At 45.6% G+C, this 144179-nt stretch overlaps 2 protein-coding genes across 5 annotated transcripts in view; both read right to left on the minus strand.

Moving 5' to 3' along the window:
• Positions 1-10857, minus strand: part of COG3 (component of oligomeric golgi complex 3) — a 127378-nt gene extending 116521 nt beyond the window's left edge. The window contains 4 exon segments of the mRNA XM_068267753.1: positions 726-891; positions 3772-3833; positions 5182-5328; positions 10572-10857. Coding sequence (XP_068123854.1) covers positions 726-891; positions 3772-3833; positions 5182-5328; positions 10572-10724 — 528 coding nt within the window. The 5' untranslated portion in view covers positions 10725-10857.
• Positions 10858-30578: 19721 nt separating this feature from the next.
• SLC25A30 (solute carrier family 25 member 30) lies at positions 30579-88270 on the minus strand. Of its 4 annotated transcripts, none has more exons than XM_068265214.1 (10): positions 88057-88270; positions 62549-62638; positions 59908-60055; positions 55882-55976; positions 47897-47982; positions 45636-45731; positions 45426-45550; positions 38172-38304; positions 35161-35241; positions 30579-31597 (listed from the first exon to the last, which is right to left on the minus strand). In XM_068265214.1, the coding sequence occupies exons 2-10, from the start codon at positions 62610-62612 to the stop codon at positions 31556-31558; spliced, it is 870 nt and encodes a 289-aa protein (XP_068121315.1). In that variant the 5' UTR covers positions 62613-62638; positions 88057-88270; the 3' UTR covers positions 30579-31555. The 4 variants fall into 4 exon arrangements, with proteins under 4 accessions (XP_068121315.1, XP_068121316.1, XP_068121317.1 ...); XM_068265215.1 differs by lacking the exon at positions 88057-88270 and adding an exon at positions 87839-87907; XM_068265216.1 differs by lacking the exon at positions 88057-88270 and adding an exon at positions 79654-79686.
• Between the last annotated feature and the right edge of the window lie 55909 nt (positions 88271-144179).

Below are 144179 nucleotides of genomic sequence, written 5' to 3' on the forward strand. Positions count from 1 at the left end.
CGGATGAACACAACACCTCAGTTGTCGAGATTTGTTGGTGCTGCATATCACACATTTGCTACAAGCATGCAGTCAGTGGAGTAAGACCAGAGTCAAATCATCTGATCTGCCTGTTTATTCTGGGCCTCATCTGTGCCTTTTTCGCCACTTTCAGATGCATTTTCAGTGAAAAAAAAATGCTTTATTCAAATTAGATTTTCTCAGGAAAAATGGCCGCATTCCCAGAACTACTTCCAGGGCACTGCAGCATGCACTCTGAGCTAGGACGCACTAGCAGACAGGAGGATATTATGTCAGCATTAGCTTGGCAAGATGGCCACTGCCTAGAATAGGATTTTCTGCTTTTCCTTTATAAAATTCACAGGAATCATTACGTAGATAGCACAATACATCTGTTATGCAAGTAGAAGTAGTATATATCTACTTATATATGTGTTTTTTTATTTCTAGGTTAGCATGGGTGTCGCTTGTTCTTTAATGACAGCATGTTTGCTTAGGCTGAAGTTGCTCTTTGGGAATAAAGATGGCAGCCGCCCCCTGACCAGTGCCTTGCATAATATTTGCCCTTTCGCTTATTCATTTTTCCCACCTCTTGCTTTGTTAATTTTCTATTGAACATCGATGTAAATTTGATTATCTCAAGCTATAAGCATATATAGAAATGAAGAAATCATCATCAAAGCACAAATATAAAGATATAACTTTAATTAATTAGTTAACCTCACCTGTTCTTTAAGAAGCTGTTCACAGGCTTCATGCAACGTTCCAGTCTTTGTGGACACAAATAAATATTGTTTCTGGAGGGACTCTAAATGCTGCAGAGCAACATTAACATCATTCAGTATGGCATCACATTGGTCCTGGAAGCCAGAGAGGTAATTTCGCATCTCTCTACAGAAATGAACATAGGAAAAAATCAATACAAAGATAAAACACTGACTACATTTTGCCTGGCAAATGCAAAGTGTTCATTTGTGCAACTGGCACATGTCCACTCCTTGGGATAGATACTAAATTCCCTAGAGATCTGTTATTCCATATAGGGTATCCTGTATCATCTACGTTTAAGATTGCTGGGTAGTGTACTGGTAAAAAGCTCTGCCTCTGACACAGGCAACCTGGGTTCAAATCTCAGCTCTTCCTGTTCAGTAAAATAGCACCTATTCAGTAAGGAGAACTTGGGCAAGACTCTAACACTGCTACTGCCTACTGAGGGCGCTCTAGTGGCTGCAGCTCAAGCACTTTAAGTCTGCCAGGAGAATAGCACAACATAAATGTTATTTGTTTTAGTCTATTAAAAATAGTATATACACGGTATCCTAGAACTGTACCCCTCCTTATTTCCCACACTGCATAAGGCAAGCAGAGCAAACTTTGAATCTAAAAAATAAATAAATAAATAAGTGAAATCAGATTTTGGTATCCAAAAATCACAATTGAAAGAGCTCAGTGTTCTATGTGAGAATGTTCTCCTTACTACCCCAGACTATGTAGTCAGTGGGGATGATGAATGAGATGCAAATTGTTCCAGAATTATGCAAATGTGTATGCAAATGTATGCAGTTTGAAAACGGACCAATAAATTGGATTGGTCCATTTTCAAGCTGCATACATTTGCATAAAATGTGCATACATTCTGCATATCTGTGATCATCCCTAATAGTCAGGGGTGTGGCCATAAGTGGGCACCTAAATGACTGGCTGGGCACCCAATCGCTGATATTAAAAACACACACACCAATGAGACGCCTGCCAGTCGCAGCGCTGAAACAACCGGATCAGAGTCCAAACAGTAGTAACTCAGAGAGTGCAGAAGGGAGCATGAACATCCAAATACTATGTAGGCATACATTAATGCAGGTCACACGACTACACAATAAAAGATTTAAGAAATCATCTTTTTAGCAGTCTGTTCTTTTTACCACGAGTACTGTACTCTTACGGAGGAGCATAAAATCAAACTAAATGGCAGAATTTGGTTCCAGGAACTTGCAGGGGCTGTATAGCTAACTTTGCATGGGGTTAACCAGATTTGGGAGCTGCTGCATATTTAAACTGCAGCTTCAGTGTTCTCCCCAGGCTCTTTTAGCAGACGCTCCACCCAGCTAATTTTGGTATGCCGCGGCTGTCATCAGCTCGCCTCCTCATTCTCCTCCAATGCTGTAAGCAGAGTTGCGCCAGCCCTACATTCCCCCCTTGTGCTCCATCCAGCTACTTTTTCATGCCACCCGGTGGGAAAAAAAAATAAATCACTTGATGCTGCCAGTTAATGATTCACCAGCTTCTGAATCCAATTAACCTTTTTCAAAGTTATGGCTTAGCACCCCAAAACAATTCTTGCTGTAAAACCAAAAAGTGATGTTAAATGTTATGTTTACCACTTTTGATTATTTAGTACACAGTATTAGACTTAAAAGCGAAACCATGACCAAGACTTCAACTTCATCCCAATCAGTAACTGATACCCTCCTTTAAATGAAAAATCTATTCCTTTTCACAAACAGATCATCAGGGGGCTCTGTATGGCTGATATTGTGGTGAAACCCCTTCCCACAGGACACTGTGAGCAACACGGTCCTGGCAGTTTCCAGTCTGTGAACCTTGTTGCATTGTGGGAAATAGCTGTTTACAGCTGTTTCCAACTGCCAAAAAAAGCAAGCAGCAGCTACTTCCACTGACATCACTTGCCAGCAGTAAAAATGTCCCCATGTGATAAATGTCAGAATGTAAATCAGGGAGCTGAAAAATTTTACAATGGGCAAAAACTGACTAAATCATTTATACATAACTATTGTAAAAATGAAGCACTTTTTTTTATTACATTATTTTCACTGGAGTACCTCTTTAAAGGGCATGGACATTGCTCTTCAATATTGGCAAGATGGATGGCATTGCTTTAGCCCCAGGTTCAAACTTCAGCTAAGACATGATCGGAATAGAGTTCATGTGAGCAATCTGAGCACTCAACTCCAAAAACATACTAATCAGTTAATTGGTTCCCTCCCAAAAAGTCTGTTATAGGGATATTAGACAATGACTATGGTAGGGAGTAAAATGTAAGCTCTTCTGAGGGACTGTAATGCTGGATACACACGGTGCGTTCGTGCACTCGATTTTCCCGTCGATTCCCGTCGATTCGTTTATTTCCAACATGTCCGATTTGGATTTCGATGGATCGTTAGGTCGATTCGCATGCAAAGTATGCCGAATCGACCTAACGATCCATCGAAATCCAAATCGGGCATGTTGGAAATAAACTAATCGACGGGAATCGACGGGAAAATCGAGTGCACGAACGCACCGTGTGTATCCAGCATAAAAAGGAACCTGAGATGTGAGACCTATGGAAGCTGCCATATTTATTTCCCTTTAAACTAATACCAGTTGCCTGGCAGCCTTGCTGATCTTTGTGGTCAGTAGGGTCTGAATCACAGACCTGAAACAAGCGTGCAGCTAATTTTGTTAGATTTGTCATAGACATCTGATCTGCATATGGTTATTCAGGGTTTATGGCTTAAAGTATTAGAGGCAGAGCATCAGCAGGACGGCCAGGCAATGTGCATTATTTAAAAGGAAATAAACATGTCAGCCTCCATATCACTGTCGCCTCGGGCTCCCTTTAAGGATACATCGTTCTTCAGTGTTGTGCGCAAATGCATAATAATTTGTCTTAATAAATCAGACACACGATGTCCTATTTTAAGGGTAGTCACAAGTCATAAATTCCAATATTTTACAATAATTTCAATTGCTGCAACAAAGTAAGCATACCTGTATTTTGCGCCTTCATCCTGAGCCATGTGAGTCTGTAGCTGTTCAAACCACGAGAAAAACTGAAAGAGAAACAAACGTCAAAAATGTCATGAATGTCAAAAGAGATTCATACACAACATCCTAGATGATACAAGTAGTGTCGAGAACGGCTATGCTTGTCACTTCCGTGTTCCCCTGCATAGGTCAAAAGGCGACAAACTGATCGAACAACAGGAAGCGATGCAGGAGGTTGCCAAATGCATTTTAGCAGAAAAACATCTGACCGTATCTAAATGAGACACCACGTAATGGAAGCAATAGGACAAGGCACCTGGCACTCAGGGATTCAGCAGTGGGGAGAACTCAATTGGCACTACTTCCAGATCATCCGTGCAGCCATGTATAAGATGCAATAGCAACTATTAAAGTGAACCGAGCACCTTTTTAGCACTCAGGACATTTCTATAGCACATGAAAAATGCATGCCAACAATATGTTTCATTATTAAAATAAACTTGTATTTTACAATCAAAGGAGTTTTAATAGCCTTTTTCAGCAGCCTGACCGTCCTCAGAAATCTCAGGAAGCTAATTGTTTTATTGAGCTAATTACCCAGAAGAAAACAATCTCTTTTCAACAAAGGGGGTGGATAATTAGGACTGTTTGAAACAGACAATGTTTTTAAAGAAACAGTCCTAATTACCCACCCCCTTTGTTGTTGAAAAGAGATTGTTTTCTTCTGGGTAATTAGCTCAATAAAACAATTAGCTTCCTGAGATTTCTGCGGACGGTCAGGCTGCTGAAAAAGGCTATTAAAACTCCTTTGATTGTAAAATACAAGGTAAAATACAAGTTTATTTTAATAATGAAACAGATTGTTGGCATGCATTTTTCAAGTGCTATAGAAATGTCCTGAGTGCTAAAAAGGTGCTCTGTTCATTAAGAAAGCAGAAGGGCACAGAATAACAAGTGACTGCACTTTCATAAAGGTGTTACAGCAATGATCCATTCAAGGGGATATACACCGCCCTCCTCCACACACACACTCACTTTACAGCTGTTTCAAGGCATATAGCCACATCTTCAGAGGCATATACCGGAATGTTCTGGGAGGGATAGAAGGGAGGTCAGTCAAACGAGACGCCACCACTGCTGGTTCACATGCCCGACTGAACCTGCCCTATAAGTGGTGAGCCATTTAGACAACCTTGTCATCACTCATCAACATTGTCACATGACAGCACTAATGTCATGAAATGTAGTTTTCAAGGAAGGATAGCAAACAGTTAAAAAAAAATAAAAATACATGGTAATACATTATCTGCTACAAAAAGCCAGAGTGCATGGAATATCTTCCATAAGCTTTTTTAAATACATATCCCATCTTGCTATGAAGTATACAATGAATAAGATATGTTCTCCACATACTTGCTGTGCAGTTTCAATCTTTTCATTCTCCATCCCAAGTGCAGAGAATCCTTGCTGCAGGATTCCCTCTGTAGATTCTGGAACAGCGGCAGATAAACCCACAGTCAAAGATGTGGTTGTCAAACTGCATAAATCTTCAATTGGTAGCTGTCAAAAGAATTGGAAAACTGTTAAAAACATGGCAAAGCCAGAATGAATTAATCTATATTCATACTATTTTAAATTTACATTCATCACACATCAAGGCAATTCAAATTAAGCATATGAATTTAAAAGGCAACTGAAGTGAGAGGGATATGGAGGCTTCCATTTTACGTCCATTTAAAACAATAGTAGTTGCCTGGCAGCCCTGCTGCTCTATTTTGCTGTAGAAGTGTCTGAATAACGCCAGAAACAAGCATGCAGCTAATCTTGTTGGCTCTGACAATATTGTCAGAAACACCTGATCTACTGCATGATTGTGCAGGGTCTATGGCTAAAGTATTAGAGGCAGAGGATCAGCAAGACAGCCAGGTAACTGGTATTTCTTAAAAAGAAATAAATAAGGCAGCCTCCATGTTCCTCTCACTTTAAATACATAATCAGAAGTTACTTATAGTGAAAACTGCCTGTCAAAAAGATTAGACATAAATTGCTGAAAAAAGTATCAAACTTGGCCCCTCTCCTACTATCTTTAGAACTTCCCTGTTAGCCGTTAAAGTCAAATTCATTAACGTAAACCTAAAGGGGGAGGTATATGAAGGCTGCCATATTTGTTTCCCTATAAACAATACCAGTTGCCAGGCAGTCCTGCATCAGTAGTGTCTAAATCACAAACCTAAACAAGCATGCAGCTTATCTTGTCAGAAACCTTGGATCTGCATGCTTTTTCTATGGCTAGTATTAAGCCCCATACACACGCTCAACAGCGGTCTTTTATGCAGCACAATTATCAAACAACTTTTGTTGTGAAACAAGTTTAAAACCCCCCAAAAAAGTTGCTTGCTATTGTTCATACAACTGATAAGACGACAATCCAACAGTTGGATTGATGTCTTAAGGTCCGTACACACGCCGGACTTTAGGCAACGACGGGTCCGTCGTTGCCTCCCGCTGGGTGGGCGTGCCAGCGACAGTTCGGCATGTGTACGCTCTGTCGTCAGACTGATACGGCTGTTTCTGAGCGATCCGCCCGGCGGATCGCTCAGGAACAGCTGTATCAGTCTGACGACAGAGCGTACACACGCCGGACTGTCGCTGGCACGCCCACCCAGCGGGAGGCAACGACGGACCCGTCGTTGCCTAAAGTCCGGCGTGTGTACGGACCTTTATTAGTTGTGTGAACAATAGCAAGCAAATTTTTTGGGGTTTTTAAACTTGTTTCACAACAAAAGTTGTTTGATAATTGTGCTGCGTAAAAGACCGCTGTTGAGCGTGTGTATGGGGCTTTAGAGGCAGAGGATTAGCAGGACTGCCAGTAAACTGGTATTAAAAGCAAATAAATATGGCAGCCTCCATCTCCCTCACTTCAGGTTCCCTTTAAATACTTTTTTTTAATCATAATTAATGTTACCAAGTGATTGACAATCATTTGAGCATGCACAGCATATTTACAACTACCATACTCTCACTGCATGCTCCCAGCAAATCAGAAATTACAGGACAGGAGCCAGCATCTGCCAAGCAAGGCACATGGAATTTACTCTATACCTAGGCACAAATATCAGATTTTACTATCAGGAAAGCCATGGCATGATACTACTTCAGCATTAAAACTGTTCACTGCAATTTCGTTTTAAAGTGTTGAGTTTTTTGTAACCATCACTAGGTATTGGATCTCAACTCACTTTAAAGTGGTATGAAATTCAGCATTTCCTCTTTGTTCTAAAAGATTATTTACAGCATAAAATATACAACCACAAATAAAATTGTAGCAGAACAGCATTCAAGCACTCTGTTCTTCATTGGAAAGCTTCTGGCCACATCCAAAGAGGTGTTAACATTATCTTTTGTTTACATTTCTTTGTCATATACATTTGGTAAACATTAGCAAAGTGTAGGATCTCTGTACCGAGCTGAGAAACATTAATACAGAAGCTATGCAATAAAATGCAATGGCAGCTTTCAGAGCAGATCAACTGTACTTTGGGAATTTGTAAACAGACAAGATTACGCACTGTGAGCAGTTGAGATCCCGACTGTAAACTGTTTCCAGCCATCACTTCATTACAATGAATAATTATGTTGTTCGAACCTAAAGTTGTATGTGCAAATTCTGACTTATCACGATTAAAAGAAAACCAAACATTGATTTAGCACGGTTGAAAGAAAACCATAACAATCGTGAAGCTGTTGTCCAGAGCAAAAAATCAGAACGCTTGTACATTTAGCAACTCAACCCTGACTGAATGCTCTCCAGTTTTGTTCCAATTTTTTTTGCTCTTGCCTTGATAAATATCTACATTCATGTTAGCCAGGAAAGCATGCTGTTACACAAATATATCAAGGGATGTGTTGTGTTGGAAAACACAGCATAGGTAAATGAAACTTTTCTTCAAAGCAATGTCAAGTCCACAATACCACACTGATTTGTAATGGAATTACAACAAATTAATTTCATCCCCTTGGACAGATCTAAGAGCCTGCTGACTGCCTAACGTCTAGAAACACTTACCCTTTACAGTCTGTGCATCTTAAAGAGACACTGAAGCGAAAAAAAAATTATGATATTATGATTTGTATGTGTAGTACAGCTAAGAAATAAAACATTAAGATCAGATACATCAGTCTAATGGTTTCCAGTACAGGAAGTGTTAAGAAACTCCAGTTGTTATCTCTATGCAAAAAAGCCATTAATCTCTAGGACTTTCAAAGTCGTGGCGAGGGCTGTTTTCTGACTTTTATTATCTCAACTGTTAGTTAATTTTTTACTTTTCCTCTGCCAGAGGAGAGGTCATTAGTTCAGACTGCTCTGAAAGACTCATTTTGAATGCTGAGTGTTGTGTAATCTGCACATATTAGAGAATGATGCAATGTTAGAAAAAAAACTATATACCTGAAAATAAAAATATGGAGAATATTTTCTTTGCTGCTAATCTTCTAGTAATTATTCATAGTACACAACCAATTCATTATATCATATATTTTTTTGCGCTTCAGTGTCTCTTTAAAGGGAACCTAAACTGAGAGGGATATGGATATTTCCTTTTAAACAATACCAGTTGCTGGTCAGTCCTGCTGATCTCTGTGGTTGCAGTAGTGGCTGAATCACACACCTAAAACAAGCATGCAGATAATCCAGTCTGACTTCAGTCAGAGCACCTGATCTGCATGCTTGTTGAGGGGCTGTGGCTGAAATTATTAGAGATACAGGATCAGCAGGAGAGACAGGCAACTGGTAATATTTTAAACGGAAAAATCCATATCCTTCTCAGTTTAGGTTCCCTTTAACCATCTTAGCGGTATGGACGAGCTCAGCTTGTCCATTACCGCCGGAGGGTGCCGCTCAGGCCCTGCTGGGCCGATTTTGATCAAGTAAAAAGCAGCACACGTAGCCGGCACTTTGCCAGCCGCGTGATCCGCCGCGCGCAGCGGCGAAAGAGGGTCCCCCCAGCCGCCCAAGCCCTGCGCAGCCGGAACAAATAGTTCCGGCCAGCGCTAAGGGCTGGATCGGAGGCTGCTGACGTCAGCTGACGTCACTCCGCTCGTCGCCATGGCGACGAGGAAAGCCAAACAAGGCAGGCTGCTCATTGCAGCCTTCCTTGCTACTTCTGATTGCCGGAGGCAATCAGAAGAATGCGTCGGGAGCACCCTCTAGTGGGCTTTCATGCAGCCAACTTTCAGTTGGCTGTATGAAATAGTTTTTTTTTAATTAAAAAAAAACCCTCCCGCAGCCGCCCTGGCGATCTTAATAGAACGCCAGGGTGGTTAAGGTGCATGTAAACTCCTTTGATGGATGTCGTCCATCAGGGATCGGGACAAGATCCCCTTGGGCGACATCGCTGGGCTGCACAGCCTTGAGTTAGCTGTGTAGCTGACGGCGATGTGGGGGGGTGAACGGATGTTGTAGTGGTGCATGCATGACGTCACGAGGTTGGTGGAGGAGCAGCATGCACAATGGAACCAGTCATCATAATGGGCGAGTTGATTTCCTGGGACGGCAGGTTGGGGATCGCAAGCCTCCATTCACACGCCTGATTATCAGTTATCAGCTGACTTTAATCAGGCATGTGTATGAGCCTTTATTCATATAACATTTTACCCTTAGATACAACAGTGCCGCAAACCCACTCACTGCTGAATTTAAAGCATTCACTGCCTTTCCCTCTGGCCTTCAAATATTCTGCCAATGTGTATGCCAGATGGACTTGTGAACTGAACATCCGGTCTGATCTAGGGGAAGGGAAAGAATTTCAGAGTGCAATGATCTGCTAATATGCAGAAGACATGTGTCAATAATGTTGACAAACAGAGGTGAGGAGTATGATGAGCAAAGAAAAGAAAGAGAAACTAGCAGTAGCTACTGAGTATGGTACACCTTAGTGGAAAGTGTAAACAAAAGACAGCAATTTTTTTTGAGAGAGAAAACCAGTAATTATACTACTGATCAAAATTGGAAGTTGAATTAAAATATGTATAAGTTGGCATTCATTTACCCTTATCCAGGCTTTTTTTTTGGGGGGGGGGGGGGGGCATTCGCTGGCTGCTCCACCCTCACCCTAAAGTGAAGATGAATGAGATTAAGTGTTAAGAAGGCTGTAAATACCTTAATCCAATATGCATCCATATGCTTTCCACTGTACTTTGTAGTTCTTCAAACCCTGGCAGGCTCTCTTGGACATTCCTCCAGAGCCTGCTGCCCTAGACCATGCTCCCACCCTTCCAGAAGTAAAGAACACCTTTCACCAATTCAACCTTTAGCCTTTGCATGTACAGAATAGTTATATTATTTATGTAGAGAATAGTTTTATTTATTTCATTTTAAACACCACCAGTTTACTGGTAGCCCTGCTGACCCCGTTGGCTGAAGTAGTATCTGAATTACACACCTAAAACAAGCATGCAGCTAATCCAGTCCGAGTTATGTCAGAAAATCTGATCTGCATGCTTGTTCAGGGTCTATAGCTAAACCTATTAGAGGCAGAGGATCAGCAGAACAGCCAGATAATTTGCATTGTTTAAAATGAAATAAAATGTGTCAGCCTGCATATTCCTCTCACTTCAGGTAGGCTGTAAGATGCTTTGATAAATAGGGCCCTGTATGAAGCACTCTTCTCCTATACATGTATATACGCCAGCAAGAAAAATCGTACAATCCGATTGTAGGGTGTGTAAGGCGCACGTTTCCATCTTGCAGACACTAAGCTGGAAAGTGACAGGTGCTTTTGTCACTGTCATTGCCTGGGACTCACCTCTGCAGGGATAGGCAGCTCTTCTGTAGCCGCTTTCAGCTCCAGCACAGAGTCTGTCTGCCGGTCTGTCAACGGCGCCAGAGGGTCGCTCCTCCTGTCCCACAGAGCAAGCCTCTCCCTGGCCTCCTGCTCCTCCGCCCCGACCTCCATCATTATGTGACCACCGTGGACAGGGGCAGCCACAGCAGCAGCTCAGATCCGCTTCCGGGATCCCGCAACCTGGCAACGCAGCAACTAGGAGGAGTCACACGACCCGGAAACCAGTCTCTGCTAGTACTGTAGCCACACCCGCCAACACTAACATCGCTGTCCCCAACCAATGGTAGAAGCGCCATTGGACGCTAACTGATGATGTCATATTTTCCACGCACTCAGTAGGGGCGCTTTCATTCCACGCAGAGCCGTGTGCTCACTGTGCTGGCTAGCCATAGAGATCTAAGTTGCATAGCGTTCGTAGCAATGGTCTGTCCGATGCCTGTGAGACCACTACAAGGAAGGTGCTCACAGAAAGACAGTACATGCCATCTGCCTGTCATGGAGGGAGTATGGATGCTGTGCATGGGATTTACCTTATCTAATTGTCTCTGTGTCAGCATACTGTTGGATGTTAGCTCCACCCCTTTCACCTCCAGACTGATGACAAGAATAAAGATTCACCTTCTACTATTAGAAGATATTTTCATCCTTGACTACAGCAGCATTAGAAGACTGCACAACGTTATTTTTAGTCCTTATGTTGCTTTTTGTAGTAATGTTCCCAACTCTTAATACTGACACATATAAATTATATAGATCTTATTGTTGTAGTTTAGGTACCTGTGTAAATAGCCCCAGAACCTGTATAACTTAGATGAGGCAGTCAGGGATGTGCTTACGAGTAGCTAGCTACTGTACTGAAATTCGTGATTCTAATGAGGCTTAATTGCCTCAGGTGAAGGAGAGAGGGGGTTAATTACCCAGCTGCCCGCCGCTTCTATGCGTATCACAGCCTTGCACGCGTCCAATGGGACGCGTTCCACGACTCAGTACCGCGCACTTCCTCCTTCCGGCAGGAGTAAGTACGCGGTACTGAGTCGCGTCCCGTTGGACGCGTGCAGGGCTGTGATACGCATAGAAGCGGTGGGAAGCTGGATGATTAACCCCCTCTCTCCCAGCCACACACCTGAGGCAATTAAGCCTCATCAGAATCACAAATTCGAGTAGCTAGTTACTCGTAATTACTCGTGAGCACATCCCTGGTAGCAGTATTTACAGGACAATTTATTTATTGTATTTATAAAGCGCCAACATATTACGCAGTGCTGGACAATTGACCTGAGAGGGAGATGGAAGGCTACCATATTTATTTTCTTTTAATCAATACTGGTTGCATGGCTTCCTGATGATTTTTAATGCATCATTTGTGTATTGATCACACCTGAAAGAAGCATGTGGCAAATGCAGTCAAACTAAAACATCTGATCTGCATACTTGTTCAGAGGATATGACTAATGCTGCATACACACTTGAGATAAAAGTCTTTGGAAAAGGCAAGATCACAGACCAATTATACCCCATTCCATGTAGTATGAGAGCCATACTCTACACAGTCTATTCTATGGAGCTGCACTCCCCATCAGATAAAATCTTTGCAAGATGCTGCACACAAAGATGCCCGTACACACTCAAAAGATCATTATCTGCAAAAGATCTCTTCCTGCAATAGATCCATTCCTGCAAAATGCATTCATAGTCTATGAGATCTGCAGATCCTCATACACACCTTGTTTAACAGACTTCATCTGCATATCTGGCAATCATCTGCAGATCTGAAAATCCATCCTGGTGGATCTGATCTGCAGATGATTGCCTGTTAAACAAGGTGTGTATGATGATCTGCAGATCTCATAGACTATGAATGCATTTTGCAGGAATGGATCTATTGCAGGAAGAGATCTTTTGCAGATAATGATCTTTTGAGTGTGTACGGGCATCTTTGTGTGCAGCATCTTGCAAAGATTTTATCTGATGGGGAGTGCAGCTCCATAGAATAGACTGTGTAGAGTATGGCTCTCATACTACATGGAATGGGGTATAATTGGTCTGTGATCTTGCCTTTTCCAAAGACTTTTATCTCAAGTGTGTATGCAGCATAATGGTGTCTACACACTTGAAAGATTAATGAAAGATATCAGACCAATTTTACAATTTCCATGTAGTATAAGAGCCATACTCTACACAGTCTATTCTATAGAGCTGAACTCCCCATCAGATAAAAATCTTTGCAAGATCCTGCGCACAAAGATGCTGTACACAGTCAACAGATCAGTATCTGCAAAAGATCTGTTCCTGCAAAAGATCTGTTCCTGCAAAATGCATTCATAGTCTATGATATCTGCAGATCTCATACACACCTTGTTTAACAGACATTCATCTGCAGATTCAGATCTGCAGATGATGGTCAGATCTGCAGATGAATGTCTGCTATGCTGGGGATACACGATACGTTTCTGTACCGTGTATCGAGCAGCTGATGCGGCCAGCTGATAATATTCAGCAGGTCCGATGATGTTGCTCAATCCCCACTGGCGGACAATGGCAGGGAATCGAGCGGCTGATAAGGAAGCGCCGGCGGGGACGCGTCCGTAGTCGATCCGGCGGCTAATCGGCTGCCGGATCGACCCGTGTATGCCCAGTGCACACCAAAAACCTCTAGCAGATCTGCAAAATGCTAGAGGTTTTTGAAGCAGATTTCAGAGTGATTCTAGGCATGTTTAGAGAGGTTTTCTAAACATGCCTAGCGTTTTTGTGTAGCAGATTACAAATATTGTTACAGTAAAAGTTGTTACTGAATAGCTTCTGTAACAAAAACGCCAGGAAAAAACGCTCTGATCTAGCGTTTTTCAGAGCAGTTTTCTTAGCTTCTTTTGCCCCCCTGTGTCATCACTGTTCCTCCTGTACCTCTTTTGTCCCCCTTTGTCACCTCAGTTCCCCGGGAGCATTTTCTCCCAACTCTGACTACAGGTACTCAAAAATTGTCCCGACTCCACAGCCCTGGTTGTTACAAGCTGTTCCGTGCAGTGAGGGCATTGCGAGACATCCCTTTAGATGTACATATTTTGTTATACCGCCTCTGCTTGAGATGTACATATTTTGTTATACCGCCTCTGCTTGATCTGAATCTGCCTATTAGTCTTTCTGTGTATTCTATTTAATTGCCACAGCTTAGAAGAACTTCAAGAAACTTTACACATTCCATGCTTAGGTGATTTTCCACACTAGTTCCAACACATGTTCAAACAGGAACCCAATAGGTTAAACAGCCTAAGGTATTCAGGGTAAGCCTGTTTTGATACGTTCCTGCTCTGCTGCTGCCTGGGGTGTTTAAAAGCTTGTTCCGCCTGAGAAGGCTGAAGGTCCTATCAGATTCCATCATCCAGACTTGCAGGAGAACAGGGTCTGTTTCTATTGGCTCTCTGCTCTTGTCAGTCACAGTTCTCACTGCTTCTGCTTGTGAGTCATGGCTCCCAGCAGTCTCTTCGCACAGACTCGCATTCTTTTCACCACTTCAAAACAGCTGATATTTTTTCAGGGCCTTACCGCATGTTGTAGGCTTTATGGATTGACATTTACTGACATTTGTTGAGGTATTTACCGCACAAGTCGGTAATTTGCCTTACTGCTCGATAATTTAAGTTTTTCATGTGGTAACGGCCTTTATGAATCAACCCCTTTGTGTGCCATCTCTGTTCCCCCTCTCCCCGCACCGAGAGCAGCAGCAGTCACCTCACCTACTCCTGGGCATCTCCATAAGTTGCTGTCTTCTTTCTCCCTCCCTCGTTGATTCCTCCTAGAGCAGCTGTCGTGTATTGACACTATCAGTAAAAGCCGACACTAGAGGAAGGGAGGAGACCTCAGCTTATCATGGAGGGCTGAGAGTAACCATGGTAACTGGATGCTAAGCAGCAGTAGAGTCTCTGCCGCGTAGCGTCCAGTTACCATGGTTACTCCAGGCAGCATGAGGAAAGCAGCGAGATTCGCCACTGGATCGGGGACATGTGAGTATTAAGGGGTCATGGACGTGGATCACAGAGGCAGCTCAAGGTCAGGCTCCAGGCCGTTGCTTGCAGCTAGCAGTGGCCCTGACTAGCATATTGAGTCACAGGTTATGGGGTTCAGGAAGGTGTGTACAAAAAAAAATAAAAAAATTCGCATATAGAATAAAATCCCCGTTATCCAGAAGTCTCAAGCAACCAGAAAAAAATTCTGGCCTTGCAGGATACATAAATCTACTTAAAAGGAAGGTTCAGGCACAGTGAAATAAAAATCCAAATCCACTTACCTGGGGCTTCCTCCAGCCCGTGGCAGGCAGGAGATGCTCCCATTGGCACGCCCGACCTGGCCAGGCCGGCTGCCAGGTCGGGCTTTTTCTAGTTCTGAGCCTGCCCAGTACAGCCCGGAGGACGTCCGATGATGTCAGCGCGCACCAGTGAGACGCAGATTGGACCGCAGAAGAAACCCGACCTGGCAGCCAGCCTGGCCAGGTCGGGCGCGCCACCAGAGACCACCGGGAGCGCCGCCGAGGGCACCTCCTGCCTGCCACGGGCTGGAGGAAGCCCCAGGTAAGGGGATTTTGATTTTTTTTTTGTCACTGTGCCTGAACCTTCCCTTTAAAGAGACACTGAAGCCACTTTAAATCTTGATTTTACCTGTTCTTTAGCTTAAAGAGAACCAGAGACGAAGCACCCTCATGTATTTTATTACATTTATCAGTGGGAACATGACAGTAAACACCTACCCTGCTTTTAGTTAGAGTGGGGCCGAACCTCCGATTTTAGGTTCGCGAACTTCCGTGTAAGGTTCGGTTCTCGTAAAAGTTTGCGAACCGCAATAGACTTCAATGGGGATGCGAACTTTGAAAAAAAAAATTATGCTGGCCACAAAAGTGATCGAAAAGATGTTTCAAGGGGTCTAACACCTGGACCCCAAGGTGGAGGAGTGGGATACATGCCATAAGTCCCCGGGAAAAATCTGGATTTGACGCAAAGCAGCGTTTTAAGGGCAGAAATCACATTGAATGGTAAATGACAGGCCTAAAGTGCTTTCAAACATCTTGCATGTGTATATGTTACGGCCAGAATCCGAAGTTTGGCCACTTCTAGTTCTGGCCGGCCACTTCGGGTTCTGGCCGGCCAATGCGCGAAGTGGCCGCTGCGCTGAGGCCAATGTTAGAAATGGATTGATTCCTCTGAGGTTAATGTATCTTCTGGCCGCAGCGCAGCGGCCAAACGTAGAACAACTTCGTTAATTTATTGCAATTCAGCCGGCGGCAATGTAACAATTCAAGCCGCCGGCTTTTTTTTTCTGCCTCTCTCTCTCTCTCCTCTTATGGGCAGCCGGCGGGGACACGCGTGTCCCCGAGAGTCGTTCGTGGCGCCAGGGCAGCAGAGCGGGGAGGCTGAAGACATCGCTTCTGCCAGCACCCGCTCTGCAAGAACGGCAGGATAACCCTGCCGCGACGAACGACTCCGGAGGGGGGACACGCGTGTCCCCGCCGGCTGCCCATAGAAGAGCGAGAGAGGCGGGGGGGAAGGAGAGAGAGGCAGAGAAAAAGCCAGCGGCTTGAATTGTTACATTGCCGCCGGCTGAATTGCAATAAATTAACGAAGTTGTTCTACGTTTGGCCGCTGCGCTGCGGCCAGAAGATACATTAACCTCAGAGGAATCAATCCATTTCTAACATTGGCCGCAGCGCAGCGGCCACTTCGCGCATTGGCCGGCCAGAACCCGAAGTGGCCGGCCAGAACTAGAAGTGGCCAAACTTCGGGTTCTGGCCGTAACATATACATCAATCAGGTAGTGTAATTAAGGTACTGCTTCACACTGACACACCAAACTCACCGTGTAGCGCACCGCAAACAGCTGTTTGTGTAGTGACGGCCGTGCTGGACTGGTGCGCACCATGGCGAGAGTGCAGGTTTTGGTGGCTTTACAGCCCATATGGTCGCCTGGCTGATGAACAGAACAGGTATGCAGTGGTGGGTTCACTGAACAGAACAGGTATGCAGTGGCGGGTTCACAGAACAGGTATGCAGTGGCAGGTTCACTGAACAGGTATTCAGTGGCGGGTTCACTGAACACAACAGGTATGCAGTGGCGGGTTCACTGAACAGAACAGGTATGCAGTGGCGGGTTCACTGAACAGTACAGGTATGCAGTGGCAGGTTCACTGAACAGGTATGCAGTGGTGGGTTCACAGAACAGGTATGCAGTGGTGGGTTCACAGAACAGGTATGCAGTGGCAGGTTCACTGAACAGGTATGCAGGTATCCAGTGGGCTCACTGAACAGAACAGGTATGGTGGGCTCACTGAACAGAACAGGTATGCAGCCAGGAACAAGCTAAGCCTAACTAATCTTCCCTATGAGAGACAGTCTGCAGCAACTCGCCCTACTCTCACTAATGCAGGCACACGAGTGAGCGTAATGGCCACCGCTGCCTGCCTTTTATTAGGGGGGGGGGAGTGGCTCCAGGGGCTAGTGTAGCCTAATTGGCTACACTGGGCCTGCTGACTGTGATGTAGAGGGTCAAAGTTGACCCTCATGGTGCATTATGGGGCGAACCGAACTTCCGCAAAAGTTCGCCTGCGGGACGCAAACGCGAACCACTGAAGTTCGCATGGAACCGTTCGGCCCAACTTTACTTTTAGTTTCATTGTTATCTGCTTAATTAGTTTATTAGCAACTGTGATAAGAATCCACCGACTATTCAGTCGAAGTTTGACCTGGAATCATTATAGCGGAGTCACTCTTCTGAAGAGTCTTTTCAAGCCCAAACCTTCCCCCTCCTGGCTTAGATTTCCTGCTTTGCATACTGAGAGCTGTGATGATATGGGAGGGGTTGCTCCTGCTGAGAGAGTGTGGCTGCAATATGATCCCTGTGTGCTCTGTCTGCATGCTGTAGATACTGATGACTGCAGTTTCATTCCTATGAGAGACACTTCCTACAGGCAGCTATGCATCATACCAAAATGAAAGCATAGATGAAAGGCTGCATTTAGCCTAGATAGCAGCATAGTCTCATATAGCCTAGACAGCACATCTAGAACAACTCATAACCCGGAAGAAAAAGTTATATAAGCCGGCGGCCATATTTGATTTTTCCTGGAGCAATAATGGATAAAAAACACTAAAAAAGGCACAACAGAGCTGCAAAATTATCAGGTAGAGCATTTATTCTTCACAAGCTATCAACTGATATGTTTATTTTGTGTGAAACGTTCATCTCTGGTTCCCTTTAAGGAATATGGCCAGTGCTAAAATGCCACATACCAGCAGCAGAATGAGGGTTTTATAACCCCCAAATCCCCAGGGCAAAAATCAGGGAGTGCTTCCTTGTAGAGGCAGAGCTTAGTGCTGTAGCTCTGCCTCTACTCGCCTCAATCCTTGCTGATTGCTGCCTCACCCCTCAGTCTTCTTTCGCTGGGAGAGGTGGCAATCAGCAGAGGATTGACACTAATGGAGGCAGAGCTTCAGCACTAAGCTGGTCATTTGCAAATTCCTAGACTAAATGTTGGTAATCTAGATATGAAGGCGTTTTCATATCCAGATAACCGGTTATATATTTGGGTTCTAAGGTAGACCCTGGTCAATGCCTTTTGGCTATCTAATGCATTTGGTAGATTTTCAGACCATCCCAAAAAAGAAGTGGAATCGCCCAGGACCAAAAAATGACATTTATACTTCAGTGGGAACAGGACCAGTTCTGTCATGCAGCAAGGTAAAACACTTGCATCAGGTGCAGAGATTACAGGGGCAGCATTTTTGAACTGTGAGTAAGATAAAGAAGTCATCATTAGAGAAAAGCAGCTTGTTGTGCTGTGTGAGGAGTCTGACAGTGAGTGAGGAGGCGGTAGACAGGAGAGCAGCAGTGTTTGATTTGAAATAAATGTATCAGAGTAAATTGTCGAATGCTGTGCCATCATTCCAAATCTGAGAGGAAGAGGGAGGGGGCACATCCTCACAAGTTTGCCTCAGGTGGCAAGAAGTCTAGAACCGGCCGAGTGGTAAGAGGGTTTAAATATCTCTTTAAAGCCCAGTGCACACCGAGCGGATTTGGATGCAATCTGCCGACCACATCCGCCTGTAAATACACTTGGCTAATGTATTTCAATGGGCTGGTGCACACCAGCAGTTTGAAATTTGTAGCAAACCGCAAACATGCCTCCTGCTGCACATTTGCAGTTTGCTAAAAAACCTCAAACCACCGGTCCTTTGGAGATTTTTTTTTTTCCTCTACCCCTATTTAAAAAATAAAAATTCACATGGAAAATTTTTGAGAACTGTACATTAACCACTTCAGCCTACAGTGTTATTTCACCTTATGCATCCGAACAACTTTCACCTCCCATTCATTCACCAATAACTTTATCACTACTTATCACACTGAAATGATCTATATCTTGTTTTTTTTTCTGCCACCATTTAGGCTTTCTTTGGGTTATATATTTTGCTATGTATTATTTTATCCTAAATCCATTTTAACAGGAAGATTAAGAAAGAAATGGAAAAAATGCATTATTTCTCAGTTTTTGGCCATTATAGTTTGAAATTAATACATACTCCCATAATTAAAACCCATGTATTTTATTTGCCCTGGTTATTACACCATTTAAATTACGTCCCTATCACAATTTATGGCGCCGATATTTTATTCGGAAATAAAAAGGTACATTTTCTCAAGTTGCATCCTTTATTTACAAGCTTATCATTTAAAAAAAAATATAGTAATATACTCTGTTGACATGTATATTCAGACCTTTAGGTAACTATTTATGTGGTTTGTTTTTAATTGTAATTTTTTGTAATTAAAAATGTTATTTGGGCAATTTTTGGTATGGGAGGTAAACAGTTAATTTTAACCACTTTACCCCCCCACGGTACGGATTCCTCCGTCCCCTTTTCCACCCTTATAAAACCAAGGGACGGAGAAATCCATACCTCCCGCGCTACCACCGCTGTCCGTGCTTCCGCCGCTTGTGCACCCGCTCCCGCACACCTCCGCCCGCTCGGAGATCAATGAACGGGAAAATCTATTCCAGTTCGTTGATCTAAGCCCCCGCAATGATCTGCTGCTGGTGAAGTCTCGTAATGTAACTGTAAAGAAACGGACTTTGCAATTGAGGAAGAAGTGCTACGCTGGAGAGGGCCCCTGGGTGAGTAGTTCTATTTGCTCAAAGGGCTTAGACAGGGAAGGGGGGGGGGGAGGGGTAGAGGCCACCCGCACACCACACAGAAGGGGGATCCCCCCGCCCGCAGAGGGGGATCCCCATCCCAAAATACCGATGCACAGAAGGGGGATCCCCCCGCCAAAATACCGCCGCACAGAAGGGGGATCCCCCACCCGCAGAGGGGAATCCCCATCTCAAAATACTGCCGCACAGAAGGGGGATCCCCCCGCTCACCCTAGCACATTCTCTCCCTTTCCTATAGATTCCCTAGGGAGAAGCCCTGCTGATCACAGCGTGAGAGGGGAAAGTGCAGGACGAGCTGAGCTCGTCCAGAACATTTCCAGCAAGTTTTCTTTGGACGACCTCAGCTCATCCAGAACACTAGGCAGGTTAATTACAGTAGCATGCATTATTTAAAATCTGTAATGGCCGAAAACTGAAAAATAATTTTTCCCACATTTTTTCCTATTTTCCCATTAAAACACATTTAGAATAAAATAATTTTCAGCATAGTGTCCCACCTAAAGAAAGCCTAATTGGTGGCGAAAAAAAACAAGATATAGTTCATTTCATTGCGATAAGTAATAATAAAGTTATAGACGAATGGATGGAAGGAGCGCTGAAAGGTGAAAATTGCTCTGGTGTTCAAGGGGTAAAACCCCTCAGTGGTGAAGTGGTTAAATGTAATATGTGTTTGTTTAATTAAAAAATGCATGTGGGTGTAGTTTTACTATTTGACCACAAAATGGCCACAGTCAAAAAGTCCTGGAAGCGAAAATCACTTCCAGGAAGCATTAGGAGGAAGGGAAACTTTGTGTGCAGAAAGACCGTGGCCTCTGATAAGAGACAGTCTGTTTTTCTGCCGCGGACTTAGATCGATGAATGGGGAACTATGTTTCCATTCATTGATCTCGGGGCTATCGGAAGGCGGCGGTAGCACGCCCAACGCAGTAGCACAGTCTATCTGGACGGATATATCCGTCCAGATTGGGTTAAGTGGTTAAATAGTCAAAGCACGCTGATCTAAGACACGTTCAAGACCGTGTAAGCGCATGAAAAATGCATGGGTCCGCTTAAAACAAAGTACAGTGCATTGAAATGCATTATGAAACATGCATCAACACATGCGGTTTTTATCATGAGCTTAAATAGGTTTCTGAACACACTCAATATGAATGAGGCCTTAGGTGATATTTTGATTTTGGGCTTTAAAGTGTACCTGAAGTGGAATTTAGGGAAAGAAGTAATTTACCTCAGTAGAGGGAAGCCTCTGGAAAATGCACTGCTCGCATCCTCCTGGAGCTTGCTGTTCCAGCATCAGGACCCTCTGAACCTGGCCACAGACGGCCCACCCAGTAGCACGTCTTTTTCCTCTGTACTACTGCACAGGCAGTCATTCCTGCATTCACACACAGATGGGAGCCCACCAGTGGGGGACTCAAAAAGGTCCGGTGGATCCAGAGGCTTCCTTCTACTGAGGTAGATACTGTATCTTAACTTTTTGATTTTAAAAAGTCACAGGTTAACCTTACAACTAGGTTCACACTACAGCCCAAATCAAACTGTTTTCTACCATGAAAGAGCGGAATCCCAGTTTAACTATAGGATCCAGTGACATGTCCTTGGTGGAATTCACATCCCAACTTGCACAACTTCACCAGATGGAACATGGAGAGGTTGTATATAGCAAATGCTATCTACAGCATGTATGTTACAATGGACTCATCAGATTGTACATGTGACAGTCTATATGGTTGCAGTGTAGCATGAACCCAGCCCTATTTTCCACCAGCATGTAGCCTTCCATAGACTAGTAATAAAACCTGTTACTACTTGTTGATATCTGGGCCATATCTTGTGCTTCCACTGTCCATCAGCAGATGGCCTTAGCAGTATGTTCAGACAGCAATTGAGGAGAAACTGTGAAGCTTCCAGGATGCGATTGACAGGTGAGTGGTTAGGGAGGGGACCGTGGGAGATGTGCCTACACAGGGCGTCCCTGTAAAAGATGTAATATACGATTACGTCCAACCGAAGCCTCCCACCTGAATGCTACCTAATTTATGCAATTCTGCTAGATTTGGTACAGCAGGCAAAGGATGTATGACAGTACACCTGATTGGCGCCTGCTGACCAAATAAAGGTAGGAAATTGCTTGAGCTGGGAGTGAGCATTTGTGTGTGTTGCAACGCCATTTCTTGTCAGCATTTCCACATGAAGTATTAACATGACAGCAAGAAACTGCCTCATGTCACATCTGTCAACTGTTCAGATTCAGCTTCATGGGATGGATACCTCATCACTGCTCACCTACCAGCTCTATATCACACAGCACAGTAGTTGTATGAAAGGATAAAAAGTTAGGGAAGTGCATTAAGAATGCCCATTATGGGAGAGTGTAATAAGGCAACAGGTCTAAAATGGTCAGCAACACAGGTTTTAAAGTTTGTTTAATTTAAATAAATGTAAAATCAGAAACCACCTAAATTTGAAGTGTGACTTATTAGTTCTCAGCCAAAGTTAATACTAATTCTAGAGGGAAGTCATCCAAGACAGCAAAGGACATGTGAAAGCTTGCTGATGTACAAAGGCCCAGGGCTGTTAATGGCATGAAAGACTTATGCAGTATAACTAAATAGTGGAGTACGAGTGATTTCCAGGTCCATGGCCATGATATGAAGAAAGGGCCAGATTACCAGCCTTGAAACTTGCACTTGAAAAAGAAATCCTAACCATGAACATACCACCACAAGGCAGCACTGTGCCCACCATGCAGAATTGGCATGTGGCTCCCCGGATCCATACCTCTCTCCCTCCCTCCCACCCACCCCCAATTGTCACACATTTTACTTCCTGTGTTTTGTTTTAAGGAACCCAATAATTCATCCAGATACGAAGTTTGCACTTTATTGGCATAATAAAATAACTACACATCTGTGAATATTTTAATAGCAAAAGTTTTGTACAAAGGGCAGTAAAACAAGCACAAATAAAAGCAAAGCAATATATAATACAAATATATGCTAAAACAATGCTTCACATTTATAATGTGCAATGGATATGGTGACAGATTATATAATAAATTGACTTGTAAAGCTTTTCATAGAAATGGAAATAGAAACAAGTGGACCATGAAAACCAGGACCCGCCTATTACACAAGGACTTGTTCACTATGGAGTCAAGCGAGCCTAAAAATCCCACTTTATCTTAAATCTTTACACAGTGCATTGAAATGACTGAGTAGAGCCCATTAATAGTTAAACTTATACACTTTAAATAAGCACTTACCTGAAAGTACAAGACCAAATATGTAATGTTTATATATGTAATTGAAACACTCCTGGCAAGGTAGTGTGTATACATATACACATACATACATACATACAGTATAGGCAGCTTTGTCAGTTTTCTGCGTTACTGTGCCTGTTCACTAGAGCCGGTTTGCTATTGCCAGAAGCATTTCATAGGAGTAAAACGCGATTGCAATAACTTACATTCACAAAGAATTTGCAATCATCTGCATTGAATAAATTAAATATTTGTGTTCCCTCCAGTCTGACCTCTTGCTAATTTTTAGGGGTGCAGTAGGGAGTGTCTATACTGTAACAGCATCCCCTCCCATCTCATCAATAAGATTCTGTGTACACATATTTAGGTGTACAATTTTCAACAAAGTTGTCACAGACAGTATATACAGCTCTCCTACTGTTATCACCACTAGAAACCAGCAAAATGACTGCAGAAAAAAAAAGATCTCCCGCAAGAGCTGTGGAGGCTGGATAGATTGCATTGGACTCTACCATCAACCAATAACAGCAGATGCTAAGGTGACTAAATGTAGATAAAAGGGCAATTCAGGTACACATCACTGGTGAACATGTTTTTTCTGTGTGAGGAATTTTTCCCCGGAGGTGAAGAAAAACAAACTAACAAACTGTGCAGAGCCTATGTGATCCAGCAGACTGAACTGGATGATCTATATTTTTTTTTTTTAAATTAATACTCTATATTGGGGTACACATTACCACTAGTGCTAGGGGCACTTAATTCCCCCAGTTCTCTCCCTGCTTAAAAATCATCCTTCATTCCTCACACAGCACACAAATATACTGCACTGTGTCACAGCATGCAGGAGACATGAGGAGGAGGAAGCTGATCTGAGGTGGTGACAGGATAACTAGATGTGCTGTAATATTGCTAACAATCAGGGGTGATGTATATACACCACTCCGGACTGACTGACTAGCTTGCTTGTGATGATTTTCCTAGGCTGCTATGTGATGTCCATGCTGAGGGGGTGAGACACTGTTTACAAAAGCATTATCAGGATCTTTATCAGTCAGAGAACAGAAGACAAGGAACACACATAGCTGGAATCTTTAATGCTGGGAACAAAGGTTACTTTTTTCGTTAGATAGATGCGTTCGATTGATAAATTCTGTCATGTCCGATATTCCTTCTTAATCGTTTTACCACTCGATTTCTCATAGAAGTGAATGGAAAAAGATAAGAAAAACGAGCGAAAGAGGAGAATAGAGTGGTGGATCGAAAGGGAAAAATGCATTGTGTGTTCCCAGCATAACCCCTTACCACTATCAGAATAAGATTCTTTTAGTAAAACTATACACTGAGGAGTGTATAGTGTAAACTATACACTGAGGCATTGATGGCCTCCCTGTGCAGGACCATGGTCTAGCCCTGCAGAGCCCAACACTTTTGTATCTAAAATGGACGGATGGTTTTACAGCAGAGAGGCAGAGCTGTGCAAGGATGGAAATTGCTCCTAGTACTTATGGTAATGTGTGCTCTAACATACATCATTAAAATAAAAAAAGTGGTTTTAAATCAATATTATTCCTTTAGGAAGGGTCTGCTATTGGGCAGAACAGGTTACAACCTTACGCAGATCCAATCAGGTCACAGTAAATATGATTGCTGTGTAAACGCAATAGCATAGAAGCATCTGCAGCAAGGAGGTCTAGCAGACAATAACTGCACATATTTATAAAAATTCAGTGCAGCTACTGCACATGACGATCGCAGGACAGCGGTTTAAGAATCCTTTTGCAAGCCTGACGACAAATCCCTAGACCAAGTACCCAGGTGAAAGCTGCAAAATCTTTCCATCTAAAATTTTTTTAAAGAATCCAGTCCTGTTTGCTGGATGACATTACAATCTAACCTTACAAATCAGAGCTTTGGGGTTTCTGTAGCTCAGTACCAATATTCTATGCAGGGTAATACCGACAGGTCAATTACCTGCTCAACGAATGAGCAGTCCAGGCATCCATGGAAAAGAGGCCTAACACTAACACATACCCCTTCCTACTCCTAACACAAACACTAAACCATCACACAAGAATCTGATTTTTGAGTGAGCAATCAAAAAGCTCTATACAGTTTCTACTTTCTTGCTTGTGGGGCCATACAATTACAGCTTATACTGATTAGATTTATTGACGGGCTTTAAAATCCAGACAGGTAATGTTAAAACCATTACGCAAATAGGGTCCTGTGCTTTCAGACAAGTTCCTTTGAAAATATCCTGAATGGCACAAATAAAAAAAAGGAACATCTAAGAATTGTGTAGGTTTGTTTACAGTTACATCTGGAGTAGCATTTCAATGAAAAATATCACTAAGCAGAAGGGAATTGGGGTGACAGACAGGGTGATATCAGCTATGGAACCATATTGAGGCTGCTGACAGCATCATAAGCAATGGACGGAGAAAATGCAGGAGGCAGCAGCTGAACACAGGGAGTTACCAGCTCCACCCAGCATCCTCTGCTGTTACTCTGCATTTTGAAGGTGGCTGAGGAATACGCCAAATTAAATGAGCTCAAAACAACTGAAAAAAATAAATAAAATTCTGATAAACAGCTCGGTCTATAGAGCTGATGCCTGCAGTGCATGCAAATGACACATTATGAATGCTTAACACATTAATTGAATAGAATTCTAGATGGCTTAAAAAGGAACCAGAGGCGTGAGTCCTATGGAGGCTGCCATTTTTATTTCGTTTCAAACAATACCAGTTGCCTGGCAGTCCTGCTGATCTTTCTGGTCGGTAGGATCTAAATCGCACACCTGAAACAAGCATGCAGCTAATCTTGTTAGATTTGTCAGACATCTGATATGAATGCCTGTTCAGGGTCTATGGCTTAAAGTATTGGAGGTAGAGGGTCAGCAGGCTGGCCAGGCAATGTGCATTATTTAAAAGGAAATTAACAAGTCAGCCCCCGTATCCCTCTCACCTCAGGTTCCCTTTGAGATTAAATCTGTAGGGTACCTTCAAAGAAAAGAAAAAAAAAATCCAGCGCAGAACATATTCAGCTGTTGTCTTCATAGGTTTCTTTTCTACTAAATACAGTAGCCATTCCAGGAAATCTAGTGTCATGTCTAAAGCATAAACAATGTTATCTAGCCATATAAGAAAAATATTGTAAAATAAAGTAACAATAACAGGTCTGTAAATATTTACACAATATATGAAAATATATCTTACAAAAAACAGCCAAATGTAACCTTGCTCATAACACCCTTTAGTAGGGCTGAACTCAAGAAGCTTATATTACTGTACAAATGTCCAATTAGCCAACACAGCAGTGCAGTAACAACATTACCACCATCTATACTGGCAGGAGAATGCAAAGTGTCGTGTGCACAGATAGAATATAAAAATATACAGATCTCACACATGAAATTTCATCTTTCAGCAAATATTTGTGCAGATCCGCAGACTGTGGAATGTAGTGCTCCAAAACTGCTTATACAGGATCGGTCCAGGTATTACCAGCAATGAGAATACAATATACGCTACATGTACAAAGCTCGCAATACTAAACAAGAGACCTTGTTTCTAATAGAAGGTATCTGACTACTACCAGACACTGAAATTCACTGTATAATTCTACTGATGCACTACAATCATGTGTGTCTTACTGAGTGCAACTGAAGACATCCTTTTCCTTACATTCACCAAAATACCATAGACGGCCTATGGTTACCCAAAAGCCATCATCCAGGCCTCAAAAATTATACTGCCTAAAGAACCAGTGTTTACAAAAAAAAAAAAGTTAACCTCTCCCTAAAACAACCAGTCAGTTTTCAGCTAATTCCCTACAGGAGGCAGGCAATAACAGACAACATGACTGCCTATAACATTGAAGCAATGCCACTTCTTCCACCTCACAGTATACATAAGGAGGCCAGCTGAGGGCCAGTTCGCACAGGTATCCATCGGTGGTTTTCAACTCACAGGTGGACAGGGAGAAGAGGCCGTAAGCGACCCTGGAAGTGGCATTTTGCTTCCAGGGTCGGATAAAACGAAAGGGGGGGGGCCCAAACCCCACGATTGGAATGCGGCTTTCCCACAAACTATGGTAAACTTTGTTTCTACCTTTATGACGCGCAGACGCCTGTGTGAACTGGCCCCAAGCGTCTTCACAACTTCAGACTGCTTTGTAACAAACATCCAGACAAAATGCAACTGAATGTGCATTTAAAAATATACAGCACATGTTGCCTCTTTAAATAAATTACCCAAAACAGCAAAAGGTATCGCACTGTGGTACTGCATGATTACAGAGAGCGATAAAAACAAACAAGATCGGTCTTGTAACAGCTTAAAAACTACGGTGGTTAGTAAAATTTTGGCTTTCGAGAAATTTGTGACTAAAAAAAAAAAAAAAAAAAAAAGTTTTCATTTCACTCATTACATGCCTAAGGTAACACTTAAGCAAACCTTTAACCATTCTCACACATATTGTACAGATTTGTGAACAACAGAGCCTTAACCTTGGCTGCATGTCAAGTTAGAGCATTTAGAGGCAGCCTAAATACAGAGATTTGCTGATAAGCTCCAAACTATGAGGCAGCAGTCCAATCCAGGGGAAAAAAAAAAAATGGAAACCAGTCAGGAAGCAGTAAGGGCCTGAGCCCTCTGGAAGCAGTAAGGGCTGCCTGAGTGTCCGCTGTAACATTGATGTAAAACTGAAAAGCGGACACAACTGCATCAGTGGACTCAGGCCTTCATGCTCCTTTCACAATGCATATAAAATGTTCTATTTATTGGAACATCAGTCTGTTCCGAACAATCTGCCACCATCCATTTGGGTCCCTGCACAGAAGTAACGCCAATATAGACCCTTCAGGCTCCCATTCATGTGCAATAGACCAATGGGAATCGCCCCTCCCCAGAGAGGATTGTCACTGGTTCTCTGGACCAATGAAACTCCTCCCTGGTGCTCATGGAGGATTCCCATTGGCCTTTTGCAAACCAATGGGAGCCTGATGCTTCTGATGGGGCTTTGGGATCAGTATAGCGGAGTTTCTAGAATGCAGAGGACTCGAACGGTAGCGGAATGTGAAGGCGACAGTTTCCAAGTTGGGTTTGAATGTGAAAATGGGACGGATTGAACTGGAGGAAAAATGGAAATCTGATCAGTTTGTCATCTGGTACAGTGTGAATGCAGCCTAATCATTTTACCACCTTGCACTACTAGATTCTGAACAAATTTTAGTAGAAATCAATTTGAAAAAGGATTTGAACTGATGTAGTTATAATGCTATGCTGTTTATCATCCAAAACGCCATCATGATAAAAAATTACCACCTTTCCATTGAAAAACTCATCTAATGAAATCCTAGTCTTTAATTTTGGTTCCATTTGAGGGCAAATTACAAATCTAATTCAATTAATGTTTAGCAGAGGGGGGCCTTTAAACCATTTACCGTTGGTCAGACAATGGAGTTTGCTCAGTTATTGCAGTGCAGAGCTTTGTCCTCATCTGTCCTGGTTTATGAGCGTGACCCTGTGTATAGGACAAGTTCTCATCTGCATTTACCCCTTATCTAATGCTAAAAAGTAAGGTATGTTTGCAAGTAGAGAATATTTTAACTACCTCTAGACATACATCAGTAATACAACCCACTTATGCGTAAATACCTTTCAAACAGTTCCCTGCGCGTGTTCTATAATAAATGCTCATTTGGCTTGTTTATGACGTATGACTTCCTAAAAACACAATATAAATGGTCTGTACCAGGATGAAGTACCCCTGGGTAAGAAGAACCCAGTGGTGAAGGCCTGTAACCTAGGCAGCTGCTGGATGCTTAGACAAGTGGTTCACAAATGCAATTTACTTCAATACGTGTGAGAAAATGAATGGTTATCTTAAACAAGGCTATCGGACAGAGTAATAGACACATACCTTCTGCACAACACCAGCAGCATAAGGTGCTCACCGCAACACACTTTCCCCCACTCTTCTTGTTAATCATTGGGGTCATCCACATTCATGCTTTCAGGATATGCCTATGCATCTGAACCATGCAACCATGCTCTGGATCAAATTGCTCCAGGTCTAGGTCTGGGCTCCTGTCCCAGAATGGCATAACAGCAGTGGACATGGTGAAGATGTACCACAGCCAACATAAAGGTTGCCTCAGTCCCAACCAGGGTTGTCAAGTTATATTTTTAAGTACTGACACACACAAAGCTACTCATGAGCAGAAGACAAGACATGCACAGTCTTAGACAATTTTAGTGCCAACTTTTGGTTTTATTCTATTTTGTTCTATCCCTTCACTCCAAGTTTAAATGCACAGGCATTATATGCATTCATCACAGACCTCCTTGTATACTAAGAACTATTTACAGTCAGGTCGGAGCAGGCTGGACTTAGCAAATTTTTCTCACATCTTAAAGCACACCTGCCGTTTGATGCTATCAAGAGCAAGACTGCATAGCAAACAGCTTTCTTTACATCTATGTGGCATCCACTCATCAAAGCTCAAATCACATGCCTGTATGCAGAGACACAGGGCAGAATTTGGAATCATTTGGTATGCTGGTATGTCTAGCTTCACATTTAGGCAGTAAGTCTGTTGCCTGTTTGCAAATCTGCATGTCCTACTATGGGGGCCAATAATAGGGACAAAAAGAAAAAAAAAAAAAAAACCCACCACTTCATACAGTCCTCCTACATAGACCTTCATGAAGAAAACTGGGACCCATTGAAACAGTGAAATGTTGGGTGGGTTCACAGTCATGACTATACTTTTACTGCTTTGGAGATCATGAAGCCTATTCCAGCAATACATTCCAAAATGTCACTTGAGACTTATGCAGAGCAATTTTGTAAGCAGAGGTGCAAAACAGATATACTCTTTACAGTTCACACTGCGTGCACGCTTTGCCGATTACCGGCGATCAGCAAAGTGTTGTGTATAATGTATCCCTATGGGACAATTTACACTGCAGCACTTGCGATTTGCCGAAAATCGCAAATGCTCTGTATGCAGCATTTTTGGAGTGATCGCAGTGCAATTCTTATTTCTCTGAATGAGAATCGCAAAGCGCAATTGCTGTGCATCGCCACAAAATCGCAAATGCAATCGCAAGTGTGAATGTTAAAGAGAGTCTGAAGCCATAATAAAAATGGCTTTTTTCCTTATATATAGCAGGGGCATGTGTGCCCCTGCTAAAACGCCCCTATCCCGCGGTTGAACGAGGGTCCTTTCCCCTCCAAATCCCCCCTGCAAAATCACAACCAACAGTGAAGGAAGACAGAGAGGGGCGGGGGAGAAGTGGAGATCCGCCGCTGATAGACGCGTGTGAGGCAGGGCTGCAGCTCATAGCCCCGCCTCACACGGAAGCGCTCCCCGGGCAGCACAGGGGGGATTTGGAGGGGAAAGGACCCTCGTTCAGCCGCGGGATAGCGGCGTTTTAGCAGGGGCACACATGCCCCTGCTATATATAAGGGAAAAAGCTATTTCAATTATGGCTTCAGACTCTCTTTAAGCTGGGTCCACACTATAAGATAAGATCTTTTCTGGGCTTTCTGATTGCTTAACGCTTTTTTAAAAATTTCTCCCATTCACTTACATTAAAATCACAGGAAAACAAAAAACAAAAACCGCAGCGATTATTTGCATACTCAATCGCGGCAATTTTAAGTGAATGGGACGAATTTTTAAAAAGCGCTTTGAAAGCGCTAATCAAACACAAAACGCTCAGAAAAGCGCTTATACGTAGTGTGGATCCGGCCTTAATTGGTCTTCTGTTAGCCAACTACAAATGTCCCTTTAAAGTGAATCAAATCACACTGTCTGCAAGGAAACCTTGCTCGCTGCTTGGAAGTTAGTGGAAACACTTTATAGTATGTAGTAAGTATACACTGTGTAGGTTTTATAATAGAATACAAGTTTAGTGATTGCTCACATTCTGCTTATGCCTTCCCTGCATTAAGAAACCCATGACATGTGCATTGTGCGTCAGTAATTAAAGAGATAATTTGGCAACAAGTAATAGGTCCATTTTAGTCTCATTTTTTGGGGGACGGAGTAATACTGCATATAGGAAAAAAGAAAGCCTAAAATAAAATTTGCGGTGGAACACTAAATGGTCAGTTTTTAAGTACAACATTTTTTTACCCTGTTGGGGCAAAACCAGTGCATATTTAAACATCTTAAGTCACTATTCATTCACGCTCTGCCTATGAGAGGAGTCCTCTGCTTCTGCTGTGTCCTTTCTGGCAGGCTCACTACCCACATGTGATGATAAGCCTGCCAACTATGTGTCAACAGAAACGCTTCTCATGTGATGAGCCTGCCCTGCTGACATTTGGCATGCAGCCTCCAAATGTCACAGATCCCAATACATTTGCACATCCCACTGGTGACATCATGAGGAGAGTTTGAAGCAAAGAGGTCTGAAATTGGAGACAGGTCATGGCACAGAAGACTAGTAGGCCAGCAATGTGAAATTCACATCATATGTTCAGTCTCTTGAGCTGTTCGTAAGTAATAAAGAACTGGAGAGAGTTAAGGAAACAGGTAACTATGCATTAAAAACATTTACATTCTCCTTTCATTAAACAAAAACACCTGTATTGAAAGACCTAGTTTAGCCTTTGAAGTAAATGTGCATTGGTTAGAAATGCACAACATTTTGGGCATTACACGCAAGCACTTAAAGAGAACCAGAGACGAAGCACCCTCATGTATTTTATTACATTTATCAGTGGGAACATGACAGTAAACACCTACCCTGCTTTTAGTTTCATTCTTATCTGTTTAATTAGTCTATTATCAGCTGTGATAAGAATCCCCGACTGGCTCAGTCTAGGTTTGACCTGGAATCATTATAGCTGAGTCACTCTTCTGTGGAGTCTTTTCAAGCACAGGCCTACCACCTCCTGGCTCAGATTTCCTGCTTTGCATACTGAGAGCTGTGATGACATGGGAGGGGCTGCTCCTGCTGAGAGAGAATCTCTGAAACAGACAAATGTGGCTGCAATATGATCTGTGTGCACTGTCTGCATAGATAATGATGATGACTGCAGTTTCATTCCTATGAGAGACACTTCCTACAGGCAGCTGCACATCATACCAAAATGAAAGCACACAGATGAAAGGCTGCAGCAGCCTTTCTCATATAGCCTAGACAGCACATCCAGAACAACTCATAACCCGGAAGCAGAAGGGATATGAGCCGGCGGCCATATTTGATTTCTCCTGGAGCAATAATGGATAAAAAAAAAAAACACTAAAAAAAGGCACACAAGAGCGGCAAAATTATCAGGTAGAGCATTTATTCTTTACAAGCTATCGACTGATATGTTTATTTTGTGTGAAACGTTCATCTCTGGTTCCCTTTAAAAGCCAGGGCTGTGGAGTCGGTCCAAAAATACACCGACTCCGACTCCTCAGTTTAGGATTCCACCGACTCCGACTCCTCGACTCCTCTAATTTGCATATTACAATTTTTTTGATTAAAAGTATGTAACATGAAATTCGTCTCTTAACTGTCAACGCTTAGGAATTTTACAAGACAACTGAAGTGAGAAGGATATGTAGACTACTATATTTATTCCCTTTAGACTAAAACTAGTCCTTGGTAAGAGTACTTGTAAAAGGTACAAACCGGAACAAAGAACATCTATCAGGCCCTAGGCAATGTAAGTGTGGGTACATGTAAGAATGATGTGCAGGTACTCTGCAGGGGAATGAGGAGATTCTTCCTCTATTACACATTCTTCATGCACAATCTGAACCAGGTTTATGGGTGACAGACAACCCCTCTGTGTTCAATGTGCACAGCATTCTCAGTGGATTCCCTGCAGCTCTGTGGGGAGTGCATATGTAGAGTATAGTACTACTGTGTAACAAAGTAAACCTGAGACAGATGAAATTAAAGTTTTATACATATCTGGGGCTTCCTCCAGCCGCCTTCAGGATAATCAGTCCCTCGTTGTCCTCCTCCGCCACCTGGATCTTCTGCTATGAGTCCAGGTACTTGAGCCAGTCAGGCGTAGTGCGCATGCACACACTCCGCCGCCAGGAGCATACTACACCTGTGCAGCACTATTGCGCAGGTGCAGAATGTTCCTGGCTGTGGGAGCGGCATGCGGCCGGACAGCGCTGACTGGCTGAATTACCAGGACTCATATCAGAAGATCCGGGTGGTGGAGGACAGCGAGGGACTGATTAGCCTGAAGGGGGCTGGAGGAAGCCCCAGGTATGTATAAAACTTTACTTTTCATCCGTCTCAGGTACCCTTTAATTTGTAGTCACCAAACCAAATTTTAACAACATATCAAATTATTTGATTTCATCAGCAAAGGGAGTGCATACATTTGCATAAATCAGCATCAGTGCAGAATTATTTCCATCTCATTGACCATCTCTATTAGTGACACGGCTACACATCAGGCTTTATTCTTACAGCATAGATGTTATTTAGTATATAAGAGATTCCTGTGTACACATCATATTTACTGTACAGTCACAATCAGATATGTATATCATACGGGGACTGCTTTATTGAAGCAGCACAAGTAACTAATTTTGATTGGTTTATTTCATTTTTGTGGACTAAGCACAGCTATTACTGTATATATACTGTATATATACATTATTTTTAATGACTATTATCTAAGAAATAGAACATTTTATCATATTTTCTATTTTAATTAATTACAGTTACAAATTCATTAGGAGTCGGAGTCGGTGCATTTTTTCCCGACTCCGACTCCAGGCACCCAAAATTGCCCGACTCCACGACTCCGACTCCACAGCCCTGTTAAAAGCAATACATATATTCAAAGTACCTGGCTGGCTGGATCCTATAGTTATTTGCCTGTTAAAATGACAATGCAAGTTTACTGCACAGACCAGGTCTAACCACCTGTGAATACCCTAATAGGGAATGGATCCCAAATGGGCTTCCCCTATCCTCTACAGGCAGCTTGTTCCAGAGCTGGCTCCCCCAAGCCAACAGCAGCAGCAATAATATTTACAGTGGCCTGCCTGCATAGGTGCACTAGCAGCCGATCCAGTCCATTCTACTGCGTAAGCAGCTCACACCTGCGCAATAAAGCAGACCTGATCGAGCAGCTATTTCTGCAGGAACCCGAGCGGAGAGCTGCAAGTGTGCATGCTGAGGAGGATTGGGAAGCCTCTTTAGGATGCAGAGGCTTTCCCCCACTGAGGCAAGTATACAGGGGCACATTTTCTCACGACAACAACACTTTAAGCCTAACATGGTTTAGACTAACTACACTGGCTCGCAAGCTCCCACCCAGATTGATTGCACGAAGCACTGATAAACTCAGCTGTCTAGTAACACGTTCTGTGCACCAATCAGGAAAAAAGTACATGGGTTCCTGACCCCGTGAGCCAATTACACTGATCAAAAATCCATCCCCCCAACTGGTCCTTAAAATACCCGAGACAAACTACCTGGGACTTCCTCCAGCCCCCTTGAGACCGCTAGGTCCCAGTCTCCTCGAGTCGCTCCTGTCACCTGCTGGACGTCTCAGTGTGAGCCCCCTTTGCACGCCCGTGGCCGGGAATACTCTGCACCCTGTGCAGTAACCCCTCCCTCACGGCATGGTTCTGGCACCTTAAAGGAAACCTGAGATGAACGATGTGGCCCAGTGCACACCAAAACCGCTAGCAGATCATCAAACCGCTAGCGGTTTTGGGAGCAGAGAGCCGATATTTGCCGGGTGCAAACCGAGCGGATTTTGTATGAGATCCGCTGGCCGCATCCGCATGGCTAATGTATCTCTATGGGCTGGTGCACACCGGCGGTTTGAGGTTTTAAGCAAACCACAAACGTGCAGCAAGAGGCACGTTTGCGGCTTGCTAAAAACCTCAAACCGCCGGTGTGCACCAGCCCATAGAGATACATTAGCCATGCGGATTTTCAGGCTGATTCGGCCGGCGGGTCCGCCCGGTGTGTACTGGGCCTGTCTCAGGTTTTATACTTACCTGGGGGTTCTCCATAATAACTCCATAGAAACTGGGGAGAAATCGCTTAGACCGACAGAGAACTGATATTAAGAACAGGATTATGTGGTGAAAAGGATACAATGATGTTCCATGGTCCCAGCCTTAACCAGTTTGGCCAAAAACCTTTGTACAATGCAAAGAATCCTTCATTCTTCCAAGTCTGTAAAGGCAGCAACAGGTCAGCATTTTACAAACATATACAGCATCCACATTTCTAGAGATTACCACTCTCCAAACATGTACTGTATGCACCCTCATCTTTATAAATTACAAGGATTATTCTCAACTTACCTTTTACAGTATTTATATGCACCGGGGAAAAAAACAGCCAAGCCAAAAGATGCTAGATGAAAGTGTCTGATAGTCACCTGATGGTGTAGGAGGTGTTCCAATGCTTCCTTACTCAGGAAGATGAAAGTGATTTATTGTATTTATAAAATAACAGCATATCATATAGCGCTGTTACACGGCTAGCTACACTGCAAAAAACACACCAATGATGCACTAGTTTTTCTTGGTTAGGAAAAAAATAGCGCACTTTTAGGCCTCTTTCACAGTGAGACTTTAAAAATCGCATGTTACAAAATGATTCAACGCAGACGAACGCTCTGCAATACTAAGTCTGTGCGACATTCCCAGTGCACATGTTGCGTTTGTGTGTAACATGTAGCGTTTTTAGAAAGTGCTGCATGCTGTGCATTATACACGTTATTAGCTGCGTTAGACTGTTTGCACATGCTCAGTAATGACTTGGAAGCATACTTTTCATTGCCTGTATGCTCTACTATATGTGACGATAACGGGGCATTAAATTGCGTTGTGACTTTTTTGGGATGTTGCAATTTGCGTTGTGACTTTAACGTCGCATCAAAACAACGTCCTACTGTGAAAGAGGCCTTAGTAGTGCATTTTTTTTCTTTGATATGATAAAATGTTTGTGGAACTGAATAAGGATGCCTAGACATGTATATATTACACAAAGCTCAAGAAAACAAAGGCACATGTCCTCCTGCTTCTCTCCCCACACCCATCTTCATACAAAAGTATAAGCAGCTTAGCAAAGTCATCACCATACAGGCATCATTGTTCAAACTACAGATAGTTGGCTGCCTACACACATTTCTCTGTAGATAGCATTCCTCACTGACCCTGTAGGCAGGGCCTGCTCACCACTTCTCCATAACTTCCAGTAGGCTTGTTCTAGTCTTAAAATGTATCAGAAGAATGTCAGAATGTAATTGTCATCTACTTCCAATATCTCACTTGTAAAGCAACACTATGGGCTTGATTCACTAAACCGTGATAACTCAAATATCACACCTTATCAAAGTTAACACGCCTTATTAGAGTAGCACAGCGAGCACTACGAATCCGCAGGGGCTCAGAGCAGGACAAGTGCAATTGCCAATTAGCAGGCATAAGTTCGTAGCGCTCGCTATGCTACTCTGATCAGGCATGTTAACTTTGATAAGGTGTGATATTTGAGTTATAACGGTTTAGTGCACATGTGTCGAACTCCAGGCCTGGAGGGCCAGATCCATGCCAGTGTTTAGGATGGACAGAGAAAGAAAGGAATGTGTTCTACCTGATGGACCACACCTTTCCTGATTCAGACCCATCAATTCATTTGAGCTGTATCAAAAATGTGTGAGGATCTCGTCCCTCGTAGGACCGGTTTGACATACCTGGTTTAGTGAATCAAGCCCTATAAATGCATTTAGTAAGTATTCTACTGCTTTGTATGGTCACAGTAGCATCACACTACTTTCTATAGTCACAGTTAAGGTGGCCATACATGGTACAATTTTTTCATCCAATCTTACCAATTCTATGTAGTATAAGGTAACTGCATAAATTATCCTTTCAGTATATTCAATTAATTTACCTTTATACTACATAGAAATGGTAAGATTGTATGAAAATATTGTACCATGTATGGCCACCATTAGATAAACAGCAGTATTAAGGTTTTTTTTGTTTTTTTCTTTTACACTTGTCAATACACACCGAGTACACTTTTACACACGTCAGTATATGTTTAACCATGCACATTCCTGGCTACATTAGTGTACTTTAAAAGCTTACTGCATTTTTCTCCATGCTGCACAGGTGTTCTTGTTGTCAGTTTTTTATTTATTTTTTTTAAAGGGAACCCGAGGTGAGTGGTATATAGAGACCGACAGGTTTCCTTTACAATAATGCATATTGCCTGGCTGTCCTGCTGATACTCTGTCTTTAACCATAAACCCTAACCAAGCATGCAGATCAGAGGTCTATGACAAATATAACAAGATTAGCTGCATGCGTGTTTCAGGTATGTGATTAAAGGGACCTTGAGCACACCCTTTAAAAATACAAATCTGAACTTACTTGGAGCTTCACCCAGTAGGCCACGAGGTCCCTCCGCATCCTCTGGGGTCCCAACCATGGTCCCGCTGGCGGGCCAGTTAGTGCAGCAATTTTGGGAGATGTGTGCAACTGCATATGTCTGCGCTCCAGACTTGATCACACGCCCGCTGCTGTAAGCCTCCTTCACATGCGTGGTTCAGTCTTTTAAGTACCACACATGCGCAGGACGCTTATGGTGACAGGCGCTTGATCGTGTCGGGTGCATGGACAGGCAGCGCAATTGTGCAATACTTCGCCTGAAATCACCGAACAAACAGGGCCACCAGCGGGACCATGGAGGGGACCATGAGGATGCCAAGGGACCTCGTGGTCTACGGGGGGGGGGGGGAAGGGGAAGGGACTGGAAGAAGCCCCAGGAAAGTTCAGATTTGCTCAGGGTCCCTTTAAGACCCTACTGACCAGAAAGATCAGAAGCACTGCCAGGCAACTGGTATTGTTTAAATGGAAATAAATATGGAAGCTGCCAGGTCTCAAACCTCGGGTTCCCTTTAAAGTGAATAGGGGAGCAGATAAGATGTGAACGAGCCCATTGATTCACTTGGGCTGTAAGTTCTAATGAGTTTCTGTCTGTATTGGGGGGGGGGGGGGAGGGGAAGAGTGTGAACGAGGCCTAAAATAAGATGCAAAGGACTCCTTTTATATCACGTAGATGAAATCACGCTCCTTTAAAATAAGGTGTACCTGCAGTAAGCAATCCAGGGTGCCTTTGTAGCTTGATCCATCACATACACCTCTTTGGTTCATCATACGAGTTCTAACAACATCAACTGGATTTGATGCTAACGCGCCAGCCAATCCACAAGTAAAACTGGACCTAAGTGAAATCAATATACAAGTTTTCAAACTGAAGAATACATTTACAGCAGTTCTGTAATATTTTAAACAATTTTTCCTCTATACAATTCAAGTGGCGCATCATTTTTCTTTAACGTATACATCCACTGAATACAGTAATTCCAAGGTAAGACAAGAACACTGCTCAACCCCCAAATGCACCTGATAACCGTGCAAGACCACAGGCTACCTCAAAGCCCTTGGACACCATTCAGGGGGGAAAAAAAATTATGTACACAAAAGATTTTCTTAAAATGGAAGCTTCATTATTCCTTATTAGCAACACTACAACAAGCTGACATGCTTCAAACTAGGGTTAGAAGGCCTAAGCACGATCCCAAACATGTCGGCTGGCTGTGGTGCTGCTGAAGTGACTTAGGATTCAGTTTAAAGAAGGCAGCTAAGCTTTACCGTATTCAGTAATGCTGAAAACAGCTGATTTTACCAATCACATTCCCAAATGCCAATTTACTAAACCCATTACTGCACAGAAAATTAGAATTACCGACTAGTGAGGTAAATGCCGACTTGTGCGGTAAATGCCTAAAAAAAAAGGGCAAGAAATTGCAATTCACAAAGATGAACTCATTCGGTAAAATCGGGCATAAGCGTTTGATATTTTTCTACAGCTCTTACCAGCCAATAACCCACTCTCTCCATGTGTAACTTTGACAGACAGCCAATATGGAGAGCCATATCCTGATTTGATCTGACATGGTGGAAGGCTGGACTTCACTCTGGCAGAGCAGAGGAAGGTAACATTTCATGAGGCCTTTCTGCATCCCTTTAGATGTGAAAATCTGTACACTGTTATACAGATGAGCTCCCCTTAGTGCAGGGCTTTTCAACCTTTTCACTAATTGTACCACTTTTATCGCATTAAAATTTAAAGTACCACCAGTGTTCCTGCACAGTAGATCGGACCTAATCAGGCTCGGCTGTTTCTTCCAGAGCATGAGCGGAGAGCCACTACTACGCATGCATTCACGCCGACAAGGAGCTTCTTTAGAATCCAGAGGCTTCCCCCTCCCGAGGCAAGTACCCCCCGGGGCACTTTTTTCTTACTGGTACACTTTAAGAAAAGGGGGAGTATGTGGGAGGGGAATAGCAGGAGGCATTGGAGTGATGTCACTTTCTTTATTTGAAGTATACCTGCAGTCACTGTGCACCATTCGCCTGGCTGTCTCCTCACCGCTGATCTGAGGTCTGAAGTGTGCCGCAGGGCAGCACAGCGAGGAGAGAGCAAGGGGGAGCTGAACTTTGTGGAGGCTGGATGGGACCAGGACAAGAGGCAGGTTGGTAATTAACCACTTCCCGACCGCCTAACGCACAGAGGCGGCCGGGAAGTGGAGCCCTGAAGGACCGGCTCACCCACAGAGGCGGCGGTCCATTTAAGGGCATGGGCGGAGCGATCGCGTCATCCGTGACGCGATCCTCCGCCGGCGCCTGTCACCGCTCACCCGCCGCAACATCCCGCCGGCTATACGGAAGCGCCGGCGGGATGTTAACCCCGCGATCGCCGCATACAAAGTGTATAATACACTTTGTAATGTTTACAAAGTGTATTATACAGGCTGCCTCCTGCCCTGGTGGTCCCAATGTCCGAGGGACCACCAGGGCAGGCTGAAGCCACCCTAGTCTGCACCCAAGCACACTGATTTCCCCCCCCCGCCCCAGATCGCCCACAGCACCCCTCAGACCCCCCCCTGCCCACCCCCCAGACCCCTGTTTGCACCCAATCACCCCCCTAATCACCCATCAATCACTCCCTGTCACTATCTGTCAACGCTATTTTTTTTTTTTATCTCCCCCCCCTGCCACTGCCCCCTCCTGATCACCCCCTACCCCTCAGATTCTCCCCAGACCCCCCCCCCCCCCCCCCCCGTGTACTGTATGCATCTATCCCCCCTGATCACCTGTCAATCACCCCCTGTCACTGCCACCCATCAATCAGCCCCTAACCTGCCCCTTGCGGGCAATCTGATCACCCACCCACACCAATAGATCGCCCGCAGATCCGACATCAGATCACCACCCAAACGCAGTGTTTACATCTATTCTCTCCTCTAAACACCCACTAATTACCCATCAATCACCACCTGTCACTGTTACCCATCAGATCAGACCCTAATCTGCCCCTTGCGGGCACCCAATCACCCGCCTACACGCTCAGATTGTCCCCAGACCCCCCCTTATCAATTCGCCAGTGCATTAGTTACATCTGTTCTTCCCTGTAATAACCCACTGATCACCTGTCAATCACCCATCAATCACCCCCTGTCACTGCCACCCATCACCCCCTGGCACTGCCACCCATCAATCACCCCCTGTCACTGCCACCCATCAATCAGCCTCTAACCTGCTCCTTGCGGGCAATCTGATCACCCACCCACACCAATAGTTCGCCCGCAGATCCGACGTCAGATCACCTCCCAAGGGCAGTGTTTATATCTGTTCTCTACCCTAAACACCCACTAATTACCCATCAATCACCCCCTGTCACTGCTACCTATCAGATTAGACCCCTATCTGCCCCTAGGGCACTCAATCACCCGCCCACACCCTCAGAATGCCCTCAGACCCCAGCCCTGATCACCTCGCCAGTGCATTGCTTGCATCTATTCCCCCCTCTAATCACACCTTGAGACACCCATCAATCACCTCCTGTCACCCCCTAGCACACCTACCCATCAGATCAGGCCCTAATTTGCCCCGTGTGGGCTCCTGATCACTCGGCCAAACCCTCAGATCCCCCTCAGACCCCCTTCCGATCACCTCCCCAGTGCATTTATTGCATCTAATTTCCCCTCTAACCACCCCCTAAGACACCCATCAATCACCTCCTGTCACCCCCCTAGCACTCCTATCCATCAGATCAGGCCCAATACGACCTGTCATCTAAAAGGCCACCCTGCATATGACCGGTTCCACAAAATTCGCCCCCTCATAGACCACCTGTCATCAAAATTTGCAGATGCTTAGACCCCTGAACAGTCATTTTGAGACATTTGGTTTCCAGACTACTCACGGTTTTGGGCCCGTAAAATGCCAGGGCGGTATAGGAACCCCAGAAACGGACCCCATTTTAGAAAAAAGACACCCCAATGTATTCTGTTAGGTGTATGACGAGTTCATAGAAAATTTTATTTTTTGTCAAAAGTTAGCGGAAATTGATTTGTTTTTTTTTCACAAAGTGTCATTTTTCACTAACTTGTGACAAAAAATAAAATCTTCTATGAACTCGCCATACACCTAACGGAATACCTTGGGGTGTCTTTCTAAAATGGGGTCACTTGTGGGGTTCCTATACTGCCCTGGCATTTTAGGGGCCCTAAACCGTGAGGAGTAGTCTAGAAAACAAATGCCTCAAAATGACCTGTGATTAGGACGTTGGGCCCCTTAGCGCACCTAGGCTGCAAAAAAAGTGTCACACATGTGGTATCGCCGTACTCAGGAGAAGTAGTATAATGTGTTTTGGGGTGTATTTTTACACATACCCATGCTGGGTGGGAGAAATCTCTCTGTAAATGGACAATTGTGTGTAAAAAAAAAAAATCAAACAATTGTCATTTATAGAGGTATTTTTCCCACCCAGCATGGGTATGTGTAAAAATACACCCCAAAACACATTATACTACATCTCCCGAGTACGGCGATGCCACATGATTGGCAATTTTTTGCAGCCTAACTGCGCTAAGGGGCCCAAAGTCCAATGAGTACCTTTAGGATTTCACAGGTCATTTTGAGAAATTTTGTTTCAAGACTACTCCTCACGGTTTAGGGCCCCTAAAATGCCAGGACAGTATAGGAACCCCACAAATGACTCCATTTTAGAAAGAAGACACCCCAAGCTATTCTGTTAGTAGTACGGTGAGTTCATAGAAGATTTTATTTTTTGTCACAAGTTAGCGGAAATTGATTTTTATTGGTTTTTTTTCACAAAGTGTCATTTTCCGCTAACTTGTGACAAAAAATAAAATCTTCTATGAACTCACCGTACTACTAACGGAATACCTTGGGGTGTCTTCTTTCTAAAATGGGGTCATTTGTGGGGTTCCTATACTGTCCTGGCATTTTAGGGGCCCTAAACCGTGAGGAGTAGTCTTGAAACAAAAATGACCTGTGAAATCCTAAAGGTACTCATTGGACTTTGGGCCCTTTAGCGCAGTTAGGCTGCAAAAAAGTGCCACACATGTGGTATCGCCGTACTCGGGAGAAGTAGTACAATGTGTTTTGGGGTGTATTTTTACACATACCCATGCTGAGTGGGAGAAAGATCTCTGTAAATGGACAATTGTGTGTAAAAAAAATTAACAAATTGTCATTTACAGAGATATTTCTCCCACCCAGCATGGGTAGGTTTAAAAATACACCCCAAAACACATTATACTACTTCTCCTGAGTACGGCAATACCACATGTGTGGCACTTTTTTGCAGCCTAACTGCGCTAAGGGGTCCAAAGTCCAATGAGCACCTTTAGGCTTTACAGGGGTGCTTACAATTTAGCACCCTCCAAAATGTCAGGACAGTAAACACACCCCACAAATGACCCCATTTTGGAAAGTAGACCCTTCAAGGTATTCAGAGAGGGGCATGGTGAGTCCGTGGCAGATTTCATTTTTTTTTGTCGCAAGTTAGAAGAAATGGAAACTTTTTTTTTTTTGGTCACAAAGTGTCATTTTCCGCTTACTTGTGACAAAAAATAATATCTTCTATGAACTCACTATGCCTCTCAGTGAATACTTTGGGATGTCTTCTTTCCAAAATGGGGTCATTTGGGGGGTATTTATACTATCCTGGAATTCTAGCCCCTCATGAAACATGACAGGGGGTCAGAAAAGTCATAGATGCTTGAAAATGGGAAAATTCACTTTTTGCACCATAGTTTGTAAACGCTATAACTTTTACCCAAACCAATAAATATACACTGAATGGGGTTTTTTTATCCAAAACATGTTTGTCCACATTTTTAGCGCTGCATGTATACAGAAATTTTACTTTATTTGAAAAATGTCAGCACAGAAAGTTAAAAAAAAAATCATTTTTTTTGCCAAAATTCATGTCTTTTTTGAGGAATATAATAAAAAGTAAAAATCGCAGGAGCAATCAAATAGCACCAAAAGAAAGCTTTATTAGTGACAAGAAAAGGAGCCAAAATTCATTTAGGTGGTAGGTTGTATGAGTGAGCAATAAACCGTGAAAGCTGCAGTGGTCTGAATGGAAAAAAAGTGGCCGGTCCTTAAGGGGTAGAAAGCCCACGGTCCTCAAGTGGTTAAGTGGCAGGTAAACCTGGAGAGTACCACCAGGCCAACAGCAAAGTACCATTGGTGGTATGCGTACCACAGGTTGAAAAGCCCTGCTAAGCCTTAGTGGCTGCAGCACATATAATGGGATGTCGGGGATGCACTGGACAGGAATGATACACACCGCTTCCTGCCTCACCGCTGACCTGCTCCACAGCTATTAAGTGACACTTACCGATCAGGGCTTAGTAAACTGAAGCAGGTTTGTTCAGTAAATTACCAAACTTCTGTCTCATGTGGAAAATCTTTTGTGAATTTGGGGGAAAAAAAAAAAAAAAAAAAAAAAAAAGAAAGAAAGAAAAGAAAAGAAAAGAAAAAAAAAAAAAAGAAGTGTAAAATACCGAATGGGTATTTTACCGACCTAAATGATTATATCAAACTGCCCTTAGTGAATTGAGGCCAATGTGTGGATCCTCCTATTCCTCACTAAATCATGCAAGCTGGAAACATTAGCATACTGCCCAAACATGTGAGAGTGGAATGCAGCTAGATGGTAGCTTTCTAACCCCAGGTCGGCCAAGGAAAGAATAATGAAAATGATAGAAAAATAATGATCACATTCAGAAGTGGCATGATCAGAAATTAATTTTATATAAAATGAAAAGATTGAAAGTTTTTCATACATTGCCAGGTGAGACATGTAAGGGAATTATACTGTATGTGAATTCTAACATTAGCAATAGCAGCACTATCCATATATAATAGCAACACAGACAAAGAAATCTTATACTGAAATAAGATGATCAAATCACGTTGATATAGATATAGATATAGATATAGATATAGATATAGATATAGATAGATAGATAGATAGATAGATAGATAGATAGATAGATAGATAGATAGATAGATAGATAGATAGATAGATAGATAGATAGATAGATAGATAGATAGATAGATAGATAGATAGATAGATATATATATATATATAATGTAAATATCTGCCATTATCAAAAGGGTATGCAGTGTTCTCCCCAGAAATTTTTTCCAGCCGGGTGGCATGAAAAAGTAGCCGGGTGGGGCAATATGAGAATGCAGGGCCAGTGCTTCTGTGAGCAACTCTGCTTACAGCATAGGAGGATGTAAGCCAATGACAGCCGGGTGGTCACCAAGACTAGCCGGGTGGAGCACCCGGCTAAAAGAGCCTGGGGAGAACACTGGGTATGGCTCTACATGATTCATGTACAAATATAAGTACAGTGGAACCTTGGTTTGCAAGCATAATTCTTTCTGGAAACAGGCTTGTAATCCAAAGCAATCTTAAATCAAAGTGAATTTCCCCATAAGAATTAATGAGAACCCAGTTCATTTATTCCACAATCCAAAAACAGTTATTGTAAAATAGTATAAAACAAACGCAAACAAGACTTTCACTATAACAGAATCATTGCCATCTGTTGGCTTGCCCCAACCTTTTTTTTTGTGTGTGGCTTTAACAAGGTACTTATCCAATGACAGTTACTTTACACAGTTTGTACACTCAATCCTGCAGCACCAAGGGGAGAAGAACTATCGTCTCAGTTGTGATGACGTGACGCATGTATATATTTTTTTTGCTTGTATACAAAGACGTTGCTTGTATATCAAGTTAAAATTTCACAACAGTTTTTGCTTGTACTGTATTGCAAAGTGCTCTTAAACCAAGTTACTCTCAATCCAATCCACATGCAGTCATATTTAGAATAAATCTGTTTCTGAAACATTCAGCAGCTGCAGTGCATTGGATCTATATTTTCTAATTTAACAAAACAATGGAATACATTTTGCCAAAAATACTCCAAACCAACATAGACTTACAAAAAGTGTGTATAGACTGTGTCACCCATCAGTCCAGACAAAATGAGGTGTTTTTTGGTGATATCATATACTGGTAACTCCACTCCCACCACTATAGCTGCCCTCTGTGCAGTAAGCGACACTCCCTGGAAAATGATACAAGAGGACTGATTAATAATCAGTTGTATGGCGGGTGACTGTGGAAAAGGCACTGAAATAAAATAGAATTACCTTCCACAATCCTCTGGTCCCTTCCTGTTGATAAATGTTGATGAAGTTTACAATCATTCCTCCTTGCATCACACTGCCTCGTGCCTGCATCCTGATCTGTGACAAAAGAATTCAAAAGGCTAAGGCGGCATGAAAATTACCGATACTTAAAGGGGAACTGAAGTAAGAGGTATACGTAGGCTGCCATATTTATTTCCTTTTAATCAATACCAGTTGCCTGGCAGCCCTTCTGGTCTATTTCTCTGCAGTAGCATCTGAATAACACCAGAAACAAGCATGCAGCTAGTCTTGTCAGATCTGAATTTAAAGTCTGAAACACCTGATCTGCCTAATGCTTGTTCAGGGGCTATGGCAAATAGTATTAGAGGCAGAGGATCAGCAGGGCTGCCAGGCAACTAGTATTGCTTAAAAGGAAATAAACATGGCAGCCGTCATATCTCTCTCTTTAGTTCCTCTTTAAAGGATACTCAATGCAGGCAGCCGTCCCCATAAGTCATACCATGTTGATCAGTTTGCACAAGCGCTGATGCATGTCCATAATCGTGCTCTCATTGCCGGGATTGTTCTGCACATGCCCACTATGCAATGACTTGTAGTGCACATGCACAGAGCACTCCCTGCCACAGGCGCCCATTAATGTGCATGCTGCCGGGCTAGCACAGTAGTACATGACCTGGCATGACTTAAGGGGGCTTTAACAAAGGAATATAGGTGGATGGGTGTGTTTGGAAATCGGTGGGCAGAAGGACTGCTACCTATACATGCCTGCTCCCCATTTGTGCAAAGTAAGTATCCTTTAATAAATCAAAAGTCACAAAACACAAAGTGTACAGTACAACTCCCTGGCCGGTATGATTACTTGGGGGTCTAAAAAAAATAAATCATACTGCAGAGGGATCTGCAACAGCCTTGCACATTACTCACCTTCCCTGGATCCAGCACTGCAATCCTCTCTCTGTCCACCAGGTGGCACTGTACCCCTATAGTTAGATCACCAGCTGTCATCATGACAACAGAAGGCGATCTTACCAGAGGCATCCAGAGCCTCAGAGTAACGGAGGAAAAATGGCCGTCAACGTCTGGATCCCGGGAGAGGCGAGTTACAAATGCCTACACCTCCCGCTGGCTACCACGAGTCAGGCTCGGGGTTACAGCTCTGAGTTGTGGATTTCCTGCCCGAGCCTGACTCGGGGTTACCTCTAAGGAGGTTAAAAAATATTTAACGTTTAGTGTACATCTAACCAGTGCTAGTTCTGGATAGTGGTGAATGGTTTGGGGTTTTCCTGTGTTGCTATTAGAGGAAGGACCCTCAGTACCTGTCCCTGTGACAGTTCAACACAGAACAGAAAGTGCGTAATTTGCAAAGTTTGAACCAAAACTAACACAAACCTCTTACATACAGGTGTTCCTAAAACTCAGAAAAATTATACACTGGCATTTCTAAAAACAGAAGTACTTGTGTTTGCATCAAAAAAGTGCCTGGGGCTGTTTTTTTTTTATTTTACCAGTAGTCTAACATGAGCAACTATTCATTTAGTTTTCTACCCCCTAATTCAGCTTGCGCATTCAGTCGCCCAGAAACAAAACATCCTGATCAGGTGAAGCAAAGACACCAGTATGTCATAGGTTATTTATAGACATACAGCGAGCCATGTTCTCATTTTTCATGTCGAGCCCTTCATTCTATTACAGGAATAGACAGCAGGATGAAGCAATATGTCCTTGTTCACAGTGTTCCTATATGCATCTTCCTGAACTTCATGCTCCTTGTCCAAAAGCAAACAAACATGACCTACAAGGCATACTACATCACAGCTCCACGTGCTCACTGCCTGCATTATGAATATTTCCCTGTTCACAGTCAAGCCACACATCTGTCACATGCTTCATTTTAAGTAAACACTACAAAGTCTATGCAGACCTACCAGTGTTCTAAAGCAGGGCTGCCCAGTAGGTCGATCGCGATCTACCGGTAGATCGCGACCGCCTTCTTGGTAAATCGCGGCCTCTTGGTTTAGAATCTAAACAATGCCAAGATTGTGCATCCGAGGACAGCATTTTGACTACAGTAGTTTTTGTCTTCACAAAACAGGATTTTTAAGATGGAATAAAATATTTTAAACCGTTATTGCCCTTTATAGCTAGGGCAGAGTAAAACATTTAACATGGGCTTATGAAGTATGCAAGCAGAGTTTGTAAACAGAGCAGGCTTTCAAATCTTACAAGCAAACGGACATTTCCAGAAGTCTGTTAGACATTACCTTTAAAACATCTGTAGGGTTGGCTATACATGAGGAAACCACACCGGACAAGACACCACAAAAGACATTAAGAACCAACGTTTCATCTGAAGAAAAATACATAAAATATAACTTGTCAGCAAGAAGAATATTGAAGTTATATAGGATGGTACAATTTGAGAACCTCAATAAATCACATATAGTCAACCAATAATGAATTTACAAATCAAAGCACTTTCATATTTCCACTGACAATAGCTTGCTGCAAGTGGAGAACTGTTCGAGTTCAGTTACACAAAACAGATGGGCTAAAAGTGGAAGGAGAGTGAGTGAAGCAATTAACCACTTTATCCATCCCTGCAGTATATCTATGTCCACAGACTTAATCTAAGACACAAGGACATAGCTATACATCTTGTAGCTAAAGCACAGCAGTGCACACCTCCGGCACTATCTGATGCAGCACTAATTGGTGAAAGGGAATACATGTTCCCTGAGCCAATAAGATTGAGTTTCACCATTATAAATACGTTTATTTTCTACGTTCATAGTGAAAAACACACTAGAGCATTATTTCAGAATCAAATATCCTCACCATAAATTGTGACAAGAACATAATCTAAGTTTTGTGATAAACGGTAGAAATAGCCAAACAAAATTTGTGGTTTGTATCTACAGTAGCACTTTTATTTTTACACTGGAATTGGTAAAAACTACAAAAAAAATAATTAGTCTTTTCCTCTTTTTTCCCACTAACATGCATAGAAAACAAAATTGTTCAAGCCTAGCTTGAAAAAAAAAAAAAAAAAAAAAAAAAAAAAAGATATATATTTCATTTAGGCGTCATAAGTATGGATAAAGTTATTGATTAAAGGGAACCTAAAGTGAGGAAAATTATTTAAAATAAACACATCACGTAGCTGCAAATGAATATTACATACTAAGCTCATAGTCAGTTCCTCTCAGAAGCTCACCATTTTCTTCTTACAGTGATCCTTTCCAGTTCTGACAATATTTTGTCAGAACTGAAATATACCAGTTGCTGTCAGTTATATATCAGCAGCTGTCAGTTACAACTGAATTTGCAAGGTAATGTCCATGTTTCCCTATGGCTCAATTAGGTGATATTACAGTTTAACAGTGTGCTGACCAGGAAGCTGTATGGGGTACCAGCCATTTTTTAAAATGGAGGACGGAAAAATCCATCTATCACAGTGGACAAGTGGGACGCAGGAGAGGAGAGAGAGATTGAATAGTAGACTACACAGGAGGTAAGTATGACCTTTGTATGGTTATTTTGACTTTTTATTTTCAGTTCAGGTTCTCTTTAAATAGGGGCATTGCTAAAATGTCAAAATTGCTCTGGTCCACAAGTGGGAAACAAGGTCTGGATGTGAAAAACGGGTCATACGGCAAGGCACAGCACTGTTACTATGTAATGCTGTTGCAAGCTCATTTATGATGAATGGAATCACACCGAGTTGTGCAACAAATGCATGCAACCATAAATGGAAACATCAGACAGTGCAGTCTATGGACTTTTAAAATGTCCTTGCATATCGCGTACACTGTGCATAGCTGAAAATGCAATCAGCAAAGCATGAAGATGAGGCTTTAGTGGTCCTTGAAGACATGGTTGGGAAAAATGTTTTAGATCCAAATCACTGTTATAGAATAAAATCTGAAGACTTGATGTTAACTGCCATACTAGAAAGGATCACAAATGGCTTACTGAAATGCAGTAGGTTTTGACAATTTGTACAAGTAGTAAAAGGGACAGTGTTTTGGTATGCAGGTGGAGAATGGCAAGTACACTGACCAGCTACAATTAGAATATCAGAAGCATTGCATTCACTTCCCTAACTATGTCCAATACGGTCTGATAGCAGATGGGGCCACAGTTGCGTTAAGCCTCAAATATCCTAGCAGATGGCGCCCACGTAGGTCGCCTCGGTCACATGGCTCCTACATCTAGGCAGTTTTTTTTCTTAGTTTTCTCTTAGTTTTATAGTTTTTAGTGTTAGGTTAGAAATAGTGTTAGGTTAGAATAGCTCTCTAACCGCCCGATTGCAGCTCGGGTCTCCGCTCCTGCCTGCCTGCACTCCACCTTCGGACACACAGACTGCCCGGATCCGGGCGGCTGCAACTCCAGCCTCGGGCGTCCTGCCGCCCTCACACAGCCTGCTGCTCGGGTCCCCGCTCCGACCAGCCCCCCATCTCACCTCTTGTCCACAGTCTGCTGTCCGGCCTCTACTCCCCGGACCCCAGGCCGCCGCTGCAACCCCAGCCTCAGGCGTTCTGTCGGGCCCGGACTGCTCTCACAGGCCCAACGCTGCTCTGTCTACTGAGGCGCCTCCAGCAACACTCCTGGCTGATGCTGCATCCCCGCCTCCTGGCGCTGCCTTGGGCCCCGGCTTGCTGCTCCTTGCTGCTGCTCAGATCCCTTTCCATCCTCCCGAGGTACGTCTCCCCCGCTGCACCGACCACCCACGTGGCCGGCCGGCCTGCACAGCATCAACCTGACCTCCGGGACAACACCCCGCCCGGCGAGGAGGTAGACTCCACTCTGCCCGGCCTGCCTCCGGACAAGCTGGGGCTCTCCACCTGCCCGGCTATCTGGCAAGGCCGCTGCTGTAGCGGTCGGAGGATCTCCAGGAGCCATTGCTGCAGCCTGTTCGCCCACCGCCACGTCGGGCGCAGCCCACCTGGTCTCCACGTGCTCCCTCTGCAAAACTTTACGAACATCACGGGATATCGCCCTCTCCACCAGCACACAGAGCACCCATTATAGCACCATCAAGTGAGGCACTTCTGCTTTCCACCCACTGCCTCCCTGCTCCTAACTTGAGGGGTGCTGCAACCTCCTCGGACGGTCTGGCGCCCTCACCACCAGCACACAGAGACCCCCACTACAGCTCCATCAGGTGAGGCACTACTGCTTTTTACCCAATGCCTCCCTGCTCCAAACCTGAGGGGTGCTCGCTGCTTGTTGCTGTGAGCCTCATGGCATTGCCCATGTGATGATCTTTCCCCTGCTCAGGTGCCAGACTGTGTTGCATTGCTCATGTGCCAGACTGTGCTGCATTGCTCATGTGATGGTTTTTGGGTTCTCAGGTGATGGACTGCGTTGCATTGCTCACGTGACGGTCGGTGCTGCACTGCTCACGTGACGGTCGGTGCTGCACTGCTCACGTGACGGACTGTGCGCATTGCTCACGTGACGGACTGTGCGCATTGCTCACGTGACGGACTGTGCGCATTGCTCACGTGACGGACTGTGCGCATTGCTCACGTGACGGACTGTGCGCATTGCTCACGTGACGGACTGTGCGCATTGCTCACGTGACGGACTGTGCGCATTGCTCACGTGACGGACTGTGCGCATTGCTCACGTGACGGACTGTGGTGCACTGCTCACGTGACGGACTGTGGTGCACTGCTCACGTGATGGACTGTGCTGCACTGCTCATATGATATGTTCCCACCAACCAGCATCCCACCTAGGCCTGCTCCATTCCATCTATCTGTGTTACAGTCTGTGCTGTGCCGCCCGCTACATACCACCTATCTGTGCCTCCTGCTCCATATCATCTAACGGCGCCGGGGTGGCCCGCTCCTTACCATCTAGCTTGAGCCATGGGTGCTGAACGGACTGTCACCCTTTCCAGAGAGGCCCTTATTAAATGGGAACCCCAGGTCAGCCCAATGCCGTCTCCGTGCTCTTCCCTGTGGAATGCTGTCACTGCACACATCAAATATCTCGCCACCAAACGAGCACCGAGCAAACGCCGCCACAGAGGAAGGAGGGGGGGGGGGGCCCAGGCCCGACTCAAAAGGAAGGGCTTACGCTCCCCTGTCCCTGCCATCCTATTTACAAACGTCTGCTCACTCCCCAACAAACTGGACGAGCTGCTCCTCCTACTCGACAGCAAACCCCAGATCATCAAGAACACCCCTGTTCTCTGTTTCACCGAAACCTGGCTGTGCGACAGTATCCCCGACAACTCTCTGCATGTTCCAGGCTACATCCTCCTAAGAGCAGACCGGGACGCTGCCCTCTCTGGAAAAAAAAAAAATGAGTGGCGGAATCTGCTTTTACATAAACAAACAAACACCACCACTCTCCACAAGGCCTGCACCCCAGATGTTGAGCTCCTTGCCATAAACTGCAGGCCTCTGTACTCCGAGGGAATTCTCTTCCCTCGTCCTTATTGGGGTCTACATCCCTCCCGACACATGCTCCAAGACTGCCCTGCATGCACTCAGAGACTGCATCTCGCGGTGGGAAACTGCCCTCCCAGAGGCCCTGTTCATCATCCTGGGCGATTTTAATAAGGCGAACCTTCAGCACGAGTTGCCCCGCTACAGGCAGCACATCACCTGCCCCACCAGGAACAGTAACACCCTGGACCACTGCTACACGGTCCAGAAGAATGCCTACAAGGCTATCCAAGGCGCACCCCTAGGGGAACTTCGACCACAACACAATACACCTGATCCCCACCTACAGGAGGCTCCTGGAGACCTCTAAGCCCATCGTCAAAACCACTAAAAAATGGACAGAAAAAGCGTGCTTTGAAACCACTGACTGGACGACTCTGGAGGCACCCACCCTCGATGAATGGGCCGAGAACGTTACCTCCTACATTAGCTTCTGCGAAGAAACGTGCATCCCCTCCAAGACCTTCAGAGTCTACCCCAATAACAAACCCTGGTTCAACGACAGGCTTCGCCGACTTCGGAAACGCAAAGAGGAAGCGCACAGGACTGGCTCCTCAGAGGATTTCAGAGAGACCAGGTATGCCCTGAAAAAAGAACTGCGATCTGCGAAGCGGAGCCTACGCCGATAAACTGAGGCTCTGTCTCCAGTCATCAAACACACGGGAGGTATGGAAGGGTCTGAGAGCAGCCACGAACTTCAAACCAGTACCCCAAACGGCAACCCCGAGCCTTCGACTGGCGGAGGAGCTCAACGAGTTCTACTGCAGATTTGAGCAACATCCCATCCAACCCGTGGGCCAAACAGCACCGGGTGAACTCGCCGCCCTGGCTCCTGTTGCTGTCCTGGAATCCGATGTACGCCGCTGTTGGGTGCTCCCCCCTCGGTTGAACTCGCCGCCCTGGCTCCTGTCACTGTTCTGCAATCAGAGGTACTCCGGGACCTCCACAAGTTGAACCCCAGGAAATCCTCCGGCCCAGATGGAGTGTCGTCTACCTGTCTGCGTTCCTGTGCCGATCAGCTTGCCCCTGTGCTCACCTCCTTATTCAGGCAGTCCTTAACTGATGGTATAGTCCCCTCCTGCTTTAAGAAGTCTATAATTGTACCAGTCCCCAAAAAAACAGGCAGTACCGAGCACAATAACTTCCGACCAGTGGCCCTTACCTCGAACATCAAGAAACTCCTCGAGCGGTTGGTTCTTGCCCACCTGAAGAGGTCCACAGACGCCCCTTTAGACCCACTCCAATTTGCTTATAGGGCTAACAGATCCGTGGAGGACGCCATCAATGCCAGCGTGGCTTACATCACTGAGCATCTAGACAGCCCTGCCTCCTACGCTCGGATCCTGTTCCTGGATTTTAGCTCAGTGTTCAACACGATCGGCCCAGACATCCTACTCGCCAATCTGTCGCAGCTCGGAGTTGACCCCACTCTTCGCGCATGGATCAATGACTTCCTGACTAACCGAACACAACAGGTGAAGCTTGGCAACCACCTCTCCAGGGTTCGAACCACCAACACGGGGGCTCCACAAGGCTGCGTTCTGTCACCTCTACTGTTCTCCCTCTATACCAATAACTGCATCTCATCCGCTGACTCTGTGAAAGTCATCAAATTTGCAGACGACACCACTATCATCGGCCTTATTGGTAGTAACAGGGAGCAGGAGTACCGCAGCGAAGTCGAGAGGATATGCAACTGGTGCAAAGACAACAACCTAGTCCTCAACGAAGCAAAGACTGTTGAACTAGTGGTAGATTTCAGGCAAAATCCTACCCCTCTCCCACCTGTCCTCATCGGGGGTACAGAAGTCTCTAAGGTGACATCGGTTCGGTTCCTTGGCACAACTCTTACTAACAAGCTGCAGTGGGAGCAAAACACCACCAAAATCCAGAAGAAATCTCAGCAGAGGCTGTTTTTCCTGCGCCAACTGAAGAGATTTGGCATGCCCAGGGAGCTGCTGACCAGCTTCTATACTTCCACCATTGAATCCATCCTCTGCTCCTCAGTCATTGTCTGGTACGCGGGCGCAACAGCCAACGACAAACACAAACTTCAGAGAGTCATAACGGACGCGGAGAAGATCATCGGATCTCCTCTTCCACCTCTCGATCTCCTCCACTCCGCCAGGATGAGGAAGAGGGCCACCATGATCTCCCATGACCCCTCTCACCCAAGCAGCCACGACTTCAAGCTCCTCCCGTTGGGCCTTCGCTACAGGTCCATACCATCCAAACCACCAGGCGGAAGAACACCTTCTTCCCCCAAGCTGTCCGGTTACTGAACTCCAACCTCCCCCTGTCTGGCCCGCATACCATCACGCTCTAGCTGGGTCGATCAAACCGGTCCCCGCTGATGCCTGCCTGGCCTATCCAGATAGACTCGGGGCTACTACCTGCACCCCTATTATTATTACTATCATTATCATTACTATTATTATTTACTGGGCTGTATTTGCACAGCAGTGAAATGGTCGATATGAACTGATTCTGCATTTTAAATTGTACGTGCTGTGCGTCTGTCTTATACTCTGTCTATGCCATGTGAACCACAACGAATTCCGACTACAGCTCCTGCTGTACTTGGCGAAATAAAGTGATTCTGATTCTGACATTAGAGTTAGTGCGAAGGGATTCCATTTCCTTCAGGCAAAAAAAGGCTACAGGTTGACTTCTTGTGCTTTGCATTGTAATTTGTGTACTCGCTAGTAGAATCCAGTCTCAGCACATTTTTCTAAATACCATTCATCACGCAATATACTTACATATGAAGACACAGAGGAACAGGTTTAAGAAACCAGTGAGGAAAAAAAATATTGGAGCAAAACTGAAGCAAAGGTAAAGCAGTTTCTTAGAGCCTAAGTTCTCAACACATGGTACACACACCCCATGGGGTCCATTAGTTGGGCTCGGGAAGGTTGCTTAACTTGTAAGTCAATTATATGATGTTTTGAGATTCATATAAATAAAATAATAAACCATGTATTAATTAACCTACATATGTATGTACAGTTAATTCGAAGCATCAAGGAATGTTTGCAAAATATTTACACACGATAATGAAGCACTCCTAAGCAATATGTACAGATCAAGGGGTACTTAAAGAGACACTGAAGCGAAAAAAAAAATTATATAGTGAATTGGTTGTGTACTATGAATAATTACTAGAAGATTAGCAGCAAAGAAAATATTCTCATATTTTTATTTTCAGGTATATAGTGTTTTTTCTAACATTGCATCATTCTATAATATGTGCAGATTACACAACACTCAGCATTCAAAATGATTCTTTCAGAGCAGTCTGTGAACTAATGACCTCTCCTCTGGCAGAGAAAAAGTAAATAGTTGAATAACAGTTGAGATAATAAAAAAGTCAGATAACAGCCCTCTCCCCGACTTTGAAAGTCGTAGAGCATAATGGCTTGTTTGCATAGAGATAACAACTGGAGTTTCTTAACTCTTCCTGTACTGGAAACAATTAGACTGATGTATCTGATCTTAATGTTTTATTTCTTAGCTGTACTACACATACAAATCATAATATCATAATTTTTTTTTTGCTTCAGTGTCTCTTTAAGAGGAGTTTAAACAAAGCTGGGGTTACTGGGCCAAAGCACTCAATACAGGGGTGCATTCTTTTACTATGTTGAGAAACCCAGGATTAGAGCAACCAGCCAGAATCCTTTTTCCTGGGCATCTGCTTCATTCTTGCCTCAATTGTCTTTTAAGCTTTGTAACAGATTTATTAAAAAACAAGTGCGATCAGGAAGACTGAATGCCATACAAACCTTCAGGACGATCAACAAATAATCTCTTCAAGCTCTGATAAGTGCCAATTTTAATAGTGCCATATGATGCCTGACGAAGCATGGCTGGTGCAATCCTAAACAAAGGGAAAAAATATTTGCCATTTTACAAAACTGCACTAAGAACAAGTATCTCATTCTGCTGTGAAATAAATGATTTTGCCATCACGTAAACAAACATTTACACAGCAATGGTGCTACTTTAAACACCAGTCTTTCATTTATTTTTTAAAGGGACTCCGAGCAGTGCAGAAACTATGGAAAGATGCATATCATTTTAAAGCTCTCTTTCTCCTCTTTCCAATGATATATAAACCGCCACCCTACGCCTTTTAGTTTTCGCTATTTTCGCGATTAAAATTTCCGCCAGAAAGAGGAGAAAGAGAGCTTTAAAATGATATCCATCTTTCCATAGTTACTTGTATTACACAGGACGACACTTTCCCCAGTGTCAGCAGCTCCATTCAGCAGAATGAAGCTGCTGATTTTAGGAAAAAGTCGCCCTGTGTAATACAATGTAACTATGGAAAGATGGATATCATTTTAAAGCTCTTTTTCTCCTCCTTCTGGCGACACCTAAAATCGTCACCCTATGCCTTTTAGTTTTCTCTATTTTCGCGATTGAAATCGCGGCCGCGGCAATTTCAATCACAAAAATAGCGAAAACTAAAAGGCGTAGGGCGGCGGTTTATATATCATTGGAAAGAGGAGAAAGAGCGCTTTAAAATGATATGCATCTTTCCATAGTTTCTGCACTGCTCGGAGTCCCTTTAAATGGCATATAGATAGCAAAATACAATTTCAATCTGCAGATAATTAATGCAGCCAGAGGATCAAAGTTTCAAGGACAACTAAGTGAGCAGAATATGGTGGCTGCCATACTTATTTCCTATTAAAGTATACCAGTTGCCTGGCAGCAGTGTCTGAATAACTCCACAAACAAGCATGCAGCTAAGCTGGTCAGATCGGACAATTCTGTCAGAAACACCTGATCTGCTGCATGCTTGTTCAGGGTCTATGGCTAAAAGTATTAGCAGGATAGTCAGGCAACCGGTACTGCTTAAAAAGGAAATAAATAGGACAGCCTCTATATCCATATCCCTCTCACTTCAGTTGTCCTTTAACCCCCTTGGCGGTACGCAGTCTGAGCCTGCGTCCGCCGGGATGTTTTTTGACCCCAAATTTTTTTTTAAACCACTTTAGCTAGCATTTCGCTAGCTAAGCGTATGTATTAGGTTGCTCCGGTCCCCCCCCCCATGCCCGCCGATCGCCGCCAGCTATACGTACCTCGCCACGATCCCACGAAGAGCGCAGTTTCCCGATCGGCTTCCGGCATTGCTATGGCGACGATCGGAGATGACGTCAGCCGCAATCCCGATCGCCGTCATCGCGATGCCTGGAGCCGATTGGGCGGCTGCGCTGGCGTGGGAACGCTGGGGGGTACGTATCCCGGAAGTAATTGCGGGCGATGGTGGGAGACCGGAGCAACTTTGTGCATACGCTCAGCTAGCGAACCGCTAGATAAAGCGTATTGCCCCAGTTTTTGTTTTTTTAAGCCCTGGGGCCATGTGATTCTCCGCGGCGGCTACCATGTGTGTAGCACGGGGTTACCGCTAAGGAGGTTAAGAGTGGAAAACAGCATTTTTTCTTAGAAGAAAAAAAAAAAAAAAAAATATCAGTAATGGCAGCTGTTATATTTAACATGAAATGAGAATGTAAAGCATTAGGATACGGTAAGCAGGAATCATGAAGTAGCTGAAGCCAGGTGGTGCTGTATAAATTATATGCATGCATCTGACAAAGCAGCAGTATATACCATCCTTCCCCTAATTTAAGACCTCCCCCGAAAATAAGACCCATCTAATACTTCAAGCATGCTAGAAATATAAGACATCCCCTGAAAATAAGACCTAGTGGCAGACCCCCCCCCCCCCCCCCCCCCCCTCACATGCTTGCCTGCTCGCTCAGCCGCCTGCTTTAACTAATCTGCTCCTGAATCTGGCCCCCACCTTAAAGTCCAGATCCCCCTGCATAGCGGTGCGCACATAGGAAAACGGCTAAAGCAGCTACGGTAATGTATTCAGTAACAACGCCGCCCTGTACAGGAAGTGACCTCTGTTTACTTCCTGTCAGCGCTGTTACTGGATACATTACCGTAGCTGTTTTCGCCGCAAGTCTCCGCGCCGCTATGCCTGCATAAACTGCAGGGGGATCCAGACCTTCAGGTGGGGCTCAAGAGCAAGAACAGATTAGGTAAGGTGGGTTGCTGAGCCAGCAGGCGAGCATCGGGGGTGGGGGGCCGGGAGTCTGAAAATATATACATTTGCTAAAGGGGGGGGGGGTGTCTGACTACAGGGGGACCTGGCTATATACATTGGCTATATGTGGGGGCGGTGTCTGACTATATACAGTGGGGGGATGCCAGTAGGGGGGTTCATACTGCAATGGTATGAGGCATTGTATGGGGGAGAGAGGTAGTGGCATGTATGGGGGCCCAGATGTAGCAAAGTGTTGGGGGGGGGGTGCTGCTTTATAGAAGAGTGATTAGGAAGTGATTGAAGGAGGGCATGTTTGGTGTTCTGGTTTATGGTGGGTACCAGGCAGGTGGAGGGGATGCTGGTGTATAATGGGTAATAGTGTATGGGGAGAGAACACTGACAGATGTAGAGCAGATGAGGAAGGGGAATGGGCCAGGGATGCAGTGAATGGGGAGGGTTAGTTAAGTTGGTGAAGACGCTCCACAAGACACTCCTGCACTATGGACACACCAGGCTTAGAACATTTTTTCCCATGGTTTTTGGCCTCTAAATCTAGGTGCATCTTATTGTGCAAAAATATGGTATGTGCAAGAAATCTAACCCTCTCTGATCGGAATCTTTTTGACACATGGGGTGGCAATCTACTCATGTGGCTACTCTCAGTTTTCAAAAATCTCAGCGGTAGATACCTAGAGAACCAGCAATAGATTACAGGACACTACAGTAAAAGCCAGATAAATCTGGAGATATAGGGGAAAGTTCAGTCTAGTGTTTGTACATCGCTCAGACTATTTTGCAATCAGTGTCAATATGATGCATGCTTATTGGAGGTACAGTCTGTCCATAATACAGATAAATATTAGGAATATAAATACTGACAGTATTTACATGACAAGTAAGAAAGTAACATAACAATGCTGCCTTCAGAGGGATAGGTAGCAGATGGTTTTTGCCTGCCATGAGCACAGTAGTGCAAAGTCTGAACACAGTCCTTTGATTCATTAACACTAGTGTTTATTTTGTGCTGTACAGGCTATATACAAAATATTTACAGAACAGATAAGACCTTGCCACTAGATGTGCAAAAGGAGACAAGTGGGGAACGTGGTCACAAGGCTACTGCCATGTGATTGGCTGATTTAGGGCCCTTTCACACTAAGACGTTGCGTTAGATGCGACGTTCAGGTCGCAAAGTGTGCCCCTAACGCAACGCATGTTAGTATTGAAGTTGGACGTTATGCGTCTCTTGATGCGTCCGTGATGTGTACTTTTTGACGCATACTATCGAACAAAAACGGTGCAGGCGGCAAATTAAAAAAAAAATTAAAAAAAAAAAAAAAAAACTGAGCATGTGCAAACATCCGAACGCAGCCAAATAAGAGTATAACGCACAGCACGCTGCACTTTCATTGAACATGCAGCGTTATACTCCAACGCAACGTGGGCACTGAACAGCCCATTGATTTTTCATTGCTGTGAGTTGGGCTGAGTTACAGGCTGCTCTAACGTGCGCCTGTAACGTCCCACTGTGAAAGCAGCCTATGCGTTTGTGTCGACAAGCAAATGAACAGGTGTGCCTAAGTAACCAGTGAGTATTTTCCTTGCTTTCTAGCACGTTTTAGCCAGCGCCTAAAGCACCGCAACATTCTGTACTCACTGACAGCCAGAGGAGGGGGGAAAAAAGGCAGGGTGGTAGGGGTTGGTCACAGTTCAGCTGTGCTAGTGCAACCAAGAGGACAGTGTTACTTACCCAGAATACAGTGCTTTAAATCCCTCCTCTCGACCTATTCTGGCAAGTGCATGGAGCATACCTCTGTAGCGGATTTCTTTGTACTTGGCGTCATTAGTCTGTCCCTGTACCTGAAGGCGCGTTTTCGTCAAGTCTATAGGAAAAGTACCTGTTGGAAAAGGAAGCAATCAAAATATTGTCGGTTCAAATAAAAATAACACAAAACAGTGTACCGTATGCAATTATGTTCATGAACAGACTGCAGCTAATGAAATATTAAAAGGAGTTATCAAGCAAAAACAAAAACAAACAAAAAAAACAAAACATTAACACATACATTTTTACGCGTTAGTGGTTCAACGCGTAACATCTTACACGTTGAACCACTAACGCGTAAAAATGTTTTATTGTTCCTGCAACTAGCTGATGGAGGGGGACCAGAGCAGCAGTGAGTGACTGCGAGGGCACAGGATGGCTGCATGGGGCTGGTAGAAGCCCCAGCATACCATTCTATTCATTATTTTCTCCTGTGCCCCTCTGTGCTGTTTCTGCCACTCCCTGCTGCAATCCTGGCTTGTAATTAACAGTTTTAGGCAGTGTTTACAAACAAACTAACCAGCTTCTAATAGGCTCAGCTAAGCATAGTGTGTGAGTCATTCACAGTGTGCAGGGGGCCTGCAGAGGGTGTGTATCGCTTCTACCAATCACAAGCAGCCCTGCACATTCCACACAATCAATCCTTAGCCCGACAAACAGCACAGAGGAAAGATACATTGATTTATTACAGAGACAGTGCAGTTAGGAAAGACTGCAGTAAGCCAGAGCAGATTAGATCAGGCATAGGAACTTATAGGATAGAAGAACTAAGGCTGAAAAATTTGTTACAGAGTCTCTTTAAGGCCCTGTCACACCCAAGGGCATTTTTTTGGGCTGTTTTGGTTTTTAAAACCGCTTTAAGTGAATTGTAATACAATCACAGCAAAATACCGGGGATTGCGAACCAAGGCACTGTTAAATTAACTGGGGCAGATTTATCAAAACCAGTGCACATTAAAATCGTGCCCCTGTAAAGGCCTGCATACATGCTCAGATAAAGTAAGTCAGAGGACCCCTTCATCAGTTGATAAAATGGAGACATACTGGTGTTTTTCCATGAACAATAAAGGATATTTTTTGGCAGTATTAATAGCGCAGGCTACATTTTCACACTCTGCAGGTAGCATAGTGCAAGCAGAACGTATAGAACTTCAAGGACGTAATGCTTCAATTCAACACATGTACAAGAGCATCCAATGAAAAATGCAGCATAGACATTGCATAGTGGTAAATGTGCGAAGCTTGACATTTGTAATGTTAAGAACAGTTACTAAAAGGGCACATTTATAAAGACTGAAGGAGCTAGACGACCTCATTTTAAAAAGCACCTTCAGTGTGCTAAAAAAAAAAAAAAAAAAAAAAAGATTTCATTCTCTTGTTATAAGTAAAGAGAGTCGACATTCTTTTTAACATCTTTTTAAAGTAGTCAATTTTGACAATGTATGCTAATTTGATGGAACAGCAGCCCCAACCAGTCACCTTGGCTGAGAACCATCTAGCGCATCCAGAACTTTATGCTGGGAATACACTGCTCGTTTTTGAGCCATTTAGATGGCTCGATAATTTCCGACATATCCGATCTCCTGCTCGATCGTTTCGCTGCTCGATTCTTGATCGCAGTGAATGGAAAAAGATAAGAAAAACGAGTGGAAGACAAGAGAATTGACTGCAGAATCGATTAAACAGGAGAATCGAGCGGCAAAAACGAGCCGTGTATGCGCCACACCTAAAGGACACACACTACCATTAGAGAAGAAGAAAAGACAAGACAAATAGACAAGACAAATAACATTTATATCGCGCTTTTCTCCTGGCGGACTCAAAGCGCCAGAGCTGCAGCCACTAGGACACGCTCTATAAGCAGTAGCAGTGTTAGGGAGACTTGCCTAAGATCTCCTACTGAATAGGTGCTGGCTTACTGAACAGGCAGAGCCGAGATTCGAACCCTGGTCTCCTGTGTTAGAGGCAGAGCCCTTAACCATTACACCAAAAGGGACACACTATCCGAGCACCTTTACATAAACGTGTACTTATCCCAGGTGAACCTAAAGGTGGTCATACATCAGGCGACTCGGTAGCTAACTGACCATCCAAATTGATAATTATCAAAATCAGCAAAAAAAAAAAAAAGTGCTGCCAATCATGTCCGATCGAAGATTTGCATGAAATCGGTCTTAAATTAATTGAGTGTATCGTTGAGACATACTGGGAAATCTCAGGCCGACGTGGTTGATTGTGTGTGCAGCAGACGAAATTAATGTTAATATTCCCTGCCAGATATACATTACATTTCCAGTTGTGTCATTTCTTCCGAACTGCCACAATTAGAGAATAGAGCAGGAAGTGAAATGCCTGGCAAAACATTCTTGCTTATTCATGGATCTGTTCTCTCCTCTCACCTTCAGTTCACTGGAGCAGATACACATTTACAGACTGGTGTCCAGCTTAGCATTTCCTCATTTTTCCCCATTTAGTTTAATGGGGGAAAAAAAAAAAAAAATTAGGTGAAGAAGAATTCATGAGTAAGCATTTGGCTTTAGAAAATCATGCATAAACTGTAACCCACCACATTCAGCTGTAATTGAAGCTAGCCCTCCGTATATAAATGGCTTCCAGTTCAAAGCAGACATGTTCACTTCTGGGGACTCTATTTTGCCTGCAAGACAAAGATTATGGATTAGTTTTGATCATCAATAGCACACAGTGCACACCAGCATTGCTTACGATTACAATAGAACATTTCCTGCAGATTCAAACTATCCAGAGGAAAAACTACACACATTAACATATATTGGAAGGGGGAGGGGGTTGTGCTACCAAAAAAGTATATGTTATTGGATGTTATACATAGGGAATGATGCCTGGTATTTTGATAATTTACAGCCTTTCTGATTTGCTGCTGCTCAAAGAAGCGAAACAATTTTGAGCTTGGAATCGATCACTGGTGATCCATAGGTTGTGTACTAGGCCTACAATCACGAGCACTTTCTTTCACTGCACTGGTGCAGTGTGAAACTCACACCAGGGCTGTGGAGTCGGTACATAAATCATCCGACGCCAACTGCTCAGTTTTAGAAACCGACTCCACGTACCCAAATTGTCTCCGGCTCAGACTCCTTAGTCTATTGCTTACCAGGGCTGTGGATTTTGTACAAAAATCATCCGACTGACTCCTCAGTTTATGAAACCGCCGATTCCAACTCCAGGTACCCAAAATGGCTCAGACTCCACAGCCCTGCTCACTTCATAATAGCTATGTGCCACTCAGAGGAACTTCCGGCAGGCCCAGGAGATACGGGGACAGAACAGGTATTGGGGGAGAGGGTCCCCCAATGACAACGAGTAGTGCTAATACATTCCAAAAAGTCATCTAGCCCACCATAGGCTTCAATACAGGGGTGCCCACACTTTTTCGGCTCGCGAGCTACTTTAAAATTTGCAGAGGCCAGGAGATCTACCAACGGTTTAAATGCTAAGCACGCCCCCCCCCCCGCGTAGGTTAGCCAGGTATATGTGCCTGCAGCATAGGTTACGTGCCCTCAGTATAGGTTAGCCAGGTATATGGGCCCTCAGTATAGGTTAGCCAGGTATATGGGCCCCCAGTGTAGATTAGCCAGGTATATGGGCCCCCAGTGTAGGTTAGCCAGGTATATGGGCCCCCAGTGTAGGTTAGCCAGGTATATGGGCCCTCAGTGTAGGTTAGCCAGGTATATGGGCCCTCAGTGTAGGTTAGCCAGGTATATGGGCCCCCAGTGTAGCTTAGCCAGGTATATGGGCCCCCAGTGTAGCTTAGCCAGGTATATGGGGCCCCCAGTGTAGCTTAGCCAGGTATATGGGGCCCCAGTGTAGGTTAGCCAGGTATATTGGGCCCCCAGTGTAGGTTAGCCAGGTATATGGGGCCCCCAGTGTAGGTTAGCCAGGTATATCAGCCCTCCAGGCATATGTACCTGCAGCGTAGGTTAGCAGGCAGACAGAGAAGAGGTGGCGAGGAGAGACTCTGGCAGGTCAATGTGATGCGGGAGAGAAGCGGCGGTGAAGAGAGAGGCGGCGCGGCCGCTACGTCATGGCTGGGGGCGGCGCCGGGCACGTTACGAGCACGCACGTTGCAGGCTGGCCGCCGCCGCCCCCAGCCATGACGTAGCGGCCGCGCCGCCTCTCTCCTCCCTCTCTCCTCGCCTGCATCCTTATTTGCCAGCAGCTAAACACGATGAGCTGCTGGCCGCAACAAACATTTACGAGACGCGGCCTAGAGGCCGCGATCTACCAAGAAGGCGGTCGCGATCTACCGGTAGATCGCGATCGACCTATTGGGCAGCCCTGATGTAATATGTTTTGCCCTTGTTCAGGGGTACTTTAAACAGTATCTGGCTATGCTCAACTCTATACAGTTATGGGGACAACACCTGTGGAAGACTGAGAGCAGAGAGAGGACAAATAGCATTTTATTCCTCATTCCTGTGGAGCCATCAATAACCAGAAGAGGCACGGCAGTAACATCAAAGCTATGATATTCGCTCTTAACCACTTGAGGACCGTGGGCTTTAACCCCCTTAAGGACCAGGCACTTTTTTTCCCCATTCAGACCACTGCAGCTTTCACGGTTTATTGCTCGCTCATACAACCTACCACCTAAATGAATTTTGGCTCCTTTTCTTGTCACTAATAAAGCTTTCTTTTGGTGCTATTTGATTGCTGCTGCGATTTTTACTTTTTATTATATCAAAAAAAGACATGAATTTTGGCAAAAAAAAAATGTTTTTAACTTTCTGCGCTGACATTTTTCAAATAAAGTAAAATTTCTGTATACATGCAGCGCGGAAAATGTGCACAAACATGTTTTTGATTTTAAAAAAACCCATTCAGTGTATATTTATTGGTTTGGGTAAAAGTTATAGCGCTTACAAACTATGGTGCAAAAAGTGAATTTTCCCATTTTCAAGCATCTATGACTTTTCTGACCCCCTGTCATGTTACATGAGGGGCTAGAATTCCAGGATAGTATAAATATCCCCCAAATGACCCCATTTTGGAAAGAAGACATCCCAAAGTATTCACTGAGAGGCATAGTGAGTTCATAGAAGATATTTTTTGTCACAAGTAAGCGGAAAATGACACTGACAAAAAAAAAAAAAAAAAAAAAAAAAAAGTTTCCATTTCTTCTAACTTGCGACAAAAAAAAAAAAAATGAAATCTGCCACGGACTCACCATGCCCCTCTCTGAATACCTTAAAGTGTCTACTTTCCAAAATGGGGTCATTTGTGGGGTGTTTACTGTCCTGGCATTTTGGGGGGTGCCTAATTGTAAGCACCCCTGTAAAGCCTAAAGGTGCTCATTGGACTTTGGACCCCTTAGCGCAGTTAGGCTGCAAAAAAGTGCCACACATGTGGTATTGCCGTACTCAGGAGAAGTAGTACAATGTGTTTTGAGGTGCATTTTTACACATACCCATGCTGGGTGGGAGAAATATCCCTGTAAATGACAATTTTTTTTTTTATTTTTTTTTTTTTTTTTTTTACACACAATTGTCCATTTACGGAGAGATTTCTCCCACCCAGCATGGGTATGTGTAAAAATACACCCCAAAACACATTGTACTACTTCTCCCGAGTACTGCGATACCACACTTGGCACTTTTTTGCACCCTAACTGTGCTAAGGGGCCCAAAGTCCAATGAGTACCTTTAGGATTTCACAGGTCATTTTGCGGAATTTGATTTCCAGACTACTCCTCACGGTTTAGGGCCCCTAAAATGCCAGGGCAGTATAGGAACCCCACTAATGACCCCATTTTAGAAAGAGGACACCCCAAGGTATTCCGTTAGGAGTATGGCGAGTTCATAGAAGATTTTATTTTTGTCACAAGTTAGCGGAAATTGATTTTAATTGGTTTTTTTTCACAAAGTGTCATTTTCCGCTAACTTGTGACAAAAAATAAAATCTTCTATGAACTCACCATACTCCTAACGGAATATCTTGGGGTGTCTTCTTTCTAGAATGGGGTCATTTGTGGGGTTCCTATACTGCCCTGGCATTTTAGGGGCCCTAAACCGTGAGGAATAGTCTTGAAACCAACAATGTCGCAAAATGACCTGTGAAAGCCCCTTAGCGCACTTAGGGTGTAAAAAAGTGCCAATCATGTGGTACCGCCGTACTCGGGAGAAGTAGTACAATGTGTTTTGTGGTGTATTTTTACACATACCCATGCTGGGTGGGAGACATATCTCTGTAAATGACAATCTTTTTGATTTTTTCATTGATTGTCCATTTACAGAGAGATTTCTCCCACCCAGCATGGGTATGTGTAAAAATACACCCCAAAACACATTATACTACTTCTCCTGAGTACGGCGATACCACATGTGTGACACTTTTTTGCAGCCTAGGTGCGCTAAGGGGCCCAACGTCCTATTCACAGGTCATTTTGAGGCATTTGATTTCTAGACTACTCCTCACGGTTTAGGGCCCCTAAAATGCCAGGGCAGTATAGGAACCCCACAAGTGACCCCATTTTAGAAAGAAGACACCCCAAGGTATTCCGTTAGGAGTATGGTGAGTTCATAGAAGATTTTATTTTTTGTCACAAGTTAGTGAAAAATGACACTTTGTGAAAAAAAAAAAAAACAATAAAAAAATCAATTTCCGCTAACTTGACAAAAAATAAAATCTTCTATGAACTCGTCATACACCTAACAGAATACCTTGGGGTGTCTTTCTAAAATGGGGTCACTTGTGGGGTTCCTATACCGCCCTGGCATTTTACGGGCCCAAAACCGTGAGTAGTCTGGAAACCAAATGTCTCAAAATGACTGTTCAGGGGTATAAGCATCTGAAAATTTTGATGACAGGTGGTCTATGAGGGGGCGAATTTTGTGGAACCGGTCATAAGCAGGGTGGCCTTTTAGATGACAGGTTGTATTGGGCCTGATCTGATGGATAGGAGTGCTAGGGGGTGACAGGAGGTGATTGATGGGTGTCTCAGGGGGTGGTTAGAGGGGAAAATAGATGCAATCAATGCACTGGGGAGGTGATCGGAAGGGGGTCTGAGGGGGATCTGAGGGTTTGGCCGAGTGATCAGGAGCCCACACGGGGCAAATTAGGGCCTGATCTAATGGGTAAGTGTGCTAGGGGGTGACAGGAGGTGATTGATGGGTGTCTCAAGGTGTGATTAGAGGGGGGAATAGAAGAGGGGGGAATAGATGCAAGCAATGTACTGGCGAGGTGATCAGGGCTGGGGTCTGAGGGCATGGGGGGGGTGATTGAGTGCCCTAGGGGCAGATAGGGGTCTAATCTGATGGGTAGCAGTGACAGGGGGTGATTGATGGGTAATTAGTGGGTGTTTGGAGGAGAGAACAGAGGTAAACACTGCACTTGGGAGGTGATCTGATGTCGGATCTGCGGGCGATCTATTGGTGTGGGTGGGTGATCAGATTGCCCGCAAGGGGCAGGTTAGGGGCTGATTGATGGGTGGCAGTGACAGGGGGTGATTGACAGGTGATCAGGGGGGATAGATGCATACAGTACATGGGGGGGGGGGTCTGGGGAGAATCTGAGGGGTGGGGGGTGATCAGAAGGGAGCAGGGGATAAAAAAAAAATAGCGTTGACAGATAGTGACAGGGAGTGATTGATGGGTGATTGGTGGGGTGTTTGGGTGTAAACATGGGTCTGGGGGGTGGGCGATCAGGGGGCAGGAAATCAGTGTGCTTTGTGCAGACTACGGTGGCTGCAGCCTGCCCTGGTGGTCCCTCGGACACTGGGACCACCAGGGCAGGAGGCAGCCTGTATAATACACTTTGTTAACATTACAAAGTGTATTATACACTTTGTATGCGGCGATCGTCGGGTTAACATCCCGCCGGCGCTTCCGTATGGCCGGCGGGATGTTGCGGTGGGTGAGCGGAGCGAGACGGCGGCGGAGGATCGCGTCACGGATGACGCGATCGCTCCGCCCATGCCCTTACAAGGACCGCCGCCTCTGTGGGTGAGCTGGTCCTTGCGGGCTCCACTTCCCGGCCGCCCCTGTGCGTTAGGCGGTCGGGAAGTGGTCAATATAAGAATCAAACGCAATGGTTGATCAAATACTAAAAGTCAATCACTGTATGTCCACCTTTATACTTTTGGGCAACTCATTTACTTTTCAGGTGGAAAAATCAGCACTATAGGATAATGAAAATTCTTCAGGAAGAAATAAGCACTCTGGTGTCCGTTTACTTCACAAAGTCATCATCACCAATAAAAAGGCTTACCAGCCTATGAGTGCCCGCACTACAAGGCAGTATATGGCTCAATCATCAGTCCCAAATATGAAATCACAGATCTTCAATGGTATAGATTACACCTTCATGGAGCTGTCAGATGGTGGTATCACAAGAAGTCATACCCAGCACACGCAATATCCATGTCATCAAAACAGAAGAAGTGGAACAAATGCTAGAAGTGTAAACCGTTTTTAATTCCAAGTGGAACATACACAGCTTAAAACTGAATATAACTCACATACGGGGCATTATAACATAGGTAACCCCACAAGCAGAATGAACTCTATAACAGCTTGGACAAGCAAAGGGAATGGTGCCAGTTGTCTCCTTCCCAGGTGTAATCTATACCATTGAAGATCTGTGATGTCGTATTCGGGACTGATGATTGAGCCATATACTGCCTTGTAGTGCGGGCACTCATAGGCTGGTAAGCCTTATTACTTGGTGATGGTGATGACTCTTAAGTATACGGACACCAGGGTGCTTATTTCTGCCAGATGAATTGTCGTTATCCTATAGAGCTGATCTGTATCCACCTGATATACCATTTCAAAAACTTTGGACTAGTTCTTGTTTCAGCAGCTTTTCTACAGGTGGCGCTGATCTATACTGTTTGTAGCTTATTTACTTTTGGTCAGCTCTGGATATGTACACAGTATAAACCATGTTTTATCGACATTTTTAATGTGCTTTAAATAACTTACAGAGTATACAGTATTATAACAGAAATATCCAACACCAAAAACAGTACATTTTGCATCAGGGCTGTGGAGTCGGAGTCGTGGAGTCGGGGCAATTTTGGGTGCCTGGAGTCGGAGTCGGGAAAAAATGCACCGACTCCTAATCAATTTAAACTAATTAAAATAGAAAATATGATAAAATGTTCTATTTTTCAGATAATAGTCATCATAAATAATTTATACATACAGTAATAGCTGTGCTTAGTCCACAAAAATGAAATAAACCAATCAAAATTAGTTACTTGTGCTGCTTAAATAAAGGAGTCCCCGTATTTTTAATGTCAGATATACATATTTGATTGTGACTGTATATATGATGTGTACACAGGAATCTCTTCTATACTAAATAACATCTATGCTGTAAGTATAAAGACTGATGTGTAGCCGTGTCACTAATAGAGATGGTCAATGAGATGGAAATAATTCTGTGTAGATTCTGATTTATGCAAATGTATGCACTCTCTTTGCTCATGAAATCAAATAATTTGATATGTTGTTAAAATTTGGTTTGGTGACTACGAATTAAAATGGTACCTGAGAAGGATGAAAAGAAAAGTATTATACATACCTGGGGCTTCTTCCAACCCCCTTCAGGCTAATCAGTCCCTCGCAGTCCACCTCCACCACCTGGATCTTCTGCTAGGAGTCCTGGTAATTCAGCCAGTCAGCGCAGTCCGGCCGCATGCCGCTTCCACAGCCAGGAGCGGTCTGCACCTGCGCAATAGGGCTGTGCAGGTGTAGTATGCTCCCGGCGGCAGAGTGTGTGCATGTGCACTACGCCAGACTGGCTCAAGTACCTGGACTCATAGCAGAAGATCCAGGTGGCGGAGAAGGACAGCGAAGGACTGATTAGCCTGAAGGGGGCTGGAGGAAGCCCCAGGTATGTATAAAACTAATTTCATCTGTCTCAGGTTTACTTTGTTACACAGTAGTACTATACTCTACATATGCACTCGCCACAGAGCTGCAGGGAATGCATTGAGAATTTTGTGCACATTGAACACAGTGGTGTTGTCTATCACCCATAAACCTGGTTCAGATTGTGCATGAAGAATGTGTAATAGAGGAGGAATCCCCTTATTCCCCTGCAGAGTACCTGCACATCACTCTTACATGTACCCACAGTTACATTGCCTAGGGCCTGATAGAGGTTCTTTGTTCCTGTCTGTACCTTTTACAAGTACTCTTACCAAGGACTAGTTTTAGTCTATGACTAAAGGGAATAAATATGGCAGTCTCCATATCCTTCTTACTTCAGTTGTCTTTTGAAATTCCTAAGCGTTGGCAGTGAAGAGACGAATTTCATGTTACATACTTTCAATCAAGAAGATTGCAATATGCAAATTAGAGGAGTCGGAGGAATCCTAAACTGAGGAGTCGGAGTCGGTGGATTTTTGTACCGACTCCACGGCCCTGTTTTGCATATGGGCCCAACTTAGTATGCATTAAAGTCTTGTAACACAAATATAAGTAGGAGGACTATCTGCACTAAACACCAAAGCGGTGGAGTCAGAGGTTAGGATTAGGTTAGGATTCCACCGACTCCTCTACTTTGCATATTACAATCTTGTTGATTGAAAGTATGTAACATAAAATGCATCTCTTAACTGCCAATGCTTAGGAATAAAAAAAAAAAAAAAAAAAAAAAAAAAAAAAAAAACAGACAACTGAACTGAGAGGGACAGGACCGGCCTTAGGTTTCACAGCGCCCTGAGCGAAACCTGATTTTTGTGCCCCCCTTCATCCTCTTCACGCATGCGGGCACACACACACACACAAACACACTGTTATTGTTAAGCTTGGGGGTGTAATCTCCACAGTCAGCATACAACACATAAGCTGACGTGAAGGAGGTACACACACCAGCACAAGGGATCAGGATATCCCCAGTTTAGTGGAGGAGAGGACTGACTCCAATAGGAGATTGTGGTGCACAGAGCCGGTGCAGATCTGAACAGCCACAAACACTTTCGTAATAACGTCTCAGCGCAAGGTAGCGCTGAGCGCATAAACCAGGACTGAGGAGATCAGGACAGGTAGACAGAATGAACGCTTGCTAGCTAGCGATTACTTAGCGACAGCAAGCGTCCAAAACCAGACAGACTGGAATGAGGCAGCCAATGCGTTGCGGCGATGGCGTGCCTCACAAAGACAGGACAGGAGAGACAGGAAATAGCAGGATCGAGATAGTTGAACGTAACACAGATAAATATACAATAAGTATGTTTTCCTAGCGTATTACAATTACAGCTATCAATGAAACTATTCGTAACGTCTGACTAACATATGTATATATTGGCAATGAACCGATATATGACATAAGCAGGAACTCTGACTAAGACTGAAGTAATACAGGGAACAGGACTCAGAAGGATTCGCTATCTCTTCGCAGAGATGAACGCAATCCACGAACAGGACCAGGAACAGGATTCAGAAGGATTCGTTATCTCTTCGCAGAGATGAACGCAATCCACAAACAGGACCAGGAACAGGATAACTAGCTCAGCACGGGTGTTCACGATACGCGCAAACTACCAAAACGTGCTGGAAAACTGACTAGCTGAACACAGGAAATAAACAGTTCGTGTACGTATATATCAGCGACACTGATATATTAACGTAACACGAATACAAGGAAAATAACAAAATGCGCAAGTATGCGTATATATTGGCGATGAACCAATATATGACACAAGACAAGCAAGTAGCAACTTCTAGAACAAGAGCAGAACTAGGAGGACTCGCTGACCCCTTCGCAGGAGTCAGCGCAGTCCACACGGACCAGGAACGAGGTGGGGCACGAGCAGAGTAACAGATAGAGTCTGAAACTATGATAGCCCATGAGGCATTGCAGGAAGCAGTTCTTTATCCTGAGGTCATCCAATGGGAGCAGACCTGCAGATTCCCACACAAGTGAATGGTAATTAATCACAGGCTGATAGCAGGAAAAGGCAGACAATGATATGCAGCCTGCAGGAAAGGGACCGCCCCTCCACTGCAGCAGACAATGTTTGTTTACACAAAAGCATATTAAACTGTCATAAACTTCAGAGCGACTGCAGATGGAATCAGCAACTAGTTTAAGTGCAAACCAAACTATGCAAGCAAATGCATGTAATGACATTAGAACTGCTTGGTTTGCAATACCAGTGCAGTCAGCAGTAAACGCTACAGAAGCGATCATAACACACACACACACACACAATTCACCTTTTCTCCTGAGATATCTCCTAGGAGAGTGGTTCCCAACCTTTTTGACATCGTGACACATCACGCCAAATGCTCAGAACTCCGTGACACATCACATATGTATAATAGGAAAAATACTATTAATAACCACGAATGGATGGAAAGAGTGCATTATCCTGAATAAACTTAAACATGAAGACTAGAACCTTTCAGGAATATTAATAAAAACAATCAGTGGGACAGTTAGCTGCCCCCCATTTAGAATAGCAGCACAGCACTAACAATTTGCACCACGCGTTATAGCCGCAGTGTGCCCCCCCCCCGTGATACGTTAGTGACATGCCTGTCTTTATGTATGGATCCTTTAATGTATGGATTACTGTTCACGTATATATGTTAAATGTGTTCTCTGTCTAGTACTGGATGAGTTAATTTGGTTTAACACAGCAACTGGAGACGTTGCTGTATTTTGTCTGTCCTTGTGCAGAGTAAGAACAATGAATCGCTGTGCAATAAGTTACATTTCTTACATTTGCTCACATTCTTTGGCCACAAAGCAACACCAAAAAAGCAACATGTTCTTCTTGCCCTTGGGTAGAAGAAAAACATGTTTTTGTTCACTGTTGATTGGCAACATGTGGTCTTTCTGCGCCTGCGCGCAGTGAGAGCATGTTCTGATCACGCGCTAAAATAGTAACATATGATCTTTCTGCGCTTGCGCGGAATAAGATCATGTTGTGATCACGCGCTGAGGCAGCATCAGCAGCATGTGTCCTTTCTGCGCTTGCGTGGAATGGAAGCATGTTCTGATTAGCTGCTTGTGCACTTGCGCGGTTATGACGATTCTGTCCGTTAAAGGCAGGGGGAAAACACTTTGACTTTGGGATCTTTCCAGATGATCAGCAGACGTGCTGTTCGTGTATGTTCCAGTTGTTTCCCCTTCGAGGTCGCTGAGGTCCCCCAATTCTCCCTGGGTGATGTCTACAACAGCTTGGTAACGTGTTGATGCATACTTCTAATTACTCAAACTAACTATGATTCTGCAGGCTTAGATAATATTGTAACAGGATTGTAGAACTAAATTAACTATTCCTTTGAGTTGTATATACATGTTTTGCAGCAATTTTGTTTATTCCCATCTTTGAATGGTGAGCGAAGTTAGAGGGTTTAAAAACCCTATTTGCTTAGGCAAAACACCCCCCCCCCAAAAAAAAAAAAACTTCAGACTCAGTATAGGTAGGTAGCCAGGTATATCTGCCCCCAGTATAGGATCTCATGTGTAGGTGCCCTCAATATAGGTTGCCAAGCATATGTGCCCCCAGTATAGGAAGTCAGTTGAAGGTCTCCATCCCCCTCATAGGTAACCAAGCGTAGGTGCCTCCAGTATAGGTAGCCAGCTAAAAGGTGTCCCCCCCCCCAGTATGGGAAATCAGGTACAGGTGCCCTCAGTATAGGTCACCAGCTATAGGCGCCCCCTTGGAAGCCGGCGCCCTGAGCGACCGTTCCGGTAGCTCAGGTCAAAGGCCGGCTATGGAGAGGGATATGGAGGCTGCCATATTAATTCCCTTTTAAACAATACCAGTTACCTGGCTATTCAGCTGATCTTCTGCCTCTAATACTTTTAGTCATAGACTTAGGATTCGTTCACATCAAATACGCTTCAGTGCGCATTTGGAAGCGCATATGACGTGGTAACATGCAAGAACGGCAGAAGGGTACAGACAGCCCTTATGCCTTTCACATCAAATGTGCTGCGCAGCAGTATGATGCGCTTGAGTACTACTGCATGCATTCTGCCCGCAAGCGCAGAGCAGACCCATTCAATGTGAATGGATGGGATCAGCAATACAGCGGGTAGCAGCGCAGATGGCGTGCGATCGTACGTGTTGCGTTCCGTTCGCACAGCCATCTGTGCTGCATAGATGTGAACAAACCTAAAACTAGTCCTTGGTAAGAGTACTTGTAGAAGGTACAGACCGGAACAAAGAACATCTATCAGGCCCTAGGCAATGTAACTGTGGGTACATGTAAGAGTGATGTGCAGGTACTCTGCAGGAGAATGAGGGGATTCCTCCTCTATTACACATACTTCATGTACAATCTGAACCAGGTTTATGGGTGATAGACAACACCTCGGTGTTCAATGTGCACAACATTCTCAGTGGATTCCCTGCAGCTCTGTGGGGAGTGCATATGTAGAGTATAGTACTACTGTGTAACAAAGTAAACCTGAGACAGATGAAAGTTGTATACATACCTGGGGCTTCCTCCAGCCCCTTCAGGCTAATAAGTCTCATGCTGTCCTCCTCTGTCACCTGGATCTACTACTATGGGTCCAGGCACTTGAGCCAGTCGGGCACAGTGCACGCACACACACACACACGCCAGGAACGTACTACACCTGCACAACACTATTGCAAGAGATGGGCAATCTTGGGTTGCACAGTCCGCCAGGCAAACCACAGGTTGTACACTCTGGCGCAGGCTTTCTCAACCAGGGTTCCCTGGAACCCCAGGGTTCCTTGAGGACTCTGCAGGGGTTCCTTGGCATTTTACCCCATCGTGGGGGAAGTATAATAGAGCACACTATAATAGGTGGTACTGTAACAAGAAGCACTAAATTGGGAGGGGGGAGGGTCAAGAGACATGATAATGAGTGGCAGTGTAATAGGAGATAGTGAAAATAGCAGCCTAACCTACTTAAAGACCATGCCTCTTGAAAAATAAATGTAGGGGTTCCTCGAGACCAAAAAATTGTTTGCAGGGGTTCCTTGAGATCCAAAAGTTATTTACAGGGTTCCTCCAAGGTAAAAAAGGTTGAGAATGGCTGCTCTAGCGGCTCCTCCAAGCTGGGTTGCACAGCTAGGCTTGGTATACAATAAAAGAAAAGAAGAGAAGGAGGAGGAGCGCTCTGTAGTGTATTACCCTTTAATAAATAAAAACAATGCGCATACAAATTTGCACTTACTAGATACAAAATGTAGCAGGCGTATAACATGGGCTGAAAAGCCCCTTCATCAGCAACCACCCCCAAGACCCTGAGAACAGCTATGGCCAGCAACCATCCTGGTCCAGATGGTGTTATAGACCTAAGGTGTCCGACGTGGTGCTCTACGTGTGCTGGATGGCATCACGACGTGTTTCGGCCTATCCACGCCTTCGTCAGGTGAACCATCCAGCACGCACACGACGCTTAAATAGAGGCAGTAATGAGCACGTAGAGCACTCAGACTCCTACTCCAGGTACCCAAAAATTGCTCAGACTCCTCAGCCATGCTAAACACCATCCATGCGTGGTAGCAGGTTTTCTGAACTCAGTCCTCAAGTACCCCTAACAGTGCATGCTTTGCAGAATACCAGAAACATTCACAGGTGAGGTAACTAGTGTCTCAGCAGTGGTGAGTAAGGCCTCATTCACATCAGGGCCATTTCTGTGCGCTTTTCACATCGCATTGTGCTGTGCGTTCTGCAATTCAGTGATTTTCCCATGTAAATTGAATGTGCCTGGTTCACATCTATGCGCTGCATTACAAAAACATAATGTAGCATGCATTTGTGCGTTGAGCCAGTGGAGTCACAGCCTCTAAAGACAAGCTGCAATGCACACATGTAGATGTAATACACCATTGCAAGAAAGGAGATCAAAGTGTCTGATACTTAGACACTTATGCTGAGGATACACGGGTCGACCGGCGGCTCGATTAGCCGCCGGATCGTCCTCGCGGATCGATTACCGCTCGCCCCGCTTCCTTATCAGTAATCGATTCCCTGCCATTGTCCGCCGGCGGGGATCGAGCAGGCGGGGGTCGAGCGGCTTGATCGGGCCAGCTGAATATTATCAGCTGGCCGGATCAGCTGGTTGATACACGGTACAGAAACGTACCGTTCATCCCCAGCATTAGAACGGGTGCCCGATGCTGTCGGACTGGATACGACAGTACGGTGGCATGCAATACCTTGAATGCACCGACGTAATACGCACTAGTGCATCTCAATAGTTTAGAATATCGTTGAAAAGTTAATTTCAGTAATTCAATTCAAAAAGTGAAATAATTACACAGTAATATAATTAAAGTGTTTATTTCTTTTCATATTGCTGCTTATGGCCTACAGGGGTGACCAGTGACATAACTCAAACTACTGGATTTAAATACAGATATTTGGCCTATAATGGTTTCTGAGCAAGATTATCAGCAAAGTCAAAATACCAGCTCTATATTATATATTGCTCCAAGTTAACAAGGCAGAAAGTACCACAAGCAGATCATATACAGCAGTGCTGTCCAACTTCAAAATACACATCTGGCAGCGTTTCTGTCACAGTACACATAATCTGGCAACATTTCCCTCAAAACAGCTCTTTACAGGTTGGATTATAAGCACTTATTTTATTTTTTTTAACCAAACTTTTTAGTCAGCTGATTTTACCTGTTTTTATTAGTTGCTCCAGCAGCTCTGCCCTGTCCTTGATCCAGTTATACCCCACGGACTCCAAAACAGCATAGCCGCACATTAAGAAAACCCACATGGAGGGACTTGAAATGACTGTCACTTCGGCTACACACAGTGCCTAGCCAGCAGCCAGACCAGTTCTGCCCCTGCACTCTCACAGGCACAGCGATCCAGCCCGATGTAGACCAGACAGCCTGGCTGTAGCAACCCATGCACCTGGCCCAAACGCCCCCAGGTGCTGCGTCCAGTGGAAGATTCGGACCTCTATCATCCAGGGAAGCCTGCCAACCAATGCAGCACCAGCACTCCATCAGGAGAATCCACTGCGGTCCTGACAGTGCAGCCGCAGCATTCATCTTCCTCCTCAGTGCACTGCCACCGAGCCTGGTCCTCTCCAGCTGCTGCACCAACCCCCATCCAGCTTTGTTTCATTGCAGAAGCCCCCGGTTCCACCTCCACCACAATCTCAACTGCTGGAATCTTGGAGGTGGGAAAGATGTGCATGACACAGAGCTAGTGGCTGGTGGGCCAAATGCAGCCCATGGGCCACCAGTTGGACAGCACTGACATACATTACAACCAGAAAATTAAATTGTAATTTTTGGCTTTGCTTTAACTTTTTATTTTACATCCCAATAGCATCTTCCACGTCAGAAAGCATGAGGACACCATCTTGTCCCTGTTCCTACAAGCCCCCTTTCAGTCTACATCTATCCCCATCCCAGTAACATTTTTCATTTGCCCATGAATCCTCACCCACAACAAATTTAACCAAATTCCCTTTATCGTTGTTCACAAATGCCTGACCCAGTACCTCAATGCCAACTCACTGCTAGACCCACTCCAATCTGGATTTCGGCCTGCCCACTCAACCGAAACTGCTCTCACCAAAGTGGTCAACGACCTTGCCTTAGCTGAAGGTAAATACTCCATTCTCCTCCTCCTCGACCTGTCAGCAGCTTTTGACACAGTAGATCATCCCCTACTCCTCCAGTTCCTCCAGTCCTTGGGCATTCACGATCTTGCCCTGTCCTGGCTTTCATCCTACCTCTCCAACCGCTCCTTCACGACCGCCTTCAATGAGTCCTCATCCACCCCCAACCACCTCTCGGTGGGAGTCCCCCAAGGTTCGGCCCTTGGCCCCCTACTGTTCACCCTATACACATCCTCCATTGGCATGGTTATCTCCTCCATGGGTTTTAACTATCATCTGTATGCAGATGACACCCAGATCTACCTCCACACCCCTGACATATCCACCACTACCATGGACAAGGTCTCCTCCTGCCTATCAGCCATCTCCTCCTGGATGTCCGCTAGGTTCCTGAAACTAAATCTAGACAAAACGGAATTTATGATCTTCCCACCCCGGCCATCCACCAACCTCCCAGATGTGCATGTCACTGTTAACCACACTACCATTCGCCCTACCTCTCAAGCCCGCTGTCTGGGTGTCACCCTGGACTCCGCACTCTCCTTCACTTCCCACATCCAAAACCTCGCAAAGTCCTGCAACTTCCACCTTCGTAACATCTGTAAGATTCGCCCTTTCCTGACCTCTGCCACCACCAAACTCCTCATCCATGCCCTCATAATTTCCCGCCTTGACTACTGCAATACCCTGCTGTCTGGCCTCCCTATGACCCGAACAGCCCCACTGCAGACCATCATGAATGCGGCAGCCAGAATTATTCACTGCTCCCATTGCTCCACCACGGCGGATCCCCTCATAGAATCCCTCCACTGGCTTCCTATCCAGTCCAGAATCAGATTCAAGATACTGTGTCTGACCTACAAATCTGTCCACAAAACCTGTCCAACCTACATTTCCGATCTTACTCAGAGGTACACACCTAGCCGCTCACTCCGCTCTTCCAATGAACTTCGCCTAACCGCCCCCCGAATCACCTAGTCCCATGCACGTCTCCAGGACTTCTCAAGAGCTGCTCCAACACTATGGAACTTCCTTCCTCCACCCATTAGGGCAGCCCCCTCCAACATCTTCAAGAAAGCCCTCAAAACTCACCTTTTCACTCTGGCCTACTACCCCTCACAAGTGCTCTAAACCTACAGCTGAACTCTGGTCCCCTACCATTCGTGTCCTTACCTCTCCCTCTAGATTGTAAGCCTTTGGGCAGGGTCCTCCTCCTTTTGTGTCCTACCTGATCATGCACCTCTATTACTGTGCACCCATGCTATGCATCTGAGTGAACCTAACTTGCCTAATCTCCATGCTCCATCCAGTGACTGACTAAGCATTACCTGGTACTCATACTATGGTGTGTGATCTGGTTTTCTTGTATTCCTGTATTGTCATATTGCTGTATGTCACCCCTAAATATTGTCTGTAACCTAAATTAATGTTCAGCGCTGCGTAATATGTTGGCGCTTTATAAATACAATAAATAAATAATAAATAAAATAAATATCTGTGTTCAATCATCTCACTCTCCTGTACCTTAGGTTTTTAAAAGCTCTAGTACTAGTTACATGAGAACCATGCAAGAAAACTGAGCATTTCACCACAACTGCAACCTTGCATAAAACCTGAACCGTAAATAATACTAATGTGTAAGCCCCATACAAACTCTCAACAGCGGACTTTTATGTTTTCACAACTTTTGTTGTGAAACAAGTTGAAACACCTAATAAAGTCTTTTGCTATTGTTCAAAGAGCTGATAAGACTGATAAGAAGTCAAACAGTTGGATTGACTTCTTTTCAGTCTTATCAGCTCTTTGAATAGCAAAAGACTTTTTTTAGGTGTTTCAACTTGTTTCACAACAAAAGTTGTGAAAGCATAAAAGACCACTGTTGAGTGTGTGTATGGGGCGTTACACAATATACAGCACAATTATAACTGGAGTTGACAGCTTATCAGTTCTTTGAACAATAGCAAGCAACTTTGTTTTGGTTGTTCAACTTGTTTCACAACAAAAGTTGCTTGATAATTGTGCTGCATGAAAGACCGCTGTTGAGTGTGTGTATGGGACTTTAGTTGCTAAACCTGTTCAATATGGGTAATGGATAATTACCTGCTGGCAATAATTACTTGCTCCAATGATTCTTCTTTAGCCAGACATGTCCTTCCTTTCTAAGATGGAAAGTGACAACATATCAGAAAGCACCTGAGAAATCCATTGTTGAAGAGGAATTACTGGAGAATGTAAATATGAAATATGGCAACCAAAGCCAATGCACACAACTGCAGGAATACTAAGTTATTGAATCAGTTACTGCGGTGCTACCACACATCTTTCCATCCCCACATGACTGTGATAGTGCAGGAAGACTACGTTATCCAGTTACCACAGTCGCTCTCTGTTAAAGAGAATCTGTATTGTTAAAATCGCACAAAAGTAAACATACCAGTGTGTTAGGGGACATCTCCTATTACCCTCTGTCACAATTTTGCCGCTCCTCGCCGCATTAAACGTGGTTAAAAACAGTTTTAAAAAGTTTGTTTATAAACAAACAAAATGGCCACCAAAACAGGAAGTAGATTGATGTACAGTATGTCCACACATAGCAAATACATCCATACACAAGCAGGCTGTATACAGCCTTCCTTTTGAATCTCAAGAGATCATTTGTGTGTTTCTTTCCCCCTGCAGCTATCTTCCACTGAAGTGTCAGGCTGTTTCTTCCTGCAGAGTGCAGACAGCTCTGCCCATATGTAATTCATCAGTTTGTGAAAGCCCAGCCAGCTCAGAGGAGGATTTATCCAGCTTGTAAATATACGAGAGAAGAGAGAAGCTGCCCTAATCTAAATAATACACAGGCAGTGTGCAGAGAGGGGCCTGGAGGGGGGAGATGCATCACAGAACCACAACACTGAAGAACTTGGCAGCCTTCCAGACACAGGCTGACAAGTCTGACAAGAGAGAGATAAGTTGATTTATTACAGAGATGGTGATAGTAGAATGTGCTGCAGTAAGCCAGAACACATTAGAATAGCTTTTGGAACTTTTAGCATGATAAAAAACAGGATGCAATTTTTGTTACGGAGTCTCTTTAACACCCTTCATTACAAGTAGATTTTAATTAGGCAGCTGCCAGATTAATTTTCCATAGTTCTTGTGGGCCTTAGCAAATAAGGCAACCTCATGTAGGGAGCACCTATGGATTCTGAGGTTAGTAGATGAGGCACTGAACATCAGATCTGGCTATGACAAAATGATAAGCTTGTATGAACAGATCATTTAGTACCATCTTTCACAGCGTTTTACAGAGTGCATAATCATGTCGCCAATTGTCCCTCACAATCTAATCCCCACCATGGTCATACTGTATGTCCAGTATCTGTATGTTTTTGAGATGTGGGAAGAAACCAAAAAGTTTCAAGGCGTGGAGAATGATGGACAAGCTGAGGGAAAATTTTAAAGAAGAGGGGACAGTCGAGATATGTCCTGAATGCAAAAGTAAATCTCATTAGTAAATGGGTAGTATTTTGTCATTACAGGCACCCAAGTAGTCCATAACTGATAAGATTAGATTTACTGAGGCCAGATCTGGAGATTATACTGTATTTGGGTTTAGAGGACAAAAACAAAACATAGAGATAGATAGATCTATATCTATCAATCCTGGTGAGTCTATGGTGAAGAGGTGCCTTGTGGAGCTTACCCCCCAGACTACAATGTAAATAAAGCGACCAGTGATCAACGAATCAGGATAGAGGTTCCCATATAAGGAATAAATAATGCCAGCAACTACTGTTTAAACTGGGAAGGAGTACCCCCCTATACCTGTCTAGCAGATGCATTAACAGCACAGTTGAAAAGCTGCCACCAATCACATCCCCATGGCCAGCCAACATCCAGAAGAACTGACAAGCCCCTCTCTTGTGTGCAGCCATTGCCCTGTATCTGTTGCTGCTGTCCACCATGCACAGATAGAGAACTTCTCCTCTCTTCAGCATCTGCGCCTGACACTGCAAGTCTAGCTACCCATTGACAATGCCATCAGCGCTTAAATTAGATTGATACTCTCACGAGATCCAGAAAGGTACTACATGGATTACAACAGGGCTGTGGAGTCGAGGAGTCGGAGTAATTTTGGGCACCCGGAGTAGTTGATTTCATAAACCGAGTCGTCGGAGTCAGGAGTCGGACGATTTTTGTACAAAATCCACAGCCCTGTTAAGTATTAGACTAAGGAGTTGGAGTCATTTTGGTTACCCGGAGTCGTGGTTTCATAAACTGAGGAGTCGGAGTTGGAAGATTTTTGTACCGACTCCACAGCCCTGGATTACAAGCACCCCATCAGTATGGAAGTGGCAAGACTGATGCAGTTTTCTAAAAAAGGATTAAACAGTCAGCAATGTCAGCCAACAAAAAGGCATTGAAGTAACCCTGCTGCAGCAGTTACATGAAGAGGCTTCAGCTGGATACGTTTCAACGCAAAATGTGTGTTACTCCAACAGAAATTGTCACACTACAAATGTACCAGTATGGAAGTGGCTTTGGAATATAATTGCACCCCGTTCCAAAACCACGGATGTAGTTTGAAAGGACACTTACTCCTGCAGTAAGGTGGTACTTTCTGAACACTGGAACCATACTGCAAATGGAGTAATGGTTACTGAGAAAAGCCATTTCAGCCTGCTGTCTGGTTGGGATATCCTTACCCAGCTGCACAAAATGGGTAATTTTGTTCTAGTAACATCAATCTGCAGAAAAGACTTGTGCAGCACCCATCAGCCCAGGTTACTAAAGGTTCAATTTCCAACTGGGATATATAGTAAGGGGTGCTACTGGTGGCCCAATAAATGAGGTACAATGGTGTAACCCTGGGAATGCTTAGCACTGTACTGTCCAGAGCCACTGCATGTAAGGTCCTGAACACAGGAAAGATGGAAAGATGTTCAGTGAGGGACAGAGCAGAACACGCCTTTAGTACACTGTGTAGACAATAAAAGGAATGCAAAGGGCCAGAGGCTGCTAAGAGTTGAAGAGAAAAATGCACACCACATATAAGTTATCATCATGTTTAACTATAAATCTCCACCACAGCATCATCCCCATGCACATACAAGTAATACAATTGCTACAAAACCCTATATTCCCAACACTTTACCCGCACAGTCCTCTGTAATAACAACACTGGCCTCAGTATTCAGAACATTGTACTTTTTTTTAACCTGCCTATTATTCTAGCTGTTGAAAAACTCCTAATCGTATCCATAAGGGTGTGCCATAAATAGAGGTTAAATTTTAAGTAAATACAAATATCACTGATCCAGAGATAGGCTTTAATAATATATTAATGACGTGGGGGGGGGGGGGGGGGGGGGGACCTAACTTTATTAGCATTTCACACCAGGGTAGTGGAGTCGGAGCAATTTGGGGCACCCGGAGTTGGAGTCGTGGTTTCAGAAACTGAGGAGTCGGAGTTGGGAGTCGGAGTCGCATGATTTTTGTACAAAATCCACAGCCCTGTTAAGTATTAGACTAAGGAGTCGGAGTCGGAGTCTGAGCAATTTTGGGTACCCGGAGTTGGAGTCGGAGTCGTGGTTTCAGAAACTGAGGAGTCGGAGTTGGAGTCGCATGATTTTTGTACAAAATCCACAGCCCTGTTAAGTATTAGACTAAGGAGTCGGAGTCGGAGTCTGAGCAATTTTGGGTACCCGGAGTTGGAGTCAGAGTCGTGGTTTCAGAAACTGAGGAGTCGGAGTTGGAAGATTTTTGTACCGACTCCACAGCCCTGTTTCACACTCAGTTCTTTGATAACCTTTTTGCCCTCTGAAATGGTTATTACACATTAAAACCCCACAAAAACGTATGTGGGGCTAAGAAAAGAAAATCAAAAAGGATAGGTTGCAGGAGATTTTAATTAGAATAGTGTAAAAGCAATAAAGCTATGCCAACAAATCAAATCACTAGTAGCCAAGCGGAAATGATTGCCTCAAGTCCATGAGAGGTGAAAGTTTGTTGAATCCATTCCAAGATACAAGGAACCACAATGCATCAGCTGATAGAAAGCACACAGGAACTAATGAGGAATGTCGCTGTCCTTCAGCAAGGGCATAAGTGGAAATAACCAAGACCCAGCTAACATGTCCTGTTCTCTGGAGGGAAAGGATAGTAGCGGACAAACTGGTTTTAATGGATGGGTGGGGGAAAGGAGAGCCCAAGGAATTTCTTTGCCTTCTGCAAGAGACAAAAAAAACAAACAAAAAAAAAAAAAAAACTATTGCATTTCCAAATGCAGGTATAAAATTACACTTCTGGTTACTAAAAAACATTTCAAAGTGTTGCTACTAAACATTCACTTATGTAGTGAAACAACATTTCAGAAGCAGGATTACCTTGTGATTGTTTTTAGATGCTTTGGTACATTCTGTTCTTGCTTGAATGTACAAAGCTTTATTACACGCACGTTCTTGCCTCATTTAACATATTCACACCTGCAAAGTGGCAGATGGCAAGAATAGCAGTATGCTTAAAACATTTCAAGTCATGAAGTGGTCTTCATGTGCAAATGAACTGTATGGTTTGTTATGACATACAACTTTTGTATAGACTTCAGTTTAGTAGTTTAAAAACACATTAAAACCAAAATACATTGTTTATGCTATATGTCCAAAACCAGTGTTAACAACAACATTTCTATAGCGCTTTTCTCCCATAGGACTCAAAGCGTGTTGTCCGAACGTGTTGTTTAACCATGATAATACAGGACACCACAAAACAGCCTTCCAGATCGGAACCTGTTTGCAAGAGGGGACAACCTGTACTGTATTAATTAAAGCGGAACTGAAATAAAGTATTTGACTTACCTGGGGCAAAAGTAGCCACCAGCTACTTTTGGTACTGTCGTACCATTGACTTATAAATCGACGGCAAGCCACCCATCTCTTACCACCCACAATAGTGTCCTGAGCTAATAGCGCAAGACGATATTGCGGAGAAAGATGCGCGTGGTTTGGGGTGCACAGGCGCAGTTCCTGAGTCGACGGTACCGAAAGTAGCTGGTGGCGGGTGAACGGAAGATCGGCACAGGAAGGCTGCACGGGGCTGGTAGAAGCCCCAGGTAAGTGAAACTCTGGGTTTTTCTTTTTTTACTACTTTGCTTTAATCTACTCACATTTTATGAAAATGAAATAATTAAAGGAAATAAGGTGGGGCACACATTTCTTAGAACTACTAATTACATACCCCTTCATTAAAACTCTGATTTCAAACCCCCAACCCCATGCTCACACCCCTTTCCAAGTCTCCCTATGGTGACCCGTACCACATGGGGGGGCGGCCAGGAACCTCGGCGACAGTTTCCGCCGCATCGCTAATCCCTCTGCTGCAGTGTGGATGCAGAGGGACTTGGCGACGAGCTGTCGCCGAACTGTCGACGAACTGTCGCGCACACGCTCCCGTGTGCAGCGACAGCTACAATTGTCCCCCCGTGAGTACTTAGCTTAAGAGTATTGTTTATACCTGCTAAAAAACTATTTGTCATTACGTTCTGCCTAAATAACTGCAGTAACCACCCAGAAGGAACTCTTTACTTTTGGGACACAGGCAACATCAAAACCTTTTCTTATATTCGTTGATAGGGAAGGGAAAAAGATAATTTTTGCCACAAATGTTTCTTTTCTACCAGACTTACAGTCTCAACAAGAGAATGTGCAGAAACCATCCAAATGGGACCAAAGACAGCAATAAATACCTACTGTCCAAAGTACCCTCAGATCATTTAGTATTTTCTAAGCAAGTGGAGTCAAAACCAAGGTCAGTGTGTGGACCAGGACAAAGCACAATGGTGCTGCATGTGTAGAGAGAAATAACAGCATGCAAACAATGTGTAAATCTGTGTTAATAAAAGAAGTCCCCAGCCCCCATCTCCTCTACAGCGGAATATATTTTCTCCTTTACACAGGCTTAGTCCCAGGCTAACAGGGTAATAAATGATCAAGCTGGACCCAAGAACAGGGCAACCAGCTATCTGAATTGGTTAAAGCGGACATGAACTCAACTTCCTCTCTACTCTAAAAGATAAGCATCAGCATAATACCTATTAAAGAAAAACATTTCTTTGTGACAGCTAATACAAACCCTGCAATAAATCTGAAGTTTGTCTACGTCCATGGAAGCAAACATACTGTTAACATCCAGTGTTGACTAATTAGCTGCTCTGCTGTGGCAGCCAGCTGACTGAGCTGAGATCAAACTACAACTTGTGATAAATCACAGATGAGGGGGAATTAGACAGGATAAACTCTATAAATACATATAATGTGCCTTTCTCTGTTTTCCTTCTGTCCTGTGCAAGAGTTCAGGTCCACTTTAAAGAGAAAGTGTACAATTAAAAAAAAAAAAAAAAAAACACATACCAATCGAGTCACTGTGATCTCCTGGATCCCTCTTTGCCATTTCTGCCGCGATCCTGGCTTTTAATCGCCAGTTTTAGGCAGTGTTTACAAACAAAAAACATGGCTGCTAACCACACACTAATATATGTATATGTGTGTATACTATGGGATTCACACAGTTTCTCAGCATGTGACAGGCAGCCCCCTTCCCCCCTCAGCCTCACAAACTGCACAAGCTGAAACTGAGAGCAGAGAGTGAGGAGTAAACAAAGCACACAGAGCCTGCAGGGGGCGTGCATAACTTGTATTCATTACAACAGAGACAGCCCATTCCTCCCTGGGTCCACAAAGCTTGACAAAGAAAAGAAGATTAGATATATTACAGAGAGTGTAACTAGAAAAGGCTGCAATAATCCAGACCACATTAGAACAGGTATAGGAACTTATAGGATAGAAGAAATAAGGCTGAAAATTGTTACAGAGTCTCTTTAAAGGGAACCAGAGATGAACATTTCACACAAAATAAACATATCAGTCGATAGCTTGTAAAGAATAAATGCTCTACCTGATAATTTTTCCGCTCTGGTGTGCCTTTTTTAGTGTTTTTTATCCATTATTGCTCCAGGAAAAATCAAATATGGCCGCCGGCTCAAATCCCTTCTGCTTCCGGGTTATGAGTTGTTCTGGATGTGCTGTCTAGGCTATATGAGACTAGGCTGCTATCTAGGCTATATGAGAAAGGCTGCAGCCTTTCATCTGTGTGCTTTCATTTTGGTATGATGTGCAGCTGCCTGTAGGAAGTCTCTCTCATAGGAATGAAACTGCAGTCATCATCAGTATCTATGCTGAGTGCACACAGAGCACAGAGATCATATTGCACAGCCACACGTGTCTGTTTCAGAGATTCTCTCTCAGCAGCAGCAGTCCCTCCCATGTCATCACAGCTCTCAGTATGCAAAGTAGCAAATCTGAGCCAGGAGGTGGTAGGCTTGGGCTTGAAAAGACTCCACAGAAGAGTGACTCAGCTATAATGATTCCAGGTCAAACCTAGACTGAGCCAGTCGGGGATTCTTATCACAGCTGCTAATATACTAATTAAGCAGATAAGAATGAAACTAAAAGCAGGGTAGGTGTGTACTGTCATGTTCCCACTGATAAATGTAATAAAATACATGAGGATGCTTCGTCTCTGGTTCTCTTTAAAGAGGAACTGTAACATCAAACTGTCCCCTGGGGGGGTACTCACCTCGGGTGGGGAAAGACTCAGGATCCTAATGAGGCTTCCCACGCCGTCCTCTGTCCCTCGGGGGTCTCGCTGCAGCCCTCCGTACAGCGGCGACTTAAATATTTACCTTCCCGGCTCCTGCGCAGGCGCTCTGGTGGCTGTCGGCTCCGAAGTAGGCGGAAATACCCGATCGTCGTCGGGTCTGCTCTACTGCGCAGGCGCAAGTCTCCGGCGCCTGCGCAGTAGAGCGGACCCGACGGAGATCGGGTATTTCCATCTAGTTTTTTACTTCAGATCCTACTCAAGCAAATGATCAGATTGACATTCAGATCTGACATTGATCATCAATGGAAGAAAGCTACCATACACACGTATGCAATTTTTTCCAAATTCCCAAATTTCTGATCATTTTCCCAACTGGATATTAATCAAAAATGGATCAAAAGGGGCATACACACAGAACGATACCCAGTATTTCAATCAATAATTTCCAGCATGTCCAATCTACTTCCGATGAAGAAAGATCTGGAATCAGGCGCTAGCATTCAGTAGGGTGTTTAAATATTTTAGAAAACAATACAAGAACGTTTGCGGTATGCAAGCAATCAGGAGCATTATGCATACCGACACTATGAAAGGCATAAAACAGAGCAGTCATACTCCGCAGTGTAACATGATGCCTGACCTTGTAGAGCAGACAAGAGCACACTTTGGGATTTGGAAGTCACTAGAATGAGAACACATGTACAGGGGGTCAGCTGTCATGCTTTGTACTGCCGAGCTGTCTGCTGGAAAAAGACCTCCACCACGTGACCAACGGGAAGCTTATCCCACCCAGCGCAAGAATCATGCACCATAGCGGGCGGACGGCAGATGACTCCCGTTCTCCCACATAGCACATACCTCCAGTGTGCGTACTCCTTAGCAGTATCTGAGTATGGCTCTACCCACGGTGGAATGAAGGAGCTTCCGACTAATACCACAGAGGCCTGAAGACGTGACTCCGCCCACCATCACCCCTCCCACAATCTTAGTGTGCCTATTCAGCCTTGCCCACACCACTCCCATCCTATGGCGAGCCTGCAGGCAGGCTACAGAGCGTCTCGCCCCTCCCACGTGCCGGTTACAAGTAATCCGATTGGTAGCTACATCATTCATGGGTTAAGGCTAGCACGTGAAGAGAGAGTGATCACCTCTAAAGGCGGAGCTTGTTCTGTTTTTGGGAGGAGACTGGCGACGGTGAGCCTCCACAGAATTACGAGCCGTCTACCGACGTCATCCCCACAATTGTACCATTATATTACATTATATTATGCACAGCGTAACTAATGAGTAAAACGCGAGTTTCTTCGTGTTTATGTTCATGAACAGTCAGTGTGTGCGCTATATAATCCATCCGTATTTGTTTTCTGGAATTCTTCCCAATTATTGCCAAAACGCAGGTGTAAATTTCCGTCATCTATATGCGACGCAAGCACATGTATCCTGTCATCGGTAGTGATGCTCGACTCGCTTACATTGCCTGCCCGTGATCCTGCCGCTCAGCTTCAGGCTAGCAGTGGTGTCCTGAAGACTGGACTGCCTTATCAGTTTGTGCTGCTCCCAAAAGCACGCTTTGTGTTTCTTCTCTCTGTATTAGTCTAAAGGTGGCCACACACCATACAATTTTTAAAATATCTATTCAATTTAAGAAGTGTGATACATTTTTCTGACTGATTGTAACATTTCAAAAATCTGACCAATGTACCACACACCCATGTTCAATTTTCCCCAATTAGGATAAAAATGATTTGAAACTCTGAGAAAATTACTACGGTGTGTATATTAATAAATTGACAATCTAACACACACCATACAATCTTTAGAAAGATTGAAGAAAAATATCTGGCATTCCAGATCGATAAAAATGGAAGAAAACGGGAAATAAGATCAGATTTTTCAGTCGAATGAAAAAAAAGCTTTCGATTTTTTCGGGAGATCCAATCGTTTTTATTGAATTGCCATACAATCGGATCATTTTATTGTATCGTATGTATCCACCTTTACAGATGGTAATGCATATTTAAATAATTGTATGTAGAAGTAAATATTATATTTTTATGTCATATAGAATTAGACAGATCCAATACTGTCACTGATGTATTTGAACTTCTCACATTGAAGCAGTAAAATGTCATACAATTCTTATTAATATATAATTATTTGCATCTCATTGGTATAATAACAGGAGCTATGCTGCCCCTTATATATTGCCAAATTTGCTATTGTGCATGATATTATAATTCCAGCACTAACTATACAACAGCTAGATGGTAGTATGCTTTAGGTGGCCCAGCAGGGACCTCATATTATTATTATTATTTATTTATTTATAAAGCACCAACATATTCCGTGGCGCTGTACAATGTAAGAAAACAAACAAGGGATACATAATGATACAGACAATGATATACATCAAATATGAACACTGATACAAAATATAGAACTGCTGATTACAATAGCAAATTTAACATGATGACTAAAATGTATAAATGTCTAACAGAGTGCAAGCAATTAAATAATAACATTCAATGACAGAAAAGGGTGAGAGCCCTGCCCTTGCGAGTTTACAATCTAAAGGAATGGGGTGGAAACAAGAGGTGGGGGAAGTATACAGTATATATACAGGCAGTGCGTAATTAGGTTATTTAGTGGGTGCATGGCCTACACTAGAGAGTATGCTTGTTGGAAAAGGTGGGTTTTGAGAGAGCGTTTAAAGATTTCAAAGGTGGGAGAGTGGCGGATGTGCTGTGGAAGGGCATTCCAGAGGAGAGGTGAGGCACGTGAGAAGTCTTGTACACGTGAATGTGAGGAAGTAATTGTAGAAGAGGAAAAAAGAAGCCCGTGTGCAGAACTGAGATTATTGTGGTTGGGTTGGTATCTGGAGACTAGTGAGGAGATGTACAGGGGAGAGAGATTGTGGAGAGCTTTGTAGGTTAGGGTTAAGTGTTTGAACTGAATCCTCTGGTTAATTGGTAGCCAGTGAAGAGCTTGACAGAGAGGAGCAGCAGAGGAAGAGCGAGAGGAGAGATGAATGAGTCGAGCAGCAGAGTTCAGTACAGAATTGAGCGGTGCTAGTCGGTTAGTTGGAAGTCCACCAAGCAATATATTGCAATAGTCCAATCGAGATATTATAAGAGCATGTACTAACATTTTGGTTGTGTCATGAGAGAGAAAAGGTCGCATACGTACTATGTTTTTGAGTTGGAGATGACAGTAGCTGGTTATGGAGTTAATGTGAGGAATAAATGAGAGAGAAGAATCAAATATTACCCCTAAGCACCGTGCTTTGGGAACTGAAGTTATAGACGTGTTGTTAACATTTATTGTAGTATCAAGCAAAGAAGTGGACAGGGATGGTGGAAAGACTATTAGTTCAGTTTTATTCATATTAAGTTTTAAGACGCGAGAGGACATGAAAGAGGAGATAGCGGACAGGCAGTCGGGAACCCGTGTGAGGAGGGAGTTAAGGTCTGGGGCCGAGAGGTATAGTTGTGTATCATCTGCATATAGGTAGTATTGAAAACCAAGTGAGTTGATTAAGTTACCAAGACCATGCATGTAGATGGAAAAGAGGAGGGGACCGAGGACAGAGCCTTGAGGTACCCCTACAGACAGAGGATGTGAAGAGGAGGCCTGGTCTGAATAAGAAACAGTGAAAGACCTTCCAGAGAGGTAGGAAGATATCCAGGAGAGAGCGAGGTCCTTTATTCCTATAGATGAAAGGATCTGTAGTAGTTGAGTGTGGTCGACAGTGTCAAATGCTGATGACAGATCTAGAAGGATAAGTATGGAATAATAGCCTTTGGATTTAGCTGTGAGGAGATCATTGGCTACTTTGGTGAGGGCTGTTTCTGTGGAGTGGTTTGCCCAGAAGCTAGACTGGAACTGATCAAGCAAGAAATTTGCAGATACATACTGACTTAGTTCAGCATGAATGTGGCGTTCAAGTAATTTAGATGCAAATGGGAGAAGTGACACTGGGCGGTAGTTAGCAGGTTCTGTGGGGTCTAGAGATGGTTTTTTAAGTAGTGGTGTTACAACAGCCTTCTTGAGTGAAGATGGAAAAATTCCAGTGGAGAGGGATAGGTTAAACAGCGATGTTAGGGCAGGGATGAGGGATGTGGATAGCTGTGAAATGAGATGTGATGGGATAGGATCCAAAGAACAGGTGGTTAGATGGGATTGGAGAAAAGAGAGGAGAGAGAGTGTTCGGAGAGTGGAGAGAAACTGGGAAGAGAGAAGTCAACAAGAGGAGTGGAGATGGAGTTTGATGTCTGCATGGAAAACACACTACAGATTTTGGCAATTTTATCTGTAAAGTATGTTGCAAATTCTTCAGCTGATAAGCATGAAAAAGGAGGAGGAGGGGGTGGACGGAGAAGGGAGTTGAAAGTGCTGAACAGGCTCTTTGGATTGTGCGAGTGGGAGGATATGAGGGAGGAAAAGTATGATTGTTTTGTTCATAGGGAAATGACGCTTATGTCATTGGGTGGGCAGCACTCTCTCAAACTGTTAATAATCTGATAGGTTGTAGTAATGATACGCACATGCTATTTGGCCAATTAGAACACTCGTAGCGGGTGCTGTGGTTGCAGAACAGTTCCCTGTGGGTCAACTAAACCATATGAGCTCTAATAACTGTTGTGGTAACGTGATGCAAGAGTAAGGCCTCCTTTCTACGAACTGTTGATAGGCAGTGAAATGCCTCTCAAACTCTCTCAACTGCTCACTGCTGCCTGGTAACTGCTTGTTGCTGCATGATAACTGCTTACTTCTGCGTGGTAACTGCTTGTTGCTGCATTATAACTGCTTACTTCTGCCTGGTAACTGCTTGCTGAGCACACAGCTCAACAGTCCGTGGAAAGGAGGCCTTAGACATGATGGAACTGAATTGTGCATGTAATGTCTGGTGTTAGGCCTCTTTTCCACGAACAGTTGCTAGGCAGTGAAATGCCTCTCAAACTCTCACAACTGCTTACTGCTGCCTGGCAACTGTTTGCTGCTGCCTGATAACTGCTCACTGCTGACTAGTAACTGCTTGCTGAGCACACAGTTCAACAGTCCGTGGAAAAGAGGCCTTAGTCTAGTTGAAGTGACCCACTGGGAAACCTCAAAGACAAATGCCGCTCCTTGTAATAAATCACGGTAGACTCGCCACTGAGAAATCCTAAGTACCAAACGAGTATGTCCATACATTAATTACTTGTTTTTCCCAGCATTCAGACCACTGCAATGGCCACATACATTCAACGTGTCACACCACCCTAAACAATCAGCCCCTCAATCCCTCCACAGCTGAAAACATTGCTCAAGCGATCACCTATCCCTCACCAATTGTCACTGGTCTCTCAACAGCCACAGTCATGCTCAAAGGGACCCTGAGCAGTGGCAGAAAAAGGAAATCTGGACTTTACCTGGGGTTTCCTCCAGCTCCCGAAGCCGATAGGTCACCCAGCATCTCCTTCGTCCCTTCCGTGGTCCCACTGGAGGCTCCGGTAATCTGGCGACTTCGGCTGAAGTTGCACTTGCACACCATCACGCCGTTGCCTAAAGACTGAACCGCACAGGACGCTTATGGTGACCGGTGTGATGATGCACCAAGTGCGCGCATGTGCGACTTCAGCCAAAATTGCCGGATTACCGGAGCCTCCAGTGGTACCACGGAAGGGACGAAGAGGATGCCAGGAGACCTTGCAGGCTACGAGGGGCTGGAGCAAGCCCCAGGTAAGTCCAGATTTAATTTTTCTGCCACTGCTCAGGGTCCCTTGAACAAGTCACATAATCTTTCCTTAGCAGCCTGTCTCCCAATCCAACATATATTGGTATACCTAGACATTCAAACCCCTCCCCACACCATACAGCAACCCACATACCCCAGAAGTCATAAACCCCTCCCCAACAGACATGCCCAAGAATTCACATATTACTCCCCAACTTTTTAACACTTACAGAAAGTAGTGAAGTGTATGTCCTATCAGTAAATAACCCTCCCCTCCCACATTCACCTGCATAACCACAGCAGTCACACACCCATCTCCAGTGATCTCTCCCACAACAGCCACTCTTACACCAATTAATGTGTGCAATAATTGTGCTTAATGTTGTGTATTTCCACCTCCACCATGATGTTTATAGGCCTTTTTCCACAAACGCCTGAACTGCTTGTTTGTCAAGCAGTTCAGCATCCTGTCTGCCACTCGGGTACAATTAAAATGCAGCCAAATAGCAGCAGTTGTAACACCACGAGTGTCAAGTGTTGACAAGCGTCAGTGTTACCCAGCGGCAAAAAAAAGTGTCGTGTTGCGATGCAACTACATGGGGCGGGGTGGGGCGGGCCTCTGTCCACCACCCATGATGAGCTGGCCGGTGGAAGGGAGCAGCTTTCACCGCCTGTCAGCTGCTTGTGGAAAAGAGGCCTAAGATGTACTGCATTATTGTTTCTTATCTAAGTAGAAAGGTTGGTCAGTAGATGCAAATTATTCTGAGTTGATTCTGGATAAAGCAACTTTTTATGCAAATGTATGCATCTTTAAAATGTACCAATCAAATCCTGCCAAAGTGGAATTTGGTTGGTGCATGTTTAAGCTGTATAAATGTGCATGTTACATAATCATACATCAACTTTGAATTATTTGCATCTCATTGATCATCCCTAAAAAGCAGTAAGAAGTTGTTTATCTAGCGTGGGGTCTGATGCATAAATCTTACTGTTATTATTATTAATTTATAAAATGCCAACATATATTCCGTGGTGCTGTACAGAGTAAGAAACAAACATGGGGCACATAACTTTATGCCCCTCCACGCACCCTCCGCTCTGCCAACAAGATGAAGCTGGTTATTCCCAGGATACACTTAACATTTGGTGCTCGGGCCTTTTCCTATGCAGCCCCTACTCTATGGAACTCACTTCCACAATCAGTACGAGAGGCTCCTTCTCTGGACAGCTTTAAAAAAAGGCTAAAAACTCACCTCTTTTTCCTAGCCTTTGAGACTGCATAATGCAGGGTCACAGCGCTTTGAGTCCCCAGGGAGAAAAGCGCTATATAAATATTATTGTTATTGTTATAATACATGCAATGCCATACGAAAAAAAACTATCGACATTGGTATATAATACAGGATTAGTAGACGTAGTAATTACAGTGACAAATGTTATATGATCAAGGTATAGCTAATTATACGTCACAAAAGGGTATGAGAGCCCTGCTTGCGAGCTTACAATCTAAAGGAATAGGGAGAAAACAGGAGGCAGGGTAAAATACAATGGCTTCCATTCTAAATGAGCTACTGCATTTGGTAACCATATGTCGGTAAATTAGAGATTGTGGTAGGAACATGTTAAAACCCACAATAATTTCCTCCTGAAATTACAGTTTGCGTAAAAAAATAAATAAAAAAAGTGTTAAAAGCGCAGTAACACGTCGTTAAGAAGTTAAAAATCGTTATTTTAAAGGCACAAACTGAAAAAATTGAATTCTTAAAGAGACCCTGTATAAAAAAAAAGTCCCCTGAGGGGTACTTACCTCGGGAGGGTGAAGCCTCAGGGTCCCAATGAGGCTTCCCGCATCCCTGTAGCTGCAGGCAACCCAGAGCTGGCTCCCCTGAAGCATCCCGCAATCCTTGCTCGACAAGCCTGACAAGGCTTGATATATTTACCTTCTCTGGCTCCAGCAGGTGGAGCTGTTGCGGCTCTCAGCACGGAAATAATGATCTCTGTCGGGTCCGCTCTACTACGCAGGCGCAGGAGACTTGCACCTGCGCAGTAGAGCGGACCAACAGCGATCAGCTATTTCCGCCTATCTCCGTGCGGAGAGCCGATACTGCGCTTGCCTTGGAGCCAGGAAGGTAAATATTTACATCCCCACTGTTCGGAGGGGCACAGCAAGACCGCTGTGGGACACAGGAGGACGGGGTAAGCCTTGTTAGGATTTGGAGGCTAAATCCCGCTCCCCCCCCCCTCCCTTGAGGTGAGTACCCCTCAGGGGAACTTTTTTTAGTTACAGGCTTTCTTTGACGAAAGTATAACGCATTGTTTTATCATTACCGTATATACTCGCAAGCAAGCCAAATTTTTGACCCCCAAAAAGTGGGTCAAAAGTTGGGGGGTCGGCTTGCTTGCGAGTCATGTGATAATGAAGGCCCCCCCCCCCGCTTCCCCCGCGGCCGCCGCTGCTATTACCTTAGCTCGGCGCCGCTTCTATTCCCCTGTCCTGCTCGTATAATTCACAGCAGCGCGCCCCACGGCGGCTGCTGTGATGAGGGAGGAAACCATAGAGAGTGGTTCCCATAGCAACGGCGATACACATCGCCGTTACAGGAAGCCGCTCTCTACAGCTCCCTCCGTCATCACAGCAGCCTCCGTGGGGCGCGCTGCTGTGAATAATACGCGCAGGACAGGGGAATAGAAGCGGTGCCGAGCTAAGGTAATAGCAGCGGGGGGAGCGGGGAGGGGCACTATACTAGCTATACTGGGCACTATGTTAGCTATACTGGGCACTATACTAGCTATACTGGGCACTATACTAGCTATACTGGGCACGATACTAGCTATACTGGGCACCATGTTGGCTATACTGGGCACTATACTAGCTATACTGGGCACTATATTAGCTATACTGGGCACTATACTAGCTATACTGGGGCACTATACTAGCTATACTGAGCACCATGTTAGCTATTCTGGGGCACTATACTAGCTATACTGGGGCACTATACTAGCTATACCGAGCACCAGGGCTGTGGAGTCGGAGTCGTGGAGTCGGGCAATTTTGGGTGCCTGGAGTCGGAGTCGGGAAAAAATGGACCGACTCCTAATGAATTTGTAACTGTAATTAAAATAGAAAATATGATAAAATGTTCTATTTCTCAGATAATAGTCATTAAAAATAATGTATATATACAGTATATATACAGTAATAGCTGTGCTTAGTCCACAAAAATGAAATAAACCAATCAAAATTAGTTACTTGTGCTGCTTCAATAAAGCAGTCCCCGTATTTTTAAGGTCAGATATACACATCTGATTGTGACTGTATATATGATGTGTACACAGTAATCTCTTATATATACTAAATAACATCTATGCTGTAAGAATAAAGCCTGATGTGTAGCTGTGTCACTAATAGAGATGGTCAATGAGATGGAAATAATTCTGCACTGATGCTGATTTATGCAAATGTATGCACTCCCTTTGCTGATGAAATCAAATAATTTGATATGTTGTTAAAATTTGGTTTGGTGACTACAAATTAAAGGGTACCTGAGACGGATGAAAAGTAAAGTTTTATACATACCTGGGGCTTCCTCCAGCCCCCTTCAGGCTAATCAGCCCCTCGCTGTCCTCCACCACCTGGATCTTCTGCTATGAGTCCTGGTAATTCAGCCAGTCAGCACTGTCCGGCCACATGCCGCTTCCACAGCCAGGAACATTCTGCACCTGCGCAATAGTGCTGCACAGGTGTAGTATGCTCCTGGCGGCGGAGTGTGTTCATGCGCACTATGCCCGACTGGCTCAAGTACCTGGACTCATAGCAGAAGATCCAGGTGGTGGAGGAGGACAACGAGGGACTGATTATCCTGAAGGCGGCTGGAGGAAGCCCCAGGTATGTATAAAACTTTAATTTCATCTGTCTCAGGTTTACTTTGTTACACAGTAGTACTATACTCTACATATGCACTCCCCACAGAGCTGCAGGGAATCCACTGAGAATGCTGTGCACATTGAACACAGAGGTGTTGTCTGTCACCCATAAACCTTGTTCAGATTGTGCATGAAGAATGTGTAATAGAGGAAGAATCTCCTCATTCCCCTGCAGAGTACCTGCACATCATTCTTACATGTACCCACACTTACATTGCCTAGGGCCTGATAGATGTTCTTTGTTCCGGTTTGTACCTTTTACAAGTACTCTTACCAAGGACTAGTTTTAGTCTAAAGGGAATAAATATAGTAGTCTACATATCCTTCTCACTTCAGTTGTCTTGTAAAATTCCTAAGCGTTGGCAGTTAAGAGACGAATTTCATGTTACTTATGTGAGAACGCGGAAGAGCCGCCGCCATGATCCAGCGGCAGGCGGCTCTTTCCGCGCACACACGCGCCACACACACGGAGAGGCAGCCGCCTCTCCTCAGCATGAGGCGGCTGTCTCCGTGCAGGGACGCATGAAGAGCGGGGAAACCGCCGCATCAGACGCGGCGGTTGGTCCGCATGCCCCCGCTGCGGAGACACCTCAGAGCGGGGCAGTTGTGGCTGGGACTCGTAGTCCCTCAGGGTTTAGAGTGACGCGCGCGCGCACTCAGGAAGAATTTATGTCAGCCAGAGATGAGTCAGCTGACCAGGTTGGTCAGCTGACTCTGGCTCCCATCCTGATTGGTCCAGCACTTAGGGAGGTGCTGGAGAGGCCTCCGTGTATATATACAGCTGGCTGTTCACTTGTTCCTTGTCTGGCGTTGCGTTCACACATGTGGGAGCACCCAGATCCGTAGTCAGATCCGTTAGTGTGCCGGGACCAGCTGGAGCTGTAATCCTACACTAAGCTAGATTCTGTTGATAGCTTAAAGTACTAGTTTGATTGTGATTATCTGTTATGACCTTTTGCCTGCCTCGACTATCCTCCTGAACTCTGACCTTGTACCTCGTTATATCTGATACCCCGTTGCTGAACCCTGCCTGTACTTTGACTCCGCCTCTGCCTCCTGATTTTGTACCCCGATATTTCTGATACCCCGCTGCTGAACCCTGCCTGTACTTTGACTCCACCTTTGCCTACTGATATTGTACTTATCTGCCCGTCTGGTTACAACCTAGCTTGTCCGACCTCGAGAACCGACCTCACGATTTGAGGCGGTTCCCCGTCCCGTTAGTGACACTTCCGCCTGAGTGTCACTTTCGGACCTCCCTTCCCACTGTCTGTCTGACTCCTCCCGTCTTGGAGAACTCAGACCTGCGGAAGGGATCGGTGCAGTTCTCCTCGCTGCACTGAGGCTTGTCCTCTGTATTACTGTTGCACCAATCACTACACTCTACTCAGGTGACCAGAGGTTAGCTAGTATATTGGATTATCGGTGATACTGCAGATCACATATAATCTGGTATACGTCTGTATTTCCCGTGATACTGCAGATCACCGGTAATCAGACCTCTCTGTGCTTCACCGAGCGTTACAGAACGCCAGACCAATAAACTGATGGACGCACGAGCTGACCCTCTGACTGTGCTTGCCACTTCGGTGGATAATATCCATCAAGCACTGGGCCAGCACAAAGCCTTAATTGATGCCCTAAAAGGCTCTGTGCAAACCCTTCAGACGTCAGTTGATTCGGTGCGATCTCCTCCTAGTGATGACATACGTATGCCCGTACCTGATAAGTTTTCCGGCCACAAGTCTGACTTCCGGAATTTTAGGAGTAGAGTGTTGTCATACTTCGAATTGAGACCCCGATCCTCGGGGACTGAGACCCAACGGGTCATCTTTATTAAGACGTTGTTGACTGGGGACTCCCAGTCCTGGGCATATAACCTGCCTCCTACCGATACTGCTCTGACCTCGGTAGAGGAATTCTTTAAGGCCATGGCCATAATCTACGACGACCCTGACCTTGCTGCGACCTCAGAGCGGAAGCTCAAACTTTTGCGGCAAGGCAGAGGATCGGTCGAGGATTATGCGGCAGAGTTCCGTAGGTGATCAATCACCTCTAGGTTTGACAATTTTGCCCTAATGGACTACTTTTTGTCTGGATTATCGGAGGAGGTCTCCGACTTAATGTTAACTGTACCCGAGCCCAAAACAGTTGATGAGGCCATATCATCGGCCATTCGAGTAGATTGCAGGCTACGCCATCAGAGGCAGGCTAGGGGCAGATACCGTGTCAGGGTGACTTCGTATGCGGCACCGGTTGCTGCATCCTCAGTAACAGCATCTCCACCTTTCTCACCCTTTCCGGCCTTACCTCCACCAGAACCGATGCAAATTGGCCGATCAAAACTAACCCAGGTGGAGCGAAGGCGAAGGATGGCGGAACAACTGTGCCTATATTGTGCAGAGGCAGGGCATGGGGTGCGAAACTGCCCTAACAGGGCGGGAAACGGGTCTGCCTAGGAGTAGTGGGGGGTGACACCCTAGGCTCACAGTTCTCACCCCTTAAAGAGAAAAAAGTGCTTCTCCCCTGTACCATTACATGGGAGAACAAGTCCGTAGCCACTGAAGCATTTGTTGATTCCGGCTCAGCGGCTAATTTTATGAGCATTGAATTTGCTCAGGAGTTGGGTATTCCTCTCACTCCTGTGAGTCCTCCCATTCAGGTCACGGCAGTGGACGATTCCCCTCTGCAACGGGAGCGCCCACTGTCACAGACTCCGGAGGTGAAGGTCACCATAGGGGTACTGCATGGGGAACAGTTACGATTTTTTGTATTACACATGTCCACCTCCACTATTATCCTAGGCATGCCGTGGTTGCAAACCCATTCACCTCAAATAGACTGGGCCACGGGTCAGTTAACCACATGGTCACCTCATTGTTTTCAACGGTGTTTGGGGAAGTTGACATTGGGGCAAACCAGAGTTCAGGTGGGAGGTGTGCCAGACCAGTACGCTGAATATGCCGACGTATTTTGCCCCAAGGCAGCTGACAAACTACCCCCACATCGGCCATTCGACTGTCCCATCGATCTCCGTTCAGGTTGTGTACCCCCCGGGGCCATCTGTATAATTTGCCGGGGCCCGAAAAAGTGGCCATGCAGGAATATATCCGTGAGAACCTGGCCAAGGGCTTCATTCGGCCATCTCGGTCACCCGCCGGGGCAGGGTTCTTTTTTGTTAAGAAAAAAGATGGGGGCTTACGGCCATGTATCGACTACCGGGGGCTTAATAAGATCACAGTGAAGAATCGCTACCCGTTGCCATTAATTGATGACCTTTTCACACAGGTCACGGAGGCTAAAATATTCTCGAAACTGGATTTACGGGGGGCATACAATCTTGTGCGGATCAGAAAGGGTGACGAATGGAAAACGGCCTTCAATACTCCGGACGGGCATTACGAGTACCTGGTGATGCCCTTCGGGTTATGTAATGCCCCGGCCGTTTTTCAGGAACTCATCAATGAGGTCTTTAGGGAGGTGTTGGGGAAGTTCGTGTTAGTTTATCTCGATGATATTCTTATCTTTTCTAACAATCTCTCGGATCACAGAGTTCATGTTAGATGGGTTTTGAACAAACTGAGACAAAATTTGTTATATGCTAAACTTGAAAAGTGCATTTTCGAAGTCACGTCCGTGGCTTTTTTGGGATATATAATCTCCACCTCGGGCCTCTCCATGGACCCTGCCAAGGTCTCCGCGGTACTGGAGTGGCCGCAGCCGGTGGGATTGAAGTCCCTACAACGGTTCCTAGGGTTTGCAAACTACTACAGAAGGTTTATTAGGGGATATTCCACAGTAGTGGCACCCCTCACCAACCTTACTAAGAAAGGGGCAGACACCACTCATTGGCCTCCCGAGGCTTTACAGGCATTCGCTACTCTGAAGGGGTTATTCTGCTCGGCGCCCATATTAAGGCACGTGGACACTTCGTTTCCATTTATAGTCGAGGTAGACGCCTCAGAGGTTGGGGTAGGGGCTGTGCTGTCTCAACGTTCAGGTCTTCAGGGGAGATTACATCCATGTGCCTATTTTTCCCGGAGGTTCTCTCCGGCAGAGAGAAACTACGATATAGGCAATAGGGAGCTTCTAGCTATCAAGCTAGCCTTCGAAGAGTGGCGTCATTGGCTGGAAGGAGCAGAGCACACGATTACGGTTTATACCGACCACAAGAATCTCGAGTACATCGAGGGGGCTAAAAGGTTAAGTCCTCGACAAGCTCGATGGTCGCTATTTTTTTCGAGGTTCACATTCGTAATTACTTTCACTCCAGGCAGTAAAAATACCAAGGCGGACGCACTTTCTAGGTGTTTCGAGCCGGAGACAGCACAGCCCTCGATTCCTGAATCCATTATTCCACGAAAGTTGGTGTTAGCCGCTACCGAGACTTGGGAGAACTGGAAAGAAGTTTTGGGTCCTTTCCAACAGGATGTCCCAGAAGGGAAACCTGAGGGAGTGTTATTTATCCCATTGCCCTTCCGTCTCCAGATTTTGGAGATGGTCCACTCACACAAGAATTCGGGACATCCTGGGGCGTCTAGAACGCAGGATCTCTTGGCCAGGTGTGCGTGGTGGCCCTCTCTGGCAGCTGACTGCAAAGAATTTGTTAGGGAATGTGCGGTGTGCGCAAAAAGCAAACCCTCCCGGCTGGCATCTGTAGGTACTCTGCAGCCTTTGCCCACCCCGAGTGAGCCGTGGACCCATTTGTCCATGGATTTTGTGGGGGAGCTTCCTAGGTCAGAGGGCAAGTCAGTCATATGGGTGGTAGTCGACCGCTTTAGTAAAATGGCCCATTTCGTGCCCTTGAAAGGACTCCCCTCGGCCCAGGAATTGGCCGACTTATTCATCGTCCATATCTTTCGGTTGCATGGCATTCCGGAAGACATACTGTAGTTTCCGATCGGGGAGTCCAGTTTGTCTCAAAATTTTGGAGGGCATTCTGTCACCAGATGGGCATGGGGCTGTCATTTTCGTCGGGCTACCACCCACAGACAAATGGCCAAACTGAGAGGGTCAACCAATCGTTAGAGCAATTTTTACGTTGTTACGTGGCTGAAGCGCAGAGCGATTGGGTCAAGTTTTTGCCCTACGCAGAGTTTGCACACAATAACTTAAAGAGTTCTTCCTCGGGTTTTTGTCCATTCCAGATAGTGACCGGGAAGTTACCTAAGTTTTCTCCATTGCCGGTGGTGTCCAGTCCGTTCCCAGCCTTGGAGGTTTGGCAGAAGACATTTAGGGACATGTGGTGGACCATAAAGGACAACCTTGTGAAAGCATTTCAGAGTCAGAAAAGTCAGGCTGACAAAAGACGCTCATTAGAGTGGAATTTTCAACCAGGAGATTTAGTTTGGGTGTCAACTCGCCACCTGACATTGAAACAACCTTCTGACAAACTTGGTCCCAGGTTTGTGGGTCCATTCCCGGTAATCAGGAAAATTAACAAAGTTACCTATACCATTGACCTTCCCACCTGCATGCGGGGGGTAAGGTCCTTCCATGTATCCCTTCTCAAACCCGCAGTCCAGGTGGGCCCTGCTCCTCCTCCTCCCGTGTTGGTAGATGCCCAACCTGAATATGAAGTGGAAAAAGTTTTAGATTCACGCCTGGTACAGAACTCTGTACAGTACCTCGTACATTGGAAAGGGTACGGCATTGAGGAGAGGCAATGGGTACCTGAGAACCGTATGCATGCGGATGACTTAGTGAGGGAGTTTCATGCTTTACATCCAGAGAAACCTGGAAGGAGCTGTCCGGAGTCCACTCCTCGGGGGGGGGGGGGGTACTGTGAGAACGCGGAAGAGCCGCCGCCATGATCCAGCGGCAGGCGGCTCTTTCCGCGCACACACGCGCCACACACACGGAGAGGCGGCCGCCTCTCCTCAGCATGAGGCGGCTGTCTCCGTGCAGGGACGCATGAAGAGCGGGGAAACCGCCGCATCAGACGCGGCGGTTGGTCCGCATGCCCCCGCTGCGGAGACACCGCAGAGCGGGGCAGTTGTGGCTGGGACTCGTAGTCCCTCAGGGTTTGGAGTGACGCGCGCGCGCGCGCACTCAGGAAGAATTTATGTCAGCCAGAGATGAGTCAGCTGACCAGGTTGGTCAGCTGACTCTGGCTCCCATCCTGATTGGTCCAGCACTTAGGGAGGTGCTGGAGAGGCCTCTGTGTATATATACAGCTGGCTGTTCACTTGTTCCTTGTCTGGCGTTGCGTTCACACATGTGGGAGCACCCAGATCCGTAGTCAGATCCGTTAGTGTGCCGGGACCAGCTGGAGCTGTAATCCTACACTAAGCTAGATTCTGTTGATAGCTTAAAGTACTAGTTTGATTGTGATTATCTGTTATGACCTTTTGCCTGCCTCGACTATCCTCCTGAACTCTGACCTTGTACCTCGTTATATCTGATACCCCGTTGCTGAACCCTGCCTGTACTTTGACTCCGCCTCTGCCTCCTGATTTTGTACCCCGATATTTCTGATACCCCGCTGCTGAACCCTGCCTGTACTTTGACTCCGCCTTTGCCTACTGATATTGTACTTATCTGCCCGTCTGGTTACAACCTAGCTTGTCCGACCTCGAGAACCGACCTCACGATTTGAGGCGGTTCCCCGTCCCGTTAGTGACACTTCCGCCTGAGTGTCACTTTCGGACCTCCCTTCCCACTGTCTGTCTGACTCCTCCCGTCTTGGAGAACTCAGACCTGCGGAAGGGATCGGTGCAGTTCTCCTCGCTGCACTGAGGCTTGTCCTCTGTATTACTGTTGCACCAATCACTACACTCTACTCAGGTGACCAGAGGTTAGCTAGTATATTGGATTATCGGTGATACTGCAGATCACATATAATCTGGTATACGTCTGTATTTCCCGTGATGCTGCAGATCACCGGTAATCAGACCTCTCTGTGCTTCACCGAGCGTTACAACATACTTTTAATCAACAAAATTGTAATATGCAAATTAGAGGAGTCGGAGTCGAGGAGTCGGAGTCGGAGTCGTTGGAATCCTAAACTGAGGAGTCGGAGTCAGAGTCGGTGGATTTTTAGACCGACTCCACAGCCCTGCCGAGCACTATACTACCTATACTGTGCACTATACTAGCTATACTGGGGCACTATACTAGCTATACTGGGCACTATATTAGCTATACTGGGCACCATGTTAGCTATACTGGGGCACTATACTAGCTATACTGGGGCACTATACTAGCTATACCGAGCACTATACTACCTATACTGTGCACTATACTAGCTATACTGGGGCACTATACTAGCTATACTGGGGCACTATACTAGCTATACTGGGGCACTATACTAGCTATACTGGGCACTATACTAGCTATACTGGGCACGATACTAGCTATACTGGGGCACTATACTAGCTATACTGGGCACTATGTTAGCTATACTGGGGCACTATACTAGCTATACTGGGCACGATACTAGCTATACTGGGCACGATACTAGCTATACTGGGGCACTACCTACCCATACTGGGCACTATATTAGCTATACTGGGCACTATACTAGCTATACTGGGGCACTATACTAGCTATACTGAGCACCATGTTAGCTATTCTGGGGCACTATACTAGCTATACTGGGGCACTATACTAGCTATACCGAGCACTATACTACCTATACTGTGCACTATACTAGCTATACTGGGGCACTATACTAGCTATACTGGGCACTATACTAGCTATACTGGGGCACTATACTAGCTATACAGGGGCACTATACTAGCTATACAGGGGCACTATACTAGCTATACCGAGCACTATACTACCTATACTGTGCACTATACTAGCTATACTGGGGCACTATACTAGCTATACTGGGCACTATACTAGCTATACTGGGCACGATACTAGCTATACTGGGGCACTATACTAGCTATACTGGGCACGATACTAGCTATACTGGGCACTATACTAGCTATACTGGGGCACTACCTACCCATACTGGGCACTATACTAGCTATACTGGGCACTATATTAGCTATACTGGGCACTATACTAGCTATACTGGGAACTATACTAGCTATACTGGGGCACTATACTAGCTATACTGAGCACCATGTTAGCTATTCTGGGGCACTATACTAGCTATACTGGGGCACTATACTAGCTATACCGAGCACTATACTACCTATACTGTGCACTATACTAGCTATACTGGGGCACTATACTAGCTATACTGGGGCACTATACTAGCTATACTGGGCACTATACTAGCTATACTGGGCACTATACTAGCTATACTGGGCACCATGTTAGCTATATTGGGGCACTATACTAGCTATACTGGGGCACTATACTAGCTATACCGAGCACTATACTACCTATACTGTGCACTATACTAGCTATACTGGGGCACTATACTAGCTATACTGGGGCACTATACTAGCTATACTGGGCACTATACTAGCTATACTGGGCACGATACTAGCTATACTGGGCACGATACTAGCTATACTGGGGCACTATACTAGCTATACTGGGCACTATGTTAGCTATACTGGGGCACTATACTAGCTATACTGGGCACGATACTAGCTATACTGGGGCACTACCTACCCATACTGGGCACTATACTAGCTATACTGGGCACTATACTAGCTATACTGGGGCACTACCTACCCATACTGGGCACTATACTAGCTATACTGGGCACTTTACTAGCTATACTGAGGCACCACCTACCCATACTGGGCACTATACTAACTATACCGAGACACACTGGGGGGATCACACGGACAGCATTTCCTACCCCCGGCTTATATGAGGGTCAATCATTTGTTCCTGTTTTTTTTTTTTCAGGTAAAAGTTGGGGGGTCGGCTTATATGCGGGTCGGCTTGCTTGCGAGTATATACGGTAGTTGTTGATTTTTGTTTTTTGTTAGCTCTAATAAGTACCTGGCGCTATTTTTCACACCACATCCGACCTCATGTAGTATAGAGCCGTTTGAGCTGACTTTGGGATTTTTACACATACAGTTACACAAAAAACTTTATTTTACGCACTTATCCCGCATGTTTACCAAACTTTTCTCTCTGGTAATACAATGGTCTCTATTCACAATCATTTTCCGCATGCAGAAAATACACTTGTGGTAAATTCCTGACTGAAATAAGACCATCTTGACATTCACAAAATTTTATGCATGGTTATTTACCACATAAAATTGTATGCATTGTTTTCCGGCATGCGTAAAAAGTGCAATAAAAGTCCGCAAAAGTCGGTAATTCCTGCAAACAAAATCGAAATTCACAAAGAAAAAGGGGCGCATTATTTCTGACTTAACGACCGATTTTATATCACCTACAAGCACTTGGTGATATATTTCGCTTCCCATTGACTTAACTGGAGTCTTCAGCCTAGAGCGCTGTGTTTGCTGGACTTTAATGGTTTTTTTTGTCAATTTTTTTTCATGCCACTTTTTTTACGCATGGTCTTCGCATGTTTACTACATAATTACGCATGTTTCCCCAATTTTTTTACGCATTGGTCCCGCATGCAGAAAATTTTTAGTGAATGTGGAAAAAAAATGCGAAAAAAATTAACTGCCGGTAATATAGCGGTAAAAAATCTCTTACCGCATGTGTGATAGTGAATAGAGCCCAATGTGAACGCACTCTTTTACCAAACTTTACTTGTACTCTGTAATTGTAATTACCGATGGTGGTTATTTTTCTAACTACATTTCATTAATTTCATTTTCATTACTACACATGTGATTGTGAATGGAGGCCGCTATGTATATCCAGAGCCGGTGTATTTTTAGGTTATACTGTATTTAGTAAGCAACACAACTTGGCCAGAGGTTGAAGAGGAAGGGCCTAACTTAAACCCCCCTAGTGACCAGGCCATTTTTTACTAATTAGACCACTGCAGTTTTAAGGCCTCGCTGCAGGGCTGCACAACTCAGCACACAAGTGATTCCCCCCCCCCCCCCCATTTTCTGCCCACCAGATCGCTTTTCTGCCTCCAGAGGGGACAGCCGTGTCACACGGCTGTCCCCAGTACATCGCTGCCATAGTTCGCAGCGCTTTACACTGCAAATAGATGTCTAACAGTCTCCTAGCGATCGCCAATTGGCATGGAGTGGTCCTGTAGCTGCCGCCGCATTCAAGCCAATTTTCGTGCAGCGGTTGGCAAGCGGATACCTGCGTTTAATGAGAAATAACAAAGGGATGCTATATTAGTGTAGGGGGAGGTGGGCAGACTCTTACCGCCTTTTCTGTGTGGCAGCTTCCCAGTCCATTCAGCAGTAAAAGCCTCTGTTTTGAGGCCGCAGGTCGGTGTCCTTTGACCCAGACATACTTGCTGCGCATGCGCAATATATTAGATCAGCGCCTTATGACCATACTACCCAAAGGAGATGAGCTGGCAGCACGGCACAATGTGACATACCACACGGGAGCAGAAAGTATGTTCAGGTCAAAGGACACCTTTGTTATTTCTCATTCAATTCCCTAAACCTCCACTCTTGTCATATCGGCAACCACACAATCTAAAACAGATGATTGTCAGGAGTTCTTTGAATAGGCCTCAACAAAACGGAACATCACCCTGCCGACAAAAAATATGTGGGACCTGCGGACACATTTACTCCACTGACAGGGCAACGATACCAGGTTCACAACAGGAGTACAGAGTACAAGGTACATTTTCCTGTGGTTCCACCAATCTGGTATATCTGATCATGTGTGCTAAATGCCCCAATGTTATGTACGTGGGAGAAACTGGACAAACTCTGCGCAAACGTATGAATGGACACAGGCACACTATTAAAGATACCAAATCTGGACTCCCAGTTGCTACACACTTTCGGTCCAACGGACACAGCATGGATGATCTTCGTGTCACTGCCCTGAAGGGTGGCTTCAAAACGTCAAATGATCGATTAATAGCAGAAACAAAATTTATAAATTGGTTCAAAGCTGTGCAGAACGGTTTGAATAAGGACAACAACTTTCTATATTGGTATGAGACTGATGATATTTGAACTTTTCTCAGCCATTATAGCTGAACTTGTGAACTAAGAATTTACGATACCTCTGTGTCAGTCCAACTCCCAGGTATGTGAGCAGAGGGTAAACAAGGATCCTTATCTTAGCTTACAACCTCTAACCCCAGGTCGATGGTCTGTGTGAATTAAGGCATCTTAATGACGTATTTATGCTTGAAAAAATATCTGTTTTCTCTTTTGATGTTGCATGTATATAAGCTGTCTGTACCACCAGTTTGCAAACTAACAGGATATAAGCCAGACGAAGGCTGCAAGGCCGAAAGCTTGCATTTTTAGTTAGCCAATAAATGGTATCATCCTGATTTAAAACTTCATTCAATTCAGGTACCCTTTAAAGATTTCAATGGTTGGAAGAATGATAGATTATCTTCTGTTTCGGTGTGTGTGTGTGTGTGTGTGTGTGTGTGTGTGTGTGTGTGTGTGTGTGTGTGTGTGTGTGTGTGTGTGTGTGTGTGTGTGTGTGTGTGTGTGTGTGTGTGTGTGTGTGTGTGTGTGTGTGTGTGTGTGTGTGTGTGTGTGTGTGTGTGTGTGTGTGTGTGTGTGTGTGTGTGTGTGTGTGTGTGTGTGTGTGTGTGTGTGTTTAATGTTTAATGTTATTAGACACCTATATAGTATAGCGGTTATATTTTATTTTCACAGGGCATTTCCGTTTCTGCAAACCATTTTCATACCTGCCACCATAGGATGAGGAACATGCCTTCCCCATAAATACATCTAGAGGTCCATTGGTGCAAAAGCAAGAACAATTTGAATCCTAGACCTAGACCAATAATGCGGTGTCTGAATATACATTTTGAAAAGGTTGGCCATGCACAATGGTGCAGTTGCACAAAATGCATACCTATGCCGACAGGAAAAGTGTCAATGCATTGCTATGTTCACATGGAAATAAGCGCCCAAATCCAAGATGGAGAAATATGAACTAGCCTCCATTGAAGCAGAAGTACACAGCGAGCACATAAAGCCCGTCTGCTGTCCACACCGTTGCTCCATCTAGGACTGACATTACTTATCGGTGAGCACACGTTTTTTTGCACTGCATGTACAGCACAGCACTCATGCACTTTACTGTTTTCTAGGTCTCAATCTATGAGCACTCTTACCTGATTTCATTTTACCACAGAAATATTACTACTAAGCACTCTACTGTGGACATTTGAAGTTTACAAATTGTTACTGTACAGTAAATGTGTAAAAAAAAACAAAAAACTAAGTGCTTCTTTTTGTCATTTTTCTTTTTTAAAGAGAACTAACTTTCATGGCAGTGAGGAGATGTCCTGCTGTTTTAGTCTCATTTAATTCTACTTTAATGTGCCAAGTTCTAGTTATTATAGCTCTCTGGTATGTCTCTTGCTGTTAATTTGGAGTCAATTTATTCAGGGTCTTAACTTGTGGTGCATGATATTCTTTGCTATGTTAGATTCCATTTGCATTCCAGATAGTCACGTTTTCTTGAAGCTTGTTGTATTTGCTGTTTGTTCAAAAACTACATCTGCAAACATTAATTTGGAGATTCTTGTATGTACTAGCTACATTCTGTTCTATCCCAAACGTATTCTACTTATTCTGGCTTCGACAGGCCTCACAATGACATCAAACATGAAAACAAGAGTAGGCTGAGAAGTACATATACGTGACAGATGTCTAAAGATGGCCACTAACGGTCCAATTACTAGCAAAAAATCGTTCGAGCAAACAGAAATTCTGATCGGATTGGTTGTAAATCATCTCCATTGATGGGCACAGTCGATTACAAATGATTATAAAAATGTCGTCCGATTTTCATCAAACCAAAAATTTGGATTTTCCTGTTGGTTGTGATAGATAGGAAGCAAACATTGGTTCGTTGATGGTGTAGTGAACAATTATTCTTCCGATCAGAATTATCTGATTGCTCGAATGATTTTTCACTAGAAATTGGATCGTTAGTGGCCACCTTTACTGTCCTGAAAGTGTTAAGATTTAGGGCATCACAGAACAGACCCCCAATAGAAATAGAGTTCTGAAGTCACGAGAAATGTACTGGATTTTCCAATTGAATACCCTCCAACCGGAAGGTCTAAATATATGTCTAGAACATAACTTGTAATTCTTCTGAACACTACAGCCAGCCACTACTTATAGGACTCATTTAAGACCCTGGGCCTAGTTCCTCGAAATTCCAAGAACATACTCCCCAGTGCCACCATACCAGGGGACCTCACTTTTACGCCTAACCCCAAACACCCCCTTCCCGGCTATAAATGTGCCTACCAGGCCTGTGTGTGCGGACAGTCTCACGCAGCCGGCCCATATCCACACACCTCAGTTTTCCGTGCCCTAACAGGGAGTTTATATGTATATGTAAGACTATAACTTTCTGCATACCTTGTTGTCTTGTATGACATGCTGATTCTGACAAAGCAAATTATATTATCTTTTATATTTTTTGTATATTTTTAATTTTAAGTTATTATTACATTATTTGATGTTTCCAACCTCTGCAAATGGGTAAGATGGGAGTTACCCTCCCTGTAGCACATAAGTGAACATATAGCAATACTGGGTACCATTTTTTAAAATAGTTTTTTGAAATAGTTTTTTACACAACTTTAATCTCTCGATATAGCGTAGACAACATAATACACATATATAATGCAAACAAGAGGCATTAGTTCCAAATATATGCCTCACACCGTATCAGGGGATATATCACAGTCTATAGAGGTACCCCGTACAGTCTCCTATTATTAGGGATATTTGTGCATGTCTATCCTTCTACAATGTATCATATTGTATATTTTATTAATTACTATACCTTTTTTATATATTTTATTTTATATATGTTTTATATTTCGTATTTATTTTCTATTTTCCACATCAGTTGTATCTGAGTGCTGTGTGTTTTCTTTGTAATTTTTAACCCTTTCTGGACCAGCACCCTCTGCCCCCTTAAGGACCAGAGGGTGCTGGTCCAGCAAACCGCCGCTTCCCGACGCATCGCCGCAAGTTACCGTCGCTCCCGCCGGACACGCCGTTCTGTCCCCGCTGCAGGCTGCTCTCTCTGACGTCGCTATGACGGCAGAGCGCTGTGCGCCGGTCAGGAGCCGCTTTCATTGGCTCCTGACCCTGTCATTCCATGTAAGCCAATGGGAACGGCTTACATGAATGACAGGGCCAGGAGCCAATGAAAACGGCTCCTGCCCAGCTCACAGTGCTCTGCTGTCATAGAGGCGGCAGGGCAGCTGATTGCGGCGGGGGCAGAGCGGACCGAGCGACGGGGACGGGCTGGGGCGCGCGGTCAATGGGACGTAGAGCTTACGTCCGGTCAGGAGCGCAGCGCCCCCTGCCCGCCGTAGATTTATACGCACTCGGTCCGCAGGTAGTTAAGGCACTTCTATTGACCTGAGGAAGCAGCTCTAGCCGTGAAACGCGTTGTCTTGTGCTCCAATAAAACCTGATTTTCTAAGTATATACCTCGATTTGTATACTTCCCGTAAGGGGACACCTAGAAGGTAGGATCACACCAATTTACCATCTAATGTACCTACCATATAGAGCTAATAATACTGTTACCTTTTTTACTGGGCGCCTCCTACCGTTCCCAAGAAACAAGATTTAGGGCATGTTCACACTATACACAAGTAAAGCATAGTATTATATTGCATTGTGACACTGCACTCATGTCTTCTGTTGCACAATTTTTTGCAGAGTCTGATCCAGTTCTGAGGATATATCATAACAATCAGAGGATATACAATTATTACTAATTTAGTAATTGACAACTCTAGAGAACAAACAATATCCAGGCCTAGCAGAGCATAACGACCCAGTACAGTAGATACAGGAGTAAGAACATACTATTGATATGTAGTAGTTGCTCTGTTATGAGCCTGGCTTTGTGGGTTAGTATGGTCACTGTACACCATGCCCTTTTATAGCAGTCAGACCATTTTTTAGCATTACTGTATAGGCAATGGGAGGATATTTAAAATTATGTTGTTTATTAATTTTAAGACTAGCAATTTGATCTACAGAGCCTTGTGCAGTTGCCCCAAATTATAGGTGGGGAAGACCACTTGTCCTTTTAAAAATTGATTTTAGATCATGTAGAATATAAGAAATGGATGTGACACTACCATTGCCTCCAAAAATAGACTAGGGGGTGAAGATGCTGATAAAAAAAGGACTCCAGATCGAAGTAAGATGGATCTTCTGATTGTGAACTATGGTTTAAATGAGGGACTCAATATTTCATCATCCTGTAATAAAGCTGGGGAATGTATGGGCAACAGAGTGTCACAAAATGTTGGTAAGGCCTGGGTTACGCTGAAGCAATTCCTTCTCATCAGTTTTCCATTGCATTATAGCTAACAGCTGCTAATTCATTGTAACTGTTTGTTCAGCAATATTAACATATAGCCCCTCCATCAATTTCTCCAACTCATAGTTGAAAAGTGTGATACCACTACAATAAAGGGATTGAAAGCCTTGTAAAAAAAAAATATGATACATGCTAAAAGGGTATCTGTAACCTTTTTTTTCCAAGGGTTTCCCCGGGCTCCCTACGCCCCTCATGTGCTGTGCTGGCACCCTCTCAACAACCTTTGACATTAAAGTTGAAGATAGTGGCCGCGCTCCCCTCTATGTACAAGCGCGGCTGCACAGTGAAGTCGCAAAGTAAGACTTGCGCAGTAGCTCCCAGGAGAAAACTTAGGAAAAAAATTGAATTAGATAAGAGCCAGTGGCCCATATGCAACTCCCCTTTTCTCCTAAGTTTTGAATCATCTGTTTAAAATGACTTTTCAGCGCTTTTGTAATTGAAAAAATACCAAAAGTAGTCAAAGTAGAGTCAAAATTATTTAGTGTATTTTCTTGCTTCCTGGTTGTAATGAATAGCGGAGATGCCACCGCGCGGTCTGGCGGCGGGCGGCTGTCTCCGCGTTCAGACCGGCGGTTTCCGCACAGCAGCATGCATCTGGCTTGTCTGGACCTTCTAGTGCACACAGATGGAGAGCTACGCGTGCGCGCGCCAGGCGTCAGGACATTTATACCAGCAGAAGGGGAATCAGCTTATCAGGCCGATCAGCTGATCCCAGCTGGACTCTGGATTGGCTGAGTGGCTAGGGCAGAGATGCACAGCACTACAGGTATGTATAGATCTTGCTTGTCAGTTGCTGGTTGTCTGACGTTGCGAATACTTACGTGTGAGCACTCAGACCTCAGTCAGATCTTACAGTGTGTTAAAACCAGCAGGAGCTGGGAATTCACACTTAGCCAGATTACCTTTGTTTATGCTGTGTTATACTTTAGACCAGTTCCGGGGTGTTGAGACCAAGGACCTCACACCCAAGCTTAGGATTACTGTGTCTTTGCTGTGTTATACTTTAGACCAGTTCCGGGGTATTGAGACCAAGGACCTCACACCCAAGCTTAGGATTACTGTGTCTTTCCTGTGTTATACTTTAGACCAGTTCCGGGGTGTTGAGACCAAGGACCTCACACCCAAGCTTAGGATCACTGTGTCATTGCTGTGTTATACTTTAGACCAGTTCCGGGGTGCTGAGACCAAGGACCTCACACCCAAGCTTAGGATCACTGTGTCATTGCTGTGTTATACTTTAGACTAGTTCCGGGGTGTTGAGACCAAGGACCTCACACCCAAGCTTAGGATCACTGTGTCATTGCTGTGTTATACTTTAGACCAGTTCCGGGGTGTTGAGACCAAGGACCTCACACCCAAGCTTAGGATCACTGTGTCATTGCTGTATTATACTTTAGACCAGTTCCGGGGTGTTGAGACCAAGGACCTCACACCCAAGCTTAGGATTACTGTGTCATTGCTGAGTTATTCTCTAGACTAGTTCCTGGGTGTCGAGACCAAGGACCTCACACCTCAGACTAGGACTGTGCTTTATATCTGCTATGACTATTTGCTCTGTCGACCTCTCTCTTGCTTTCTGATTCGGTACCTCTGCATATCTGCCTACCGGTTGCCAAACCCTGCCTGTACCCGGTTACCGAATCAGCCTTCTGTCTCTGTACCTTATCTGCTCGTGTGTTGCCGACCTGGCCTGCCCGACCCTCCAGGCTGTCACTCATCCCTTGAGTGCTCAGTCTATCTGTACTAGCTGTGACACCATTCCACCAAGTGTCAGTTAGCTATTAGGACTCCTGCTCCTCAGAGAGTCCGGCCTGCTAGCAGCCAGTGGCCTCTACTCCTCTGGAGTCCCCTGGCTGCAGTACAGTCTATTATCTGATCACCAAGTATCACTGGTTGCCAGGTTCTCTCTATTCCCACTCTCAAGGAGATAGTTCCTGCACAGCCGAGGGCCGCCTGCCCCTCAGGTGGTTTCTGGCCGAGCTGCCTGTGTCTCCCGCCTCACGGGAGATAGCCTACAGTTACACCAAACACGTACACTTCATTAGGTGTCCAGAGGTTAGTCATACTTGTATTATTGGTGATTCTGCAGATCATCCATAATCAAATATACATCTGTATTATTGATGATTCTGCAGATCATTAATAATCAGATTCTCTCTGTGTGCTGACACCGATCGTTACAGAACGGCAGACCCAAAAACATTACTATAACATAACTATAAATACAATACGATCCCATCCAGTCACGGACATTCGCATGTCCGTACCTGAAACATTTTCTGGCCATAGATACAATACAATACAATACAATAACATTTCTATAGCGCTTTTCTCCCATAGGACTCAAAGCGCTTAGGCTCTCTCAGATTCAGTAATTAGTAGGATGAAGTATTCACACAACAAAAGTTATATTTCTGCAAATGCCAAACTGAACAGGTGGGTTTTCAGTCTGGATTTAAACACGTCCAGGGGTGGAGCTGTCCTGATCTGTTGAGGTAAGGAGTTCCAAAACGTAGGGGCAGCATGACAGAAGGCTCTGGGACCAAAAGTTTCCATGTGGACTCTGGGTATGACTAGATTATTAGAACCTGTTGATCTGAGAATGTGGGGATTGCTACGCAGCTGCAACATATCTTTCATGTATCCAGGGCCTAAATTATTCAGGGATTTAAATGTCAGTAGGCCGATCTTGAATAGGACCCTCCATTCTATAGGTAGCCAGTGAAGGGAGTGCAGGACTGGTGTTATGTGGCAGTGACGGGGTTGGTTGGTTAGCAGTCTGGCAGCAGTATTCTGTATCAGCTGTAGTCGGTACAAGACCTTTTTTGGAAGGCCAGTGTAGAGAGCATTGCAGTAGTCCAGTCGGGATGTGATGAAGGCGTGGACTAAGGTTGGCAGATCTTCTGGGGGTATGAGGTGCTTGATTTTTGCAATGTTCTTCAGGTGAAAATAGGATGATTTCACCACAGCAGAGATTTGAGTTCTGAACTTTAAATCCCAATCAATTAGAACTCCCAGGCTACGCACATGATCAGAGCTGCGCAGATCCGTGCCTCCTATTCCCAGTGGTGAAGACTGCAAGTGAAGTTGTTTTGTTATCATGCTCTGCCCTCCTATCAGAAGGACTTCAGTTTTGTCTGCATTTAGTTTCAGCCAGTTGTCATTCATCCATTGCTGTAGTTCACGTAAGCAGGCGTTTATAGTTAGAGTTGGGTCTGTCACACCAGGCTTGAAGGAAAGATATAGTTGAGTGTCGTCTGCATAGCAGTGGTATGTCAGGCCATGTTTTTGGATTAGTTTTCCCAGCGGTAACATGTAAATCGTGAAAAGCAGGGGAGAGAGGATTGAGCCCTGGGGCACCCCATACCTAAGTGATACAGGGGTGGACAGGAAGGGCCCCATAGACACTTTGTGGGTTCTGCCACTCAAGAAGGATTGGAACCACTGAAGAACTATGCCATCAATGCCGCAGTATTCCTGTAGCCTGTTTATCAAGATGTCATGGTCAACTGTATCAAAGGCTGCAGAAAGGTCTAGCAGTATGAGGATGGAGCACTCTCCTCTGTCTCTTGCCATGAGCAGGTGGTTGCATATTTGGATGAGGGCCGTTTCAGTGCTGTGGTGTTTCCTGAAGCCAGACTGGAATGGGTCATAACTGTTGTTTTGTAGGATTTTGGCTTCTAGCTGGAGGTAAACAGCTTTTTCAATTAGCTTGCCCAGAAAGGGAAGGTTAGAGACAGGTCTGTAGCTGGTCATTGCATCTGGGTCCAGGGAGGGTTTTTTGAGGAGAGGCCTGATGATTGCTTCCTTCAGTAAAGCAGAAAATATCCCTGATTTTAAGGAACAGTTAACAATTTTTAGGAATACCGGTACGAACAGGTCGGGGCAGTTCAACATGAACTGTGTTGGGCCAGTTTCTAGGTCACAGGTAGTTAGGCGGACATGAAGGAGGATGCTTGATGTGACTTCTTCATCAATTTCTTTGAAGTTTGACCAAGGTGTTACATTGTCTCTGCTAATGGTCTTCGGCGCTATATTAGGCTCAGATGCTGTAAGTTGGATGTCGGACCTTATAGCGGAGACTTTGTCTGTGAAGAAATGGGCAAATTGGTCACAGAGGTCCTTTGAAGACTCGATGTTAAGTTTTTGACATGCCGGGTTGCAGAGTTTTTCCACTGTGCGGAACAGTTGGGCTGGTTTGTTAACTGCATTTGCAATCTCTTGTGATAGAAAGGATGATTTTTTTCCCGTGATTACCTTTTGGTAGCTCTTCAAGTGGAGGATTAAGGCATGTTTGTCTTCTGGGGACTGAGATTTGCGCCACAGTCTCTCAAGTTTTCGGCCTTGTCTTTTCAGCTCTTTTATAGCGTTATCAAACCACTGTGCATGATGGTGTGGAGTAAGATATTTGGTGCGCAGAGGAGCAATGGTCTCAAAGGTGGAGGACACACATTTGTTGTATTTAAACACCAGAGTATCAGGGTCCAAGCTGGAGTCAGTCAATTCTTCAAAGCTAAGGTTATCTCGGATATGTTGAGGTGTTAGCCCTTTTAAGCGGCGATATTTTATTTGATTCTTGACCTGGTGTTTGACAGCTGGTATTGAGAGGGAGAAGTGGATAGTGTGATGGTCTGACCAGGCAACAGGATTAATTTCCACATTGGCTATTGACAGCCCAGTATGGAATATAAGGTCCAGAGTGTGGCCTTTCCTGTGAGTAGCAGAGCTGATTGATTGGAGGAAGCCCAGTTCATGTAAGGCACGAGGTAGCTCTATTCCAAGTTTTGAAGAGGAGTCATCCACCCATGTATTGAAATCTCCAAGAACAATCCATCTGGGGTGTTCCAGTGTTAGGTTGCATAGGAGGTCTACAAGTTCCTTAAGGAAGTCTGAGTGTTTTTCTGGTGGGCGGTAGATCAGCAATATGTTAATGTTTTTCTCAGCTGAAAGTTGCACCCCCAAGCATTCAAACGAGTTGGTAGGACCTACAGTAAGTGGTCTGATTTTCAAAGCTGATCTAAAGCAAAGTGCAACCCCTCCTCCCCTGCGTTCTTTCCTGTTGCAGTATATCACGGAATAGTTTGTTGGCACGGCAGCCTCCAGGGTGGGGCCAACTGGTTCAGAAAGCCAGGTTTCAGTCAGGCAGGCCAGATCAGAAGACTCTATTAGATCATGTATGATTGCTGTTTTGTTGTTTATCGATCTGACATTACAGAGGACAGCCTTGATGGGGCTACCCTGGGAGCTGAGGTCTGAGATTGATGACTCCAAGACAGAACAGTCTCCAGATGTGTGGCTGTCATCCCTGCTGGATTGTGCTGGAGCTATTAGGGTGGTTGGCTGGGTGTACTCTGCAGATTTTGTCACAGAGTTATTTTGGTTCTGCGGTGAAGAATATCTTTTCCCACGTCCTCTCGAGCCTCTCTTTGTCTTTCTGAAGATTCCAACAGACTTCAGTAGAATTATTGTGAATTTGTCAATTGGATAAATATTTCTTGGTTGGTATACAGCTAGAAGTCTCTCTGCTGAATATTGATGTTTACACATTGCATCTGGGTCCAGGGAGGGTTTTCGGAATTTCAGAAATCGAGTAATGTCGTATTTTGAGTTAAGACCCAATTTATCAGGAACTGAGGCACAGAGAATTACGTTTATTAAGACCCTTTTGTCAGGGGATTCTCAAACATGGGCATATAGCCTTCAGTCAGGGCATGAGGCTTTGACATCCGTTGAGGAATTTTTTAAGGCCATGGCCATAATTTACGATGATCCGGACATTGCCTCTACTGCTGAGCGGAAGCTTAAGACTTTGCATCAGGGTAAGGATCCGGTAGAAGTCTACGCAGCTGAGTTTAGGAAGTGGGCTGTATCAGCTAGGTGGGGAGCAATATGCATTATTAAATTGTTTTTTGGCAGGATTGTCGGATGCAATCCATGATGTGATGATAGGACATCCTGAACCTAAATCTGTTGACGAGGCAATTTCTTTGGCCGTACAGATAGATCGTCGCTTGCGCTACCAGAAACAGATTTGTGGTAGGAATGCTATAAGGTCTATCTCATACGACTCTTCTCTACCTTCGTCACCCCCAGACGAGCCGATGCAAATAGGATACTCGGGGCTAAGACAAGTGAAAAAGAGTCACAGAAGGTCAGGAAAACTTGATCTATATGATACTAAGGAGGGCAAGGTTGTCCAGAATTGTCTTAAAAAGTCAGGAGAATACTGCCGCCTAGGGGTAGTCAGAGGTCATACCATGGGCGAGCGGTCTTTACATTTGAACAATAATCGTCTGTGTCAACAAGGCTGGAACCCCTCAAACACTTCTCACTGCCACCACTAGCTGTTCGCTAGACACTTCCACTCTGCTGTCGAGTCCTCAGCGCGCACTCCGCGTTTTCGTATCTGGGTCAGCTTTGCGCTTAGGCCAAATACGGGAACGCCACGCACCCACACACACACACAGTTGCAATCTTACACTGTCGTGAAGCAAAGACCCACTAACAGTCGTTCCGAACGATACTGTTAGCTACTCGCACTGGCGTTGTTCGTACGTTGGGTCAGCTGCGCGCTTAGGCCAACGTATGACAAACGCCCCCACACACAATGCAATTACAATTTCCTACGGTAGTGTTGCTCAAGCGTACAATTAGGCATGAACTTATACACGGTTACACTTCAGTCTCTTCTAGGCTATGAGGGTTAGTTTAGTACGGCAGAAGTCAAACTTATTAAATAATAATTTAATATTCTAGAAAAACATAGAACAGTGCCAAACTGAATATATACAAAAAGATTACAAAAAAACAGAGTAAAAATAGTTACAAGATAAAATGTACAAAGATAACACACAAAGCGATTTTGCTTACCAAAATAAACGGGAAATAAACGTACCAGCGTATCGATCTGGTGTTGTTGCGGGCGGTACGCACTTCTGGTCAGGAACCAGGTTAGTTCTAGCCGTGTGAGCTACCTCCAAGAACTACAAGTTGTGGCTATCCTAGCTGCGGTTTTATACTATGAAATACGCCTGGAGGCTGTAAGCCTGTGTGGACGGGGGGAAGCTAGATTTAATAACATCCTCAGACATAATTTGATTTCCCAGGTAAAAGTCTACTATACATCAAAGATTGTGAAGTTAGGCTTTCAACTCCAGGTGAAAACTTGATTAAGGCGTTTTCCTGTCTCCGTTCTCAGACATAAATGGGATTTCCAGAGATCCACATACATGAAAAGGGTACTATAGCACACACACAAAACAAAAGACTTCCTTCACTTCCAATCTCCCCAGGTTACAGGTGACAATTGATTAAGGCTTTCACATTGCAGCAGGATGTCCTGTGTGATAGGTGACTGGTCGTATTCACTGAAGACCTCTTTAGATGCAAATGTAGGTCTAGTGACCCACCCACACAAATACAGGAACAGTCAATGAATCTAGCCTGCATCTCTACACCTTTGACATACCACAGCAGATATAAAAATGGGAAAATGAAAATATATTACTGTATTATCCTTAACAGCATCAGCACCCCAATATATCTCCACACCTCCGCCGTTAACTTGGTGCAAGGCAGACGATCTTCCCAGATCATCCTGCCAGCACCTACACTGTTGGTTCTGCTTGACGGGACAGCCCGTCCGCATTCCCATGATTGCTCCCCTTCCAGATGGCGCTGGCAGGTGAATCTAACGCATCATCCTGCCAAAGCCTACATTGACGGCCTGGCCGGGTGGGGAAACCCTTTAGCATCCTCAGGAGGGTTCCCCACCTGTCAGTTAGCTCCAAGCTACACGACTGGAAAGCTAGGTCAGGTTGCTGCAATGTGTCGTTGCCCTTGGCAACCTGACGTAACCAACCAGGGGAATGTGGGTCAGTGGCGACCGTGAATTCGCAACCATAGAGACTGTGCTGCAACTGGGGAAGGGTTCCAACCGTCGCTACACGCACTCTCTCTATAGTGGCAGGAGCTATCTCTCGGTCCCTTTGGGGAACGAGTATCTGCCGGTCTGCCTCCTCCACTTCGGACAGCTCCGAGGGAATAACTTCCCAGAACCCTCTCAACCTGCCCCTCCCAGCTGGTGACCTGCTGGCTAGCCCCCTGAGCTCTTCCAGGCTGCTGTCAAATCGAACAGCCCCAGAGAGCTCAGTGCTGCCTGTCACACATTCTAGGAAGGCTGCAGACGGAGAGGCTCCTGGGCCATCCGGGCCAGGTTCCGAATTGGATGTGGCTGACCCAGCAACATTTGCCACTTCGGTGGACAGTCCCTCTGCTGTAGACCCGCTAGCACTGCGGGTTACCACTGCAGCTGAGGGAGTGCCCACCTTACACACATCATAAATCACGTCACATTTTGTCTTAAAACCATCTGAAGGGGAAAGATCTGGCCTGGTGCCGTCTGCCCCTTCAGTGGACAGTCCATCTGCTGCAGCCCAGCGAGCGCCGCTGGTTACTCCGGCAGCTGACGGAGTGTCCACATGACACACAGCATTATGTAGCACAACACATATGCCATCAGCATTATCATCCCTACATATATTGTCATTTGGGACATCACATAAAACCTCCACATTATCTGTATCATTACACACATTGCTACTCAGCACTTCACAATTATCATCAACAGTTCCTGCATCGATCGCCTCGATAGTCCGTGGGTCATGAATGACATCATCAGTTTCTGCATTCTCCATATCAACATGTCCCACTCCAGGCCTAGGCACTGGAGAATCACTAGGGCTGGCTCCTCGTACACAGTCCATAGCCCCTGGGGCCTCACCAGCACTCCCCACTTGCACTGCGTTATCAAATAGTACCTTGCAAGAGTCCTGAACTTCTGCTGGGGATGCAGGCTCCACGGGGGTTGGATTAGGCTCATACCGGGCTACTAACCGTCCCAGGTCAGTACCCAGCAAAACGTTGGTAGGGATTTTGTCTGTTACCCCAACTTCTCTCAATCCGCTGCCGGCCCCCCAATTCAGGTGGACCAAGGCGGTGGGTATGGCTGGGGTGACACCCCCAATTCCTCGGACAGCAATCATTTTCCCAGGTATGTACTGCTCCGGGTTCACAAGCTGGGGATGTATGAGAGTCACTTCTGCTCCAGTGTCTCTCAGCCCAGTGGCAACTGTACCCCCAACCGTGACAAGCTGCAGATTCTCTGCATAGCCAGTGGCATTCCTGGTAGCACACAAAGCCGTTGGGACTTCACTGGCGTTTGAGGCCTCACTGGATTTTGGGGCCTCCCTCTTCCTCTCTGGGCAAGTCGTGCTGATATGACCCACCCTGTCACATACAAAGCATTTCCGAGTGTCAGGTTGCTTGAATCCAGGAGACAGCGGTGCTTGCCTCCTCTGGGTGCTGGGTGAAACAGGTTTAGCAATCTGTTCTCCTCTCCAGCTGGGCGTAGTAGTCCTCCGGGACTCAGGTGCTCTATGGGCGGTGTAGGCATCGGCCATTTCCGCAGCCTCATCCACTGTCTTTGGTTCTCGATCCAGCACAAACAGCCGGACCTCAACAGGACAGGTGTGTAGGAACTGGTCTTTTATCATCAGCTCCTGCAGGGCATCCAAGGTTTTAACTGACAGTCCTTTTAGCCACTGCTGGAAGGCAGTGCGCAGGTTGCAAGCATGATCCAGGTAGCTGTCATTAGGACCTCGCTGCACTGTCCTGAAACGTTTGCGATACACTTCTGGCGTGAGGTGGTATCGCGCAATAATGGCTTTCTTAATTGCCTCAAAGTCTGTTTCTTCCTCCTGGGGGAGACTCACAAACGCCTCCAGGGCCTTGCCTCTCAGCCCTGGTGTGAGGTATCTTGCCCACTGCTCACGGGGCACCCCATACTGCCGACAAGTCCTTTCAAACCCCTGTAGGAAAGTGTCTATGTCAGAGTCCTTGTCCATAGCGGGGAACTTATCCAGGGGGATTCTGTGGACTCGCTCACCTTCGCGTTCTGCGGGTCCAGCAGACCGGTTCTGCTGCTGAAGTTTAGCCAGCTCCAGCTGGTGTTGCTGTGCAACTTGTTCCCTCTCGGCCTGGTGTCTTTCCCTCTCGGCCTGGTGTCGCCGTTCCGCGTGTTCCTTCTCTGCCTGTCGGTGCAGTAGGATCAGCTTTAGGCGCAGTTCGGGCTCAGCCGAACCTAGTAGCTGTAGGTCGGCTTCCAGAGATGTCATCTCCAAGTTCGGTGGATCATCCAGGACATCGTCTCCACTCGCATTCTGTGGCAGGAGCGATTCCTCCTCTGTCGTGTCGTGAGCTGCATCCGCTGACGTTGAAGCACGGGCTTGCTCTGCCGCATCATGCTCCTCGAGCGCACGAACTAACTGCTCCTTAGTCTGGCCGCTCACCGTCTCGATGCCTTTGTGCTCACACAGGTTGAGTAGTATCTCCTTGTTTTGCCTTGCATAGCTGGATGCTTTCTGAGCCATCGTGTTGCAAAAAATAAAAGAGAAAAAAAAAAGGGGGGGGAAGGGAAAGCAAAACACCAAGTGTGTATCTTTGAACAAAAAAAAAACGTATATAGATTCTGCACTGAGTAGACTTCTGTAGGCTAGTTGCTTCTAGCAAGCTTCCAGCCTTTAGTACTCAGAATAGCGAGCTAAACTGCGTACTAATGTACTAAACGATCCCACCGCTGCCAGCCAATTATGTCAGGAACCGGCCCGCGGCACGCCTGCGTATACGGTTCCCGACTGCGGGTTTGACCAGATTAAGCGGGGAACAGCCTTATTTAAGCTACAAACAAGGCTGGAACCCCTCAAACACTTCTCACTGCCACCACTAGCTGTTCGCTAGACACTTCCACTCTGCTGTCGAGTCCTCAGCGCGCACTCCGCGTTTTCGTATCTGGGTCAGCTTTGCGCTTAGGCCAAATACGGGAACGCCACGCACCCACACACACACACAGTTGCAATCTTACACTGTCGTGAAGCAAAGACCCACTAACAGTCGTTCCGAACGATACTGTAAGCTACTCGCACTGGCGTTGTTCGTACGTTGGGTCAGCTGCGCGCTTAGGCCAACGTATGACAAACGCCCCCACACACAATGCAATTACAATTTCCTACGGTAGTGTTGCTCAAGCGTACAATTAGGCATGAACTTATACACGGTTACACTTCAGTCTCTTCTAGGCTATGAGGGTTAGTTTAGTACGGCAGAAGTCAAACTTATTAAATAATAATTTAATATTCTAGAAAAACATAGAACAGTGCCAAACTGAATATATACAAAAAGATTACAAAAAAACAGAGTAAAAATAGTTACAAGATAAAATGTACAAAGATAACACACAAAGCGATTTTGCTTACCAAAATAAACGGGAAATAAACGTACCAGCGTATCGATCTGGAGTTGTTGCGGGCGGTACGCACTTCTGGTCAGGAACCAGGTTAGTTCTAGCCGTGTGAGCTACCTCCAAGAACTACAAGTTGTGGCTATCCTAGCTGCGGTTTTATACTATGAAATACGCCTGGAGGCTGTAAGCCTGTGTGGACGGGGGGAAGCTAGATTTAATAACATCCTCAGACATAATTTGATTTCCCAGGTAAAAGTCTACTATACATCAAAGATTGTGAAGTTAGGCTTTCAACTCCAGGTGAAAACTTGATTAAGGCGTTTTCCTGTCTCCGTTCTCAGACATAAATGGGATTTCCAGAGATCCACATACATGAAAAGGGTACTATAGCACACACACAAAACAAAAGACTTCCTTCACTTCCAATCTCCCCAGGTTACAGGTGACAATTGATTAAGGCTTTCACATTGCAGCAGGATGTCCTGTGTGATAGGTGACTGGTCGTATTCACTGAAGACCTCTTTAGATGCAAATGTAGGTCTAGTGACCCACCCACACAAATACAGGAACAGTCAATGAATCTAGCCTGCATCTCTACACCTTTGACATACCACAGCAGATATAAAAATGGGAAAATGAAAATATATTACTGTATTATCCTTAACAGCATCAGCACCCCAATATATCTCCACAGTCTGCTCCTTCCCTGCTCTATTTCATGGGAGGGTCAGACCAGTTCCGCAGAAGCCTTTGTTGACTCCGGTTCTGCGGCTAATTTCATAGATTACGATTTCGTAAAGAAATTGGGGATTCCCTTACTCCCACTAGACCAGCAGGTTCTGGTCACTGCAGTGGATGACTCTCCGTTGCAGAGTGGTCAACCTCTTTTCCAAACCCCCTTGTTGTTGTGTAGTTTAGGGGTATTGCATAAAGAGAAATTACAGTTCCTGGTTCTGCCAATGGCAACCTCTACTGTTGTTCTTGGTATGCCCTGGTTGCAACTCCACTCTCCTCAGATTGACTGGGCTTCAGGTCAGTTGCAGAGATGGTCAGCCCATTGTCATCAGCATTGTTTGGGGAGAGTTGCTGTTTGTGCTACCAAGATACAGGTCGGAGGAGTGGCAGTGCAGTGTGTGGAATTTGCTGACGGGTTCTGTCCTTCCCGGTCTCCTGTTACGCATATATCAGGTAGTAACAATATCATAACAGACGCTCTATCTAGGTGTTTTGAGCCTAAGACCATTCTACCTCAGAAAAAACAGGCAGATAGGAGACGGTCTGTAGTGTGGAGGTTTTCTCCGGGGGACATGGTGTGGGTATCCACTCGGCATTTGGCCCTGAAGCAACTGTAACCCAAACTGGGTCCTAGATTCATAGGACCATTCCCAGTGACCAGGAAGATTAATAATGTCACTTATGCGATTGATCTCCCAGCCAGCATGAGAGGTCTGAGATCATTCCATGTGTCTCTGTTGAAGCCGGCAGTGCACGTGGATTCCTCCCCCCCCCCCCCCCCGCCTTTGATGGTTGATGACCAACCTTAACATGAGATTGAAAAGATTCTGGATTCTCGCTTAATGCAAGATTCTGTGCAGTATCTGGTCCACTGGAAAGGATATGGTGTGGAGGAAAGAACTTGGGTGCCAGATTGTCGCATGCATGCGGAAGAATTAAAGAAAGAATTTCATGACTCGCATCCTGGGAAGCCGGGTGGGAAGTGTCCGGAGTCCACTCCTCAGGGGGGGAGGTACTGTAATGAATAGCGGAGATGCCACCGCGCGGTCTGGCGGCGGGGCAGCTGTCTCCGCGTTCAGACCGGCGGTTTCCGCACAGCAGCATGCGTCTGGCTTGTCTGGACCTTCTAGTGCACACAGATGGAGAGCTACGCGTGCGCGCGACAGGACATTTATACCAGCAGAAGGGGAATCAGCTGATCAGGCCGATCAGCTGATCCCAGCTGGACTCTGGATTGGCTGAGTGGCTCGGGCGGAGCTGCACAGCACTACAGGTATATATAGATCTTGCTTGTCAGTTGCTGGTTGTCTGCCGTTGCGAATACTTACGTGTGAGCACTCAGACCTCAGTCAGATCTTACAGTGTGTTAGAACCAGCAGGAGCTGGGAATTCACACTTAGCCAGATTACCTTTGTTTATGCTGTGTTATACTTTAGACCAGTTCCGGGGTGTTGAGACCAAGGACCTCACACCCAAGCTTAGGATTACTGTGTCTTTGCTGTGTTATACTTTAGACCAGTTCCGGGGTGTTGAGACCAAGGACCTCACACCCAAGCTTAGGATTACTGTGTCTTTGCTGTGTTATACCTTAGACCAGTTCCGGGGTGTTGAGACCAAGGACCTCACACCCAAGCTTAGGATCACTGTGTCATTGCTGTGTTATACTTTAGACCAGTTCCGGGGTGTTGAGACCAAGGACCTCACACCCAAGCTTAGGATCACTGTGTCATTGCTGTGTTATACTTTAGACCAGTTCCGGGGTGTTGAGACCAAGGATCTCACACCCAAGCTTAGGATCACTGTGTCATTGCTGTGTTATACTTTAGACCAGTTCCGGGGTGTTGAGACCAAGGACCTCACACCCAATCTTAGGATTACTGTGTCATTCTCTAGACTAGTTCCTGGGTGTCGAGACCAAGGACCTTACACCTCAGACTAGGACTGTGCTTTATATCTGTTATGACTATTTGCTCTGTCGACCTCTCTCCTGCTTTCTGATTCGGCACCTCTGCATATCTGCCTACCTGTTGCCAAACCCTGCCTGTACCCGGTTACCGAATCAGCCTTCTGTCTCTGTACCTTATCTGCTCGTGTGTTGACGACCTGGCCTGCCCGACCCTCCAGGCTGTCACTCATCCCTTGAGTGCTCAGTCTATCTGTGACACCATTCCACCAAGTGTCAGTTAGCTATTAGGACTCCTGCTCCTCAGAGAGTCCGGCCTGCTAGCAGCCAGTGGCCTCTACTCCTCTGGAGTCCCCTGGCTGCAGTACAGTCTATTATCTGATCACCAAGTATCACTGGTTGCCAGGTTCTCTCTATTCCCTCTCTCAAGGAGATAGTTCCTGCACAGCCGAGGGCCGCCTGCCCCTCAGGTGGTTTCTGGCCGAGCTGCCTGTGTCTCCCGCCTCACGGGAGATAGCCTACAGTTACACCAAACACTTACACTTCATTAGGTGTCCAGAGGTTAGTCATACTTGTATTATTGGTGATTCTGCAGATCATCCATAATCAAGTATACATCTGTATTATTGATGATTCTGCAGATCATCAATAATCAGATTATCTCTGTGTGCTGACACTGGTGGCCTAAAACACATTTTATTAACATGGTGTAAAAATATCAACTTGGAGAAAACTAAAGGAGAAAAAGTTAATTGCATAGGGGCCAATGTGTCTAAAATAAAACAACGGCTGTTATTTTCCGGAATGACCCTCGTAGAAGGGGCCTTAGACTAACTATGGTTGGGGCTAAAGTTACCAAAAAGCTCTCCACTAGAATACTGTGAAGTGCAGCACTGAGTGGTGTGATATTCTGGGGATTTTAGCTCATTTCGACACACACAAGCAATAGAACACTGCAATACATGCATGCAGCTACATTTAAGTCGTCAGCAGGTGCTCGTCAGCCAATCAGGATGCACTGTCATACACCCTTTACCTGCCATACCACATCTAGCAGCCATTAGCATTCAGGTGGGAGGCTTCAGTTGGACGCAAATCGCAAGATTGCGTCGCTAGCAGGACCGCCCCGTGCAGGCATTCCTCCCACAGGGGTCCCTCCCTAACCGCTCACCTGTCTGCCATGTCCTAGAGCTGAAAAAAAAACGTTTAAAAACACACGATTGGTTCGCACGATGGCCAGGGGCCCCGGACCTCTCTCACTGGCCGGGGCCCCAAGGCCAATGCGCGATACCTGGAGGGGAGTGCAGGTGGGCCTGGACCTCTCACACCCAGGCTCTGGACCTCTCACATCCAGAAAACCCACCAACACTGCCTCCATACTGAATGCTAAATTCGACACACACAAGCAATAGAACACAGCAATACATGCATGCAGCTACATTTAAGTCGTCAGCAGGTGCTCGTCAGCCAATCAGGATGCACTGTCATACACCCTTTACCTGCCATACCACATCTAGCAGCCATTAGCATTCAGGTGGGAGGCTTCAGTTGGACGCAAATCGCAAGATTGCGTCGCTAGCAGGACCGCCCCGTGCAGGCATTCCTCCCACAGGGGTCCCTCCCTAACCGCTCACCTGTCTGCCATGACCTAGAGCTGAAAAAAAAACGTTTAAAAACACACGATTGGTTCGCACGATGGCCAGGGGCCCCGGACCTCTCTCACTGGCCGGGGCCCCAAGGCCAATGCGCGATACCTGGGGGGGAGTGCAGGTGGGCCTGGACCTCTCACACCCAGGCTCTGGACCTCTCACATCCAGAAAACCCACCAACACTGCCTCCATACTGAATGCTAAATTCGACACACACAAGCAATAGAACACAGCAATACATGCATGCAGCTACATTTAAGTCGTCAGCAGGTGCTCGTCAGACAATCAGGATGCACTGTCATACACCCTTTACCTGCCATACCACCTCTAGCAGCCATTAGCATTCAGGTGGGAGGCTTCAGTTGGACGCAAATCGCAAGATTGCGTCGCTAGCAGGACCGCCCCGTGCAGGCATTCCTCCCACAGGGGTCCCTCCCTAACCGCTCACCTGTCTGCCATGTCCTAGAGCTGAAAAAAAAATGTTTAAAAACACACGATTGGTTCGCACGATGGCCAGGGGCCCCGGACCTCTCTCACTGGTCGGGGCCCCAAGGCCAATGCGCGATACCTGGAGGGGAGTGCAGGTGGGCCTGGACCTCTCACACCAAGGCTCTGGACCTCTCACATCCAGAAAACCCACCAACACTGCCTCCATACTGAATGCTAAATTCGACACACACAAGCAATAGAACACAGCAATACATGCATGCAGCTACATTTAAGTCGTCAGCAGGTGCTCGTCAGCCAATCAGGATGCACTGTCATACACCCTTTACCTGCCATACCACATCTAGCAGCCATTAGCATTCAGGTGGGAGGCTTCAGTTGGACGCAAATCGCAAGATTGCGTCGCTAGCAGGACCGCCCCGTGCAGGCATTCCTCCCACAGGGGTCCCTCCCTAACCGCTCACCTGTCTGCCATGTCCTAGAGCTGAAAAAATATGTTTAAAAACCAGGTTCTCTCTATTCCCTCTCTCAAGGAGATAGTTCCTGCACAGCCGAGGGCCGCCTGCCCCTCAGGTGGTTTCTGGCCGAGCTGCCTGTGTCTCCCGCCTCACGGGAGATAGCCTACAGTTACACCAAACACTTACACTTCATTAGGTGTCCAGAGGTTAGTCATACTTGTATTATTGGTGATTCTGCAGATCATCCATAATCAAGTATACATCTGTATTATTGATGATTCTGCAGATCATCAATAATCAGATTATCTCTGTGTGCTGACACTGGTGGCTTAAAACACATTTTATTAACATGGTGTAAAAATATCAACTTGGAGAAAACTAAAGGAGAAAAAGTTAATTGCATAGGGGCCAATGTGTCTAAAATAAAACAACGGCTGTTATTTTCCGGAATGACCCTCGTAGAAGGGGCCTTAGACTAACTATGGTTGGGGCTAAAGTTACCAAAAAGCTCTCCACTAGAATACTGTGAAGTGCAGCACTGAGTGGTGTGATATTCTGGGGATTTTAGCTCATTGATAGAGGAGATCAAAGCACAGAAGCGTCACAATATACCAGCCAGTGAGTCTTTTTAGGGTTAAAATAAAATAATAGCACTTTATTTTGTCAGTCACACAATGTCCAAACAACAAAAATCCACCACATAGGGGCTTTCGTTTGTACCTGTGCTTTGTGGGCTTCAATAAAAGAAGATTCTATGAGGAGTGCCGGAGTCTGTCAGTTCTTTCAGCCATACAACAAAAATCCACCACACTGGGTATTCAACAGGGTTGTAGTCACAGACCAGATATACAGCCTTCTGTATCTGTACCAAACCTAGCTCAGGCTTCTTGCCCTCTGAAGCCACACTTGGCTTGTGAGTGACACCCTGCTGCGGGCCTAATGGCAATCTTGGCCACTCACCTTTTCAGGCTTCTCCTGTACTCTTAAAGAGACTCTGTAACATCAAAAACATCCCCTGGGGGGTACTCACCTCGGGTGGGGGAAGCCTCGGGATCCTAATGAGGCTTCCCACGCCGTCCTCTGTCCCACGGGGATCTCGCTGCAGCCCTCCGAACACCTGGCGACAGACCCGACTGTCAATTCAATATTTACCTTTGCTGGCTCCAGCGGGTTGCTGTGGCTGCTTTCGGCTCCGAAGTAGACGGAAATACCCGATCTCAGTCGGGTCCGCTGTACTGCACAGGCGCCGGAAACTTGCGCCTGCGCAGTAGAGCAGACCCGACGGCGATCGGGTATTTCCGCCTACTTCGGAGCCGACAGCCGTCAGAGCGCCTGCGCAGGAGCCGGGAAGGTAAATATTGATGTCATCTTGTACGGAGGGCTGCAGCGAGACCCCTGAGGGACGGAGGACGGCGTGGGAAGCCTCATTAGGATCCTGAGGCTTCCCCCACCCGAGGTGAGTACCCCCCAGGGGACGTTTTGACGTTACAGATTCTCTTTAAGTACTGGAGTCCAACTCCCCTCCAGCACTTTACAGGATCAGCATCCTTGCTTCAATAGGCCTGACAGCCCTCTCTTGGCTGCACAGCCTTTCAGGAGCTTCTTGCTTCACACACAGCCCACTGCAAACTGAGAGATGCAGCTACTTAACCTCTTGAGGACTGCAGGGCTAAACCCCCCTAGTGACCAGGCCATTTTTAGCTAAATAGGCCCCTGCAGCTTTAAGACCAAGCTGCACGGCCGCACAACACAGCACACAAGTGATTCCCCCCCCCCCCTTTTTTCTCCCCACCAACAGAACTCTCTGTTGGTGGGGTCTGATCGCTCCCCCCATGTTTATTTTTTTTTAAATAAATATTATTGTTGTTTGTTTGTTTTTTAAACCCCTGTTTCTTTAAATACCCTCCCTCCCCCCAGCCAGCCAATCATGGCGATCAGCTCTCATAGGCTGTCTCCAGTGCAGCGCTGCTGCTGATCGCAGCGCTGCACCATGTAAATAGACGGCGATCACGCCATCTAACAGTCTCCCGCTCGGAGACAGGCGGGGCGGAGCTCCGCCCCCCAAGCAGGAGATGCGCGCGCAGCCTGCGCGCGATCTCCTGCAAAACAGAGCCCCAGGACCGCCTAACGCCAATTGGCGTAAAGTCCTGGGGCTCTGTTTTGCAGGAGATCGCGCTCAGGCTGCGCGTGCATCTCCTGCTTGGGGGGCGGAGCTCCAGGACTTTACGCCAATCGGCGTTAGGCGGTCCTGGGGCTGTCGCCACGGCCACACCCATCGGCGTGACACGGTCGGCAAGAGGTTAAAGAAATACTATCGATTCACATATTTTTTTCCAATTGACAGAGGAATTGTTTGGGAAGTGCTGCTAAGTACTGGTGTATACATTTTAGTAGCAACCTCTTTGTTTACTGTTATCAAAATACTTTCAAACTTTACTGATGCCAAAACTGACAGACTGAGCCATGAGGAGAGGGGAAATTCCCCTCACACTTGATCAGTTAACTCTATGTAGTGATGCTCAAATACCCCTTTTTAAAATTCGAGTTTGGTCGAATTCGAATAGTAAATTATTCGAGGTCAGTCGAATATTCGAGTCGAATAATTTTTACTATTCGATTCGACCTCGGACTTCGAGCTCACTATTCGAGTCGGTATTCGAGCTCACTATTCGAGCTGACTATTCGAATTGGCCTTAAATAGCTTCCAACACTTGTTTTGAGGGTGAATGATGCAAGAAACATCTTTTTTTCCAAGTAACAACAGCAAGTGATTATGTGGGGATGTTCCTTTAAAAAAAATGTGGAAAGAGAAGTTGTGTCCTAAATTTTGTTCAGTAGTGTTACTGTATATACTTGTTCTTCTTCTTCTTTATCTTTCTTCTTCTTCTAGATCTTCTTCTCTATATCTTCTTCTTCTTCTTCTTCTTCTTCTTCTTCTTCTTCTTCTTCTTCTTCTTCTTCTTCTTCTTCTTCTTCTTCTTCTTCTTCTCTTCTTCTTCTTCTTCTTCTTCTTCTTCTTCTTCTTCTTCTTCTTCTTCTTCTTCATCATCTTCTTCTTCTTCTTCTTCTTCTTCTTCATCATCTTCTTCTTCTTCTTCTTCTTCTTCTTCTTCATCATCTTCTTCTTCTTCTTCTTCTTCTTCTTCTTCTTCATCATCTTCTTCTTCATCTTCTTCTTCATCTTCATCTTCTTCTTCATCTTCTTCTTCTTCATCTTCTTCTTCTTCTTCTTCTTCATCTTCTTCTTCTTCATCTTCTTCTTCTTCATCTTCTTCTTCTTCATCTTCTTCATCTTCTTCTTCTTCATCTTCTTCATCTTCTTCTTCTTCTTCATCTTCTTCTTCATCTTCTTCTTCTTCATCTTCTTCATCTTCTTCTTCTTTATCTTCTTCTTCTTTTTCATCTTCTTCTTCATCATCTTCACGTATTTCTCTTTTCAATTTTTTTTTAAAGAAATGCAGCTATTTTTGAGCGTAACAAATAGCTGGTGGGCGCACGCATGTTGGAAGCGCCATTGTATGTGCTCCCTGGCAGTGGAAACACAAAGACAGCAGGAGGTAAATTCAGCAGCAGGAGGAGGAGGATGAGTGTGTGGCAGCAGGCAGTCAATGAGGCAGGCAGCTCGCCGTGACATAATAGCCCTGGTACCTAGCGGTGATACCAGGGCTGTAAATAAACACAACAGGAGGTCCCAGACAGCGGTCGTGCAGCCCACATTGTGTCCAATACACAACTGGGACAACACAGTTTTCAACCCGGGCACCTCAGAAAAATTAAACCTTTTTTTTTTTTTAATGGTTTTTTGGTTTTACAACCAATATAGCTATTGTTTGACGTAATAGCTGGTGGCAGAGTGGCAGCAGAAGAAGGTAATGCTGTGTACCCTGGCAGTGGGAAACACAGACAGACAGCAGCAGCAGGAGGAGGAATGGAGGAGTAGGCGAGCAGCTATTGTTTGACGTAATAGCTGGTGGCAGAGTGGCAGCAGAAGGTAAATCATCTGTGTACCCTGGCAGTGGGAAACACAGACAGACAGCAGCAGCAGCAGCAGGAGGAGGTGTGGAGGAGCAGTGTGAGTGTGGCAGCAGGTAGGCAGCGTGACATAATAGCCCTGGTACCTAGCGGTGATACCAGGGCTGTAAATAAACACAACAGGAGGTCCCAGACAGCGGTCGTGCAGCCCACATTGTGTCCAATACACAACTGGGACAACACAGTTTTCAACCCGGGCACCTCAGAAAAATTAAACCTTTTTTTTTTTTTAATGGTTTTTTGGTTTTTGGTTTTACAACCAATATAGCTATTGTTTGACGTAATAGCTGGTGGCAGAGTGGCAGCAGAAGAAGGTAATTCTGTGTACCCTGGCAGTGGGAAACACAGACAGACAGCAGCAGCAGGAGGAGGAATGGAGGAGTAGGCGAGCAGCTATTGTTTGACGTAATAGCTGGTGGCAGAGTGGCAGCAGAAGGTAAATCATCTGTGTACCCTGGCAGTGGGAAACACAGACAGACAGCAGCAGCAGCAGCAGGAGGAGGTGTGGAGGAGCAGTGTGAGTGTGGCAGCAGGTAGGCAGCGTGACATAATAGCCCTGGTACCTAGCGGTGATACCAGGGCTGTAAATAAACACAACAGGAGGTCCCAGACAGCGGTCGTGCAGCCCACATTGTGTCCAATACACAACTGGGACAACACAGTTTTCAACCCGGGCACCTCAGAAAAATTAAACCTTTTTTTTTTTTTAATGGTTTTTTGGTTTTTGGTTTTACAACCAATATAGCTATTGTTTGACGTAATAGCTGGTGGCAGAGTGGCAGCAGAAGAAGGTAATTCTGTGTACCCTGGCAGTGGGAAACACAGACAGACAGCAGCAGCAGGAGGAGGAATGGAGGAGTAGGCGAGCAGCTATTGTTTGACGTAATAGCTGGTGGCAGAGTGGCAGCAGAAGGTAAATCATCTGTGTACCCTGGCAGCAGAGGTGGCCTTAGAGTACGCGGGGCCTGGGGCGAGTGTCATATGCGGGGCCTAGAGACATATGCTGTGGATACACACGTTGTGGAACCACACACTCTGTATAGGTTAGATAGGTAGGTGCCTCCAGTATACGTTAGATAGGTAGGTGCCCCGCAGTATAGATTAGATAGGTAGGTAGGTACCCTGCAGTATAGATAGGTGCCTGCAGTATAGATTAGTTAGGTAGGTACCCCACAGTATATATTAAATAGGTGCCAGCCTGCAGTATAGATTAGATAGATAGGTGCCAGTCTGCAGTATAGATTAGATAGGTGCCTGCAGTATAGGTAAGATAGGTGCCAGCCTGCAGTATAGGTTAGATAGGTGCCAGCCTGCAGTATAGGTTAGGTAGGTGCCAGCCTGCAATATAGATTAGATAGGTGCCAGCCTGCAGTATAGATTAGATAGGTGCCAGCCTGCAGTATAGATTAGATAGATAGGTGCCAGTCTGCAGTATAGATTAGATAGGTGCCTGCAGTATAGATTAGACAGGTAGGTGCCCCGCAGTACAGATTAGATAGGTAGGTAGGTAGGTAGGTACCCTGCAGTATAGATAGGTGCCTGCAGTATAGATTAGTTAGGTAGGTACCCCACAGTATATATTAAATAGGTGCCAGCCTGCAGTATAGATTAGATAGATAGGTGCCAGTCTGCAGTATAGATTAGATAGGTGCCTGCAGTATAGGTAAGATAGGTGCCAGCCTGCAGTATAGGTTAGATAGGTGCCAGCCTGCAGTATAGGTTAGGTAGGTGCCAGCCTGCAATATAGATTAGATAGGTGCCAGCCTGCAGTATAGATTAGATAGGTGCCAGCCTGCAGTTAGTTAGGTGCCTGCAGTATAGGTAAGATAGGTGCCAGCCTGCAGTATAGATTAGCTAGGTGCCTGCAGTATAGGTTAGATAGGTGCCAGCCTGCAGTATAGGTTAGGTAGGTGCCAGCCTGCAATATAGGTTAGATAGGTGCCAGCTTGCAGTATAGATTAGATAGGTGCCAGCCTGCAGTATAGGTTAGATAGATAGGTGCCAGTCTGCAGTATAGATTAGATAGGTGCCAGTCTGCAGTATAGATTAGATAGGTGCCTGCAGTATAGATTAGACAGGTAGGTGCCCCGCAGTACAGATTAGATAGGTAGGTAGGTACCCTGCAGTATAGATAGGTGCCTGCAGTATAGATTAGTTAGGTAGGTACCCCACAGTATATATTAAATAGGTGCCAGCCTGCAGTATAGATTAGATAGATAGGTGCCAGTCTGCAGTATAGATTAGATAGGTGCCTGCAGTATAGGTAAAATAGGTGCCAGCCTGCAGTATAGATTCGATAGGTGCCTGCAGTATAGGTTAGATAGGTGCCAGCCTGCAGTATAGGTTAGGTAGGTGCCAGCCTGCAATATAGGTTAGATAGATGCCAGCCTGCAGTATAGATTAGATAGGTTTAGTAAACAAACACACTACCAGTATATGCCGTTCAACCACCTGATATTTATTGAGAGTCAAAGGTTGTTTTTTACCTTGATTGATAATAATGAATCTGTAAAAAAAGTTTTTTTGTAGCACACCATATTAATGCACAATTTATCATTAAACGGGGTGTTACCCCACAATGTCTCAAACAGAAAGTCTCAGGGGACTGCACACAGGCCAGAATATAGCCAGTTGACCATATCACTCCCCCAACATGGGGAGAGGCGGACACGGACACCTACAATGCCAAAAGATTGAAGCATCTAATATGCTAATTGCCCGTCAAACGTGTCCGCATCACCCCATGCGTTGATATCACGGTGGTCAACAGCAATAAAAAATGTGCCCCCCCAAAAAGTATTAGATTTGAGAAGACTGATTCTATACTATACAGGAAAGAGAGTTATTGGATATACACACTGGACACACTGTATCCCAAAGGGTTAAATAGGGACCTAAATTTGAAGGTGTTTTTGAAATAACCCGATCAGGTTAGACTGGATAGGATCGGTATATGTGGTACAGACGACTTGACTCATATGGACAGCAACTGTAATGTGATGGGATTACTTGCCACCCGATAGTATAACTTAAATGGTGTGAATGGGAGTGATTTAGTATTGTCTGTAATTGGATAAGTCATCAGGGGTTATTCGAATGTTGCCCACTAGAGGTCAGCAGAGCATTAACTTTTTTATTGGGCAAGTTTTACATATAGGCATATGTGAATATATTAAAAGATCTAGAAGATGTTCATATATGGATTTGTACCACCAGAGGGAGCTATGTGGACTATGAGGCCTACTGCGCAGGTGATCTAAATATGTGATGTCACAAAGGTGAATGGACTTGCGCAGTATGGCGTAGACAGCCTAAAAGAAGTTCTGGCGGAAACGACCTCTCGGTCGCATAAAAGGCGGTCATGTGATCCAGCGCAGTTGCGCAGTACGTCCTGAGGAAGTCCCTGGGCGGGGCGAAACGCGTCGACGTAGGCCTGCGTCACGCGCTGAGATGTGCCTCTCTGCCCCCCTCTGCCCTCCCGCCGGATCGGAGCACGGTGCCCGAAACTATGGCGTATACTTTCAAGGACTGAACTCCCGCTTGGTTGGGGTAATACAAGTCTGAGGCCCTGAGTTTGATACTCCCGCAGATATACATCGTGGACACTGCGGTCAATCGGGCAGGCTAAAAACCGTCCATGTGGACGCTGCATATCGCATCATTGGAGGAGGTGGTAACTATGTGAAACAGTGTATACGGCATCTATATCCGCAAAGTTCATGTGTATACCCAATCATGGTGAAGTATTACATGCATGGAAGCTTCATTGTCACTATATATGGCTTGGCTGAAATACTGAACTGTTTTGTCCGCATAGGCCTATAATTATTATATTACAGCAAACGGGCTAGGTGCACCAGCCTAAATGGTCTGAAAAGACTCTTGAAGGAATACAGTGATCTTTCCATGACGATCTTCCTAAAGTGGAACTTTACCTTATGCCATTGAATTTTGAAAACAGGAATTGCCGTGTGATATTTTTCATATGCCTCTCATGGACTGCGTTCCTAAGTGTCATTTTTTTCATGGGTGACGACCCATGTTAGTTGGTATCTTGATGTGGATGTCTGCATGCAGGGCATGGTGTTGTGATTGCGGGGGGGCATAGGGGGGCTTTGGGGGGGCACATTTTTTATTGCTGTTGACCACCGTGATATCAACGCATGGGGTGATGCGGACACGTTTGACGGGCAATTAGCATATTAGATGCTTCAATCTTTTGGCATTGTAGGTGTCCGTGTCCGCCTCTCCCCATGTTGGGGGAGTGATATGGTCAACTGGCTATATTCTGGCCTGTGTGCAGTCCCCTGAGACTTTCTGTTTGAGACATTGTGGGGTAACACCCCGTTTAATGATAAATTGTGCATTAATATGGTGTGCTACAAAAAAACTTTTTTTACAGATTCATTATTATCAATCAAGGTAAAAAACAACCTTTGACTCTCAATAAATATCAGGTGGTTGAACGGCATATACTGGTAGTGTGTTTGTTTACTAAGTCTTGTTTTTTGACCAGTGCATGTACCCACTTGTTTAGCACACCCTAGCATGTACACTTTTTGTGTAGTAGGTTTTTGTAGATTAGATAGGTGCCAGCCTGCAGTATAGGTTAGATAGAAAGGTGCCAGCCTGCAGTATAGATTAGATAGGTGCCAGCCTGCAGTATAGGTTAGATAGGTGTCAGCCTGCAGTATAGATTAGGTAGGTGACAGCCTGCAGTATAGGTTAGATAGGTGCCTGCAGTATAGATTAGATAGGTGCCTGCAGTATAGGTTAGATAGGTGCCAGCCTGCAGTATAGGTTAGGTAGGTGCCAGCCTGCAGTATAGGTTAGGTAGGTGCCAGCCTTCAGTATAGGTTAGATAGGTGCCAGCCTGCAGTATAGATTAGATAGGTGCCAGCCTGCAATATAGGTTAGATAGAAATGTGCCAGCCTGCAGTATAGATTAGATAGGTGCCAGCCTGCTGTATAGGTTAGATAGGTGTCAGCCTGCAGTATAGATTAGATAGGTGACAGCCTGCAGTATAGGTTAGATAGGTGCCAGCCTGCAGTATAGGTTAGGTAGGTGCCAGCCTGCAATATAGGTTAGATAGGTGCCAGCCTGCAGTATAGATTAGATAGGTGCCAGCCTGCAGTATAGGTTAGATAGGTGTCAGCCTGCAGTATAGATTAGATAGGTGACAGCCTGCAGTATAGGTTAGATAGGTGCCAGCCTGCAGTATAGATTAGATAGGTGCCAGCCTGCAGTATAGGTTAGATAGGTGTCAGCCTGCAGTATAGATTAGATAGGTGACAGCCTGCAGTACAGGTTAGATAGGTGCCAGTCTGCAGTATAGATTAGGTAGGTGCCAGCCTGCAGTATAGGTTAGGTAGGTGCCAGCCTGCAGTATAGGTTAGATAGGTGCCAGCCTGCAGTATAGGTTAGATAGGTGCCAGCCTGCAATATAGGTTAGATAGGTGCCAGCCTGCAGTATAGGTTAGATAGGTGTCAGCCTGCAGTATAGGTTAGATAGGTGCCTGCAGTATAGATTAGATAGGTGCCAGCCTGCAGTATAGGGTAGATAGGTGCCTGCAGTATAGGTTAGATAGCAAGGTGGCTGCAGCGGTGGGGAGAAGGCATAGTTGTTAAAACTCACGTGTCTTCGCCGATGTTCACAGTCAGCTACCATCTATTTCCTTTCCCAGCATCTGTGTATTGGTAACAGTGCCCCCCTGTGGTGACATGCGGTCACGTCATCATAGGGGGCGCTGTTACCAATACACAGATGCTGGGAGAGGAAATAGATGGTAGCTGACTGTGAACATCGGTGAAGACACGTGAGTTTTAACAACTGCCCGCTCTCCCCAGCACTGCAGAGGGTGCGGGGCCTCCTCAGGCGCGGGGCCTGGGGCTATTGCCCCACTTGCCACCCCCAAAGGCCGGCTCTGCCTGGCAGTGGGAAACACAGACAGACAGCAGCAGCAGCAGCAGGAGGAGGTGTGGAGGAGCAGTGTGAGTGTGGCAGCAGGTAGGCAGCGTGACATAATAGCCCTGGTACCTAGCGGTGATACCAGGGCTGTAAATAAACACAACAGGAGGTCCCAGACAGCGGTCGTGCAGCCCACATTGTGTCCAATACACAACTGGGACAACACAGTTTTCAACCCGGGCACCTCAGAAAAATTAAACCTTTTTTTTTTTTTAATGGTTTGTTTGGGTTTTGGTTTTGCAACCAATATAGCTATTGTTTGACATAATAGCTGGTGGCAGAGTGGCAGCAGAAGAAGGTAATTCTGTGTACCCTGGCAGTGGGAAACACAGACAGACAGCAGCAGCAGGAGGAGGAATGGAGGAGTAGGCGAGCAGCTATTGTTTGACGTAATAGCTGGTGGCAGAGTGGCAGCAGAAGGTAAATCATCTGTGTACCCTGGCAGTGGGAAACACAGACAGACAGCAGCAGCAGCAGCAGGAGGAGGTGTGGAGGAGCAGTGTGAGTGTGGCAGCAGGTAGGCAGCGTGACATAATAGCCCTGGTACCTAGCGGTGATACCAGGGCTGTAAATAAACACAACAGGAGGTCCCAGACAGCGGTCGTGCAGCCCACATTGTGTCCAATACACAACTGGGACAACACAGTTTTCAACCCGGGCACCTCCGAAAAATTAAACCTTTTATTTTTTTTAATGGTTTGTTTGGTTTTGGTTTTGCAACCAATATAGCTATTGTTTGACGTAATAGCTGGTGGCAGAGTGGCAGCAGAAGAAGGTAATTCTGTGTACCCTGGCAGTGGGAAACACAGACAGACAGCAGAAGGGCAGTACACAGCAGCCCACTGTAGGTGTAAAATGTGTGGCTGCAGGCGACGTAATAGTCAAAGTGAACCAGGCTGGCTTAGTGAGCAGGAGCCAGGAGGTGGTAAAGGGTGGTAAGGCACATTAACGATGGTTCCGGCAGCCAGTTCATGTCCCCCTCTCGCCGACAACAGGGGCCAGGAACTCGCCTTCCACCCACGCCTGGTTCATCTTGAGAAACGTCAGTCTGTCCACAGACTTGTGAGACAGACGTGAGCGTTTCTCGGTGACCACGCCACCAGCTGCACTGAAGCAGCGCTCGGACAGCACGCTGGAAGGGGGGCAGGACAGCACTTCCAGGGCGTACTGCGCCAGCTCGCTCCAGATCTCCATGCGCTTGACCCAATACTCCATGGGATCAACAGGGGCATCGCTGTCAAGCCCGCTGTACGACCCCATGTAGTCAGCCACCATGCGGGTCAGGCGCTGGCTGTGACCGGAGGAGGATGCTGCTGCATGCATCTCCTCTCTAGTCACTGCTGCCGGAGCCTCTACAGTCCTGTAGAGCTCGTGGCTGAGAGACAGCAGGTCTGTGGGGCGCTTGCTGCTGCTGGATGCAGGCACCTGCTGCTGCCTCTGTGCTGGCTGCTGGACAGTGGGGGTGGAAGGCTGGGGGAAGGCTTCCTCCAAGCGCTCAACAAGGGCCTGCTGCAAGCTCCTTATTTGTTGCGCTGGGTCTCCTCCTGCAGGCGGCAGGAACTGGCTCAACTTCCCCTTGAGGCGTGGGTCCAACATCATGCTGATCCAGATGTCCTCCCTCTGCTTCATCTGGATCACCCTGGGGTCCCTGCGCAGGCACGTCAGCATGTGCGCTGCCATTGGGAAGAGGCGGGCCACGTCTGCTGGCACATCGACGTCAGTGCTGTCCTCATCCTCCTCCTCTGCCGCCTCATCCTCTCTCCACCCCCGCACCAACTCAGCTGCGCTGTGCTGATCCCCCTCATCAGCAGCCAGGTCAGGGACCTCCACCAAGTCCTCCTCCTTCTCCCCCTCAGAGGTGGACTGCGCAGCTGGTTGCCGCTCCTGCTGGTCCAAGGCTGCCGCTCCCTGTTCCAGCAAAGCATCGAGGGCCCTGTTCAGCAGAGAAACCAGGGGCACCCACTCGCAGACCATAGCATGGTCCCTGCTCACCATGTTTGTGGCCTGCAGGAAGGGAGCCAGCACAAAGCACACCTGCTGCATGTGCCTCCAGTCATCATCGGGGACGATGGACGGGATGTTGCTGGTCTTGTCCCTTCTCTGAGCTGCGGAAACAGTGGCCAGGGCAAGGTACTGGTTGACAGCGTGCCTCTGTTCAACCAGACGCTCCAACATCGCCAGGGTGGAGTTCCAGCGAGTCGGAACGTCAAGGATCAGCCGATGGCGTGGCAGATCCAGCTCCTTTTGCACGTCTTCCAGGCTCGCACAGGCTGCAGCCGAGCGCCGGAAGTGACGCACAACATTCCTTGCCGTTTCCAGCAGTTCGCCCATCCCCTGGTAGGTGCGCAGGAACTTCTGCACCACCAGGTTCAGCACGTGGGCAAGACAGGGGATGTGGGTCAGGTTTCCCCTGTCTATTGCGGCAACCAGATTGGCCCCATTGTCGGCCACCACCTCTCCGACTCTGAGGCCTCTGGGGGTCAGCCAAATCCTCTCCTGCTCCTGGAGTTTGGCCAACACATGGGTTGCCGTCAGCTTGGTCTTCCCAAGGCTGACCAAGTGCAGCAGCGCTTGGCAGTGGCGGGCCTTCACGCTGCTGCTGAGGCGGGGGGTTTGGCCAGGTGTGCCGGAGGATGGCAGAGGATCGGAGGAACCTGCTGCAGTTCCCCTGACCCTGCGGGGTGGCACCACCCACTGTGTTGCTGCTGCTGCTGTGCCCGCTGCTGCTCTCCCATCCTCACCCCCTTCCACCAAGCTGACCCAGTGGACAGTGAAGGACAGGTAGCGGCCTGTCCCGAAGCGGCTGCTCCAGGAGTCCATGGTGACGTGGACCCTTTCACCAACCGCGTGCTCCAGCCCTCGCTCCACATTGGCCATCACAAAGCGGTGCAGTGCAGGAATGGCCTTGCGGGCAAAGAAGTGTCTGCTGGGGAGCTGCCAGTCTGGGGCTGCGCAAGCAAGCAGCGCACGAATGTCGCTCCCCTCCTGCACGAGCGTGTACGGCAGGAGTTGGGAGCACATGGCCCGTGCCAGCAAGCCGTTCAGCTGCCGCACGCGACGGCTGCTGGGAGGCAGAGCCCTAACCACCCCCTGGAAGGACTCGCTCAAAAGGCTCTGGCGTGGCCTTTTGCTGGCACGGGAATCAGCAGACACAGCGGAGGAGGCCACTGAGGACTGGCTGCCAGAACAGGCCTCAGTGTCGGCGGCAGGAGTTGCAGAGGGGGGAGGAGCAGTGCGTTTCCGCACTCCTGCTGGTGCTGCTGGAGGAGCAGGAGGGCGGGTGGCTGCTGTTGCTGCTGCTGCTGCTGAAGGCTGTGCAGTGATGGGTGTGGTGCCACTGCCAGCACCAGATGCCTTCAGCCTCTGGAACTCCTCATGCTGGTGGAAATGTTTAGCCGCAAGGTGGTTGATGAGCGAGCTGGTGCAGAACTTTAAGGGGTCTGCACCTCTGCTCAACTTCCGCTGACAGTGGTTGCAAGTGGCGTACTTGCTGTACACAGTGGGCATGGTGAAATATCGCCAGATTGGTGACTTAAACATCCCCCTACGGCATGGAAGCGCTGCTGCCTGTCTCCCTGTGGTGGTTGGGGGGGGGGGCTTGGGGGGCTTGGGTGCGGCTGGTGGTGGTACTGGCAGATGCTGCTGCTGCTGCTGCTGAGCCTGAGACACCAGCAGGCTGTGGGACCTGCCTACTGCTGCTGCCAATGCTTGCAATGATGCGCCTCCTTGCAAGGCCCACAAGAGCATCCTCCTCCTCCTCCTCAGAGCTGCTGAGGACGACATCCCCTGGAGGTGGTGGCACCCAGTCTCTGTCTGTCACCGGGTCATCATCATCCTCCCCCTCCTGAAACATGTCCTGCTGGGATGAGGACCCCCCAAACTCCTCTCCTGATGCATGGATGGGCTGCTTGACTGTCGCCACAGTCTTGCTGTCCAATCCCTCATCCCCCAAAGTGCCCATCAGCATCTCCTCCTCAAGATCGCCAACAACAGCAGACAATTTACTCATGATGCCTGGGGTCAAAAGACTGCTGAATGACAGGTCGGCGAGTGACGGTGAACTGGCCTCCTCCCCAGACCCTGCTGGGCGGCTGCTGCGAACAGGGGTGGTGGTGGTGGTGGTGGTGAGGGTGGAGGCCTCGGATGCAGAGCTGATGGCGGGCTGCTCATCCTCCGTCATGAGTTGCACCACAGTGTCTGCATCCTTTTCCTCAATGGGACGTTTCCGACCCGGCTGGAGGAAAATGGGAGCAGGTGCTACACGCTGCTGCTGCTGTGTCTCTGCAGCGTGAGTTGCAGATGCTCCTGCTGGGCGGCGCCCAAGGCGTCCACGGCCAGTGGCTATGGGAGGAATGTTAGCCACTGACGCTGCTGCTGCTGCTGCGGAACTGTGCATGGTGGCGCGCCCGCGGCCGCGGCTTGCCACAATGCTGCTCCCTCTCCTCCTGATTCCCTTGCTGCCCTTCCCCTTGCCCAAACCGCGCTGGCTGCCACTTCCAGACATCTTCAATGTTTTGGGCGTATAGAGAAAAGTTTTTTAAAAGGGCGGCTGAAAAGTGGGGTACTTTAATGGAGTGGGTTGGTTGGTGAGGTGACTGAGTGAGTGTCCCCTAGTACAGTAAGTAAGTAGTAACAGTCAGGAAGTACAACTAGCAGTTACAATAATCAGTAGTAATCACAAGTAAATTTAGTGTGTGTACACTCAGACAGTGAGTGACCGCACGCAGGAGCTAGTAGCCTATGGACAGTGACTGAGTGTCCTAGACTCCTAGTACAGTAAGAGTAACTAGTAACAGTAAGTAGAACTAACTAATTACAATAATCAATCAGCGATCAGAAGGAAATGGAGTGTGGGTGTGTGTACACTCAGACAGTGAGTGCACGCACGCAGGAGCTAGTAGCCTATGAACACAGTGACTGAGTGTCCTAGACTCCTAGTACAGTAAGAGTAAGTAGTAACAGTAAGTAGAACTAACTAATTACAATAATCAATCAGCGATCAGAAGGAAATGGAGTGTGGGTGTGTGTACACTCAGACAGTGAGTGACCGCACGCAGGAGCTAGTAGCCTATGGACAGTGACTGAGTGTCCTAGACTCCTAGTACAGTAAGAGTAACTAGTAACAGTAAGTAGAACTAACTAATTACAATAATCAATCAGCGATCAGAAGGAAATGGAGTGTGGGTGTGTGTACACTCAGACAGTGAGTGCACGCACGCAGGAGCTAGTAGCCTATGAACACAGTGACTGAGTGTCCTAGACTCCTAGTACAGTAAGAGTAAGTAGTAACAGTAAGAAGAACTAACTAATTACAATAATCAATCAGCGATCAGAAGGAAATGGAGTGTGGGTGTGTGTACACTCAGACAGTGAGTGCACGCACGCAGGAGCTAGTAGCCTATGAACACAGTGACTGAGTGTCCTAGACTCCTAGTACAGTAAGAGTAAGTAGTAAC

This window comes from Hyperolius riggenbachi, chromosome 2 (assembly GCF_040937935.1).
Source record: "Hyperolius riggenbachi isolate aHypRig1 chromosome 2, aHypRig1.pri, whole genome shotgun sequence".
NCBI classification, from domain to species: Eukaryota; Metazoa; Chordata; class Amphibia; order Anura; family Hyperoliidae; genus Hyperolius; species Hyperolius riggenbachi.

What these genes read in the sequence shown, in the direction of transcription:
- SLC25A30 (XM_068265214.1), bottom strand. Translation starts at nt 62,612, where the DNA reads ATGTCTGCTTTGAACTGGAAGCCATTTATATACGGAGGGCTAGCTTCA. An exon ending in TTCAATTACAGCTGAATGTG is followed by an intron (nt 60,056 to 62,548) that starts GTGGGTTACAGT and finishes CTTTTCCAACAG; the next exon opens with GTACTTTTCCTATAGACTTG. An exon ending in GGACCAGAGGATTGTGGAAG is followed by an intron (nt 45,551 to 45,635) that starts GTAATTCTATTT and finishes ATCATTTTCCAG; the next exon opens with GGAGTGTCGCTTACTGCACA.